General features: G+C 48.4%; 9 protein-coding genes and 1 long non-coding RNA gene across 11 annotated transcripts; 6 read left to right on the top strand and 4 right to left on the bottom strand.

The window, feature by feature from the left end:
- The first annotated feature begins 1787 nt into the window (after positions 1-1787).
- LOC102574442 (chymotrypsin-C-like) lies at positions 1788-6715 on the top strand. The gene is made up of 8 exons (XM_006265978.3): positions 1788-1827; positions 3015-3103; positions 3206-3303; positions 3650-3772; positions 4531-4667; positions 5054-5199; positions 5671-5820; positions 6698-6715. The coding sequence occupies exons 1-8, from the start codon at positions 1788-1790 to the stop codon at positions 6713-6715; spliced, it is 801 nt and encodes a 266-aa protein (XP_006266040.1).
- A 10564-nt stretch (positions 6716-17279) lies between these two features.
- On the top strand, positions 17280-23438 carry LOC102574208 (chymotrypsin-like elastase family member 2A). Its single transcript, XM_006265977.4, has 8 exons — positions 17280-17344; positions 18604-18692; positions 18782-18879; positions 19253-19375; positions 20194-20330; positions 21060-21205; positions 22110-22259; positions 23149-23438. Exons 1-8 carry the CDS (start codon positions 17305-17307, stop codon positions 23206-23208), a joined length of 843 nt encoding a protein of 280 aa, XP_006266039.1. The 5' UTR covers positions 17280-17304; the 3' UTR covers positions 23209-23438.
- Positions 23439-27287: 3849 nt separating this feature from the next.
- On the top strand, positions 27288-33529 carry LOC102575615 (chymotrypsin-like elastase family member 2A). Its single transcript, XM_019499972.2, has 7 exons — positions 27288-27363; positions 27558-27646; positions 28144-28241; positions 28671-28799; positions 31864-32000; positions 32721-32866; positions 33222-33529. Exons 1-7 carry the CDS (start codon positions 27288-27290, stop codon positions 33423-33425), a joined length of 879 nt encoding a protein of 292 aa, XP_019355517.2. The 3' UTR covers positions 33426-33529.
- Positions 33530-35984: 2455 nt separating this feature from the next.
- On the bottom strand, positions 35985-46659 carry CASP9 (caspase 9). Of its 2 annotated transcripts, none has more exons than XM_019499976.2 (10): positions 46508-46659; positions 46191-46404; positions 44652-44741; positions 43910-43962; positions 41925-42101; positions 40762-40851; positions 39641-39788; positions 38899-39078; positions 38206-38315; positions 35985-36616 (listed from the first exon to the last, which is right to left on the bottom strand). In XM_019499976.2, exons 1-10 carry the CDS (start codon positions 46637-46639, stop codon positions 36524-36526), a joined length of 1287 nt encoding a protein of 428 aa, XP_019355521.2. In that variant the 5' UTR covers positions 46640-46659; the 3' UTR covers positions 35985-36523. The 2 variants fall into 2 exon arrangements, with proteins under 2 accessions (XP_019355521.2, XP_006266038.2); XM_006265976.4 differs by having other exon boundaries at positions 43910-43947; positions 46508-46658.
- A 118-nt stretch (positions 46660-46777) lies between these two features.
- DNAJC16 (DnaJ heat shock protein family (Hsp40) member C16) lies at positions 46778-66705 on the top strand. Its single transcript, XM_006265982.4, has 14 exons — positions 46778-46981; positions 50618-50684; positions 51796-52126; positions 54379-54563; positions 55723-55827; positions 57070-57228; positions 58007-58137; positions 58861-59044; positions 59998-60180; positions 60403-60479; positions 61030-61110; positions 61202-61297; positions 62488-62658; positions 62890-66705. Exons 1-14 carry the CDS (start codon positions 46815-46817, stop codon positions 63284-63286), a joined length of 2334 nt encoding a protein of 777 aa, XP_006266044.1. The 5' UTR covers positions 46778-46814; the 3' UTR covers positions 63287-66705.
- Positions 66706-67351: 646 nt separating this feature from the next.
- On the bottom strand, positions 67352-76556 carry AGMAT (agmatinase). The gene is made up of 7 exons (XM_006265981.4): positions 76021-76556; positions 73753-73955; positions 70961-71009; positions 70099-70294; positions 69289-69468; positions 68654-68738; positions 67352-67704 (listed from the first exon to the last, which is right to left on the bottom strand). The coding sequence occupies exons 1-7, from the start codon at positions 76428-76430 to the stop codon at positions 67631-67633; spliced, it is 1197 nt and encodes a 398-aa protein (XP_006266043.3). The 5' UTR covers positions 76431-76556; the 3' UTR covers positions 67352-67630.
- A 195-nt stretch (positions 76557-76751) lies between these two features.
- On the top strand, positions 76752-81647 carry LOC132244644 (uncharacterized). Its single transcript, XR_009456337.1, has 2 exons — positions 76752-77112; positions 78323-81647. It is a non-coding gene; the product is annotated as an uncharacterized LOC132244644 (long non-coding RNA).
- Positions 81426-94239, bottom strand: PINK1 (PTEN induced kinase 1). The gene is made up of 8 exons (XM_014601732.3): positions 93959-94239; positions 91734-92009; positions 90256-90359; positions 86943-87125; positions 86061-86224; positions 84238-84365; positions 83537-83773; positions 81426-83126 (listed from the first exon to the last, which is right to left on the bottom strand). The coding sequence occupies exons 1-8, from the start codon at positions 94223-94225 to the stop codon at positions 82866-82868; spliced, it is 1620 nt and encodes a 539-aa protein (XP_014457218.3). The 5' UTR covers positions 94226-94239; the 3' UTR covers positions 81426-82865.
- Positions 94240-96135: 1896 nt separating this feature from the next.
- On the bottom strand, positions 96136-112367 carry CDA (cytidine deaminase). Its single transcript, XM_014602066.3, has 5 exons — positions 112311-112367; positions 111390-111610; positions 107194-107305; positions 104265-104322; positions 96136-101690 (listed from the first exon to the last, which is right to left on the bottom strand). The coding sequence occupies exons 2-5, from the start codon at positions 111574-111576 to the stop codon at positions 101577-101579; spliced, it is 471 nt and encodes a 156-aa protein (XP_014457552.1). The 5' UTR covers positions 111577-111610; positions 112311-112367; the 3' UTR covers positions 96136-101576.
- Positions 112368-125994: 13627 nt separating this feature from the next.
- Positions 125995-133099, top strand: LOC102559299 (trypsin-3). The gene is made up of 5 exons (XM_059716721.1): positions 125995-126246; positions 129278-129437; positions 130437-130590; positions 130844-131110; positions 132880-133099. The coding sequence occupies exons 1-5, from the start codon at positions 126192-126194 to the stop codon at positions 133030-133032; spliced, it is 789 nt and encodes a 262-aa protein (XP_059572704.1). The 5' UTR covers positions 125995-126191; the 3' UTR covers positions 133033-133099.
- Positions 133100-139128: the final 6029 nt, after the last annotated feature.

The raw sequence follows: 139128 nt of genomic DNA, 5'->3' as shown, positions 1-139128 counted from the left end.
GATCTCGTGAGGTCCCTTCCAGCTCCTAACGTCTATGAACCTATAAACCACCTTTGTCCCATTTGATACTTGGCATCCCTCACCCGTGTCCCATCAGCTGTTCTCAGGTGCAGTTGGAACAGCTGCAAGACGACGGTGCTTTCAGGGAGAGGTCGGAAATGAATCAGGTGTGCCCAGCAGCCCCCACTGCAACCATGCAGCATAGCAGATGAATTTCCTGCATGTTGTGAAGCATCCCAGTGCCGGCAGCAGTGACGAACTGGGGGACACTTCTAAACATCTCCTTTATTAGTAAGGATGGGTGAGGTTAATGAGGAATACTGAACCTCAGATTGTGATCTACATCCAGCACTGCCTAGCACTGTGCAGAGAACAGGGTTCAAGCTAACGGGTTTGATGATGCATATACAAAAGCCATCTCATTACCTAAGCCCAGAAGAAATGAGAAGAGCAAGTATTGGGATAACTCATGGGAAAGTGAAAGATCTGGCCAGTCGGTGCCACTTTTAACTTGAAACAGCTAGACAGGGGGAGGAAGTGGTGAAGGAAGGGTGAGCAGCTAGAAATGTCATGGGCTGGAGAGGAGCTGGAGAGCTGTCCAGCAGAGAAGAGAAAAAAACAAGACCCTAGACTTCTCCAGCACCAAGCCCTGGGTTGGAGGTTGCCAACCCTGGAGACCACAATCACAAAATTATGCTATATCAAAACATCATGTGGCATCAAAACAGATCCCAGCCTGCTCTCCAGAACCTCTCAGAGGGGATGGACATTTCAAGTACAGCAAGTTCAAGGGTCTAACAAGTTCAAGGTCTAACACAACCTGGAAGTGCCACCAATATAGGAAAATTGCTCCAGTTTCCATGCTGCTTCATCCAGGGTTAGAGTTGCAGCAGTTTTGCTGCACTGGAACGGTCCCCAGCGGATACGTGACTGTTAGAACGTAAAAGCTGCTCTGTGGTTTGGAGCAAGAGTTCCTCCTTCCCCTTGAAATGGCTCCAAATCAATGTGCGTCCGTAGCTTAAGATGCTCTCAGGCTACTGGCCATCCTATTATTCCTCTGCAGAGGCACAGCATGCTGGAGCAACCCAAATGTTCAGCAGCTGACAGCTGCACAATATGAGAAGGTGCAACGAAGAGTCCTGCAAGTACAACAGGGCCATGTGCTCCTGCTAACAGCACCAAGGGAATGTAGCAACCGTGAACGACCTGGACTTCAGCTTCACTTTCAAACTTTGAGATAACCATGCAACAGATGCCTTTTCCCAGGAACAGTTACACGTAACCAACCTCAGGTTCCAGCTAATCACCAGGTTTGAAATTCCCAGGACACCTAAACCCTTTGCTTTCCAAAGAGGGCTGAATTAACATTTCACTCTGCACAGGTCCTACCTGATCAGTGCAGATGTCTGAGGTGTCATGGTAAAGGTTTGCTTGGAGGTGCCTCGTGGAAAAAAATATTCCTATCTTCCCCTCGAGGAACATCATTATTCCCATCCCTTTAAATTCCACGGGTGGCCCCATTACAAGAACAAGTGGATGTAATTATCCCTCCAAATCTAAATTGTTCTAGGTAATCAATTTTGAAAAGGAGAAACATCTCCGTTTCCTCAAGAACACCAGTGCATCATGTTTGCTGAATGATAACTTGCCAAGGTTAGGACCGAGGCTTTATCTCACAGCAATGTTTGCCATTGCAATCATCCCTGAGCACCTGGCTTTGGGTCAAGCTAGTTTTGCACTATAAATATCGCGCGGTCGCCTTTGTTGAGCCTACAACACCAGTCACCATGCTCCAGTTTGTGTGCCTCACCCTGCTCCTGGGCTACGGTAAGTCTTCCATGGACGATGTCCGCACTGTTTGAATAGGAGCGTTCTGAAAAGAAGAAAAGGGCAGTCTGGGAAGTCTGGGGAATGAGGAGGCATGAACTCATTGCTTCCAGATGACAGTACTGGAGCCTGTTCCATCTGCACAGGCAATACTACCCTATGGATGCATCTACATGAGATGCTTTATTGCGCATTAGACTAATCTAATGCGCAGTAAAGCGTCACCATCTACACATGTGCAGCAATTACTGCACAGTATATTAGTCTAAGCCACCATTTTCAAGTACCTGTAGATACTAACCTGTAGATACTAACTGATGTACTGTACTGCACATGTACACACTGATGGGGACCAAATTACTCCTGATCAGCTAAGGCAGCAGGGGGCCACAGGGGGTGCCAGCTCAGTGGGATGCTGCCTGCCAGCCACATAGAGATCAGGGTCTATCTATCTGTGTGGCTGAGAGGCAGCTGCCCAGCAGCTGGGACAGCTTTCCTAACCACATAGAGATCAGGACTGGTCCCATCTCCATGTGGCTGGGAGGCAGCTGCCAGTCGAGCCAGGACACTCCCCGCTACTCTCTGGAGCTCAGGGCTAAGCCCTTGTGCCCCCTGCTAGCCCAGAGCTGGCACCTGGGGGAACTTGGAGCTCCTCTGGGCACTGCAGGGGGGCAGAGCAGGGCAGGAACAGCCCTGGAGCGGGCTGCTCCTGGCTGGCTCAATTTGCTCCCAATAGGGGCACATGTGTAGATGTGTGCCAGGGAGTGCTTTAATGAGCCTGAATTTTCTGTCCAGCAAATTCAGGCGCATTAATTGAATGTGTAGACACACTCCGTGTGAACCAGAAATTCATTTGCCGTGGTCCATTCAGAGCTGGGCCTCTCCAGGGGTGCTGAGTCAGTGCCAGGTGCCATATGGGTACCTGATCCTTAGTATTAGATGGCTGATTTTGAGAAGCAAACTTAGAATCATAGAAAATGAGGGTTGGAAGGGGCCTTAGGGGGTCATGCAGTCCAACCCACAACTTGTGGGGATCCATCATAGCACACTGTATGCACGTGACAGACTCTACCCCAACCTAACAGCTGTATGTCTTGCACCTCTCTAATCAAACCGGCCCAGCCCACCAGTGTGTCATTTATAGTACTTTCACAATACTCATTTCTTCTTTGTGATACATTCCCCAGCCTACGGTTGTGGCAAGCCTTACTATGCGCCTAACATTGCTCGAGTCGTAGGAGGCGAAGATGCCAGACCCCACAGCTGGCCTTGGCAGGTAAAGAAACAGCGTTATCCCTGCATGAGACTGGTGCTTAGGCTTTGCTTTTGGAAACACAGGTTAAAGTCCAGCTAATGTCCTTACATCTTTAAATTCCAGATTTCCCTCCAGTATGACAAGAACGGAGTCTGGGCTCACACATGTGGTGGGACTCTCATTGCTACCAACTGGGTCTTGACTGCAGCCCACTGCATCAGGTAACCAAAGCAGAGGAGAGCCCAGGAGATTCAACAGCACAAACTAGAAGCTGAAATCTCATTAGAAAAACAAGGCTAGAGCCCTTCAGAGACGATTCAGAAAGTTTGGCCCTTTTTTTTTTTTTTTGACGGCCTCCTGGAAATAGGTGGAGAGGCCAAAGAGTGCAATTGTTGTGATCGGGTGGTAGAAACAGCCTCCTGCTATGAACTAATGGAGCTGCTTTGTCAAACTTTTGTCAGTGGCCTCATGGAGCTGGGTTTAGACCTTGAAGCATAAGAGGAACACGGAGGAAATCAAGAGCCTTGTAAGTGTGTCCATGTTTTCTTCTGCTCTGTCGGTTCACAGCAACAGCAGAAAGTACCAAGTCGTCCTGGGGAAACAGAACCTGAAGGAAGAAGAGCCCGGCTCCGTGGCTGCTGGTGTGGAGAAGATCATCGTCCATGAGAATTGGAACCCCATCCTGATCATGTAAATCACCTGATCCTAAAGCACCGGGAAAGCGGGCGGGAGGTGGACCTGTAGCGCCTCCTCTTTCTTGACCTTGGCCTGGATCTGATCCACCAGCTCTGGCTTTAGGTTCTTTGTTTGCCCCTAAACCCATGCTGATTAAGGTCTGGCTCTGAAAACTGGACTGGGGAAAGCTGCCATTTGGAAAGACACAGTGTATCTGAGAAATGATTGAAGAGAAGCATGATCTATGCAGTGATCCACAATCTCGCCTCTCCCCGGTCTTCTCAAGCCAGCTGTCTCAGAGCCAGGCTGTCTGTTTTCTTAGGGTAATGAGTCAGTGCCGTGATCTCCTTTTAAGTGTGCCACAGGTTATTAGCACCATTAGGCATGGAAACACATACCCACGATTGACAAGATACACTCCAAATACAGTACGAATCCACAGTGGCCAAAACAGTCAGACCTGCTGTGGTCTTTCTGAGCTTTTTGCAACAGATGAATTTCTTCATTCTATGTCCATAGTCAAGAAACGAGTGAAAGCCAAGAGCTGGCCTTTTCCAAGGACAGCGTAGAGTTTAATAGGCACCTTGAGACTAAAAAGGTTGAAAAACCACTGTCTTAGGGAATCAGGAGGGAGAACAAAGGGTCATGTCATAGCGGATCCCATAGCGAACGGGATCTGACTCTCTGTTTATTGGTGACGAGCGCAAAGCAATGTCACAGGCTTGGGACAGGATGATTTTTCTTAACCTCCCCCTTTCCCCTTTGTGTTTCAGCAATGACATTGCCCTGATCAAACTGGCTGAGCACGTTGTACTGAGTGAAACGATCCAGCCCGCCTGCCTGCCACCAGCCGGCGAACTTCTGTCCCAAGGCTTCCCCTGCTATGTCACTGGATGGGGGCGTCTCTGGAGTAAGTAGGGCAGCCTCTGTCTCTTGTGCCTTTTCTATATTGCCATCTTGCCTAATTGCCATTAGCCGGTCCACATGATGTTCCCTTGAGGCAGCGTAGCCTAGTGGAGGGAACAATGACCAGGACTCAGGAGACAGTGACTCTATTCCTGTCTCTGCCACTGATCTGCAGGATGTCCCTGCCAAGTCCCTTCCTCTTTCTGTGACTTGATTTTCCCACTTGTAAAAGGCAATCTCCTCTGTACAGCACTCGGAGCTCTCCCTATAAAGAGCACCACATAAGAGCTAAAATCATAGGATATGACCTCACACATCTCAAGACATCTTCCAAGTATGCCGTTCACCTGTGTAAAACCCTCCTGATGGACCCTCTCCTCCATTTTACAGCCAACGGCCCCATTGCTGACATCCTCCAGCAGGCCTTGCTGCCCATCGTGGACCACGCCACGTGCACTCTGCCAGATTGGTGGGGCAACACTGTCAAGACGACCATGGTCTGTGCAGGAGGAGACGGAGTCGTTTCTGGGTGTAACGTAAGTGTGTGAGGAAGGTGGGCGGTAACACTGTGCTTCTCACTGCTGTCCAGGGATGGTGATCCAGGGAGAGGTGGGAACCGGGGAAGGTGCTGGAGGGCTCACACTGGGGAGCTGGTGAATTTGTAGTCTCACTATGAACAGTCAAACAAAGGAGTCCTTTGAGATATGGGGAATAATCCACACCCTATGTGGAGTGAGATTCAGCACCTCTGGCATCTCTAGACAAGACGAAAGGGTGAGAGCTTAGGGGAAAGCTGAAGAGCTTCAAGCTGGGGTGCAGGCACTTTGGGACTGAGACCATGGACTGCTCTCAGCTGGACGCAAGGGGATGAAGAGGTCCAGGGCACTAGGCAAAGAAAGGAGTAAATGTTCCTGCATCCTGTGCTGTACCAAACCCATCACTCGAGAAAGCCCAGTCCATGAGCCAGGACTGTTAATGCACTAAAGGGCTGCACATTTGATATGCAGGGGGATTCTGGAGGCCCCTTGAATTGCCATCCTGGTGACGTGTGGGAGGTGTCTGGCATCGTGAGCTTTGGATCCGGTTGGGGCTGCAACACTCTTAAGAAGCCGACTGTCTTCACGCGCGTGTCTGCCTACATCGAGTGGATAAACGAGGTTGGTGTCTGTATGCTAAAGCAAAGTTCTGGCTGTTGAACACCAAGTGGTTTGTAGTTTCGTATGGAAAAGCACACCCAGCTTATCCATCCCAGACCTGCCGTTCCTTGGTTTCCCTTTCCTTCCCTTCCAGATACCCTCCTTAGGGCTCTAGGCCAGAGCTCCAGGTATGAAGGAATTAGGGAAGGGGTCAGTGATCACTCTAGGGAAGTTGGTATCAAGATTTGAGCTTGGCAGCAGCTCTGGCTCTCATATCTGTGCCCCACACAGTCTTGCTGCCAGTCTACAAACACTGAGGTTTCAATTTGCCCATGTAAATGATTTAAAAAACAAGAACTAAAACTACGACACCCAAGTTCTCACTTAAACACCAAATGAAGTGTCTTGACTCTCAAGAGCATTGACGGCTCAAGTTCTCGTGTCATTGCTTTGTATCAAACCATGCCTAGAGCAGGTTAAGAACCACTACAGCCTGAGTGGCGGTGAAAGGGGAGGAAGGATTTTAGGGAGTATATTGGGAAAAGGGATAAAGATGATGCGATATGTAACATCGAATGCAGCTGGAGAGTCTCTGTTGGTGACAATGCACTTCGGTTCTCATTAAGCAATGGAGGAAGGAAATGGGGAACAGGAAGAGAAGGGCCTAAGCCACTAAGCGTGGACTTAGATCTGGTTTCTAGACCTTCCCCAACACTTCAGGGCATTTGGATCAGGCTCACCAACAGACTTTGGTGTACCCCTTGAGCACAAGAGAGCTCCGGATGCATCCAAAAAGGGTGTTTGCAATGGGAACTCCACTGGGACTGTTTATTTTCTGTTACTGAGAAAATGTGGTTTATGAAAAATAATTAACACTCTGCTCTTTTTATCCCAACAGAAAATGGCTCAAAACTGAGGAGTCTGGTTCACAACATTGTGTGTAATCTCATGAAAGCCTAATAAACCTTCTCATTATCATCTTCCTTGGCTCTAACTGGTGCTGGAAGTGCGTCCGACACCATGCTACTCACTAGCACCATCGAAACAGATCCAAAAAAAAAAGTGGCTTAGATTTTCAAAGGTATTTCAGTGCCCAGCTCTCACTGATTTCAGCAGGCCTTTGTGCCTGGTTAGGTAGCACAGCATGCCTCCTGGTCCCTGGTTTGAAGAACCCACTGTTCCTCTTTATACAGTTCAGTTCAGGATTCAGGCTGAAGTAAAATAAGGGGGAGAGAAACAAGCAAGGATACTCCGTCACATGAGCAATCCTGCCCACACGTGGCAATTGCTCAGCCTCAGGCTTGGTCTCTGGGGGATGCAAAAATCAAAGGATCTCCTGCTTCACCAGCTTGTAACTTCAGGCCCCAGAAGGGATCTTTCTGTTCAGCACAGTGCAGCACATTCACCAGCTTGCCTTGTGACCTGTGCTTGCTAAACCGCATCTTCGTTTCCTGGGGTCTCCATTTGGCAACCAAACAAAGGAAGCTGGTGGTTACAAGCTGGGAAAAAAGGTGGCGACAAAGGGGCTGTTCTGCACTGGAGTCAAAGTCTGCTCCTTCCTTTTAATCCTGTGTTTAAAAGAGCCGTGTGATTGTCCCCGGGGAGTCCTGATAAGCTGCAAGTACAGCAACAAGGGGAAACGTGTCCAAACAGCCATGCTGACACCGTGGTTGGGTGTAACCCCAGCACACCTTTGGAAATGCTCCAGGGCAACTACTGCTGCCACAAAGATGTAGTAACCCTGCCTTGGCTGTGCACCTCTTTGACAGAGGCAATGGCTGGGATTAACACAGTCCCACATCCACCAGATCCCAGCCTGTCTTGCCTTATCCATCCGCCGCCGGGCACTCACCTAGGGGAACACATACAGACCAGACAATTCTCTGGTGGGCTTCAAGAGCCCTGTCTCTCTCCCACCCCAGGCTTCAGCCCACCCTTTCTGGTGCATCCACAGCTCTCCCCCACTCTATTGATCTCTTTTATTAGCAGTCAGGAGGGGAAGGGAAATGATTTGGGTCCTATGTTGTAAAGCATCTTATTGAGGGACACAGGCTAGTGCCCTGTGCAAACTGCTGTGAGTCAGGCACTCCTTAGCACTTATGCTTTATTTCTCAGCTCCCATGCGGCACCTCCTTTCTCTGCTCTCGACATAGGGTGTAGGATGTCGGGTGCAGCCCCAGGGTGCGGCATGGGCTAGGGCTGCTCAGTGCTTTAATGATATCCCCAAAGTGGGCTCCAGAGACTCTGCCAGCCTGCAGCAGCGGGCACTCAAAAGGATCGGGCACAAGAAACAGAGAATAAGGGGCCCCATCAAGTATAAGCTCGCCCAAAGCACTCCTGCCTCGCTTGAGCAGGGCAATAGCACAATGTCATCCCATCACATCCATTGCCTTTCCTCTCTGCAAGCCAACTGGCCTTTTACTTCTCAAGTTCTCAGGACGGGAGGTGTTTAAACACCCTGGGAGGGCACAGAGCCTTCAAGAGGCATTTCACACGTTGGGTGTCACTCTGTTGGGTCTTCCCAGCGCATGTAAGTGAATGGATCCAAGTTCTCCAATGGGTTTCTCTCTCCATTTGAATACTCCTCTGCACTGGATCATTCTTAAAACCAGTTTCCTCAGGCTTGATGCCTGATGCCTGTTATCAAGAAAACCCTCAGCACAGGTGAAATGGGGAGAGTTTTCCTTCTGAAGCTCTCAGTGAACAGCCCAATCTGAATATTTTTGCAGAGCCTAACACAGCTGCCGCTGTTTAGCAGGCTAGAAACCTCACCCATGAACCAACAGGAATACAAGCTGGAAGAAGACAGTGGATCCTCTTCTCCACGCACTGCCTTTGGTGGAAATTTGGAGTGCAGCTGGTCCTAATGTGGCATTTCTTGTTCGAGGGAAATGTCTACCTTTTGAAAGGGACTTATTCTGATCTACAAATAATCCCAATATTTTTTTTTCCAGTTTCTTCAGAAATAGAATTTCCAAAAAAAGTCAATTGCTCTTTTCCTTAACATTTTTTAAAATTGGCTTTGAGATTTATTTTTAAAACTATTTCTCTTCCTCTTTACATCATACCGGAGGTTACAGAAGTCATCCTAATGTCATGACTGACATGTCAGACTACGGCAGTCCCACTTTAAATGTTAAATCTTTTCACAATTGAAGACGTATTAAAGATACCTGCTGCTTAATACAGACAAACATACCTCCTTTTATTGTTGAGACCAAAGTCTTTCCAGTTCCCATGTCAATAAAGAAATGGAGAAATGAATTTAAAAAATGAAATGCTTTCTATGATTTTGGATGTCATGTGATGCCATACCAGGAGTACACATTAGGTACTGCTATTGCTGAAATGTTACTTAATAGTCTATAAATAATTAAACTAATCTACACATTTTCCCTGCCAATCAACATTAGCCAGCAGGATTCAAGCTAGCGAGAGAGCAAACAGCTGCTCCCACTGACATCCAGGTCCCTCAGTGCTTCCCAGTAGATGGATGGTCCCTCTGGAGGGATGTCTGTGGCCCCTTGAGGTTCATCTCATGTAAAGCCTCTGGTTATACTGCATGGAGGCGCACAGAAGTAGCCTGCTGTGTCATCCAGTGAGCTTCACCACCCACGACTTGCCAGAAGACGGAATCAGAGATGGGCTCATGGAGGATGTTTCAGACACAGCTAAATGATTTGGACTCCTCAGCCCTATCTGCAAAAGGGGCTTATGGTGCATAGGAGCTTAGTAGTCTTTGAAAGTCCATGGGACTTTGGCTCCTAAGCTGAGTGACTGCTTTGGAGAAGAGAGCCCAAGGCCCCCCAAACACTTTGTGCTCTGGAAAGTCCTGCCCTCTGTCACCATCCAAGTTTTATACATGGCCAAAGCCTTTGAAAACCTGAGCCAGGAAAGAGACCCAAGTATTGCACTTGAGGCCTAAGTACATTTGCGATTAGTTCTGAAACAGGAGAGGCTTTTGATCTAGTTTTCATATCCCTGGCTTGACGGCGGGGTTATGAGATGGTCTCATCCACCTACGGGGAAGGACGAGAGCTGCTCACACAATTATTATTTTCAAAGGAACATCAATAATTTGCCTTCTCGTTCATCTGGAGTTGTGGATCTCAGACAGCATAGAAATCTGGTGATCTACAAGATTCCCGCAGGGCTTCCCAGTGAAGGCAGTAACATCCCGTCCAACGTGGGCACCTACAGAGCAGTGACAGGAGTCCTGCAAGTGTGATAGGCCACATACTCCTACCAACAGCTCCAGGGACAATGAATAAGTACAAATGAGTTGGACCTCACCTTCACCTTCAGCATTCAAGATAACATCACAACAGCCGGCCCTTCCCTGGAACATTTTGAGGCTGGGCACAAGCACCATCTAATCACCAGGTCTGAAACTCTCAGGCTCCATGGACATTTTCCAGGCTGGAAGGGACAGCTCAGATCTGCTTTCCTATAGATGTTTTGAGCTCCATATGTTTCACTCTGCACACGGCTGGAGATGTCCTTTTTTACTGAAACATTAACACGAAGGTCCAGTGCAAGCCTTAGAGGTTTCACAGTAAACATCTGCTCTGTGGTTCCTTAGGGAAAAAGCATCCCTCCTTTCCTTTGAGGACCATCTTTCTCCCCCTACCTTTAAAGTCCAGTGGTGGCCCCATTATAGTAGCACGTGGTGTCAATTATTCCTTATAAGACATGAAATGTTGTAGGTCAGGGGCTGGCAACCGAAGGCATGTAAAGCCATTGGATCTGGCATGCAGACCTGGTCAGGCCTCTGGTGGGCACCTGCTGGTGGGTGCTCTCCCCTTGCTGTAGCAGGGAGAAGTGGCCGCAGCCAGATCTTAGCACCAGCCTGCCTTGGAGTCAAGCTGGGTCATGCTGGCCCACAGCCACGAAAGGTTGCTGACCCTTAGTTCTAGGTCATCACTTTTAAATAGGAAAGACACTTCTGTTTCCTCAAAGCCACCCAATGCATCATACGTACTGAATAATATCTTGCCAAGGTTAGGAAAGAGACCTTATCTTGTTGCGGCATGGCTTTCTGTTGCAACCATCCCCATTCCTGGCTTTGGGTCAATTTAGTTTTTCACTATAAATATCCAGTGGTTGCCTTTGTAGAGCCTGCAACACAGGACACCAAGTTGAAGTTTGTGTGCCTCACTTTGCTCCTGGGCCATGGTAAGTCTTTCACGTGTAGTCTCCAGGCACGTCTACATGTGCAATTAATGTGCAGCAACAAACTCTGATGTGAACCGTAGCATGTTGAGCCGGGTCAGAGCAGACCCACTGGCAGGGGGCCCAGGGGTCCAACCCAGCTCAACATGCTGCGGAGGGGCTGGCTGGGGCAGGAGGGTGCTTCAATGTGGGGCTCGCTGGCAACCAGCCCCCACACTGGAGCACCCTTGTGCCCCAGCCAACCCCATCACTATCTACATGTGCGTTGCTGCAGAATAAAAAACTCCACCGCAGATTAGCTCTTGTGTTTACAAGTAATAGCCTACAGCGGAGTTAATTCATTTACTGCATCCTAATAGCACTGCACGTGTAAACGCTGAGACATTTACTGTGGAGCAAATTAGGAAACTCCGCAGTGAATGTCTCACGTAGATGAGCCCTCGGTGCTTTTTGGAAGAGGAGCTTTCCAAATACAGAAGACAGGCAGTACGGAGGGTGCCAGGGAAAGTAGAGGCAGTAACCCCCAGTCTCTGGAGCTATCTGCATTTGGAGTACAGGCAGCTGCAGTGCAAACTTCCTGGCAGTGGGGCTCGGGCTCCATGGCCTTTTCAGGACTCGGCTTCTCCAGAAGGATTCCAGACAAGGCGACCAGTGCCAGCTGACTAAGGATTTGACAGGTGAGCTGTAGACACAAACCTGCGGGGACTCCACAGGGCGATTTCTTCTCGACCCCCCACAGCTTACTGCATGCACAATTCACTTAGGTTTCTCTCCTGCCTTTCTAAGCCTTGCTGTGGTACGGTACAACCCGTCTTGGGCAAGGGGCCCCTTTGAGGATACTCAACACAGATAATACAGCTGTCTGAAATCAATACAGAGGCACTGCAGGAAAGAGAAGTTATCTTGAATATATTCTGTAGCCCTGACATCCAGGTGTTTAGAGAGGTGGGGGAAGGACTAGGCTAGTATGAAGGTTAAATTGCTTTTAAAATGCTCATCCCTCTTTCCCTATTGTATTTCCAAGCCTACGGTTGTGGCGTGCCTGCCTTCACACCCATTGCCTCCTGAGTGGTAGGAGGCGAAGACGCCAGACCCCACAGCTGGCCTTGGCAGGTAAAGATCCTGCGTTACAGCTGAATGAGCTGGGTCTGAGGCTTTGTCAATTAATGGAGCTAACACATAAAAGTTTTTCTCGATGGTCTTGTCACACCATTGGGACTGGGCTTAGGCCTCAAAGGGTGGTGTTGGATCTGGAGGAAGCCAAGAGGCTTGCAAGCTTGCCCACATTTTCTTCTGTTTTGTCGGTTCATACAGCAGAGACAGAACATACCGCGTTTACCTGGGGAAGCATGACCTGAAGAAATATGAACTCCGCTCCATGACTGGTAGGCCAAAGAAGATAACTGTCCATGAGGACTGGGACACCTGGCGCACCATGTAAATCTACCATTTCCTCCAGCACTGAGATGGGAGATGGAAGGGACCTGCAGACTCCCCTCTTTGTTGCCTCTGTGGACAAGGCTGGGCTCCGACCTGCTGGCTTGGACTTTAGTTTCACTTACATTTTTTTATTATGTTCTGGCCTGGCTGGTTGTTCCCTGCTGAATGGGATTTGGTGCAATATTGATCGCCAAAGAACGTATTTTAACAGAGAAGGAAGGCACTTCCAGTGTAATGTTAAATGCCTGGCTGTGGGGGTTGCTCCACGATTCCAGGTTTTGATTTGTTTGCTTGCTCCCATATTACACCCCGGTCATGGGGACAATGCAAGTTAAAGATTCTAAGGTCTGTATGCACTGAAGAGTGTTCAAGGATGCTCACGTGACGCAGGACCCCAAGTCTCCCTTCCAAAAGGGGCTCGGGGGCCTGGATCCCAGCAGCTGCAGCCGAGACATGCGGTTCTTCTTGGCCGCATCAGTTCTGTAATGCTGAGAGAGGTGCCTAGTGCCCCAGCGCATTTGTGGCGATGCTGCTCCCGCTGCATCTTCTTCGTGGTAGAATGCACGTGTCTGCATTTGGCTTCTACCCCGGGGCTGATGAAAGGCCCTGATCCTGCAGCCTTCATGCAGGGCTGACTCCCACTAAAACCAGTTTTGCACGGAGAGACTGAGCCAGGCCCATCACCAGTATAAACTACAGAAGGGAGCAACTGCAGAGAGAGAGATCCAGGGGGGTTGATCATTGCCAGGTACTGTACAGCGATCTCCAGTTGCGATTAACCTCTTCCCCTCTTCATTCCCCTTTGGTCTGTGTTTCAGCAATGACAGTGCCCTGATCAAACTGGCTCAGCCAGTGAAATTGGGCAAGATAATCCAGGTACCCACCCTGGGTACCACCCTGTCCCCAAGGCTTCTCCTGCTTTGTCACTGGATGGGGTGAATCCCTAGTAGGTGGAGGAGCCTCTCCTAGGATCAAGGTTCCCGTGCGTGCAACTTATGATCCTTAACACCCACATACTTCACTTCAGCGATGGCACAGAGGGCACACTGACCTGTGCTGATGGGCAAAAGGAATGGGAACGACTTTGGTAGAGGAAGTGGGGCATACCGCCCCAGACGGACCAGGTTCCTTAACAACATGGCAGATCTGGCTGATTCTGGCTCTTGCATGGGAGCTAGAGCAGTTCTTGGTTGCCCAAGGAAAGCTAAGAAATCACAGAGAGGGTTTCCTTGGTTCAAATCAGTGCTTGAAGCAGGCCAGGCCTCCAGCACTATCTAAACAGATAGCAGAGATAGTGGGACAGATTTTTAAAGGTACTCAGTGCCCAACTCTCACTGATTTCAGTAGACCTTTGTGCTTTGTTATGCATCACAGTCTGACTCATGGTCTCTGGTTTGAAGAACTTACTGTTCTTCTTTCATACTGTTCAGTTCAGGATTTGGGCATAAGTAAAATAAAGGGGGGAGAAACAAGCAAGAATATTCTGTCGCACCAGCAATCTTGGTTACACATGGCAATTGCTCAAGCTTGGTATCTGGGAGATGCAAAAATCAAAGGATCTCCTGTTCCACTGGTCTGCAACTTCAGGCCCCGGAAGGGATCTTCCTATTCAGCACAGTGCAGCACATTCACCAGCTTGCCTTGTGACCTGTGGTTGCTAAATCGCATCATCATTTCCTGGGGTCTCCGTTCTTGCAACCAAAAGAAGTTGGTGGTTACAAGCTGGGATAAAAGGTGGTGATGCAGGTGCTATTCCAAGCTGGAATCAAAGTCTGCTTCTTCTTTTCACTCCTATGTTTAAAGGAGCCATGTAATTTTCCCTGGGGTGTCCAGATCTGCTGCAAGTATAGCAACATTCTCCAAGGGAAAATGTGCCCAAACAAGCATGCTGGCACCTCCATTATTGCCCGCGGTAGGGCGTAACCCCAGCACTCCTTTGGCAATGCTCCAGGGCAGCTGCTGCATCCACAAAGATGTAGTAACCCTGCTCTGGCTGTGCACCTCTCTGAGAGAGGCAATGGCTGGAATTAACTCAGTCCCACATCTGCCAGATCCCAGCCCTGTCCTTCCCTTACCCCTCCGCAGCTGGGCACTCACCTAGGGGAACACATACAGACCAGACAAGAGCCCTGTCTCGCTCCCACCCCAGGCTTGCAGCCCACTCTTTCTGATGCATCCAGAGCTCTCCCCAACTGTACTGTCCTCTTTTGTACGTTTTTGGATGTCATGTTATGCCACGTCAGGAGTATACATCAGGCACTACTATTATGGACATGTTATTGAACAGTTGTAATGGCATGGGATGTTGGAGTGGCAGGACCACCTCTCCTGGCCATTACATGGGCCACACTGTGTTGCCTCATTTGGCCTCTCAGGGTCCCACCCTGTACCTCTCCTGCCATGCCTTGATATTATAAAACTGACAGGGAGGCTGGCCACAGAGGACACAGTGGGTTTTGGATGGTAGGCCCTTGTCTGGGTTGAGGCCTCCTTGGCCTTGTCCCACTTTCCTCTGGCTGAGCCCCGCAGCTGCGGGTCCGCTGTTTCAGGACCACATGCCCCTCTATTCTCAAAAAGAGTTTCTCATCTTAGGAACCAAAGTCCCATGTACTTCTCCATCCCTACAGCCAGAACCTGGTCCTCCAGTAAAGCAAACACACAAGCGTCCGCTCCAACCCCAAAGGTTCCCCTCCTGTGGGCTAATCTTGCCCTACGCAAGCCCTTGCCCAAAGTGCAGGAGGTACTGCGGGATGCAAGGTTTCCTTCACCATCACTGCAGCTCTGAGCCCTTCCTCTGTGCTCCTGGCCTGACTCCTGCCTGCAGTTCTGCCCCCTCCACATCCTGTGGCCAGGCTGGTGCTTATAAGGCCCTTCCCAGGTCACTAGATCCTCCACTTCCACCCCAGGCCTGTTGGCCATTGCTTGCTCCTGGGGTGGGCGGCCGTTTTGTGAGAGGACTCCCTGCCTGCATGGGCTCATCTCAGGGGTTGGGAAGGGCCAGCCTCCCTAGGCTCCTTCCCTCATTTAGTAATGGGGCAGGGGCTGTTATGCCATGTATAAATAATGGAAGCAATCTACACATTTTCCTTGCCAATCAACATTAGCCAGCAGGATTCAAGCTCGCGAGAGAGCAAAGAACTGCTCCGACTGACATCCAGGTTCCTCGGTGCTTTCCAGTAGAAGGAAGGTCCCTCTGGAGGGGTGGCCATGGCCCCTTGAGGTTCATCTCATGTAAAGCCTCCAGTTATACTGCACGGAGGTGCACCAAAGGAGAGCCAGTGAGCTTCTCCACCCACAAGTTGCCAAAAGACAGAATCAGAGGTGGGCCCATGGGCGACGTTTCAGACAGCTAAATTATTTAGATGCCTCAGCCCTATCTGCAAAAGGGCCTTATGGTGCATAGGAGCTTAGGGGTCTTTGAAAGTCCATGGCACTGTGGTTCCTGAGAGGCTCCTTTTGAGAACAGAGCCCCATACCCTCAAGTCACTTGGTGCCAGTCCCAGCCCTTGCGGTAGACAGCGTGGGTGACTGCACAAGGCGCCGTGGTTAGGAGGGTGCCACACACACATACACACGTGAGCAGCCCCCGCTCACAGCAGTGCTCTCCCCCCGCCTCACCGCAGACAGCAGGACCGGCGATCAGTTCTGAACCGGGAGAGGCTTTTAGTCCAGTTTCCACAACCCTGACATGGCAGCAACTCGATGAGATAGTCTCAGCCACTTATGCGGGAGGACGCAGAAACAAGAGAGCTGCTCACCTCCCAACACAATTATTATTTTCAAAGGAATATAAATAATTTGCCTTCTTTTTCATCTGGATTTGCGGATCTCAGACAGCATAGAAATCTGGCGAACCACAAGATTCCCGCAGGGCAATCCCAGTGAAGGCAGTAACATCCTGTTCAACGTGGGCACCTACAGAGCAGTGACAGGAGTCCTGCAAGCGTGACGAGCCACAAACTCCTGCCAACAGTGCCAGGGGAAATGAATAAATATAAATGACCTGAACCTCGGTTTCACCCTCAGACATCAAGATAACCGCGCAACAGCCGGCCCTTCCCTGGAACATTTTGAGGCTGGGTGCAAGCACCATCTAATCACCAGGTCTGAAACTCCCAGGCTCCGTGGACATTTTCCAGGCTGGAAGGGACAGCTCAGATCTGCTTTCCTATAGGAGACGCTTTGAGCTCCATACATTTCACTCTGCACAGGGCTGGAAATGTCCTTTTTTTACTGAAACATTAACATGCAGGTCCTGCTGGGTCAGTGCAAGCCTTAGAGAGACTTTACAGTAAATGTCTGTTTTGAGATTTCTTAGGGAAAAAAACCATCCCTCTCTCCCCTTGAGGAGCATCGTTCTCCCCATACCTTTAAATTCCAGTGGTGGTCTCATTACAGTAGCATGTGAACATCAATTCTTCCTTATGAGACATGAACTATTCTAGGTCAGGGGTTGGCAACCTATGGGTTGAGGAGCCGTTGGATGCAGTCTGCAGAAGCAGGCCACAGGGGTGTCTTCTGGCAGGAGTTTTCCATATGCTGCGGCTGGGAGAAGCGGGGGTGATGGTGGGCATTTCCCCCTTGCTGTGGCTACAGCCAGATCCTAACACCGGCCTGTCTTGGACCCAAGCTGGGTCATTCCAGCCTGCAACCAGAAAAGGTTGCTGGCCCCTAGGTTCTAGGTCATCACTTTAAACAGGAAAAATGCTTCCATTTCCTCAAAGACACCCGATGTGTCACAGTTGCAAATTATATGCCGCCAAGGTTAGGAATGAAACTTCATCTCGTTGCATCACGGCTTTTTGTTGCAACCACTCCCAGCTTTGGGTCAAGCTAGTTTTGCACTATAAATATCCAGCGGTTGCCTTTGTAGAGCCTGCAGCACGGGACACCATGTTCAAGTTGGTGTGCATCACCCTGCTCCTGGGCTATGGTAAGTCTTTCACTTATAGCCTCTGTGCTTTTTGGAAGAGGTGCTTTCCAAATACAGAAGAATGGCAGTATAGTGGGTGCTAGGGGAAGCAGAGGCAGTAACATTCAGACTCTGGAGTTCAGTCTCTGGAGCTCTGCTAAGCAGCAGCTCTGCAGAAAAGGACTTGGAGGTTACGGTGGACAATAAGCTGAATATAAGCCAACAGCGTGGGCTTGTTGTGAAGGAGGCTAATAGCATCCTGGGCTTCATTAGTAGGAGCGTTGCCAGCAGAACGAGGGAAGTGATTCTTCCTCTCTATTCGGCACTGGTGAGGCCACATCTGGAGTATTATATCCCATTTTGGGCCCCCACTACAGAAAGATTGTGGACGAATTAGAGAGAGCCCAGCGGAGGGCAATGGAAATGGTTTGGGGGCTAGGGCACGTGACTTGTGAGCAGAGACTGAGAGAACTAGGCTGATTTAGTCTGGAGAAGATAAGACTGAGAGGGGATTTGATAGCAGCCTTCAACTCCCTGCAGGGAGGTCCAGAGAGGATGGAGCTGGACTGTTCTCAGCGGTGGCAGGTGACAGGACAAGGAGCAATGGGCTCAAGCTGCAGCAAGGGAAGTTGAGGTTAAATATTAGGAAAAACTCTCTCACTAGGAGAGTAGTAAAACATGGAACCGGTTACCCAGAGAGGTTGTGAAGTCTCCACTCCTGGAGGTTTTTAGGACCTGGATAGACAAAGCCTCGGCTGGGACGATGTAGATAGGGCGGGTCCTGCTTTGAGCAGGGGGTTGGACTAGATGTGACCCCCTGAGCTCCCTTCCAGCCCGAATTCTCTATGACTATGATCTGCCATTGGAGCACAGGCAGCTGCAATGCAAGCTTCCTGGAAATGGGGTTCGGTCTCCAGCATTTGACAGGAGAACTGTAGTCACAAACCTGAAGGGACTCCACAGGATGTTTTATTTTCAACCCCCCCAGCTTACTGCATGCACAATTCACTTACACAGGGCTTCTCCTCTGCCTTTCTAAGCCTTGCTGTGGTGTGGTACAACCCATCTCTTGGTGAGGGGCCCTTTCTTAGCTACTCAACTCAGATAATGAAGTTATCTGAAATCAATACGACTGTGCTGCAGGAAAGAGGAGTTAGCTTGAATACTTTCTGTACCTCTAAAGCCCAGGGGTTTAGAGAGGTGGGGGGCAGGGTTAGGCTAGTATGAAAGTTAAATTGCTTTTAAAATGCTCATCCCTCTTTCCCTACTGCATTTCCAAGCCTACGGTTGTGGCGTGCCTGCCTTCCCACCCATTGCCTCTCGAGTGGTAGGAGGTGAAGATGCCAGACCCCACAGCTGGCCTTGGCAGGTAAAGATCCTGAGTTACACCTGAATGAGATGGGTTCTGAGGCTTTGCCATCAGTAAAGTCCAGCTAACATCCTGTCTTTGAATTCCAGATTTCCCTCCAGGTTTTCACCACAAGAGGATGGAGGCACACATGTGGTGGGACCCTCATTGCTACCAACTGGGTGCTGACTGCAGCCCACTGCATTGAGTAAGTGAGTAAGCAACATGGACAAGAGAGACCAGGTGGGAGAGATGGGCACAAATCAGAACTCAAAGCCTTTTGGTAAGAAATGTCCAGGGTCCTTGAGAAAGGAGCTAGGGAGTCTTGAGAAGCAACGTTGTGAAATACCTTAGGAGTGGGCAATGGCGAAGGGAAGCAAAAATAAGCAACTCACTCTAACAGAGGGTAGATATGGCCTTCTGCTGCTGTCAGTTAATGGAACTAACATTTGTTTTCCTTGATGGCCTTGGCACAGTACTGGGGCCGGGCTTAAGCCTTGAAGGCTAGTGGAGGTTTTGGGAGGAAAATAAGAAGCTTGCAAGCTTGTCCACATTTTCTTCTATTTTGTCGGTTCATACAGCAGAAACAGAGACTACCTCGTTTACCTGGGGAAACACAACCTGAGTACACCTGAACCCGGCTCTTTGGCTATTATGCCAGAGAAAATCATTGTGAAGGAGGACTGGGACCCCCGCAGCACCACGTAAATCCACCAGTTCCTACAGCACTGGGATGGGGACAGAGGGGACTTGTTTAGTCTCCTCTTTATTGCCTCTATGCACAAGGCTGGGCTTTGACCTGCCGACTTGGACTTTAGTTTCACTCACACTTTCTGATTATGTTTTAGCCTGGCTGGTTGTTCCCTGCTGAATGGGATTTGGTGCACTATTGGTCGCCAAGACATATTTTAATGGAGAAGGAAGGCACGTGCAGTGCAATGTCAGAGGCTTGGCTGTGGGGGTAGCTCTGCGGTTCCAGGTTTTGATTGGTTTGCTTGCTCCCATATTACACCCTGGTCATTTGGACAACGCAAATTACAGATCCCAAGGTCTGTATGTAGTGAATAGCACTCAAGGGGGCCCAACTGATGCAGGACCACATGTCTCCCTTCCAAAAGGGGCTCGGGGGCCTGGATCCCAGCAGCTGCAGCCAAGACATGCGGTTCTTCTTGGCCACATCAGTTCTGTAATGCTGAGAGAGGCGCCCAGTGCCCCAGCGCATTTGTGGCGATGCTGCTCCCGCTGCATCTTCTTCGTGGTAGAATGCACGTGTCTGCATTTGGCTCCTAGCCTGGGGCTGATGAAAGGCCCTGATCCTGCAGCCTTCATGCAGGGCTGACTCCTACTAAAACCAGTTCTGCACGGAGAGACTGAGCCAGGCCCATCACCAGTATAATCTACAGAAGGGAGCAACTGCAGAGAAAGAGAGGTCCAGGGGGGTTGAATCTCACCAGGTGCTGTACAGTGGTCTCCAGCTGAGATTAACCTCTTCCCCTCCCTGTCCTTCCTTGGTCTGTTTCAGCAATGACCTTGCCCTGCTTAAGCTGCCTCGGCCGTTGAAGCTGAGTGACAAAATCCAGCCAGCCTGCCTGCCGCCACCAGGCTACGTCCTGCCTAACCGCTTCCCCTGCTTTATCACTGGATGGGGGCAAATCAGCAGTAAGTAGTGCAGCCTCCCCTAACATCAGGCTTCCCAGTATCTGTAATGTATGTGCCGTAATGCCCACACACGACACTACAGGGATGGTATGGAGGGCTCCGTGACTGCATGCCAAGGCCCTTGCCCCTTGACAAGGGTGAGAGCCGAGTAGGCTATACCCCATGCAGCATAGAAAGGGCACTGTGTTGCAGAAGAGCTCTGGGCACACTGATCTGGGCTAACGGCCAAAAAGGACTTAGCTAGAAGAAGCAGGGCATACCTCCCCCAGACTGACCAGACTCCTTAACCACAAACCAGCTGATCTGGCTCTTCCATGGGAGCCAGAGCACATCAACTTCCCGAGGAAACTAAGAAATCACAGAGGGTGGAGATGAAAAAGATTTAAGAGGAGCAGAGTTCAGCTTGTTCCTGGCAGCACTTTTCTAGGCCTCCGCCCAAGCTAGCTTTTTTCTAATTATCACTTTACATCTCCTTTACCTTATTGGGCAGCATGATTTAGTGGAGGAAACTATCATGAGGCCTTGGGAGACCTTGTTCAACTCCCGTCTTTGCCACTGCTCTGCAGGATGGCCCTGGCCAAGTCCCTTTCTCTCTCTCAGACTCAGTTTCCCCATCTGTTTAGTACCGTTCACAATATCAACCAGTCTTGTAAGAAACATTTTGCCTTTCACCTGTGTGTAAAACACTCCTGATAGTCCCACCCTTTTGTGGCCTCCTCTGTTTTACAGCTGGTGGACCCCTCCCGAGCATCCTCCAGGAGGCAGTGATGCCCGTCGTGAATTATGCCACATGCTCTCGGCCAAACTGGTGGGGCAACATCGTCAAGACTACCATGATCTGTGCAGGAGGAGACGGAGAAGTTTCTGGGTGCAATGTAAGTCCTGCCAGCAATGTCTGCAAGCGAGGCTCACAAACTTCTTTAACAGCTTTGACTGAAAGACATGGTGAAACCCCATCTCATTGCAAGATATAAGGGATCATCTACCAGTTAAACCAGAGACCTGGCACCTCTGCCAGACAAGCCTAGTGGGGTCTGAAATACCAGTTTAGGGGACTGCAGAGCAGTTTACACTCGGGAAGGGGGTACGTTGGCACAAGAGCCTACAAGCCAAAATCCTGTTATTCCAGACAAGTTCATTGCGTGTGCCCTGACACTGTTTCATAAGACACTACTGTCCTGTTTCATGAGGGCTATAGGGCACTATCTACCCTGGTTGTTTGTCCCACCAACTACCTGCAGCCCAGTGGGATTGCTGCCTACATCTTCTGAAATATATGATAATCCAAAGATATGCGTGCTCATAAAATACTGACCTGCGCACACAGGGCTCAGTTTGTGGAAAAAATACTGTTGCAAGTCAACTCTTTGGTGAAAAGACAGTAGCCAGCCTGACAGCCCTCATCTCCATCCATGACTGTGTGTTCACCTCTTATTTGCATGTAGACAATAATTCATCTATTTTTAAAGGAGCATTTTCACTCAATCTGCCCATATCCCTCCTAGCACGAGTGACTCAAATACAGCACAGAAAATATACAGAGGCTGCGCTTAAAATTTCCAAGGTATTTCCGAACCCGAGGATAGGTTGAAGCCGAGGCATCCCAAGTACAATGCTGGGCTCAGTGCTAATTCTTTCAACTGTGACCTCCGGACAGCACGAGAGGTCCAAAGATGTCCAGGCGCGTTAAGTCAGAGATGCTCCCAGTATCCTCCCCATGTACCAAATTCATCAAGGATTATTACTGCACTAAAGATCTTTGCACTTTACGCTGTCTAGGGGGATTCCGGTGGCCCCTTGATCTGCCGTCGTGGCAGGGTATGGGAGGTGCACGGCATCACGAGCTTTGTGTCTAGGCTGGGCTGCAATGTTTTTGAGAAGCCGACCGTCTTCACTCGGGTTTCTGCCTACGCTGACTGGATACGAAAGGTAGGTGTCTGCATGTTAAAGCAAAGTGTTCGGGGTTTAACCTTCTCTGGTCAGTTCACATCCCCGCACAGAAAAGCACACCCAGTTTATCCATCCTAGCCCTCCAGTCCCCTCTTCCCCTTTCCTTCCATTTTAGAGCTCTAGGCCTAAATCCCAGGTGTGAGGAAGTTAGGCAAGGAGTCAACGGGCTTGTCTACACGTGGCCCTTTTAAACAGGATTAGCTGAAAATTTCCATTTTTAAGGCACATTAAGGGCGTGGACACGCATGCATGCCCTTAATGTGCCTTAAAAAAGGGTGATTTTAGGCTAATCCCGCCTAAATTTTATCCTTGCTTAAAGCAAGTACCAAATTTAGGCACAATTAGCTAAGTAGCGTTAGCCCACATGTAGACGCTTAACGTGCATTCGTGTGGTATGGGACAACGGATGCACAGCACGTTAATGCGCATTAAAGTGGCTACATGTGAGCTCAAGCAACTTAGCTACGTGAGCCTAAATTTTCTCCATATCAATGATGGTTAAAAAACAGGGGCTGAGAGCGAGACCTCTATATCCTTACTCAGGCACCAGAAAAAGCGTCCCAGCTTTGAAGAGTGCTGAAGCCTCCATGGACTTCAGAGGGATATGAGTGAGGTCTACTTGGTTCTCAGCAGCAATGAAACCTCAGGCAATTTACTGAGGCACCTGACAAAGTCCTTCCAGCCTTACTTTAAACTCCCATCTTTGTCACTCTTGGCCTAGGGATCTGATATAGTGCAGGATACACCATCCTGAGAGCAGACAGCATGGCTGTATGCCAGAACTCACTTCACTAGGAACTCATTACTCTGGCAAATGGAGCTTATTAATGATAATTAAACACTTTTTTCTTTTCTTTTCCTCCACCAGACGATGCGGATGCAAAGGGATTCTGCTCGTAATGAAACTTATAATCCCGTAACAGCCTAATAACCCCTCTCATCAGAACTTCCTTGGGTTCAGCTCTGCTTCCATGGTGTCTCTCGCGCAGTTATTCAGTTCTGGAGGCCAGATTTCCACCTGGTGTAAACATGCTTTGTGCCATCAACTTGAACTGATTTACAACAACGTGGGATCTGTCCCAGGTTCATGGTCTTTTTTCCATCCTTGCTTGCCATGTAAATCTACTGAAGGAAATAAACTGAGACTGAACTCTAGAATCCCAGAGTGTTACTGAGCCAGAGTTAAAACGGACTGTCTCCATTACCTGCTGGAGGTATATTTGACCCCGACTCAGTGCAGGGAGTACAATATGTGATCTCTCCAGGTTCTTTCCAACCTTACATTTTGTGTGATAACTACTATTTGTGTTGTAACAGGATCTACCAGCCCCAATCTTAGTCCACTAGCTATTGGCCAAACAGAAAGAGTTTTAAAGGTAGTTGGGAACCTAACTCTCATCGACTTGAGAAAAAGAAGGAAGGAGAGGAGCATAGTAAGGATCCTGGACTTCAGAAAAGCAGACTTAGATTTGCTCAGGGAACTGATGGGCAGGATACCTTGGGAGGCCAGCCTGAGGTTGGAAAGGAGCCCAGAAGAGCTGGTTGTATTTTAAAGAAACATTACTGAGGGCACAGGAACAGACCATCCTGATGCGCAGGAAAACTAGCCAGTATGGCAGAAGACCAGCTTGGCTTAGCAGGGAACTCTTCAGTGAGCTAAAACACAAAAACAAAGCTTATAAGGCTTGGACAAATGACTAGGGAGGAGTATAAGAGTGTTGCTTGGGCATGCAAGGGTGAAATCAGGAAGGCCAAAGCACCATTGAAGTAGCAGCTAGCAAAGGACACGAAGGGTAACAAGAAGAGTTCCTACAAGTCCAGAGGTGGTGGGATCTCCATCCTTGGAGGTTTTTAAGGCCCAGGTAGACAAAGCCCTGACTGGGATGATCTAGTTGGGGCTGGTCCTGCTTGGAGCAGAGGGTTGGACTAGATGTGACCTCCTAAGGCCCCTACCAACCCTCATTTTCTATGAGTCTGTGATTTCTAGGGATTAGCTGCCTAGAAATCTTTTGCTGAGAGATTGGAAAGCCAAAGTAGAACAAAAAGACAACAAAATCATAGACACAGAGAAACAACCAAAGATATTCTATTGGGTGAATGAAGAGAAGAAATTCATATTACATTGGCTTGATTGCCCCGGCTAGCAATTTACTCAAAAGGGCTCTCTCTCAGCTCTGAAACATCCCAAACCAGCATTCTTGTTAACACAAGGTCCAGTGCACAGACCAAGCGTAGTATTACACTCCACAAAGACTGAGGGATCTCCCATCTACCTCAACTTCAATTTGAAGAGCTTTCAGTCAGTTCCCTATGCAACAGAATAAGCTTGCTGATGAATGTGCTTCAACCCATTTCTTTGGAGGACTCCTTGCCCCACAGTCAAACTAAGGTAGATTTTGATTACACACAAAGAAAGAGGGGTGAGGATGGAAACTGGAATCAAACTGGGCTTGTTTCTTTCATTCTTACTTTGAGGGACAATACGGATTTACCCTGTGTGCTCTGCTATAAGATGCATACAGAAGAGTCCCTAAGGAACGCAGGCCCAAAAGCTCTGTGCTTTTGGACAAGAGCTCCATGAATGTCCCCAAAAATGATGGAGGAGGCAAAAGCCAACCCTTGGGACTGAGCGCTTCCATTGGCAGCTACTAAAGCCCCCAAGTTGCAACCGGCCCATATCCACCAAATCCCAGCCTTCCTGGGCCCGGCTTGCACCTGTTCTATGACAGTCAGGGCCTGCTGCTCTAACAGGGGGCATAAGGGGAAAAAAGCTGATCCATATGCTTTGGCAATTCACGGGTCAGATGCTCCTGAGCGCTCACCCATTCACTGCTACCACACATAATCCACCATGCCTCTGTGCTTTGGGGACAGCATTTCCCTACCTTCCTGGGACACAGAGAAGGGCACGGCAGCTCAGTAGCTCTGAGCATGGAAAGAAAGTCTGCAAGCTCCAGCAGTGGGGACTTGAAATAGAGCAGCACAGGAGGCAGAACGTGCAGGGCCCCAGCCCATCTAGGCTTTCCCCGGGCCTCCTCTTGGTGACTCTGCCGTTTGCAGAAAGCTGTGCTGTAAAATATTCCCGTCTATGCTCCAAAGCCACCCGCTCTCCTCTGCATGCACCAATCGGCCTTTTAAAACTAAATGGAAGGATAACAGGAAGCATTGGCACACTCTAGTAAAAGCCCCCAGCTCCCATCGTCTGGAACAGATCCAGAGCATTAGCTGTCACCTGCCAGATGGATCTTGTCAGAGCCCGTGGGCCGGCGGCTCTGAGTTTTGATGCGGGCTTTGCTACCTGCTTGAACATTTCTCTGCAGGGGATCAACCAGCATGGCGCAACTCTGAGCCAATTCTGGAGCAGTTCAGAGCTCAGACATTAAGGCATGATGAGTGGCAAGGTGCAGCCTCTGCCAAACTCCACGTGTTGAGGAAGGCTCCAGGGCTGTATCCCAAGGACAGGACTGAGTATAAGTATCATGGGTGGGGAGTGAGTAGCTCAGACAATTTAAGGCAACAAACTGGCCCCTGACCACAAAGTCTCACGTTCTTGATCCGGCCCCAAATGGAGAGGGAAGGGGTGATCCGATGATTATAGCTCTGTGGTGGTGTCAGGAGACCCAGGTTCAGTTCCTTGTTCTCTCAGACCTCTTCTTTGACCCTGGGCATGGCACCTAAAATCCTGGTGCCTCTGTAAAACATGGACAATAGCAACACCCAGCACACAAGGCGCGCCGTCAGGATCAGTATATTGCAGACCGTGAGTTGCTCAGATACTATAGTAACGGGGATCAAAGTGGGGAGGAAGATGCTCTCAAGAATCAGCAGTTGATGAGCAGTTTCTCAGCTCACATGATGGGGTTTTCTTACTACAGGTATTCATCTACCACTGACAGGGGAGGCAACACCATACAGATACCTGCTGGGGAAGCTGCCTACTCCAAATTCATAGATTCATAGGTGTTAGGGTCGGAAGGAACCTCAATAGATCATCGAGTCCGACCCCCTGCATAAGCAGCAAAGAGCTGGTGTTCTTGTAACCACCCCTCGAGACCCCTTCTCCAAGCTGCAAAGGCACTAGATCCCATTTCCCCCTCAGTGACAGCTGCATATTTGGGAGCAGAACAGCTGCAAATGGGGAATTTCTGGTTCGGGAGAAATTTCACCATCTTCCATTTTGTTCCGGTTCAGAACAAAACAAGCTCTTTCCGGTTTTCCCCATTTCAGCATTTCCAAGCAGTGTTCGGAGAAGGAAGTTTCTTCCCAAAATTATTTTTTGCGGTCTTTCCTTCTTTGTTGTTTTGCCACTTTGTGACACGTTAGCAGTAGGAATAGATCTGTCACGGCTCCCGACATGGCAGAAAGACATAAGAGAGTACTGAAGGGCCTTGGACAGCAACGTGTTTATTTTAGCAGGCAGCTTGGTTGAGTCCAACTAAAATCTCTCACCTTTTTTTCTAGATCAGGGTGTCTCCAGTTTGTGTTTATTTGAAATGGGGACAGCTGGATGCACTCCGTGTGATCTAGACAAGAAGATCAGCTGTTCCAGATGACGCTAAGTTGACACTACCACCGCTTGATCGATTCTAAAAAATAAAAATAGGCTATTGTAAGTACTAATAGCCAAAAATAGGATATTGTAAGCACTGCCCCAAAGTTATCCTGACACGTCAGGATTGGCAGTGCCTAAAGTGCACTGAGACTAGTCATGACATTAATGCCACACAGGAATTTCTTCTCCCATAATATATCGGCAGGCAGAACTCAAGGTTGTGGGATAGCAAACAGCTGGAACAAATATCTTCCAGCTCACCTGGTGCTCTCCCCACCCCTCAACAAAAAAGAGCAAACCCAGATGGAGCCTGGATTTCAAGGTCTAGCTACCTTGACCTTTTCTGGAAGTACGTCCCACTGTTGTAAAACTTTCCATCGGTGGCAGCGCAGCGCTCCATCCCACGCGGGATCTCCCAGAGATATGCACTGCAGCTATATAAGACGGCTCAGGAGATGCACATTGACAGCACACTGCCCTGGGACACCATGATCACGATCCTATTTGTGGCACTCACTTTGACCCCTGGGGGTACGTATCCGGCTCATACGCAGCTTTTTATCTTGCCTGCTCTCTAGACTAACCCTGTTGCCCCCCTACCAGTCAGAAACATGCAGGTGCTCGGATACCGGGGTGAGGGGCACGCTGTAACAACCAGACTAGAATTGGAGATGGCTCGATACCTGCCTGTTTCTAAAGTGGATCCCACCATGTCTCTCTTACAGTCCTCAGTTGTGGGGATCCCATCTACAAACCCTTTTTGTCCCGAGTGGTTGGAGGGGACGACGCAAGACCATACAGCTGGCCATGGCAGGTTTGTGATTCTCCGTCTCCTCAATCCTTTGCTAAGAGGTTCCTGAGCCCTGCCTGTGATCCGTTTCAAGATCTCCAGGAAAGGTCTAGCTATCAATAACCAGGGCCCTGTTGGTTTGGTTGAAAATGGGATGGAAAAATAATGGGGGGAAAAGCAGTGCACCCCTATTTGCTTCAATAAAGTCTATAACCGATCACAGGGCTGGATAACAGCAGCTGCCAACATTTTCCAATCTATTTCTACACAGACTAGTAAAGAGCTGTTTAACCACTACATTTCTCTATAGCTAATAAATTCTGCCTGGAGCAAGCCATGCAAACAGCTTTGGTAAAGCAACACTGAATAGAAACCCTGGGGGGAAAGCCCTTTTCCTAAGACAGTTATCCTGATTCAAAGTCCGGGCTGTTTGGATGGTCCTTGTCCCGTCCCCTTCCCCAGTCGTGCTGTGGGACACCGGTCAGCTGCATTCCTAGTGTTGTTTCACATTTTGCTCCTAGGCCTCCCTTCAATACTCTTACAGTGGTGGATGGTTTCACACGTGTGGAGGAACCCTCATTGCAACCAACTGGGTCATGACAGCTGCTCACTGCATCAGGTAAATCAGCTGGAGATCCTTGGCCAGCCATTTATGCTAATGTTATATCCAGAAATCAGCATACAATCTGCAACCAAAGCCCATTCAAAACAGGCTCTTCCATGCCAAATAGGATCATCAAGTCCAAAGTCTCATTTCTGCTCAACAGTCAACAATTTCCCAGGTTTCCCACCAACAAAAGCATGGATAATATGCACCATGCACTGAATTATCATTCTTAATTTTGCACGAATAAGGATCAATTAAACCCAGTTAAATAGGCTTAACTTTGCTCAAGAGGGTTGCTAGCAAGTATTGCTCTGTCATTTAAACAGCTCCCACAAACACTTCCTGGCCTTTATTTAACCACCTTTCCCAAAGATGCACCCAGCTTTGCAGCAAGCCAGGAGCCACAAAACTCAACGGTTCTCTGGTTCTTTTCCTCCTCAGTTCCTCTCGGACATATCGAGTACTTCTTGGAAAATACAACCTACACATTGAAGAAAAAGGATCGGTTGCAGCGTCTCCAGCAGAAATCATCGTCCATGAGAAGTGGAACCCTAAGAAGGTCTCCAATGGGTAAGTCAACAGCAGTTTTTTGTGGAAGGTCTAAGAGATGGTATCAAAATCCAAGCACCTGAGACCTACCAGCCCTGAACCCCAACTCAAAAGCCAGAGCCACCTGTAAGAGCTTAGACTCATATTGAGGTTTCCAAACTGGTGAAATATTGCAATTGGAGAGAGATAATCCAACACTTGAGGCCTTTCCTATCCCGGAGGACAGGGTGCCCAACTCAGTCAACACATCCCCTTTCTCACCAGGACACATGCCAAAAGTTAGGGGATGTTTTCTCTTTCTCTCTCCATACTTCTTGCTTTCCCCCATCCAGAAATGTCAGACATGCAGCCTAACCTGCTGAGGGATTGTGATGATCATTTAGGTTTCAACAGCAGCTTTCATAAAAGCACGGGTGAAATAGCAAATGCGGGTTGAAGGGACCTCAGGAGGTCACGTCTAGTCCAACCCCCTGCTCAAAGCAGGACCAGCCCCACTTACATCATCTCAGCTAAGGCTTTACAGAACTGGGCCTTAAAAACCTCCAAGGAAATCCCATAACCCCTTTGGATAACCTTGTCCAGCGTTTCCAGTCCTCCTGATAAGAGGTTTTTCCTAATATCTAACCTAAACTTCGCTTGACGCAACTTGAGCCCATTGCTCCTTGTTCTGTCATCACCAAGATCAGTCCAGCTCCATCCTCTTGGCAACCACCTTTCAGGAGGTCGACGGCTGCTATTAAAATCCCCCCTCAGTCTTCTTTTCCACAGACTAAATAAGCCCAGTTCCCTCAGCCTCTCCTCATCACCAGCCACGTGCCCCAGCCCCTGAGACATTTTCACTTTCCTCCACTGGACTCTTTCCAACTTGCTCACACCCTTTCTATAGCAGGGGGCCCACAACTGGACACAGGACTAAAGATGTGGCCTCCCCAGTGTCGAATAGAGGGGAATAATTATTTCCCTCAATCTGCTGATAATGCTTCTACTAATGCAGCCCAGGATGCCATTAGCCTTCCTCACAACAAGGGCACACTGTTCGTTTGTTATACATACAGCTCTTACACTTGCAGCTCCAGTAGCATTCAGTACAAATTGTTGTTTAGCGCAGCTCTGCACTGCCAAATGCATGCCCCGCTCCACTGAGCACAGCCTCCAGCCTTATAATGGGGAGAAGTGACACCTCGTCAGACAGGCGTGCTGAGCCGTGCAGTCAGCCCACGTCAAGTCCTGCAAAACCCTCAAGTGAACAGTCCTGTTAGATATCCAGGTTGTAGCCATATTGGTCTAGAGGAAAAAGCAATCAGGACATGTGGTAGAGGTGATCTCTTTTATTAGGCCAACTAGATTTTTGCAAAAAATAAATAAATAAATAAAAATGGTTTTTATTTGCCATTTTAAATTAAAGAATTTTTTTTTGCAAAAATCTAGTTGGTCTAATAAAAGAGATCACCTCTACCACGAGTTCTGATTGCTTGGTCCTATTAGAATGATTTGTCATTTGGGTTAAACTGAGGCTGCTGAAGGGGCCTTCAGCCTGAGTGCATTAGTACAAGTGTCACCGACCTCAGCATCACAGACGTTGTAGTTTCAGGAACAAGGCCGCCCCCCCTTCCCATGCCAGCCTCAAACTCTTCCTTTAGAGGAACCTGAAAGCAAAGCATCTGCAAAGCTTTCTACAATGCTTCATAGGCTTACAAACACGGACAACTCTGTCCTCCAAACTCCAGACAGCCCTTGGACAGTCCTCTTGGTTTTTAGTAACGCAATCTGGGGATTTGTAAGACGAGGGCACAATATTCATTTATTTAGCTCTTTGCAACCCAAAGGATCCCTTCTTAGTTCCTCAAAGGCTTTTCAAGCTCTTTAAACACAAACCACCTCTGGAAAGGCAAAGCAGAGCGGGGTTGGGGGTAGAGAAACAGAGGGGAAAGGTTTGAGCAAACCAGCATTAAAAAAAGGAACATTTCTGTTTGCATTGAGTAGGCTTTGTACGGCTGAACAGCCAGCAGCAAATGCAGTAGCAAAGGCCTCCCCGGCCTTGCTTAGCACAGGCAGGAGAGTTGAGCAGCTCCTGCAGGGCCTGCATGCTGGGTACATTCAGGGTAGGGCAGCACCAGCTTCAAAGAGGCTGAGGAAACACTACTGAATCCCCTTTGGATAGGGAGGTGCAGCCAAAAAAATCATCTGGTGCCCTCCAGAGACTCACTGGTGCCTGGCAAGACGGAAGCTGCTGAAAGGCTGAGCTTCCCGGCTGCTCTGGAAGAGATGGAGCCATCAGCCACGGTGTGGGTAGCAATCTGGGGACCGGCTGAGCAGCTGAGGGAATATCACCCATTGTGGGCAGGGAAAAAAAAAGCAGTAACTTTGAATGAAGAAGCCCAAAGCTCTCAGGGCACCCTTGCTGTCACAGACTGTGCTTGTAGTGCTTTCCACACACAGGCTGAACCTTACTAAATAACTCTGTGCTGGAAGACACAGGTCCATGGATTTCTTCAGGGAGCATGGGGATCTTTATGCCTGAATTTGACCCTGGATTTGCATGAAGCAATGCCTTACTTAGGGGGAAGAGAAAACCATGCAATGGCTAAGATGGCCAAAGGTCCCTCACTGCATCAGAGCCAGAAGGGTGAGCAGCTGCTGATCAAGGGCTGCTCAGTAGAGAGCTGGGAGACAGTCAATCCTACCTTTGGTTCTGCTGCATTTGCTGCGGGGATGCTGTCTGACGCTGCCTGGTGCAGTGGGCACAGAGCTGTAATTGTTTCTGGGTCAGGAGATCACCCCAGGCTACCTGCTGTGCTGGAAGCGATGCCTCCGCGTACATCCCAGGCAGTGCTGTGCCTGGGAGCAGCTCGTTAGCTGGTGCCTTTCAGCTCCAGGTGATGCTGAGGCCAATTAGCCAGCTGGCAACTCTGTTCTGGGGCAGCTGCAGTGCCTGGAGCCCAAAGTGATGGAAATGCATGCGGAGGTCTGGGGGCTGTTCTTGGCCTTGCTCCTTGAAGGCCAGGTGTTTGCTCTGAAATGGGGGAACAGCTCTGTAAGCACGAAGCACTAATGCCTTTCCTCTGCCCCCCTAATGTTTTTGCAGGTATGACATTGCTTTGATCAAACTCTCTCAGCATGTCCAACTGAGCGATAAAATCCAGCTCGCTTGCCTCCCCACACCAGACAGCATCCTTACCGAGAAAGCCATCTGCTATGTGACAGGATGGGGAAGACTGCAGAGTAAGTGCCTATATAGCTAAATAATGAAATAAAGCCCTTTGAAATTAAGCTCTGCTTTGGGACTGAGGTTTAGTCAGTGGCCAGTGCCTCCTCAGGAAGAGAAGGTATTTGATCTAGCTCTAGCTTCATTTGTGTAGCAGAGAGATTTTTCTATGGCAGAACCTTTTGCTCACACAATAGGACTCTGACCCTGCGTAAGGGCTCAGGGTGCACCTGCAATACAAAGAAGGCTGCTGGGTCGATTAATGCTAATATGCCCAGTGGAAGGAGTGAAACGCCAGTTAATGTTGCCGATAGAGCCCCAAAGGGGAAGTCTTTTGATGCGCAGGTAAATGAGGGCAGGCTCCCACAGCCACCTCGCCCCTGTGCTTCCTTCCTGATTTGAGGGCATCACCAGAGGGTGAAAAAGCAGCACTTGGTCTTATTACGCTTGATCCTCAAATGGTAAGGGCCAGAACTGGCCCATCTGCTTCTCTCGTCCACATCACTGCTTCGCTGAAGAACCATTTGTAATGGAATGAGGATTTTGAGTCTAATTGAGACATTCCCCTGAGTGAGGAATACAGCAGGGACTGGAGTTGGCCCTTGTCATAGACTCGCTGGTGACTTGTCCCTGGAGGAACCACAAATCCTGTCTTGCAAGGGGGATTGCCTACAATCTCTGCTTGATTCTTGAATTATCTGTGGGAAGGCAACTCCCTTGTCTCTGCTCTCCTCCAGCAAACGGCGACCTCCTGGACGTATTGCAGCAAGGCCATTTGCTCGTGGTACCTTATTCAATCTGTTCCAGCCCTGACTGGTGGGGGAGCGTAGTGAAAACCAACATGATCTGTGCTGGCGGTGATGGGGTGATCTCCAGCTGCAATGTGAGTCTGAGGACCATGGGACTTCTGAGCTTGGCTTTAAAGTCAGACTTGGGCATTGGTAGGGGGGGCTGGAGCCCTTTGGTGTTAGCTGTATTTTGAAGCCTCTCCCCACCACTCATGTCAGCTGATCTCACCAAGGAATATTTGGTAGATGCTTGTTCGCATCTTCTGTGGCCCATACAGAGACCTTTCATCTGCAACTGGGCCCATGCTCAGGCTCTGGTCTCACAACCCTGTCCCATCTCCAGCTCTACGATAGAGCTGGGGCCAGTGATGGCCTCTCTCCTGCCACAAAGACAGACATGGCTTTTCCATGCCAGGACCACCCATAAACGGTGCTTCTTCTTCCTCACAGGGGGACTCCGGTGGCCCACTGAACTGTCAACGTGCCGACGGCAACTGGGAAGTGAATGGTGTAGTCAGCTTTGGCTCCTCCCTTGGCTGCAATTACTACCACAAGCCTTCCGTCTTCACCCGTGTCTCTGCCTTCAACGACTGGATCAGCAATGTAAGGCTCTTGTCTCTACTACCCGCCAGGACAGCAGCTCTTCTTTGTTAACTTGTAAAACGGGCATTGCTAAGTAGTTAAAATAACCCAATTTCAATTTAAAGGGCTTGTCTCAAAGGGGAAATTGCCCAGAACAGGTATTCTTCTGGCTTAAGACTCTTAGGGCACATCTACATGGGAAAAGAGCCACAGCAGGGATTGCTACAGTGAAGCAGGGCATGCTCCTTCTGTGTGCTACACCCCACAAGATACAGATCTACTCTTATCATTGCCTCAGGGACCTCTCTGAAGAGCTACTGTTCTTTCAATTCCAAGCTGATCTTGTTCCTGAATAACTGCACTCAAACAAAATACTGAGCCAGACAAGAGAGATGCCTGATATACGTTAGTTCTCGCGGGACAGGATAGGCACCTTTCTCCTGAGCAACGTGCCAAGTGATTTTCATTTCTAGCCAACACTGGGAGAAAGCTCTGCACATTTTATATTGAGGATATACTGACCACCTTTTAAAGGGTTCATAATAAAGGTGTTTTAGGAAATTGCTTATCAGTTGTTAGATATTACAATAGGCTTCTTATAGCTTCCAGACTGTAACAATTACATCATGAGAAAATAACACAGGTTGCTCCCGTCTATGATATTCTGATATTATCATCAATAATTTGCTATCTAGAAAGGTATCCTCCTAAATAGAAGGCGTGACCCGAGTACTTGTCTTATTTATTAAGCAGAGAGAACACTATAGGACTTATAAATGTGTATTTAAAAGGTATGATTTGTGGAGTTTGGATGTACAGCATGGTGTTTGCCAATTCCCTTAGTTTGCCAGTCTGATCTGTGCTTTGTTCTATATTTTCTGTAGGTTATGCAAAAATACTAACCCCAAAAGACCTGGGCAATGCACCAAGATGGGACCACAGAAACGAAAGCGGTTTGAAATAAAGGCAGCATCGGGAAACTGAAGTCACAGCTGATGTGTTGGAGGAGTTTGTGTATAAGTAAAAAGCAAAGCAAAAAAACCCCCCAAGATCTATTTTGCAATGCATGGATAACACATGTCCCTGGGGAAGGAAGGGAATAGGAGGGAAGGAGGTTGCCTTGCTGGGAAGTCTGCAAAGGAGTATTCATTCCATGAAATAAAAGCTGAGGTTGAAAAAAAATGGTGCAGAGGAGGACCAAGCTGATAGGAGAGATATATAACCCCATTCTCCCTTCTCGCTGCATCTTCTCTTGCATCCTTCCCATTGCCCACTACTCTTTCCCTTGTGCCTGAACTGACCGCACAAGAACTACAGGATCCCCAAGTAACGTGACAGTCTCATGGCACAGAATACACAAGACGCACAGAACCCCCAGCCATTCCCTCTATTCAGTGATTTGATGCTACACGCTGTATCTTGCCTGCCCACGGCACTCTGTACGCAAGCAACCTTGCAGAGAATGCTGTCCAAAGAGCAGGCCGCTAGCAGTAGCAAACTATATGAAAGCCACTTGGAAATAGAGGTAGGCTTTTAGAGACTGATGGCAATTCCCAATGCACTTAGACCCTTTCATGGCGAATAAAGCCCACAGCACTTACATCTCCTTGACACCCCATCAATCTCCAGTGAGTAGGAGCTCCATGAGTATATTCAGAGAAGAAAAAAGCCTGTGCTTGTTTTCTTGCTACAAATTTCCTCATATCCCCAAGGGACTAGGGCAAAGATATAAATTCACCTGCTCCACCTCGAGCTAGGAACTCTCCACTGAAAATGACCTAGAAGGGTTGAAGGTCACCTCCACCCCAATCCCATTAATCAAAGGAGCTCTGCTGCTCCAGAAAGCAAACACCAGATGACTGATCAATCATTGCAGCCTGCAACCATGAGTATCTAGTTGTTGCTTCTAGAAACTAAGGGACTAAGGAAGTTCAGAGAGGCCAGATCCTCACCTGCCTCTGCAAATAAGGCAGAGGAAGTGGTAGAAGAACAATGAGAGCTCAGAACAGTGAACACTTCTGTGACTTTTTAGAGTACAAATTCCATCATGCTGAAGGGCCAAGATGGGGAAACCATTAGGACTTGATCTATTTCCTGCCCCATTTCATCTTTCCTAGCTCTGTCAGGTGAGTTGTGCTCCACAGTTCCCTATGACACTTGCCATCTCAATGTCGCTCCATTTACCACAGCTGTGTTATTATTCTCCCTGTGGTGGGAAGGGGGAAGAAAAAGTTGCACATATGCTGTTTGATCTTGTATACAAAAGCAATCATATTTGATAGAAGACAAAGACCTTGAGTCTGTTATAGAGGAAAAGTAATTTAATTTCTTCTTCAAACAGTAGCCTCAGGAATAAATATTCTGATTTTTCTTTAAATAGAATCAGTTGGACCTCAAACATCAGACTGGCTGGTGTTCCTAGCAAGTCTGAATGGCTGCAGCTGCAATCATTCAATAGTGGGAAATTCAAGAGACTGCAAAATATGCTTTGTGACACAGCAATGCTTTTATTCTCCTTGCTTGTGGGAGAAGCCAGTCACTGTAGCTAAGAGAGGTTTGGGGGATGCCAGGGCAGCTGCAGAAGAGAAGATCAGCGGAGATGAGAATAAGTAAAGAGCAAGACAAACTGTCTACAAAGTTGAGGAGTTTAATAGAAAAAGGTAACAAATGCTGTAAAATTCTCCCCTGCCCCAACCCACAGCATTTGGATTCAGGTGCATATCATTGCTTCATAGTGCAAGAGGTTTTGATTATACAATACAAAAACTTCATTTTCCCCTCCTCCCACACAAGGGAGCTGCAATCACAGGTCAAAAGTGGACCAAGCCAGCATAAAGCCTAAATCAGCTCAAGGCACTTTTTGCTGAAGAACAGGGAGATAGACTCAAAGGCTGCAGCTACTAGCCTAGCCCAGAATTATCCCACAGGCTTTGTCACCTGCCTGAAATGTTCTGGATCTGGAACCCAACAGTCTTGATCTGAGCAGAAAGGGAGCAAAGCCTCCATTTCATAGTAACATGGGAGTTAATCAACTGCACATCCCAGGACACATGCAAATCAGGAGCAGCTGAATACAGAATCAAATCAGAGCAGCCATGGCCATGTGTGGGGTGTCCTCAGACCTGGTGGAGACAATCCTGACTAACAGGAGAGGCCTCCAAGCCTGGGTTTCACTTGGTCATGAAGAAGAACCATTTCCGAAGGAAGTGATAGCAGCCTGGCATCTGCTTGTATTTTTCTTTAGTAGACACTTCATTTGCCACCTGGGAAAGAGAGGAAGGAAAATAAAGAGGTTGGCTGGTTTGATGATCAAGAGCAGCTTAAGGCCTTATTGAGGACTGAATGCAGGGGCAGCAAGCAGAACTGTACACAGTAGGAGAGAGGAGATGACTCAGATGTGGACTGCAGCAGTCAGTAGGCTGCTTCTAGAACTGAGCACCTCTTCCCCTGCCTCCTCATTCTCCGCAACAGATGCTCACTTCTGGAAGCCACCTTCAGAGCTGACCTTCCTGTCCGCCTTCCCTCTCACCAAGCTTATGCAACAAGTGCTTTGTCTGAATCAGAAATAGTTCTTCTGAGCACAGGAGAAGTTTAGTCATTTCCTTTGTGTCGACACCGGCATGCAGTTTTGTTAAAAATAGAAAGCTCTGTTGTGCCATTTATGGGGAGTGAAAGTTCTCTCATTCAGAAGCATGAATGATACGAGCCCCCTTTCTTCGGGAGTTCTCCTAGGAGCCCCTCTTACTTCCACAAGAAGCTCCCATTGGCATTGAATTACTTCAAAACATTCCCCTCTCCACAAAGAACTGGGTCCTCCATTTTAGAAAGCAGGATCATGCATGACACCAATTACACCAATGGGTGTTTTTTGGTACCAACTTTCAAAGGGGAGAAGGAGGCGGCTGAGGAGAACATAGGAACAATTCCTAAGGCAGTTTAGGATGTGCTTTATTACCATAACTCCAAAAACATCAGCAATTTGTCATACAAGAATCGCATATGCCTAGTTTCAGAAGGGAAAAAAAAATACAATCGGAGCTGCAAGTGTATGCAGAGTACACAATATCAGGTAAGCTACTGATCTTTGTTGGACAGCACAGAGCAAAAACCCAGATAGCAACGCATCTGACAGCAACCCAAATGGATTTCTGTGCTATCCCACTGCACTGCACCAGAGATGCAGCAAAAGAGGGAGTTATTTCCAAGAACCTCTGCATTCCCAACACTGACTATATAGCAAAGCTTAGCCTTTCATTAGCACGCACACTCATATCTCACGCCACTAGTTAAGATGTGATTACGTCACTCAGAAGATAAAAAGTAGTATTAAAGGCGAGCATCTGGTGCGGTTTTCCAGACAGCTGACATTCTTAAAGAATGAACAAAATGTCACCGCAGCAGCAAAGCGTGTAAAATTAAAGAGGTAGTCGAAGAGCTCTCAACATTATCAGTGGAGCAAGTCTTCCTTAGCATAATTTCCTTAATATAATAGCAATACACTTACCATTCTGCCTGTAGCTGCTTGCTCCAACTCATTGGTACTTTTGGTATCACAGGGACAGGTAACATTTTGGCCACTGGCAGGATTATAGGCTCTTAAACAAAGATTAAAACTGATAGTTTTTCAAGGGGAACTAGCAGTGTCTAAAGAAACCTTGCTGGGACCTGATGAAGTGAGAGGGTATTCTTCATGTTCTGAAAAATCAAGTCCCTTTAAGGCACCATCCATTGGGCAAGTAAAAACTGAAGCTCTCCAAATCAATAGTCACTTTGGAAATTTAGGCCTTAACAGGCAAACTAAGTTCAAAGACTGAGTAACTGAAGCACTAAATCAGAAAAAAGGAACACTTACCCGCAACAACAGCTTCTGCAGATCTTCAGAATCAGCATATTGCTCAAGTATTCTATCCAGGGTTTCCACAAACCAACTGCCACTCTTGCGATCCCTCCAGGAGACAAATCCTTTGGAAAGAATATAAAAACATTTCTATCTCAGTCCAGCAAGGGAAGTCTCCTTGGTATGATACTTCCACTCTCTGGAGAAGTTTCTCTAAACCCAGAAACTTCTGGCCCTGGTGAGTAAGGCCTGTATTACTGACTGACTTGGAGCAAGTCAAAACCTTCATGTGCCTCAGCTACTTCCATCTGTGACACGAGGATAACAACTCTTCAGACAGTGGCCTCTCATATACTGTCTGTAAAGGACTATGAGATTCTCCATTGAAAGTATGGAGCACTGTCACGCACCAAAAGAAATCGGCATGGAATGAAAATAAAAATGCTCCAATGTTCATACTGTCTAGTTTGTGCAGGACTGTTTTCACCTGTAGCTCTCAAGAGTTCATTATGAATGGGGCACCTATAACCCTTCACATTTTCTAGATGGAGAAACTGAGGTAGGAGGAAGTGACACATACAAAGCCCCCCATTAAGGTACCAGCAGAGCCAGGAACAGAAGCCTAGTGTTATTATCATCCATTGCTCTATTCACTTGGCATCACTGCCTGCCTCATAAAAAAAAACAACAACAACAACAACAACTCACCTGGAAACGTTGAATAGGACACCAAGATGTCACTGGCCTTGGGTACACTGGCAACTGCATCTGGCTCATCCAAGTTCCCCGAGGAGGGCTTAAGGGGAGATGCATCTGACTCTAGAGAAGCTCCATAACCTTGGTTTCCAGATGAGTCAGAATCCAATTCAAATCCATAATCCTTTTCCTCTGCCAGAGACAACCAAGAAACCCTTCTCAGTTACAAGCACAAGTAATAAGAAGTGGATTCCCACCTTCCCCATCCATAAGTCTAGTCCTTCTGATATAACAGGCAACTGTTCTTTTCTCCTTTGCTGTGTTAGCCGACTTGGAAACATCGCAATTCATGGCAGTACAATTTGAGTTCATTCTTACCAACCAAAAACCTTTCGGCCACACAGGGAGAACTGAAACAGTCCACTCTGCTAGAGTCCATACAGCAGCTGAGACCCTTTCACTTCCTTCCCACAGCCCTTCTCAATTAACCAAGCCAGTTTCAGTGCAGTGAAATGCATGTCCCGGTCTGACCTGGCTGCTAACAGAAATTTCACACTCTGGTCTATTAGCATTTGCCCTCAGCATTAAGAATATGCAATAAAAGAGCAAGAGAAGACAGCTCAAGGATAGGAAATAGGAAAGAATACAATTATACCAGAAATACCAACACATGAACAAGTGGCAACACAACTGTTTCTCCCACCAAACAATCCTTCTAGGACAGAGTACTAGAGAAGCTAGAGCAGATATTCACCTCCACCACAGGCCTGAATGATGAAGAGTTTGGGTTTGCCCCTCAAGCTCCAGCAATTTAATCCATTGAAACAGTTCACAATCTTTTCAACTGGAATGGCATTCCCATCTGTCCCACAAACTTCTCCAGGAAACTGAATATGGCTGCGCTGAAAGAACAAAAGCCAAGAGCCAATAACTCAAAAGAAAAGGTAAACGCAGTCAGCCCTCCCAGCTTGTCTTGCATGCAACCACCCTTGTGTGCAGATCTCAAAATGCAACCTGAGTTTGCTGCTATCTAGAAGGACTTGGAAAGCAAGATGAGGAGAGAGAACAGCAGCCAATATCAGTCTGGAAATAGTCTAAATTCCAGACACCCATGATCCTCCTTATCTGACCCATGCCCTAGGTTCCCCTGAGGTTCATGGGGTCTTATTTCCCCCCTGCCCCACAAGCTGATTAGATTGCATTCCTCACAGTCACCCTAAATCCCCCCCTTCCTGTAATTCCATCTCATTACTTCTAGCTAGATGCCACTGCAGTAAGTGTTCACTGTTGCAAATAATTACATGCCCAACTCACTGGTCAATGGGCGGTGAAGCTAGGGAAGACCTGAAAGGTCATGTAGTCCTTTCAGCACAGGGCTGTTCCACCCAGAGCACTGTGTAGTGCCAGGCTCCCTTTACTCTTGCATCCAGAATTTATTCTCAACATGCACCCTGGTCCCCAAAACCTTGCATCAGAGTTATAAAGCACACAGGACCCTCCAAAAGGTGAGACAGGATCAAAGCCACCTTAAGAAAGCAAAAGGGCACCCAGATAAGACATCTTGTTGCAACATTATACAGTAGAAAGCAACCATCAAGGGATTCCTACAAACTTGATGGCAGATCAGCTTCCCCACTGGTCTCTTCTATTGGTTCAATGGCGCTGTTGCTAAATCCATCTTCCTGGACCTCCCACTCACGTATCCTGAAGTTTGCAAGGAAAAGGCCCCACTGGCTTTGCCCACAAAATATTAGGGCATGAGGGAGACAAACACTCCCAACGAAGAGATGTTGGGACCCTGGTAACCAATACATGCTTCAGAAGTCTACTATGCAACCAGAGCAAAGGGAAAATGAAGGAGGGCTTCGATCTTACCTGACGGCCGTGGGACAGGATCACAACCAGGCAGCAGTCCATAGCGCTGTGGTCCTTCTTGGCCAGTGCCCACAGCTCCGAGTACATTTCCTACGCACACAGCAGTTTATTATTAAAGTGTGTACATCTCCAATTTAGTTAGTCTATAAGGTGCAACCATATCCTGCCTTCTGTCTGACTTCAGAGTAACACAGCTGACTATTTCTCTCGATACACATTGGCCAAGCTCAGTAACACGTTTTTCCCCATTTTTCGGCTGGCAGGTTAGCAATACTCCTGTCAGTCTGACCCCTCAAAGCAGTTCCACATCAACACTATGCTGCTGAAAGAACCGGGACAGCACTTCTGGAAAAGGAGGTCTGCCTTAAACACACCCAAGAGCCCAGAAAAGGTCCCTCTCACAGTCCACGGTGACAGGGGGACAATGTTTGTAAAGAGGCGAGTACGCTTTACTCTCCCATGGCCTGTCCAGCCTAGTCCCCATTTTTGCAAGGTCACATGTCCACTGGGAACTGGGCTGAGATCTAATCTGCTTGTGTCACATGGGACACTGAAATCCCCATCAGGCAGGAACAGTTTCTGGGTGACTGCAATTGACTGTCATTTAACATTTGCTGCTTTAACAAAGAAAGGAGATATCCCCTGAATAGCATCCTTTTAAAGAAGGCATTAATCTCAGCGTGTGCTCTCAAACACAGCACCAAGTCTGTATAGCCTACGCAGGCTGAAATGCACTGCCTTTGGTTTTAGGAAAATAAGACAAGCCTGCTTTATCTTAAATGGAAGCTCCAGGGGATTGATTGTCCTGCTTAAAAATCAAACAATACATGAGTCAAACGCAAACAGAAGACAGACCCCCTGGGTACCCTGATAAAAAAGACAAAGTCAAACATATCAAATAAATGCAACATCAGAAGACTGCTTATAAATCATGTTCAGGAATGAAACCCAAGCCCAGAGGGGCTAAAACATGCGAGCATTTTTTTTTTTGCTGTAATGTGAAGAGGAAGATCGGAAAGTCATCTTTTGACAAGCTTGTTGAGAACTGCAGTTTGGGCTTTTTGACAGGCTCTTGATACCAGTGTACAAACTGTTCCATTCTACCGATGTTTTGAGCCACTCTGCTTTCTCAACAGGGGTTAGCTGGAAGCTGCTCCTTTTACCTTAGCTTTGAGATCTTGTCGGGTCAGGACTTCAAAGTGGAACAATGAGAAGCGCCTCTTCAGTTTCTCGTAGTCTAGGTCGGAGCCCTGTCGAAGGGACAGACCAGACTCGGGGCTGAAATGGACATTGTTGATGATGAGGCAGTATCCACACGGGCGCGACTTCAGAACATAAACCTAGTGCACACAGACCCACAAGGAATGGTCAGCAGAGAGACAAAATGAACCACCCCCCCTGCCCCCCCGACTCAGGGCAGCCACTGGCTAACCTGGCAGGATGCAGCCCAGAACTGAACATGCAGCTCATATGATTTCTCCTATGAACTCAATTTACTCCTTGCCTAGGATTAGGGATGGATAATGGGACCCACTTCCATATAGGAATGAATACGGACAGGGGGGAAAATGCAGCCCAGCCTAACTGAATAGGGATCACACTTGGCAGAAGACAGGTGCCTTCCCCTACACAACAGCTCAACAGATAGAGCATGAAATAAGGAAGCTTCAAAAGTTGCTGAACAGACGTTGATAGAGCCCAAAGAAGCAACTACAAAAAGAAAGCATCAGGAGACCCAGCCAGTACTTACAAAAATCCCTCACGCACTCAGATGCACTTTATTTAGCTTTGCCTGTGCAAATATTCCATTGACTTTAATGAGACTACTCAACTGCTTGCAAGATCAGGGTCTTGATTCACATGGCTAAAGTGGCCAAGTTAATTTACCTGAAAATAAATTTGAGCTACATTTTCTGGAAGGCGATTCCAAAACATGCCTGTCTGCATTTGTGAACTTTGTCTTTTGTCATTAGCATATTTTGGTTTTGTAATTATAATGCTGAAATATACCAATAACAAAAATAGCACTATAATTACAAAACCAAAATACCAACAACAATAGAAAGAGCACTTTGCAAGTGCTGCACCAGATAATTATTAGTTGTCCCAAGCATAACTGCTTAAGGAATAATATTTGGGTGCATGTTATTGTTTATACTTATAGGGTAGCTAATACAATATAGAAGGAGGAATGGGGTGTTTAATTCTGTGCCAATCTGAATCAAACTGGGCATGTCAGGAAAGTAAGGACTTGTTACAGGACTTGTCCAGGTAACTGGGTCAGATACCTGGACTCCAAACTGTAAATAAATTCACTGGAATTTACCAGTCCCAGGCAAAGTGTTCAGATGCCTCACAAGCTACTAACGCTGATCAGGTGCGGATTTAGTCTGCACTAAAAAAGTTCTGCCAACGTGACTATGATAAAGTAGGAGCATGTAAAAAGGAAAAATCATATCCCTAACTGGCCCAGCTATGCTAGCAAAAGTCTTAGTATGGATAGTTATAATGGCAAGAGAGCTTTCATCAGCATGGATTATTCTGGGTTGGGAAACGGGTATAAGCTAGAGGCACAACTGGATTTTTTTTTGCCAGCACAAGCTGCATTTCCACAAGGAGGGTTGGATGGTACAGCTACACTAGCAAGCCTATTGCCATGTAGCAAAGCCTTGCAAAGGTAGCTGGTCCCCTCCAAATAGAAAAAGGTTCACTGTTGACTTTACAGAAGTAACCAAGCGTGTCAGGCACCTGTCCCCTATTGATTTCAAAGCACCAAAGGACTGAATATGCCAGAAGGCACCTAGTATTATCTTCAGGCACCTCATTACCTTTGTAGTTTAGGATTTGATTGGGAATACCTCTTAGTGGACCATCGTCACAGTGGATAGAGATGCTAGATGAGCCTTGGGGTCAGCTCCCTCTGCTAACTGTTAAAGGTATTTGAGCACTTCACTACCACTGGATCTATGCTCTTAAATCCCCTTAACAATCTGGACCAAAGCCCTTTGGATTGTCAATGAGCCTTAGGCTTAGAAATGCCTGATTCCCTTTTGAAAATGGGGCATCAGGTGGATGCGACAGGAGCTGGCACTGGACAGCTCAGAGAGGACACAAGCAAGAAAAAGATGCACAGAAAAAGGACACTGACCATATCGGAGTTCTGTCTGAACCTGTCTGCAGCAGCACCTGCAACACACAGACCTGACATTCAGCTCCAAGCAAGCACCTGCAACTCATTAGCAAGAGGCTTGGACTTAGATTCACAGCATTAATACCAACACAAACATTGGCTCACATTTGTTATACTGCATCTTAAAACCAATAATGCCATGGCATGGCATCCATGTGTCTTTCTGATGAGATCCCTTCTGTTAATTACGTCTTTCCCTGTTGGAGCCAACATGAGAAAGCCTTTGTTTTAACCCCCTTTTATTCCTCTCTAGCTGTTTTGAGCTTGTAGGAAGATCCCAAGACAACAGCTCATGATGTGTACCAACACTATGGCCTGAAGAGGAGACATGCAGGTACAAGCTTCGCAGGGAAAAGCAGCAGATTTGCTGTCCCTTCACTGCACACAGGGGGAAAAAAAAAAAATCACTGTTCAGCAGTGATGCCTGAACAGTAAGGTACAGGGAAGCCCAGCACGTATAGAGAAAGCTACAGGGAAAGGGAAGAGTGGAGCAAAAGGTGCATTTTGTATTTCTATAATGTCTTCCAGTTATACAATTCTCACGTGTTCCAGGCAGCATGGCATTCAGGGAGATTAACCCAACATGAAAAATACTGTGAGACTCCCAGAGGGATAGGTGGTCAAGGGCTTCCTCAGAGAAGCAGGGGAAGGACAGAGAAACTGCCAGGACTTAGGTCTTACCTACCAAGAGACTACTTACTGTGAGCCACTGTACCAGGATGGTCCAATTCTTGGTCTCTCTCAGTCCTGGCTTGGACTGGCAGAGGCAAATACTCAGAGTCTCTCCCACCTGAAAAGGCACAGGACATTTGAAGTACCCCTCTTCCTCCAGGTTCCTGTCAGAGGTAGGGTGTGTGAAGCAGACAGCAGGCTGTCTCTGGAGTTGTTTGGAGCACTGCTTGTTGCAGGCAATTGAATATCTTGCCCTACTGCCTGGGTGCTAGGTATCATTTATATCCTTTCACTGTAGGGCTCAGTCCCTGTTGTTAATGATATGGCATGAGATGAAACTAGAACAAGACTGTGCAGTGATCTGGGTGGGAATTGTGAGCCAAGTGTTTTCACTACTGTTCCTTTCTTCCTGGGCTGTGCTTATAGACAGCAACTTCTCCTGTGCGTACCCTAAAGAAATCAAGCATCCTGAAAAGGCTAGTCCATTCAGAAAGATGCCTCTCCACTTCTTTCTTCCCTAAAACTCCATCTGACCCTCCCCTATACCCCCCCCCAGCTGAACCCAGCACCTGTCCTTCCCCTTCTTAACTGCAACATGCATCTTTCTGGCCACCAATTATTCTGCAAATAGCCTTCCAAGGCCACCTCCTTCCTGCAAATGCTCGTCTTTCTCTCACTGACTTCCCCTAAGCCAAATATCTTTGCAACATCTCAACTATTCTGCAAGGCATGATCTATCCATTTAAGACTAAGCAATGCCTTTAAGGGTTTGGTGAAACAACCAGCAACACTTAGAGCACGCTATAAAATAAGGGGCAACAAAGGGAACCTGAAAATGAAAAGTAAGCTGTTAATAGAACCAGCTACCCAACCGACAACACAGATCTCTGACAAAAAAACAGCACTGGTCCTCGAATTACAGATGTTTTGTGCATTTATAGTTCCTTTCCTTCAAGGAAAACTTTAGCTTTGCCTCGTATGTCTTTTGGCTTTGCCTCGTATGTCTAATTCAGATAGATAATCAAAATGTCTAATTCTATCTGGCAAAAGACATACGAGGCAAAGCTAAAACATGCCTTGTATTTTAGCTTTGCCTGGTATGTCTTTTGCCAGATAGATAAGCTTTATCCCCATGTTGCAGCAGAGAAAACTATGAGCTTTATGGCTCTCCAACAGCCACCGGCCTAGGAACGGAACCCAGATCTGAGGTCTAATCCCTTCTTTAAATCAAGGCAAACAGCGTCTTCCTGATGCAGAGAGAAACATATGCCCTCAGACTTCAGATGTGAGGCGCCAGAGAGATTACATGCAATATAACATCAATCAAGAACTTGTATGCAAGAACATCCATCTCAAGTTCCTGGGACGTAGCTGCAGATAAAACTCGTGAGTAACGCCGAACCGCGCTGCCCTTTCCCAAACGCTGCGCGGGCTGACACCCGATTCTGGATGACAGACGGGCTATCGCATCGAACAGGCCACTAGCCGCTCTCCGGTACCGCCACAGCAAGAGGGCTTACGAACGCTGTGTTTTGCTGCTCGTTACGGCGGTCGCATCGACACTTACCTGCACGGCCCCTTCCGCCACGCGGCCCGATTTCAATGGGTTTTATGTCAATTGAGGACGGCCGCGGGAAAGCGCATCCTTCACTCAGGAAATCCGCCAGGTCTTTCTGTCCGGTTTCGCGTAGGATGGAAACAAAGGTAGGAAAAGCTTGCTTCCCGCGGGTCTCGAGGTCTATCAGTAACTGCCTGGCTTGGTCTCTCGGAGAGCCTGCTCTCTGTAAGGCAGGGGACACGATTGATTTGCACCCCGGGCCCAGAAGCCAGCATTTCCAAGCAGCGGGGAGCGGAGCGGAGCGGAGGGAGGGAGGCTGCCGGCACCTGGATGTCGTCGAGCATGTCGCGGGAGAAGACGCCGTCCCGCACCAGCGGCCCCCACAGCGCCTCCAGCTGCAGGCCCCGCACCAGCCGCACGCGACCCCGCTGCAAGCGCTGCCGCTGCTCGGCTTCCATCGCCCGGATGTGACGTCGCCGCGCCGCACATCCGGCCTCCTGCACCCCAGCATGCCCCGCGCGCGGATTCCACACACCCCCCCCCCGAGCGGAAGTGAGCGTGCCGTGTCCATGGTGACGCGAGGGGCGGGGCGGGAAGCCGGAAGCGGCGGCGGGTCTCATCCGGGCCGGGCCCATGGAGCCGAGGGTGCTGCGCGCGGCCGCGGCGGCGGTGCTGGTGCTGGCGCTGGCCCTGCCGGGCCCGTGGGCCGCCGACTTCGACCCGTACCGCGTGCTGGGCCTGGGCCGCGCCGCCGGCGCTGCCGACATCAAGAAGGCCTACAAGCGCCTCGCCCGGGAGTGGTACGTCCCGTCGTCCCCCCCCCCCCCCCCCCGGGATCGGCCCCTCACAGGGGGCTGAGCACCGCTGTCCCGTCATTGCGGTTTGAGGCAAATGATGGAGCTGAGGCTGGTCTTGCTTCCAGAAATATATATATATATATATATCTTTCATCTATTCACCCTATGGTGCAAAAGTAGGGGGCAAGAATATATTATCGTACGGTTTTGTAGAAATGACCATAAACACCCTATTGAAATGGACAGTACCACGCTTCCTGAAGTGCGCTGGATACAAATCGATTAAACAGGGCAGTACAGTAACGCATCACGTAAAATTGTATTTAAACAGAAGGTGAAGGAACGTCTTCGTCAGGGTCACGGCGTTCAGAAGGGCTTTTTGGGGGAGATTTTGGGGAGACTTGGAGCCACTCGACGGCTTTTTGAGAAACTGATCCAGGGATGGTTTTTTTTGCTGCCCCTTTTTTTTTTTCTCATTGAAAGTTTCCCTGTAGTGCCGTAAGTGCGAGGATCCAGCGCCGTGAGTAATGACGTGGGTGTAAATGGCGAAACGCCGCAAGTCGCGGGCTCCCCGATTAGGGTGATTATATGAAAGATGTTTATTCTTGCCACCTACTTCTGCATCACAACAGATTTAGACAGACTACAAAAATGGGTGGATGAGGATAGGATGGGGTTCAGTGTAGACAAATGCAGGGTGCTGCACCTGGGGGGAAGGCATCCACAGCACACAGACAGGCTGGGGAGTTCCCCTCTTGAAAGCACAGAGGCAGAAAGGGATCTCAGAGTCATTATTGACTCCAAGATGAACAATGCCAGACCGCAGCCAGCAAGGCCAGCCAGACCTTGTCACGCATCCAAAGGTGCATCTCGAGCTGGTGCAGAGAGGTGATCCTCCCCCTCTATGTGACTTTGGTCAGGCCGCAGTTGGAGTACTGCGTCCAGTATTGGGCGCCGCACTTCAGGAGGGATGTGGCCAGCCTGGAGAGGGGTCAGAGGAGGCCGCCCGCTTGGTGAGAGGGCAGCAGGACAGGCCCTACGAGGAGAGACGGAGGGACCTGAACCTGTTCAGCCTCAGCAAGAGGAGGCTGAGGGGGGACCTGGTGGCTGCCTACAAGCTCATCAGGGGGGATCGACAACAAATAGGCAGAGCCCTTTTCTCCCCAGCACCACCTGGGTGATGAGGAACAATGGTCATAAGCTGATGGAGAATAGTTTTAGGTTGGAGATCAGAAGGCAATGTTTTACAGTTAGGGTGGCCAAAATCTGGAACCAACTTCCCAGGGAAGTGGTCCTCGCCCCTACCTTGGGCAAACTCAAAAAAGAAGTTAGATGATCACCTGTCTGGGGTCTTGTGAACCCAGCCTTCATTCCTGCTTGTGGCAGGGGGTCAGGCTAGATGATCCATTCAGGTCCCTCCTGACCCTAGCTACTATGAAACTATGAACCCATGGGTTGAGGAAAGTGTGTGTGTGTGTGTGTGTGTGTGTGTGTGTGTGTGTGTGTGTGTGTGTGTGTGTGTGTGTGTGTAAGGGTCACGGGCAGACTTTAAAAAAAGGATTGACAAGCTTTAAAAAAAAATGGATTCTCCTTTAAAGGAGAAAAAAATATGGGAAACTGGGTTTTCCCTTGCAGGCAGGCAGAGCTCCAGCCTGGAAGGGGTGGCTTGGGGCTCCCCCTGTACTATGCACTGGGGGGCTGGGGACACTGGGTCGGAACTGGCCCTCCATGTTTACAAATGGGTCCCGGTACAAAAAAAAAAAAAAAGGTTGAGAACTGTTGCCCTATAGGACAAAGGATTACTTGCAAGAGTAAAAATTAAGAGACATGGTCCTTGGTTTTATAGATGCAAAGTTCCAATTTGGCCTATAACTTAACATTCGTGGACCAAGGAGTAGTTGAGTATTAGATTTTGGAAGGCCTGATACATTTTATGTTGTATAAGATGGGGGGGGGGGGAAATATAATCTATTGGTGAAATCATCCGGAGTATGAACAGATGTATTTTCTTTTGTTATCTTTGGGGCTTTCGTAGGGGTTGTTGCAGGATGGTGATGGTTGTAAGTGAATGTCTCTAATTGCATCTATTTAATGCTCCCTAAACAAAGTAATTAGAGTTCCTGGACTTTGTTTAAAACAGGACACACTTGAACTCTGATCAAGACAGACTTTAGGTAAAGTTTTCTATACACCTAGAAGACAGACTTCTGAATTGAAAGAAAACTCTAAGACTCACAATGTATACTTTTGTTCATCTTGTACCTAGCCGTCTTCTTTTTCCAAGATCTTCATCCTGCAAACAGTGAAAGCATGTTGGTACTCTTAGACATACATGCACAAGTGGACCGATTGGGGTACTAAAGTGTGTGTGTTTTATTTAACTGGAAGGTTTCCAGTGTGTGTTTAAGATTATGACAGCTAAACACTTGGAAATGAAGTAGGGAGTTAGAAATAGGTTTTCAGGAGGATGTGATTTTTTATTTAAGATCTAATGCCTTACATAATAGGATTACATTAACAAGTTTTGACATTGAGTATAGCATTCACTTTTGGTGATAACACTGGTACTTTACTGATGAGAAGGTTACAGCCCCTTCTGATGATCAGTAAGGCCAGTGCTAGACTTAATTTACACAGTCTTAAATACCAAGCCTAAGATCAATCTTTGAAGAGGTTTAAAAGTACTAGATGCAGACGTTGCTAATCCATACACTCATCAAATCAGTATGAGAGCGAGCGAGCTGTGACCTTCATCAAGCTGTGCTTTGGGTAAAAATAAAGCAAAAGCTCTGGCACATGTGTGTCATACAATAAAAATACCAGTATAATCCACACTTAAACTTTAGTTTTAAAAAGCAGTTAGGAGATTGAAGTCAAGTGAGAAGAGACTGGTCTGATACCATCTCTGACTAAAACTGCCTTTGATATATGTGTATATGTGTTTTGAGACTTTACATGTCACCAAACAGACAGACAAGCCAGCATGCGACCTACCTCACACCGGTGCTTTCCATGGGCATTTAGAGCATTGTACTTTTAAAGCAGTGGGGGACAATCTTTTTGGCAGGCATGTCACAAATGAAGGCCAGCATGCTCCCTGCATGCCAATCCAATCCCATTCCCTTACCCAGTCTGCAGCTATGCTCCTTGCTCCCTCCCCTGCCTTCTGTGTACAACTCATGGCATGCATAGTGGAAGCTGGCCCCGTTTCAAAGGAAATTCGTTAGTTTGCACAACATCCTAGTTTGTATCCTTACATGTAAGGGCAGAGCTGATGTACGACATGTGGAAAGTTATCATCGGAACTGCAGCATCTATCATCTGTCCTCAGGGAACCTAGGCAGAAAAGAGGCCATTTAATACTATTGTTTAAAACAACTAACAGGCATTAAAATTCTTTGTGCTTCAGCCAAGTGGGGGGAGGCAGGGGTCAGACTCCTGTCATAAATCTACTTTAAATGTCAGACAGATTAAACAGGGGATACCACTAAATGTCTTTAACATCTACATATACCATTTGGCATGAGTATTACGCCGAGGCAGCCTACTTTTGTGGCATGTTGTGCAACTCCCTGTGATAAGCTGCTATCACTTCCTAGAGGATGACATGCATTTTCTCATTTTCTTTTCGCATTGTAGGCATCCCGACAAAAACAAGGATCCAGGAGCAGAAGATAAGTTTATCCAAATTAGCAAGGCCTATGAGGTATTAAATACTGCTTCTTAACTTTATGCTGCTTTTCAACCTTGCTGTTTGATCCTGGAAGGTGCTGTTCCTCTCTTTTACGTCACCCTTTATAGCTATATGAATAGTCTCTCAGCTCTGTGCATTTCTATAGAGAGAAACATTGGGGTGGGGAGAAAAGAGAGGAGAAATCTGTGTGTTCTAGATAAACACAAGTCCTGGATGTTGCTGTCTTTCTAAATACCTTTGTCCATTTATAATCTCTGCAATTATTGGGGCAGAATTTAATTAGACCTCAGAGAAACTGATGGCAATGTTTTAGTAGAACATATGGAAAGTTCTGCTCTTTGCTGGCTGAGAAGCATCAAGCAAGGCAGGAAGGGGTCTTAAAGTGCAGCAGGCAGGTTGTCTTTTCATCTATTATGCATATTCCAAATGAGGATCTGAGTGAGCTTAATTACTTTGAGAGCTTTAGTCGCTTCTAAAAATATTATTTGCATAAGGAGCACTTGCAGGTCACTTATCCGAGGCTTGCTGAATCAGCCACCTCAGCTTGTGACAAAGCTGAGGCTTTTCATACAGCTGTGCTGAGCCTCTAGGAAGTAAATGAATTCTGATCTCCCGACTGGAAAAAAAAAGCAGTTTCTGCCCCACAGTGCTGCTAGTCTTTCTGAGCACTTCACCTCTTCAAATTAACATCAAAGCAAGTAGGAGTGCCACAACACCTAGCTGGACTATATCAGCTTGAGGAATCTCACATTGAGAAACTGAAGTGCAAGAGAAATTTGGAAGACATACAGTGCCATGGAGCTTAAAAGCCTGGAATTAAGGTTTTAAAGAGGCTGGTTAATTAATGCATAGGTTTGTACAAGATTATCCAATAAAATATTCTATGTCCATGCATCAGCTTTTGCTCTTTGTCACGTACATAGATTTGCCTACAGGGACAAGGCTGTAAAAACAGCACAGTTCACTTTCTTGGGACTCAGTTTTAGACATTTAGTCAAAATAAAATTCCTTTTTAAGTCTATTTAGGGAAACAGGAAACATGTCATGCCTCCAGTTCCCTCTTAATGGATCTGGACTTTTTCTTTTCAACCCTTACTACTATACTCAACTCTCCCATTAACAGATACTTTCCAATGAGGAAAAGAGGGCAAACTTTGATCGTTACGGAGATGTGGGTGAGAACCAGGGATATTCTCAGCACCAGCACCGCCAGTTCCACCACTTCCACGAAGGCTTTTACTTTGATGAGTCCTTTTTCCACTTCCCATTCAACTCGGAGCGACGCGACTCCTCAGATGAGAAATACTTGCTGCACTTTTCACACTACATGCATGAGATTGTGCCAGACAGTTTCAAAAAGCCTTACCTCATTAAAATAACCTCAGACTGGTGTTTTAGCTGCATCCACATTGAACCTGTGTGGAAGGAGGTGGTTCAAGAGCTAGAGGCGCTGGGTAAGAGAAACCAATAACCATTCAGCTTTAACTTGTTTTCAGGGAGAGGCTGTCTCAAAGGTCTCTACCCTGGGCTGCAGCAAGTGATTTCAGTGTTGGAGGGGTGCATTTACATTAAGCCACTGCATTCCTTTGCAGCTTCTCAGTGTGATGCAAATGGTTTTTACATCTGTGTTTTCCAGGCTAAGGAGCAAGGATCATTAATAACATTCAATATTGGGAAGATCAATGACACTAGGACAAGATTTGAAACGTTAGGAAACATTTTCTAGCAGAGAGATCTAGAAGACTGAGTTAACTACTGAAGGGACCTGGCAAAAACTCAGCCCATAGAAGTAGTGGCAGTTTAACTACACAAGTCTTGCTTGACCAATCTCATTTCCTTTTACAACCAGGTGACCTATCACCTGGACAAGGGGGAAAGAGATTGATGTCATATATCTTGATTTTTAAAAAGCCTTCAATCTGGTATCCCATGATCACCTCTTGGCAAAACTGGCCAACTGCAGCCTTTACCTCACCACGATCCACTGGCTGGGGAATTGGCTCCGCGGTAGGACCCAGAGGGTGGTGGTTGACGGAAGCCAATCGTCTTGGTGCACGGTCACCAGTGGGGTCCCTCAAGGCTCTGTCCTAGGGCCTATACTGTTTAACATCTTCATCAGTGATGTGGACATTGGTATCAGAAGCAGACTGGCCAAGTTTGCCAACGACACCTAACTCTGGGGTAAAGCATCCACACCCGAGGACAGGAGAGTGATCCAGGCTGATCTTGACAGGCTCATGAAATGGGCGGATGAGAACCTGATGGTGTTCAACCCCAAAAAATGCAAGGTTCTCCACCTTGGGAGGAAAAACCTGCAGCATGCTTATAGGCTCGGCAGTGCTACACTGGTTAGTACTACGGATGAAAGGGACTTGGGGGTCATGATTGACCACAAGATGAACATGAGTCATCATTGTGATGCTGCAGCTAGTAAAGCAAGCAAAACGCTGGCTTGCATCCATAGATGCTTCTCAAGCAAATCCTGGGATGTCATTCTCCTGTTGTACTCAGCCTTGGTGAGGCCACAGCTGGAGTACTGCGTCCAGTTTTGGGCTCCACAATTAAAAAAAAAGATGTGGAAAAGCTTGAGAGAGTGCAGAGGAAAGCCATGCACATGATCAGAGGTCAGGAAAACAGCCCTTATGAAGAGAGGCTGAGAGCCATGGGGCTCTTCAGCCTGGAAAAAACACAGGCTCAGGGGTGATCTGGTAGCCACCTATAAGTTTATCAGGGGAACATCTGTTCACCAGAGCACCCCAAGGGATGACAAGATCGAACAGTCACAAACTCCACCGCGACCGATTCAGGCTGGACATAAGGAAGAACTTCCTTACTGTCCGAACCCCCAAGGTTTGGAATAGACAGTCACTGGAGGCGGTTCAAGCACCCACTTCGAACACCTTCAAGACACATTTGGATGCTTATCTTCCTGGTATCCTATGATCCCTGCTGACTTCCTGCCCCTGGGGCAGGGGGCTGGACTCAATGATCCTCTGGGGTCCCTTCCAGCCCGAGTGTCTATGAAGTCACTAGAGAATCCTGCCCTAGCAGAGGATAAATTGGACTGGTCAGAGATTAACCAGGTTAAGTGTTTTGCCTTGCACCCTGTACTTTGCATCATCCTTTCACCTACATTTAGCACAGTACCGATTCATCCTGAAGAGTACAGGGAGGGCTGCAAAACAGCCATACAGGGCCTAAATCAAGGCTACGGCCACGCACAGTTTTGGGTGAAAACAGTTTAAGACTCAAAGTACACTGGGATGCTGCTGAAATACTTTACAATATCTTTTGCTCAGGGTGGAACATCTTGTTTCTTTCCTGGATTGTCTGCAAAGCAGGAAATAGTCAATACAGACAACACAGAATCAGAAAGAGGGCAAGGAGAGGAAGTCCCTGGCATTAAGTGTACAATACATTAACATTTCTCCTTGGGAGGTTTTATATGCCCAGTAGAGAACTGTGGGCAGAAGGAATAGAAGGAACTAGTGTTACTGTTACTCCCTCCTGACAGCACAGTCTGAGTTTCTTGCTTCTCCACAAAATGTGTAAAGGGAAATTCTAAAGTGAATTAGCCCTTGGACCAGGCCAGTTGATTGGCTCAGTGCAGTGCGTGCAGTCAGATAATTTAATACTGAATTCCTTTTAGAATAGATTGGGTCACCTACCAGCCTGCATCAAGGTAACCCTCTTTATGGACTTCCAGGAGTGGGGATTGGAGTCGTCCATGCTGGGTATGAGAGACGTCTAGCGCATCATCTAGGAGCACACAGCACCCCATCAATTCTGGGACTTATTAATGGGAAGATATCATTCTTCCACAATGCAGTTGTTCGGGAGAACCTGCGGCAGTTTGTGGAGAACCTTCTTCCAGGGAACCTCGTAGAGAAGGTACATAATAGCAAGATGTAGCCTGTGGTGATTTTGATAATGAAGTGTGTGCACTGGAAGGCTGGATGGGTCTCTGATAGAGCCAGCCTCCAGGATGAACTTTACTATTAGCATGTCAGAAGTGCAGACAGAAGTGATTTGCAGTGAAGGGAGAGTGGGGGCTTGAATGAATGAATCAGTAACAGCTAAAAACACTTGTCCATCTTGTGCATGGTCATTTCAAAATGGAATCATCTCACCATCTTCCCTTGATAATTAGGAGAATGTGGTCAGAGCCGGCTGTCTGGGGCTGACAAGATGCCTGTCCCGTCAGCAAGATACCCCAACCTATAGCCTTTAGGGGCAAATGAAAGGTTTGTTCACATAAGGCTTTGTAAACACTTAAATGCCCACATGAATTAAGGATTACATGGAGATTGCTTAAAATCTTGCAGCAGGTTCTCGTCTCCTTCTTGAAAGAGGCCCGAAGAAAGGGAGAATAAGAGAAATCTAGAATATATGTGGCTGGTGTCTAAAGTACATGGAGTGTTATTTTGGAACCCAGGTTTAGACATTCTCAATTCTCATTGTTTCGTGCATTTCAAGGAAGCTCTGAGCAATTAGCAGTTTCCCTACACCCAAACACAAAGCTGTGCAAATCACAGTCCCACTTCAAACCTACCTTGATTCAGGGAGGCTCCAACAGGCAGTAGTCTGATGCTGTAGCCAGGGTTCTTCCAGCAAGAGAGCACTAGAGATGTCATCCCCTTCCCAGTCAATCTCCGTCTAAGCTGTTTTATCCTCGAGGCCTGATACCTACTCCAGGTGCAACAGGTTGGGGCTGATTGCATCCACGGGCTTTTGTTTACCCCTTCCTGGCCAGTGCGGGGTTTGTGCACCCCTGCATAATTAGTTATTAGGGAAATATGTCACCACCAAAAATACATGGCATCAAGTCTGGAAAGAACGGGCAGGCAGCACAGTTACATATTCTTTTTACATAAATCACCTTAGTCACACTAGCAAAGGTACCTTAGCCTAATTATCCCCTTAAACAATCCCACATTCCCTTTTTTTAACATTTTGCTTGCACTTTAGGACCCAACTCTATTTTAGCCACATTGCATTTTATTTTCCTGAATGTTTGGGGGCTGAAACTAACCTTCTGTGTACGTTTAAGATTACAGATAAAAATTATGTCCGATTCCTGTCTAACTGGAAGAAAGAAAATAAACCCCACGTCCTTCTATTTGACCATATGCCGGTCGTGCCGTTGTTGTACAAGGTAACGTGTGTGAGATCTGGTGTTTTGACAGCTTTGTAAACTCACCTGTTTTAGCTGGGAATGAGATTTCAGTGTAGATATAGGCTGGCTGGTTCTTCTTAGCTGCCTCAGTTTCACATACACTATTTAGAATTTCCATGGTTAGGCAACCTGAAAAACTAACAAATACATAGAATTAAAAGCAGGGCCATTCTACCTCTGCATATTTTTATCTTGCCATAGACTGATTGCTAGTGGAAGTCAGGGTGTGGATGGAGGTTTGCAGTTGACGGCTAAGGAAGAAATGAACTATTCCTTGTTTGTAGTGGAAGAGGAATGGCAACAATTCAGGATATTTCCATACTGGGTTTTATTCAAGTCCTAGGACAGAGAGCATTCTGTTTCTCTGTGGTTGTCTGTGGGGCAGTTTTTAGTAGTCAGCATAGCATTTTGAGGCAAGTAGTCATTCTTTTCCCTAGCAGTATGGACACAAGCTTTGCACACAGATTAAGCACTGGCTGCATTATATAAGCAGCCACATGCACATGCCCCTTGTGGATGCACACTGTTGTCCAAGACCTAGAAATATAGATAACTCAAACCCTGTGACTAGCTAGTGTCAGAGTGAAGAGGGGGAGGGTCCTTCCATGCTATAGCCCCAGTACCTGGGTGGCAGAGCATTCGCCTGGGAAGCCAAAGCTCAGATCCTGTATCACCCCCCTTCAGCCAGATGGAATTTGAACTTCCATCTCTGACTTCTCAGCTCAGCACTCTAACCACCCTAGACACTTGCCAAACCTTTTTCTGGCGCTCCTTTTGAAACTGGTTCCTTGGGTGGCCACATGAGAGAAAAGTGGGGGGCGAGGAAAAGGAGAGTAAGCTAAGGACAACCTGTGTGTAAGTACCAAAAATGTCAAGTAGATGACTAAAAAAAATTGCCACTTAAGACTGCCTCAGGAAATGGGGTGCTACCCTGAGTTTCTAAGCAACTATCAGGCATGATACAGGGTATTACACCAAAATAAAATTTAAGATCCACCAAGCCTTCCTCTGTATCAGGTAAGAAGAGGCTAACTGTCTAAGCACCTCAGGAAAGAATGGGTTTGACCATATGTATGTGCCATTTGGCAGTTATAAGGGTGAGTTGGGTAGACTAACAAAGCCATGGAAAATTAGTGGGAAATAATCACCATAGGTTGGATTGTGGAAAAGCAAACTGTGATCTGAAATGTAAATGTGCACTACACCTTTCTTCCCCTCTAGCTGACTGCTTTTGCATACAGAGATTATTTGTCCTTTGGGTACGTGTACGTTGGACTCAGGGGGACTGAAGAGTTGTCCAGTCAGTATAACATCAATGTTTACTCCCCAACCATGATGGTCTTCAAGGAGCACATTGATAAGCCTGCTGATGTTGTACAGGTATTGCTTTGCTTTGAACTCTTTCTCTTGGGGTTTATAATAGAAGACACACTTACTGTTTTTCTGAGCTGCTGCTTATGTCAGGTTGGGCGGTAGAGGGCTTCAAACTAATTTTGGGCTGGATGGCATAAGTTTGTCAGAAGACCGTCCTGAGCTAAAGCCATAGGGATGGAGTCTCTTGGAGGCAGAGGTGTCTGAGTCAACCTGGAGGAAAAATGAATATCAGCTATCGTTCTTGTAATGAATTTTGAATTTACAGTAGAGCAGACTGCTCTTCTCTAATCCAGTAGAAACTTAATGCTCTTGAAAGAATCCTTGGCTCCAAGGAATCTTTGGAATACCCTGGAGAGAGACTCCAAAGGAGGACTTGTCCCAGTGGATGAGAAACATGTTTTGTAAAGGAAATTAATTGACTGTAAAAGGAACTATGAGACACACCTGAACCTTATTTCTTGTGCATGTACTCAATACTTGCCAGTAAATCTTGAATAGCTAGACACCTTCAGTCCTTGTTGTGCTTTCTAACAGCCAGGTTTCGTATACAGGATATTTTTTTATTTTTCTTTTTCTAGGCACCAATAGCTCTTTAATGCCCTGTTTCCCCTGGGCGGTTGTGATGAGTGGTGAGGCTTCCACTCTTCCGAATGTGGCTTTTGCCCATGCACAAAATGTCTTGTTGAGATTCTTCATGACAGTGCTTTAACTTGAACAGTTACTTTCTTGGGGGCTTTTGCTTTAGGTGAACAGCACTCATCTTTTTTTGCTTCATCCTTTCTAGGCACGAGATATGAAAAAGCAGCTCATGGATGACTTCCTTTCGCAAAACAAGTTCCTTATGGCAGCCAGACTCACCAACCAGAAACTGTTCCAGGAGCTGTGTCCTGTGAAGAAGTCTCACCGTCAGCGGAAGTAAGGCCTGCTGTGATGGGAATTCCTCCTGTCACTTTGTCTAGTTCACAATGGCTGGTCACAGGGCAACCTTTCATTTAAGTTTGTGTCTAGTCTGTAAATATGTTCAGAGGAAGAACAGAAATGGCTAGACTGGATCAAACCAGGGGTGCATCTCCTTCACTATCCAGTTGCCAGTCCCAAAGGTTTCAGAGAGTGGTCCAAGAAGTCTTGCAGTTGCAATTATGGAATATCATGCCCTCAGAGAAAGTTTAAGCCATAGAGCAGCGAGCTTTATTTCCTTTCCAAAGTTATGGGGTTTTCATACTTGGTATTAGAATTTTGGATGTTCTGTGTATCTCTATAAATGTCTAGTCCACTTCTGCATCCTGCTAAAATTTTAACCACAGCATTCTCCTGTAACAGTCAAGTCCCACAGGCTAACACCACATCATGTGAAAAAAATTGCCTTCTGTTCTACTTTGGACTTTATCATCTTGTACATCCAACTGAATGTCTCCTTGCTCTTATGGGGCAGAGGGCTTTGAGTAACTCTATAGGACAGGAGAATAGACAAAGAAAAATGTGGAAGGTTTGAGAGCAGAAAGTCTATCAAATGGAGCGTGAGGAGATGCACATACTTCATCAAGTCTTCAGCTCCTTGGCATCCATGCTAGGTTTGGTTAGGTTTATTTGTTCCTATCCAGGGCTGCTCTGACTCTCCCATTTTATCATGTTGTCCAGGTACTGCGTGGTTTTACTCACTGGGGAAGGAGATAAGTTTGCCAAGACGTACGAAACCTTTGTGACATTTGCTCTGGCAAACACCAGAGATACCTTGAGGTTTGTACATGTCTACAGTGACCGCCAGCAAGATTTTGTCGACACCTTCCTGATGGATGATGAGAGATATCAGGGGAAATCAGCTGTGAGTGTCATTTTTTTCCTTTTCCTACATCTGTTATTCAGCCTCTCCAAGCTTTATTCTTTTACACCTCAGTTGCAAAAAGCCTTTTGGGGTTGTGGGAAAAAAAATCACTACAGCTTCTTTCTTGCTGTGTGGGATCATGTAGGTAGGATTATGCCTCTCTCTGTCTTCTTGAACTGGATGTTGGCATGCAGGTGGCCTCCACTGAAGTCCTTACCTAGACCACCATCTCGTTTTGTCTTGCCCATTACAATCTCTTACATAGCGACCTGCTCATGTCCCAACTGCCTGGCTAACAACACGTGTAAAATGCCAGAAACCACCTTCTCACATGTACAAAATACAGCCGTATGGCCCTCTCCCAGTCCTCCGTGAGAGCATTCACTCTCTATTATCTCAGCCCACTTCAAAATAGTCCTGCCTGAACTTTTTAAAGCAAGTTCAAGGAAAGCTTGAATTTGTTGGAGCCAGTCTCATGGAAGAACCCTGTCTTTCTCCTCATTTGTATGCTACATCTACTTTTATAGCACTGCTCTCTTTTTTTTTTTATACTCCTCCTCCATTCCAGCCTTCTCCTCTTTGTTGGTAGCATAGGGAATAACCTGTGTGTGTCTCACCACCTAACTTATTGTCTATTTTATTTCCCATCTATACTGAGAAGTATACCTTATCTCCTCTCTTTTCTGTACTACTTAAATTTCTCTCTTCTTTTGATTAATGCTGTACTTATTAATTCAGAAATGTTATTAGGGGGCACAATTCGCATGAAAAACCCTGTCCAGAAAAACTGTTGTAATGTTGCGCTTCCAAAGAACAGGAGTTGTGTTTGTAGAACACATACTGTTCATAAGAGTTGCAGACGAGCCATGGAGCATGCAGATAGTACGTCTGTCCTTGTTCCCCATTCGGGTGCATCTTGTTCCTCAAGTTTGTGACATCTTTGGTTTGTCCAGGTGGTCATCTTGGAAAGGCGCAATAATGCAGGCCGAGCTGTCTATAAAATCTTGGAAGATGCCTGGAGAGGCAGTGAAGAGGATAACTTCATCCTTCTGGATCTTCTGGATCAGTTAAGAACGAATGCAGGCCTTCTCTCTTCAGATACCATCCTACCAGACCTGAATGATGAACTTGCTCCTGTAAGTACTCTCAGTATTTTCAGTGTTTCTAGCTACAATCTGTGTTGGTTCTAGTTTCCATCTGAGATGGCGTCAGCATAACACAAGCGAAGAGGCAAGATTCTCACTGTTTTCTCTACAGCTGGAGGAAATGGTCTTGGGATCACTAGAGCTTGGACTCATTTGGGCAACATGTACAAAGAAAGACAATCATAATGCTGATTTTTTTTTCTGTCTCAACAGATATTCATTCTCCGATGGATCTATTCCACATTAGATTACATCTCAGACTGCTGGGACAGTGTGTTTCATAACAACTGGTATGGAATCTGACTTAAAGCTAACCAGTGCAAATAGAGATCAATATTGCTGTCATGTCCTGCATATGCATAATAGTCCCCTGACTCTCATGAAAATAAATTAGAAGCCTACCAAGCTATTCAGGCCTCTTGCAGGGACAGGAGGAAACAGATTCTTTTGGGGTGAGAGGAGCAGGAAAGCTCTGATACACTTCAGTTCTGCGTCATCTGCTGGTTTGCTTGTCTGCCCATAAACCTTGTTTGGTCTGTGACACTGCATTAGATTTCATTGCTGAAAACACTAGTTCTGTTGGGAAGAAGCCTGGCTTGGCTGTCTTGCAAGGCTGTTCTTCCATCAGCATTCAGAATTTTAAAATATTTTCTTCTATTTGTCTCCATGCCTATCATTTGGAGAAGATGAATAAGCTGATCTCTTAGAAAGCTCCTCCACCAGGAGACAAGTGTGTAGAAAAATTGCCTGCTATTCCTGGGGACAGGAGAAAGAAAAATCTGAGGGAGAGACTCCATAAGCTCTTGCCAAACTGACTGTTGTTTGTTAACCTTTTTGCAGGCGAGAAATGATGCCCCTCCTGTCCCTGATCTTCTCAGCCCTCTTCATTCTTTTTGGCACTGTTATTGTTCAGGCTTTCAGGTACGTCCCTCTCAGACCATCCTTTGGAGTCTTAGGCTTCAGATTGCAGCATCTCCGTTCAAACTCACCTTTTAAAAATGTTCCTTTGCAGTGACTCAAGTGATGCGAGAGACTCACCTCCCCATGAGAAAGAGGAAGCCACTGCCAAGAGTGAAAAAAATGACACTAGCTTCAGCAAAGAGAACAGGTTTCTCCTGCTAATTTCTTTCTGCCCAAGCTGGGTCTTCTGTAGACCCTGGCTGTCCCACTAAACCGGTTTGCTAGGGTAGCCTCACCAATGCTGTGGCTGAGAGCGAGCGAGAGGTGTGGCTGGTGGATAGTAGAGAAGTAGCAGAGCTGGTGGGAGAAAGTGCTGTCCCCTGACAGCAGAAGAGCAGGGCTGATAATAAATGATATATAAAGACTCTGCTCATAAAATGGACACAACTGACAGCATGTTGGTGGGAAATGATGAATTAAGCATCTATGAACAAATGCTGCTTTGAGGAAAGCTCAAAACTGAAATCTCAGACAAGGGAACATTGCAGAGCTTTAACTAACAGCAGCCCTAGTACTGACTATAAGACCAACCTCTCTCTGTCCAGCCCCTCTCAGTACCTTGCATAAAATTTTCCTTCCCATCCATACTGTCACCTCCAGCCCTACCCATTTACCCCAGGACAAAAGACTTTGTGGAATAACAAAGGACAAAAGACAAGGATTTGCTGAGAAGCCTCTCATTGTTGAAGTTAAACAGGTTAGCCAACTTGAGCTATAGGGCCTACAGCGGGTCACGTTTCAGGGGTGCCATACAGTGCTAGACTCCAGTATGTCATGGTACGGTTTTTGAGTTACCCTGCTTGGTGGATTTGCCTTTACTGCCCCAGGCCTGCCTTTTAACCCAAACTCTCTGATCGTTTTTACAACTCCTTTAGCTCTCCCCTCGGGAGCAGTCCAGGCCAACCCTGGAAGCTGCTCAGTGTCAGAGATCAAGCTCAGGCTTCCCCCAGCCTGTTCACCTTGCAGTGTATTCCCTGCTCAGCTGAGCGCTGCAGAGCACAGCATAGCACAGGAATGCAGCCCTTGTACGTCCCTTGGTACCGTGCTTATACTTAGAGCCAAGTACAGCAAGATGGACAAGTAGCAGAGGCGATTTCTAGAAGGGCTCTGATTGAGTTTCCTCTTCCAGTTCTTTTAAGAATCACTCCGCTCGTTCACTTGTCTCTCCTTTTGTGCTTCCCTCATGTTGCTGCATCAAGATAATATAGATGGGGTAGGGAGGGTGGCTTCTGTGGCCAAAATAGTGGTGTGGGCACTTCCTAGGCCAGGCTTTTCTTATATACAGAGTCCACAACTTCTTTGTTCCCTTTTAACTCAGGAGTCCTTGTCTCTTTGCAGCCGGATTCCCAAAAAGGGCTTTGTCGAAGTGACCGAGCTAACGGATGTCAATTATAACAGTAACTTGGTGCGCCTGAGGCCAGGTCATATGAACGTGGTCCTGATCCTGTCTAACCCCACCAAAACCAGCCTGCTTCAGAAGTTTGCCCTAGAAGTCTACACATTCACAGGGTAGGTGCAGGATTCTTCTCCAAGCCTATATTATGCTCTTCATAGAGGCCTTTGGCTTCCAAGGTTAATCAGACAGGTAGGTGCCAGTCATTAGTACTAAAATTAATTTGGATGGGGGAAGGAAGGGGAAGGTTACTTTAATGCTCCGTTTCCAGTGTTGTAGTCTTCTGTGTCGTCTGGTCTGACTTGGGACATACTTGAATTCAGCTCCCTTTTTTACTTCTCCTGCAGGAGCAACTCTCTCCACTTCTCCTTCCTGAGCCTCGATAAACACAGAGAGTGGCTTGAGTATCTGCTGGAGTTTGCACAAGATGCCGCCCCCATTCCAAACCAGTACGATAAGCATTTCTTGGAGCGTGACTACACTGGTTACGTCCTGGCTTTAAATGGCCACAAGAAATACTTCTGCCTCTTCAAGCCTCACAGATCAGGGGACGACGGAGGAAACCTAGGGTCCTGCGAGGATTACGACTCCTCGCTACACACAGGAGAAGCCCGAGGGAAATCTTGCAGTCCAGGAGCCAAGTCAGTTAAAAGCAAACTACACAAGTTGTCCTTGTGGATGGAACGTCTCTTAGAAGGCTCCTTACAAAGGTTCTATATCCCGTCGTGGCCTGCACTAGACTGAAGGGATTTTAAAGAGGGTTGAACACTACTAACTTTTTAAGAAGATGACAATGGACAATTCTTTCCAAGAATAAACGGTCACGACAAATGGACTGTAGGTTTTAGATGAATTCTCCTAGGCCCAGTGATTAGAAGTATCTGCCCTCATCTTTGACCTAGGAGTGAAGGTTGAACTGCACTGAAGTCCTCTGTACCAAAATGTTCTTGCATTTGGATACTGTACTATCCAGGACAGAAAAAGTCATTTTCCTTCCTTATCATGCCACATCTGTTCACTGAGTCACCTCTACTCCAGCTCTTTTTCTCTGTCGAAGAAAGCCTGCCATGGTGACTCAGTTTGTACTGAACATAACTCATTTCGCAGGTCAGGTGACTCGCCCTTCCCTTTCCCAAAGCATCACCCTCGGTGCATGGTGTAACACTGGGAAGACCCTACAGAACCTCCCAGGCTCCGCAACTCTGAGAGGCCTCCGAATCAAGCATTCTTATTTATTGCCTTTCCCCGTGGTAAGTGGTTTAGGAGCGTGTTTGGGGGTATCTCCCTTGTAGCAAACTGATAGCTGGTATTTACCCAAGGTGGAGGGCTCGTAGGCAATCTGCATGTTTCATGCTCCGTGTATAATAGTTGCACACGCAGCTTCACCGGGTAAACCATAACCAGGGAGGGAAGGAGTAACACAGCCGTACATACTGTAAAGATGTTGAGCCATTTAAATGTACATTGTTTTTCAGATGCCTTTCTGCTTCTGTCAATCTTTAGACTATGTATCTTACAGCCATACCTTTGACCATGTCCTCAGATTGTAGACATAAGCTGCTATGAGCCAGTAGATGTATAAAAGAAGTTTTAAATACCTGCTAGTGAGTCAGCTCAGGCACCTTTCAGACACCAACAGTACATCCTTAGTACAATACCTACACGTCTTTGAATCGAGGAGCTTCAATTCTGGAGCGACTGTATTTTTGAAATGTTGCCCAAGGAAGAGCTGTATCCTCAAATTGTTTCTTACGCGTGAAACTAGTTTTGTTGCAGACTAAGGTTTACAAGATGCTTGGTTTCAGCGTCTCACTTGCTTTGTCTTCATCAGCTGTTTCTTTGTTAACATGCAGGTTGCCTTTTTTTCCCCCCTTTTCAAACACCTGGTTTAGTGAGGAGCTGAAAAGGTTTTAGGCTGTGGAGTTGTTTTCGTATTTCATCATACCAAATGCAGTCTCCGCCAGTCACTTGGGCTGCCCACGGGGCTGGCTTTTTCTTAGGGTGGGACTATTAAGTCACACAAAAACGGTCTTTTTGCTGCTATCTAAATGCAAACAGCCATTGGAAAGGTTTCCTTTTAAAAACAGGGGACTGTAGTCCTGTGTTATGAGTACTGCTTTCCTCTCTTAAGCCAGTTAGACACTGTCACTTTATTTGATGCTTGCTATGAATTTAATAAACGGTTCCAAAGTGATCCCTATAGAAAGCCGAGGCTGCCATGTGAGCAGGCCAGTCTGCTGTACAACTGCCAGATTTGGAGTGAGGTATCCTCAACTCCAGATTCACAGCAAATTTACTCAAAGGGTCCATCTCTCCTCGGCGTGAGTAGTGCTCTGGTCCTTCCTCTGAAGTGTTCCTATAAGCAGGTAGTGTAACTTAAAAGGCTCACTCTATTTTTCCAGCAGCCTTAACAGAGTAGCCCATTCTGGTGGATAAATACTCCACTAAGCGAGGCCCCTTTTGATCCAAACAGCATCTAGGAATGACTTTAGTGGCTACCCATTGCACAAAGCTTTATAATGGATCTTGGACTCATTGACTTGCTTCCTTCTTTCCCATTTAAGGAACAGATTTAGCCAACAAATGGCCACTCTAATAATAAGCCTAATGTGCTTTTAAATAACACAGGGTGCTGTCAGGTTAACATGTTAGAGACCGTTCTTCCTTTTAACAGCCAAGATCAGAGGTATCGTACCCACACTACACAACACTTTGTGAATTAAGCACTCTGGGAGGGAAAGACAGATCCTCTCTTTCTCTCTCATGGGGTAGATCTACAGAGTGGAAGTGCTGAGAAACCCACATGATCAATTTTTAAAAGAGAGGCCTAAATATTGGCTCCACTTTTCACTCAATAAGTTGTTTTGAAGTTAGTGCCTAGGCAAGGAAAGTAGCTTGGTGATCCTGTGCAAGTCTCTCTAAAGGGTCTTGGAAGCTATGAGACTGCTGTTCCTCTTGAGTTACAAACACTGCAGAGGGATCTAGACTGAAAAGGAAAATTTGTAATGCTCATAAAAGCAGTTAACTAACCACCTTCCCTAGTGGGTTAGGGAATATGAAGCTATTGCCTATTGTCCCTTCTGCTAATCAGAAGGTAGCAGCAGGTTTTAGAGCTGTAAACTAAGAGCCTACTTAAGATATCTGCAAGCAATGGCCCACAATAAACAGTAGGCATCATTTAAAGCATATTTTAAGGGCTGATATGGTTCATAAGTCTTTATCCAGCCCTCTTTTACAGGGTTGAATTCTGCTCTGGGTGTAGACCTATTGATGCAAGGTCTGTAAGGGGACGCACGCTCAGTAACCAGCTGAACGGTGCTGCAGATTGCAGTTATAACAGTAAAACCGATGGAGGACAGAGTTATACTACATCAGACCAGACTCCTCTGTAAAAGTACAGCCCCGTGATTTTTAGTACATTGTGCTTTTATGGAGAGGTTGCTCTTTGGGCTGAAGTCAACCCAAACCTATTCTGGATCCCTCTATTTAGCACTGCCTTGATATCGGTTAGGTGATGTCTGCTCCTGAACCTTTGTCTGCTGCTTAGAAACTAAATCTTTCTGCTTTACCTCCCCCCCACCTCTTCCAGAAATCGCCAGGCCACTAACCCAGGACAGTTTTCTTACCCTCTGACCTCACTGCTTGCCCTTCAGTTGCATCACAATAAATAAAATGCACTTGCCATTCTCTGTCTATGTGCATGGTGCTTTTCAGTCCAAAGACTAAGGAAACACGGGGCTAATGCACTGCTCTCAGAAACCGAAATGTTTTATTTCCTTTCCATTTTAAGCAACACTCGTAGAAGCTGAAACAAAATATCCGTATAGCAAAGGGCCTAGAGTCTAAATACCATACCCAATCTTTTCCCTTGACTGAGTGTGGTACGCAGCAGCCTCCTAGTGATGGCTGACCCAGATCTCCCACGTTCAGTGAAAGTTTGCCAGGAATCATTACTAGTAGACAGCCTGGGAGAGCGGACTGAAAGGAAAGTAAATATTTTGCACTTTTGATACTCCTGGAGGGGGGTGGGAAATAAGTTATTTGGCAAATTTGTCTTTTTTTTTATTTCTGTTTGTTTTTGTATTTGTGAAGAGGCACTGATAATGTCATTTTGTTTTAAGACTATTACAGATTCGCAACTGAAATAAACTATTTTAATGTGTGGTGAGGTGGCCTGGCCTTTCCCTACACGAGCTGACAGCTGTGCGATGCGACACAACCACCCAACTTCTTCTGTCTTTAAGCTACTCGGGGAGCAGATGCAGCAGGCTGGTTACCTTCATCAGGCAGCCACGCTGCTTCATTAGGCACAGCACTTTCCAAAAGCTGCTCTGAAGTTTAGTGACTCTTCCTAATCCCCTCCCTGAGGATGGTATGTAACCCCAGGGCAAATCCTGCCTCAATGGATGCCACCATTGAGACATGGTGCATTAGGCACCAAGTCATCTGCTAATGTAGAAGTTGGAGCTACAACATCTATGATTTGGACCCACCGCATAGAGGGTCAAAGGAAATTCTGGTGTCTTGGTTTTTCCACACTCATGAGAGGGGACAAACATTTGATCCTAAGGCAGAACTAGGCATTGGAGATTTTCACCCATTTACATTATATCTGCATATTTCTCCCTGCCTAGACTTAATTTGAACACAAAGACGGTTCCTTTTAGAGGAGAAAAGCTGCTGTGTATATAGAAAGAAGAGCTCAGAGTGCTGCTAGCTATTTTATTACAATGAAACATCCACACACCTGTCCCACCAAGGTCCTCCAAATGGACTGGCCAATCCCATCAGCTGCATAACACAAATAAGGAGCTTGGAGTTGCTTTATTCAGTGAGGAATTACATTTATTCTCTACTGAAAGGCTCTGCATTAACTGCACAGGGGGAAGAAGGGCAAAAAAGGAGTGGCAAAACAGATCAAGGTTGTTCCCTGCAGGCTTCCTTAACATAATAAAAACAGAGTCTTTGCTGGGGAAGGCTGTGGTAAAGTGAAGGTGACTTGGTCGCTGCCGTGCTAATATGTTACAGTGGTAGGTCCTGAGTGTCAGTAATGTCATTAGCATGAGCTGGAGCCTGCCATAGGAGGGCTTATGCAGTTTTCACTTGGGGGAGAGCACACAGCATTTCAAACAGCAGGTTCGCAGCCGTGAGGGCCGTGTTCCCTACAAAGAAAAGGCCAGAAATAGTTAGAGGGCTCATCTTACTACCGCTGCAGCAAGGAGTCATTTCCAATTCAGCATCTACAGTCGCATCTCGGCACTGTTCTGAAACTGGCTTCGGGGCTACATCTACATTCTAGTACCTATATGTCTATTCATTTGTCCTACTGAGGAACGGGTGAAACGAACCCATGCTGAGCTTGGTGCTTCTGTGATTGGGTTGCTACTTCTAATGAAGCTAGTTCAGCGCTAGCATGAGTATCCCTATATTATGCTGTTGCCAGTCTAGTGTAGATGCTCCCAAATAGGCCAAAAACCCCATTTAGATCAAGGTGGTTCTTGATTCTTGTGCAGATTCATCTGCAGGACCTGAGCTGCAGTCCTAAAAGCCATAATGTACAACAGGATTTTACTTATGAAAAATCACAGCATCAAATGTATTTAAAACTGTACGATTTAGTTCCACCCAACGCCCTTGTTTTCTTTTAGCAGGACCTCTACTCCCACTCCCAGAGGAGAGAATAATTAACAGTGAGTGGCTGAACAGTCATACAAGCATCATGCAGTAGACTAAGGCCACATCTACACTGCCAAAACAGTCACAAACCCCAGCCAGCGCTAGTGCGCTGCTGGTGGCATCTGCAGAGAGCTGTAGCCTTTACCACTGTACAAGGTTAGATAAAACACTAATGTATATCCATCGTTGTAGCAATCCGAGCAGTCAATTATACATCCAAGGCTCATACTTCCTGAAGCCACAGAGACCATCATAACTGTCCTGCCTTGACTGCGATTTGAGGACACTCAACCTGTTCTGAACCTGCCATTTCATTTTGGCTGTAAGTAGCATCCACTCAACATAACGTTAGCCCAGTCAGCTAACGACAAGCACCACGTGTAGCAATTCTGTCAGCCTGTCCTGTTGTCCTAAATGAGGTTTCCTTTGACTCACCAGAAGCATCATAGATTGGAGCAACTTCAACGAGGTCACATCCCACTATATTCAGTCCTTTGCAGCCACGGATGATCTCCAAAGCCTATAAAAGTAATAAAAGGGCTGGTTACCTGGGTTGGGTAGCAGGATACTGGGCTAGACAGACCATCGTCTGACCCAGTGTGGCACTTCTTACGTGCTTAACTTTGGAATCATTCTGCACCTTTAAATGAGAGGAGCGTGTTTTGTTCTTTAAACAGTTGAGGAAAAATCTGTTAGGATTAAGTCCATGCATTACTGCCGCTCTAACCTATGCTTTCTGATTAGTATTTGTTATATGGGAGTGCCCTGAAAGCAGGGAGCTAGATGTAGAAACACAGGTCCCATCGGGCTACACATCAGCTCAGTCTCTCCTGTATCGATGGGTAAATTCCACTTCTGTCAGTCAAGCTCCACACGACTAGAGGAATCTTAAATGGTACCAGCCCCCGAGACTACAGCCTTCCTCTCTAAGCACATTTAACTCGTTTTGATCCCTGACCCTTCCCGTTCCGGGACCTGAAGTGTGTAAGTTGAACGCCTGCCTTTTCTGCGCCCATGATCTTTCCTTTACTGTCTGAACATTTGAGAGCAAAGCCCGGGCACCTCCTTACCTGAGCAGGTGTGAGCCCGGCAATTTCAGGTGTCCCGGTCCCAGGGGCAAAGGCGGGGTCTAAGCCATCGATATCAAAGCTGATGTAAATGGGCTTGTCTCCCATCTGCTTCCTCACTTCTCCCATCAGTGGTACCAAAGACTTCATCCAGCAGTCCTCAGCCAGGACTACCCGGAAGCCCTATTAGAGGAAATAAAAAACAAGCATCAGACTCCTACTGCTCGGAGACTTCCTGCCAGGAGAGGGATGTGCACATGAAACAGGTCAGAGGTACAATGGTCCCAGGTCACATTTATGCAAACAGTTATCCCCAACCTGACTAGCCCAAAGCAGGCATCCTCCGAGCTGTACTACCTGCTGTTCCCAGGCATCCCTGATCCTCTTTCTCCATTGCCTCCAATATGTAGGGCAGTCAGAGCCTACAGACTTGGCCAGCTGTATTTTCCTACAAGGGAAGGTACCCCAGCATGCTAGAAACAGAACAGGCAGGAGAGCTGTACAGGAGAGTGTTTTCCTTTCTAGCCACTGCTCAGAGAGGCCGTGGGGACTGCTGATAAAATGATAGCAGATAGGGTTTTCTTACTCTAGGATGCATGATAAAGTGATACAGACTGGGATAAGGGCCCCATGCAATTGCATCAGTGAATGAGTAATAGCATCTTCTCCCTTCATTCGCTAAGCAAGCCTCACGATAACCCATCCAAGTAGGGGAGAGATTTACTCCCAGCACTGAGCTCTCAATGCGGGCGCCGCACTGCCCGCAGGAGCAGGCGCAGCCCCAGAGAAGGTTGTGGCCGCAGAATAAGTTACCTGGTCCCGGCTGTATTTGCAGGGATCGGGGCTATACGAGGAGCCTCGGATTCCAATCTGAACCACACGCTTGCAGTCCAGGAGCCCCTCGTCCACGCAGCGTCGGAACGGCGTCCCGTGGTAGATCTTCTCCCCCAGCGCCTTATCTCCCGTGTCGGTGTGAGCATCCACGTGCACCAGCCCCACCGGCCCGTGCCTAATTGGGACAGGGCAGCCGCAAACACAGTCATGTTAGCACCAGGCCCGCTCGTGGGCCCCAATGTGATTTTACTCAACCGTTCAGCATGGCACTGCCTCGGAGCCTTTGCAATTACAGCTCTGCCTCTCGCCACAGCCCGTAACTGTGTTACAAGCACGGATTACCCCACCAACTAACTCTCAAGACAGTGATAAGCTGAGGGAGTGGGGAGCACGGTGCTGGCTAAGGTCTGCCCTGCCAAAACAGAGGAGGGGTGAGAGGCTTCCAGCCTCCAGTCACTGATTTACAGCCTTCTGCCACTTGTTCCTGCCCAAGCATCGGTCTGGCTGCATCTGAGTACTGCATGGACCTCGCCGTCCCAAAAACACAAGACGTCCATGGTAAGTCTAGGCTTGCCCAGCACAGCGTAAGGGTCCACAGTCAAAGGTGAGGGAGCTATCCCCAGAAGGCCTCAACTACAGGCGCACGCTAAAGCACTTAAAAAAGGGTGTGGAAGGGAGGGACATGCAAGCACGTGCCAGCTGAACTGGGGTAACTGGCTCCTATATCAGACAGATGGCCCAGTTACCATGAATCAGCTGAAGAGCATGATAATCTTACGGCGTATCATCTCTCCGCACTCATGATGTCTCTTTAGTGCACACGTTCAGGCTTTGCACTTACTTTTCTGAGACAGCCTGCAGGATAGGGTACGTTATCGTGTGATCTCCGCCTGCAACACGAGAGGGAAACAGAACGTGTCACGTGTAAAAGCAGGCCGGCACTGATTAAATGCATTTAAAATGATAGCGACTGCTGTTTACATGACACCTCGTCTATGGATATCGCACCACGTGACGGAGAGAGGGATCGCTAGATGGAAGTCACTGCATCGGTTCGTTCTGTGCTTGTACAGTGCTGAGCACAAACCAGATCTCCGTCTGAGACTACAGCTCCGAAGAGCTCTGCTAATACACATAATATTACTCCACCTAATTAAGTTCCCTGAAGCTTTACGTGGGTGACAGATTCTGGGAAAACACTCCAAAATCCAGACAGCTGTATCCATCTGGCTTCAGCTGCTACTCAAGGGCAGCTTCCATGCGCCCTTGTAGTGCGCAGAGCTGAACTTTCAGCAATTACTATTGCTAAGTGCAGCCGCCCACTGTTATTCACTCCTCATCTGTACTTACTGCAGCATTGCTGTATATTAACTACCCCCAGAGGTGCTCTTGCTGTTGTAAAAGGGATGAAATAAGATCTGGAAGAGATCAGATTTCACCTGCCAGAGGAGTGGCACCACAGCAGTGCAAAGGGAGAGATCCTTGCTAGACATTATAAATAGAGGCATAACGTGTCTAAATATGGATCCGGGCTATTTGAGGAGGCTGCAACTTAAATTTGCAGTTTGCCTTCCACATTGCCATCGCTTTATATAATCACAACAGCTAACACTGTTACTGTTGGCAAAATCACGGGCGCTCAAGTTAAACAGCAGACAGACACAGGCAGAGACACAATCTGATTCACTGCCTGCCCCGAACATAATGCACTGGACAAGGTTCAACTCCATTTAAAATACAAAGCATTTTTCTTTGGAGGCATCAACTGCTTTTATTTCTGATCCCGCTAAGCAGGCTGACAAAATACCCTGAAAATCAAATGCAGTTTTAGTCTGCGTTCAACCTGTAAAACAGGTCCCTCTCTAACCCTGGCTATTCAGTTTTAACACAGCATTAAAAGGCATCATTTATCCTAGGAACCTCAGATGCTAATAAATAATAAATCACATTCCCTAACTCAGCACTGGGCTTTGTGCAGATTTCAGGTTTATCACACACGTTTTACTGTGCTTGGTTATTTCTGATAGACTTATCCTAGCAGATGAGGACACACTGCAGGAGAAAACTGCAAATATTTTGCCGTCATTAAAAGAACATTGTTGACCGGTAGATAGATGATACCTGGCTCTTTGAAGCAAGTTACAGCTAGAACAAGCCAGCTGGAAGAATTCAGCTTTCATTGGGAATTTATTTTTAAAACATGTAAGACAAGCGAATTAAGAAAAATATATATCATGTACAGGCACCCTGAGCAGGAGCTGGACTTTTCTGGTCTTATACTTTTGGAAGAATAACTATATACACACCCCCCACTCCATACATATACTGCCATATATATATATATATATATGAATGATCATTTTTAGTTACTTTGCTCCATCTAGTCTGGAGCACTCACATCTTTTGGTTTTATTAGCCATTCACCTTTACAGCCAGATGTTACCAAGAGCTCGGGACTTCAAGAGCACAAGAATAGAGCCAGGACTCCTGGGTTGTCTTCACAGCTCTGCTGTGAGTTGGGGCCTGACTTTGCCGATTGGTGAAAGCCTGGTTTTTCGGAGGTAGCCAATTTACAGCTAAAGTTGACAGGGGCGGCAGGCTGTCGGTCTCTGAAAGTCACTCCTTTCCCTGCCCTGTGCCTCAGCTCCCACGTCTGTGCAATTAAAATGATTCTAATTTGCGCTTTGGGATTCTCAGCTGGAAGTCACTAGAGAGAGGCAAACTCTTTTATTCCAGAAATTATTTAAACCACAACAAGACTGTGTCCAGGCAAACCAATACGCTCATCTAAATAGCAGAAACATCCGATGACTTGTCTACTGGAATTTCACCTGTCGTACTGGGCTAATTAAACTGCTTTGGTGACTAGTCTCTGTGTGGACACTGCTTCAGAAGAAGAGCAACTTTTTTTTTCAGTTCAGCTTAAACCTCTTCCAAAGTGACATCAGTTCAATCACAAGGAGCTTTAGAATAAGAGCATCTACATGGAGGATTAGACCAGTATAACCTTATTGGTTTAAATTCATACCATAGCTTCTCCCACTATCACTGTCCCAGGTCAAGAAGCTTTGAATTAGGATTCTCCCTTACCTCCAATAGTGTGACAGAATACGGGTCTGCAAGCTATAGATTTGGATCTGAAATCAGATAACTACACACACACACCAGCCAGCCAATATAATGAAAGCAATATAGTGCCAACATGCTGTTTGGAGAACTTTGCCCATTCATTACAAATGAATACTGGGAGGTTGCTGAACCCCTGGCTGTCTGGTGAGCAACGAAGTCCCAATACCAGGCAACATCAGCTACTGCCGTTGAGCATATACGCTGACAAGGAACTGGACTAAGCAGTGGATATTTTTGTTCAATAGTACTTCAGGGTCGTTTTCTCATCCATATGCAAAATACCAAGTTGATTAAGGAAAAAACAACTAGGAGGAAATGCTGGAAGCAGCGAAAAGCTGATGGAGAATGAGTTTTTTCCATAGGGAAGGGATCGGTTCTACCTTGCTCTCAACGCCCTGTAGTCAGTGAAGGTTGTAGGGGAGGAAGGCGATGGCCTCAGTGCCCCAGGGCTAAATAACCCATGTTCCAGCACATGGAGACAGGGCCCTTCCCTTGGGTCCTTACCCAGCACGAGGGGAATGCAGCCCGTTGCCACAATCTTCCGAAAGGCTTCTCGGATTTGCCGGCAGCTGTCCTGCAGGTTGTAGAGGTTCACATTCACATCGCCGAGGTCAGCAACCATGAGGGAGTGGAAGGGCGCTGCCCGGGTGCTAGGGTTGTACCTCCTCACCATCACCGACTCGGCTCGGATGTGGCGCGGGCCAAACCTGGAAGAGAAAGAACACCACGCTCTACGATCTAGTAAGGAAAGTTGCACGGGATCAGGGGACGCTATTCCCAAGGGATGCAAACTCCTCCTAGATATGTGGGCGGTGAAGGGTGGGATACATCTTGTTGGAACGACCATTGGCCCAAGAGGTTCACGTGTGGTTTTGGCATTGTGGTTGCAATTTTCTGTCAGGGGCATAAATGCCTCTAGGTCTAGCCAGAGACCTAAGTGCAAATCTAGAGTGACCGGCAAAGGTTTGGAAGAAAGACTCTCGACTCCTAGTGCCCAATTTGAGCTGCCTGAAAAAGACCTAATTTTTTTAGAAAAAGTTGAGCGTTCACTTTATTATATTCAGCTCTCTTTAAAACAAATCTCAATTGCGCCTAGATCTGTGACAGCCGCACAGTCCATCTGTTGAAACGTTCAGGCCTCGCTCATCACGGCAGTGAGTGGCGCGGTCTATCACAGCTACCGCACAACCGCTTCCCTTGAGGCAGTGGGAATGATTTGGAGTAGCTCTTTCCCTTTCTGCCTCCTTGGTTATTGTTGTGGGCAAGCTGCAAGCATTTACTGGAAGCGAGTGTCTTAGGTTTGGGCTACCTTACAGAGAAGGCTTTATTTCCTCTGTTCACAACCATCATCCTGCAGGCTGGCAGGCTCTGAGGATCACAGCTGATTTGGGGGGGGGTTTACACCACGTTACAGTCCGGGAGGCAGCAAAGCTTAGGGCTGTGCGAAACGGTATCGTTCTGTTTCGACGGAAACAGCGTTTCGTTTCGATTCGAAACTGTTCTGTTTCGTTTCGTTGAAACAGTTTTGACGCTGTTTCGTTTCGCCCACAGGCTATAAGGGGGAAGCTCGAAACAGCTTATAACTTTGTCATTTCTGGCCTGATTCAGATGACACTTGCAGGAATGGTAGCCCCTTCTGAAGGCATGAAGCCTGCCAAGGTTCAAGGAAATTGGTGAAGGGGTTTAAGGGAAACTGCACCTCAAGCTGCACCTCACTGACACCAAGGCGGAAAGCAGGGCAGTTCAAACAATGCGGCCTTTGATGCAGCTTTTCCATCCCTCCCCCCGAGCACTGGGATTGGAAGGGACCTCAGGAAAGGATTTCAGCCACTGGCCAATTACACAGTCAATAACGAGCGCAGTCCTTCCCCCTCCCTCTCCTTACTTTGGTTTCTGTTTCCCTGCAGGCAAGCCCAGCTCCAGCTTCAAAACCCAAAATGTTCTGAAAATTGTTTCAACTTGCCTTGTTTCGTTTCGAGGCTGTTTTGAAGCTCTCCATTTCGTTTCAATTTCACGGTTTCGACCTCGAAACGAGTCGAAACGAAACTGTCGGTGAAATTTCGCACAGCCCTAGTGAAGATGTCACCCTTGCCATCACGCTAGCAGTGTAGCCACGCAGGGTGACAGCCCTTTCTCTACCTGGTGCCTTCACTAGTAGGATATAAGGCGGATGAGCAAAGCATTGTCCTTCCCCATGACAAAACCATCATCAGTCAAGCCCCTCTCAGCTCCAGATATCTATCTCCTCAATTTAAATACCTGTCCTTTGCCTAATGATTCCTGAACCAAGGGGATAGGAAGAAAAGAGTCCTATACGGTGGTACAGGAGTCCATGAGAGAGAGAGACAGGCACTGCTGGACTCATGGATTCAGGTTTAACGCAGATGGGAGCAAACGCAATTGTGACTATCCAATCCGACCGTTTGTGCAAACCAAGCAAGCTGTCACTTCTCTTCCTCCAGGAAAGGCAACAAACTCGCACTCACACCAGGCACCTTTGGGTGGCACTGAACGGGATCTACGCTTTGCCTGGTCCCTGCAGCTCAGGGCTGAGACCAGGGTCCAGCCGCACGGGGAAATCTGCCCGCGCCATCCCTGTTTCCTGCATAAATAAAGATTCACTCCCTGGGCTTGTCCATCCTACATAGACAATCCTTGGATGTTTCCGAGCCTCAGGTGGAAACGGGTGGTTTCTGTGGGCGGTAGCACTTGACCGGCAGCCTGCAGCAAATAGGTGGTACCTGCCCCCTTAGTGTAATTGCTGCCACTTACCTTGCACCGGGACGGTTGGAGGTTCCCGTGTCAAGAGGGACCCCAACGAAAGCTGCGTCCAGCCCCTCCGCAGACGTCTGCACGGGTAGCTTCAGCATGGAGCAGACCCCCACAGGCCTGGCCACTGACTCTGCGCTGGGAGGGATGTTGAACCTGGAGTCGGAGAGCGAGCGGCGAGACACAGAGGGCCCCGACAGCAGACGAAAGACCCTCCGGGGGAAGCCGAGCATGGAGCCAGGAGCTGCCAGGTGAGCCCTGACCCCCGCGCAGGGGCGAGCTGCACCGCTGGCGAGTGCAGGCGGCTGGGGCTTGGCCAGACAAGTGCCCGCGAAGGTCCGGGTGCCGAGCCCCTCTTTGCAGAGCACCCTGGGGAGCAGCTTGCTGCGACTCAGGGAGAAGAGGTGCTCCATGCTGCACTCCTCGCTCCCAGGCAGAGCAGAGACAGAGACACGACCACAGCTGCCCTCTCTCAATGTGGGAGGCAGATTCCTGGCCCGGGCAGTAGGCACAGCCCTGTCATTTCATCCCCCTCCCTCCCCCTCGCGGGTTCAAAGTGCAGCCCGGAGAAGTGCACTCCTCCCCATGCCCCCAGCATGAAGGGCAGACATAAGCAGCTTGCAGCTCAGCCATACACTTTTCCTTTAATCTCTTCTTTCCTCCTTCATTTCTTTGCTTTCCAACCCCCCCATTTCCTCTTTTTTTTTTTTAGCCCCCCCCCCCCCCCCCCTCCTCCAACAGACTTTGTATTCTGGGAAATGGAGTCTCTCGCTGCATTGGATTTTTTTGGAGTTTGCAGGAAATCTCCTCGGGTGAGTGCTGGGACAACCGGTCCAGCTAACGGCAGCCGGCAGTGATTTTAATTCAGGTCAGAGACAGGTTGCAGCCTGCAACTCTCCAGTCTAAAGCAGGCAGCCTGTTTTCTCAGCAGGCCGCTCTCCCGTAGGAATAAGGGCTAACGTTGCCCCGGGTTTCCTCCCAGGCCCTGCTGGGATGTGCTCACGGACGTGGCCTGGGGGCCTCCGTTCCAGCCAGCCCCGACCTGGCTGTGATGGCTTCTCGGAAGACTTACCAGCCACGTTTCTACAGAGAAAGGTAAGGAGCAGCCCCACAGCACCTCTCACAGAGAAAATAAAGCTCTCTCAGTGTGTGGCCTGGCTTTGGGGGGTGGGAAATGGAGGGTGAGACAGAGCAGTAGCATCCCTCTGACCGGCTTTTTCCTGAGAGCCTCAATTAAGACCAGTTAAGCTACCCTAGGAAGAGGTGAGAGAGTGGTGGCTTCACCCCATGTCTGGAAATAAGGCAGAATTTACTGCACAAAGAGCAAAAACAATGGTTTCACTATAAAGCATTTCCCAGTGCCCGCATGTCTCCCCCTCCCTGCCCCCAAACACACCCCAGATGCTGTGGAACCATCATCAACTTTATATATATATATATATATATATATATATATATATATATATATATATACATATATACACACACACACACACACACACACACACACACACACACACACACACGTATATATGTGCATACACACATATGCATCACCGACCTCAGCAATATTATCGCAGATGAGTATGCAGAAACAAGGAAAACCACTAAGAAAACCACACCAGTGGGAAGTCTTTAAGAGAACGCCTCTGAATGAGAACTTTGAGCTAGATTTCAGGGTGGATAGGGAGCGGATCCTGGTAGCAGATAAGGAGACTTGAATGCCATTGCAATTCGTGTAATGTATAAGCACGGTCCTTTGGGAAGGGTGCAAAAAAAGTGGCAGCCGCTCACTGAGCCAGGCACCTTCTGCTCATTTTAAGGCAGGAGGTTTTCAGGTTGGTGGATGAGAAAGTGCCGATTCCCCCTCCCCTTCTTCTGAAACGTGGTTTGCATGAAAGGGACCCTGGATTCCAGCACGTTCCCCTTCAACGTGGGGAATCTCCCTGATGCTCAGCAATTAGAAAAGGCAGCCTCTCATCAGGGTGCTAATTCACAATCCTTTGCCCCACACCCACATCCATCTCTTTTCATGCCTGCTGAGGAGGTTTGGCTTATCTAGCTGACCGAATACAACATTTTTTATAGCATCCGACAGCTGAAAGGATCTGCAGCCATTCTGTGAACTTCACCAAGAGATTTCTAAGGAGCACTCGCCCACCCCTGCCGTCGCCTCCCCACAGAGGACAAATGCGGCAGCTATATAAACAGTGTAAAGCAATGGGTTAGGAAAGGAGGATTTTTTTTCTTTCACTTCTCATGTCTGTTTAATGGAGCTTGAATCTTTGCTATTTTGTCTCCCCAGACTCAACTCTCCAACTGCCCCAGTCGGAGACCAGCTACAATGACCCTGGCAAAGTCCCCAAGAATATGCAAAGGAGGCTGCAATCTGAGCTAGTAGGGCTTAAACCCTGCTTGAACCCGGGTAATCTGTACCAACGCAGATCACCGCTCTCCTTTCCTGCAGGAGAGATTTGCATTGAGGGCAGCTACGCTGGCAGATGGCCACCAATGACTTACCCTGAATCCAGACACCAAGGTAGCCAAGGCCTTAGTCAGCAAAAAAGGCTTCAGATGGGAAGCAGACGCAAATCTAGAGTTTATCACGTTTTCAGTCTATGTCATAGTGATCGAAGCATTCAAAGCAGGAACCGCCGTGCAGAAAACCAGTCATGGCCAGCAGCTGTCAGTGGAGCCTTGAATGGAGGGCGAAATATGTTGCTACGATGGTCTTGCAACAGTACTTTCATTCCTAACTTTCTTTCATAACTCCCACTCCTCGTTTTCAAGGGCAGAAACTTACAGTCATTTTATATTTAAAATTACCTTGGCCAGAGCAGGCGGGAATGTTCTTGACGCCCAGACGTTCAGTGGAGGTGCATCGGCTCCGTCGGTTTTTGTCATTTCTCCATTTCCGAGACACGTACACACGACAACCTAGCAGTGCGGGTGCTGCCCTGAGATATGGGAACCTGGGTGAAGGCCCTGATTCTGCCAGAGTAATCGGGGCTTAAAACCCCCTGCTGTGAGACAGAGCAAAGATTCGACCCAATCTCCCACATCCATCGCCTCTTTCCCAATTGAAAACGCTCAGTTTCCAGCTGCAAATAATGGCCGGTTTGACACCATTCCATTTCCACGAGACCCTTTGCAAGTTCTTTTCCACCATGATGCAGAACAAGAAAAACTCACAACCCCAAAGCTACGACAGAGTAGACTTGTCCTCTAGCCAGGTCTAATCTTACCAGCTGGGCTGAACAAGGTCAAACCAGATTGGATACACCAGGCTCAGAAAGGTTTTAGATACCCGACAGGCTTAACTCGGACTATGAGAGAAGGCTATTGGGTGAGCTGGTCCAGAGAAGGTGAGTGGAAGCAGGGGAAGTATTAAGTGTCGGAAGAAAGAGATTTATTAGACAAGCACTGCTTCTGTAAAACAAGCTGTCCCGTCAGGATGTGGCCATGCAATAGTTACTGGGAATGTGCCTTTCTAGTCCAGTCCAGTATCATGCTACCTTCCCTTTCCCCTCCACCGAAATCAAGTGGTTGGACATGTAGTTGGAAGAACGTCTATTTAATCCCTCTGTGAACTCTGCTTTGCAAATGGGGCTTTTGTCCTCTACATCATGACTTCCTGTGTAAGGAGTCCCAGCCCCAAACCACCATCTAGTGTAGGTAGCAAGGACTATACAACAAATACATCTTTTAAACCTCCTACTTCAGGATGCCAGCAGACTGCCTGCAGGGGTCAAGAGAGCTCCCAGCACATTAAGCTTCAGACCCCACAGATTGCTCTTCATCTTATACTTCAGAGGACGATTTTAGTCCCTAGGAAAAGCAGGATACTGGACTGGTTGGAGTCCATCTGCGGTCTGAGTGGTGGTCTTTCTGAATGCTCTGTTCATATTTCTGCTCCCTACTGCACTGCTGACTGGGGAGAGGGGCAGGGAAACCAGGAGTACATATACATGTGTAAAAACAGATTAGCTCCATGGTGGGACATCACATCATGCTTCGTCACAAGGAATAAATCTAGACGGAAGCTTCAGTCCTGCAGGTAAGAGTGAAAAATGAAGGTGGACATAAAGGGGAGCTCTATCACACGTCCCAATTAATCCCTCATTCAAGTGGAGACACCAAGAATTAACAACTGACAGGAAACCTGGCCAGGATGAAAGCAAAGAGAAAAATGACTGAGTTTTTCGCTGAGCGCTGGGCACCACCAGTGACTTCAATTCGGCAGCATAACCACGGTCAGCAGATCCTCACGTGAGAAGCATCAGCCCTCACAGATCTATGCTGTGTTATGAAACACAGAGCACATGTCTGTTTGAGGGAGAGACCCCGATGGGCTTATAGTCAGGAAAAGGAGTTGCTGTTTCACCCTTATCTCAGGGACATCAATGCTGTTTCCCAATTCCTTGCTGTCAGCCTACAGATCGTCAGTGCTGCTGGGAGACGCTGGCACCGTACAGAAGAGCGCAGATTTGGGTGTTTCGGGATAGCACCTTCTGCATCACTGCAGGGGGCTGGACTAGATGATCCTCCAGGTCCCTGCCAACTTTGAATTTAGGTAAGTTTGAGGCAAAACAATGCCGGAAGGGCAAAAGCCTCACAAGCTGAACTGCCTAAAAAAAAGATCTGTGTCATGCGCAGTCACCAGCAACAGACAGGCCTTGAGACACCCAACAGAAGGAGGTACTGAAAGGAGCAGAGTCCTGTTTTACTACTAACAGTGCAGAATTGGTAGCAGGCAGCCCTGGCCTATGGAGGTGCCCAGTGAATTTTCCCGTCCCTTTCCATCTGGAATAAAGCCCACATGCACCCTGCATGTGCTGCTATAAACATCACCTTCCACTATTAGACTGGACTGCACCAAACTGTGGGATATTTGCAAGTGGTGAGTTACGATTAAAGCCGGCATTTCCGCGCCAGTTCTACAGTATGTTTTTGTCCACGGACAGCATTTACTATGACCTTCCCAGGTGTTCCCAGATTTTGGCTTTGTTTTGTCGATCCTTTCATAGGCTAAGAGCTACCTGGGGTTCGCCACACAGTTCCAACAATCTCCAGGAAATAAGAGGAGCAAGAACGTATTCAAAACATTTCAACTTGGGTTGAACCCTCTAAGAAGAGCTGGGGAATGCCCATAGTGCTTCTTTTAAAGGGTGCCGAGCTGGTTTTTGAAGAGCCTGGATTTAACTGCCCTCCTCATGGGTGGAAAAAAGGAATAAGTCAAGTCCCGGTGGCTGGATTTGAAGGAGCAAATGGCCTTTTAGGATCTCAGGCTAGTAATATTTGCTATGCTGCAGAACAGTGAATTTGTAAGGCCAAGTGCCAGGCAGATTCAACCCCCAGGTCATTAGGCCCCTGGTACAATGAACAGAGACAAAATTAGCTAAAGCATATTCTTTCAGTGCCGGAGCCCATGTGTTAATTTATTGTGCAAAGCGGCAAAAACAACTCTTTCAACTTCAACTTCTGAACACCCACAGCTCACAGCTAGGAGGTCTAACAGTGCTTTCATTCAAATAACTGTTGCCGGTTAAAAATGAGCATTTTACCACACAACCACAGGCTAGCACTAATTATTAAACAGAAAACCGGCTATAGAATAAAGAACATAGCCACACACAACTCCTTAAAGAGCTATTGCTATTTAACCCCCGTTCTATCTTTGACCGTTTTCTCAAACGAGGTACACTGTCTCGTGCCCTTGCATGCTGCAGTAGGAAAAGATCTCTGGCAAGCACTTTAGCTCCAATTAAAGAGCAAGATCTACCTGTTCTTAAAGGCAAATCACTAGCTCAAATATACAAGTTACTGACTTGCTGTGATCAGGGAAGGCATAGATGGCATTGGGAATCCAAACTTTGTAAGTATAGAGTATTTGGATTTGATGTTCCAGTTCAGCACGTGCAGAGATGAGCTTGATTTATGACACTGTATTTGTCTATTATAGCTGGCATGCAGCCTTTAAAGGGATGAAAAAGGTATAAACCAAGCTCTCTTCAGAAAGCAGACATTGATAACTCTGTATCAAATGCATCTTTGTCATTTCACATATAACTACTTTCTTTACAGGTCATGAGAAAATTGCCCGGCTCCTAATGTACCGCCTCAAGTCAACAGCTCAATAACAAAAGCCTTGGTTGCCACTTTATAACTATGACTGCAGAGGAATATGACTGCAATAAGCATGAGATTAAGATTTTATATTGTCCCATGAGTTCAACTCTCCTCACTGCCTGAATGGAAAATCAATTTGATTATAAAGTGCAACTGCAAGGCTCTTCTGTCAAGGGTAACTGAAGTACAGCCCCCTTGGTGAATAAACCCCCTTTGAAAAGAAACCTTCTTCCAGTGCTAAATGCAAATTCTCAGATGTGAATGAAGCTGGCCGGACAGCTTCCAAACCAGCGACCACAACCCATAGCTTGCAGACACGTTGCCCTCAGGATCCTCTAACGCTGCCTTTGGCCAGAGGAAATCAGAAAGCTAAAAAACTCAGGCTGACAGGGAGAGTAAGGCCTGATGTTGCCCACAGCATACTACTTGCGCTCTCTTGTGCCCATAGGTCAGTGGAGATTGGAGACGACCACTGTGCCAAAGATCTCCCAAATCGCACCATATCTTGCTATAACAGTAACAATTAAACAGGGTTTCCATTGAAACCATGTATAACCTGATGCATTCTCCCCCTCTTATATAACACATGCCCCAAGCCTTCAGATTTTCCTTCTGAAGCATTCTAGGGATCTAGATAGGTAGAAATACTAGGTAGATAACCAAGTGCTATTAGGAAGTGCCCTTTATGTACTGCAGGGCTCCCCACAGAATTGTACCCTTCACAGAGAGCTGCTTCTCCATGACAGCAATAAAAATGCTGCCTCCCAAAGGGTTTCGTACTCCAGGTTTGCCAGGAAGCACATCTTCATCTTTGTTTCTACCCTGCTTTTGTCCACCAGTCCCTCCATCAGCAAAGTGGCAGCTGACTGGCAGAGAAGCCAGCCAATCATCTTGTCCAGATGCAGGTTTTTTGAAGCCAGGATCTGTTCACCCCAGAGGCTTAAGTGAAGCACGTTTGCTGCAACTCTAGCAGACAGTCTCTGAAATGAGAGAGGGGAGAGAAAAATATGGGCATCTTGCTGAATCACACGCAAGTCGTTAGCAGATAAATGGGAATGTTTGTTTGCAGCCCACAGCACATTCAGACATGCACTTTGTGGCTCTTATGTGGCGCCTGTGCTCAAGCCCCATCAATCAAGGTCCATTACATGCCTGCAACCCAACTTCACTGCAATCTGCAAAACCATTCAGTGTCAAGAAATGGATCCTGTGTCCTACTGTCAGTGATCTTCCATGACAATTTTCTACAGTCATTTGCATTGCGGTGGCATCAAGGGGCACCAACTGTGGACCGGACAACTCGCTGGGCTGAGCACTCTACCAACACTACTCTGGACAGTGACGCACCGCCTGAAACTCCGGTTGCAAAATCAGCCGCAAGAGTTCTCACCTTGCTGGGATCCCGCAGAAGTAGCATCCTCACTACCTGCTTCACCTCGAAGGGCACAGCCTCTGGCAATGCTGGCAGCTGGCTTTCTTGGTAACTTCTGCTTTCCAGGGTGGATCTCCCTGGACCATAGAAAGGATTACACAGTCCAAGGATTTCATATGCAATAGCTCCAACTGTCCATGTGTCTGCTTTACTGTAGTCAATCACCATGCCTGGACCAGGTTGAGCTGTGACCACCTGCAGAAAAGGCACCACGGGAGACATATGGGAAAGTTCAAATAAATGGCATAAACATATTTGACTTCTTGGTACATCTACTTCTCTGCATAAACACTTGTAAGGGGCAGATCACCATTTCCACTCGGACAAACTAGTGAAATAAATTGGATAGTGTAACAATACCTCCAACAGCCAATATATTACATTAAGGCACGAATGGCTACATAACCAGTCACAGACAGACCTTCACCAAGTATTAAAGTGGCTACAGACTAATAGAGACTGTATCAGCGAGCATTCAAATATTTTACAGTGTGTCGTGGGAAAGAATATATAATGACAGGGATGGTTGAGAGTCCTCCAAGATCTGTTATTCTGGATTAATTCTACTTGTATTGAATGTAATGCCAAAATATTAATGGATTTAGTTGGGATCAAGTCTGTAACTACCAAACAGCGATGACCATTACAGAGGGAATTACCTCAGGTGCCATAAGACAGCCATTGCCTCCCCGATCCACATACCAGCTGGTAAAAGGCAGTCTCAAGCCAGTATTTTCTTCAGCCAAACAGCAACCGAAATCTGTGATCACCAGCCAGGGACAGCCAACTGTCAAGGACACAGGGGTAAATGAGTTAACACTGAACCCAGGTGTGCACTGGGGGCTTGGCTGTACCTAACTGCCAGTCATTATGAATTACAGGAATCTTTCCAGCCACAACTTCTTTTCCCTCTCTCCCCTCCTCAGTGTTAATGTCTAGAAGCTTTGATTTTTGTAAAGGAAAAGCAATTTGTCCATTTCTCTGTGAAAAGTACCATTTATCCATACCAAGGGTTCAGTGATTCTGCCTAACTGTGAGGCAGAATGTGATTTTTTTTCCTTCTGAGGTTATGTGAAGCAAAACATTCAAGATCATCTATACAGTTCCCATTAAAAAAATCAGACGCTTCGCTAACGGGAGCAAGTACAAATGCCTGATGGGCAGAACACCTCAGGCACAAGAAGCAGAGCTGCTGTTGAATGATACGAGAGACATACTGGTGTGTCGGGTCTAATGGAGCTTCACTCTGAGGAGACAGAAATGAAGACACACAAGGTTAAAATTTAATTGGGGGTGGAGGAACTTTTTAGGGGCTTTTTATCTGTAGCAAATACAGAAGAGAGGAGTCGGTGAATGTTTGCTCTGGTTAATGGTTACTGTCCTGGTGACGAGTGAAAAACTGCAAAGCAGAATTATTGATCTCCAGACCCTGAGCTACAGAAATTGAAGTTTTAAATCTATCCTAACTTCGTTTGCTACAGCCCTGGAAAGGAACTGCCTTCCAGAAACCAAAATTGCCAGGAGAGCTGTTGAAAACCCTCTGGAGGAGCTACAGCAGGATCTTTAATTACACAGTCCTGGGTGCCTGCTGTATTTTCCCGTCCATTAGTATCTCAGTCATGCTGAAGCAGTGCTCAGGTAATTAAAATCTCAGTTAAAGAGGGTGACAGTGGAACAAGATGAAAGTGCTTTTGGCTTTAACAGTCTGTTTCCTCTGGTCTCAACTTATGTTTAATGATCCTAAGTTGCCGCATTATTAACCTATCTGTGCTGTGGGATTTTAGAAAATGCTCTCTGCTGCCTGGCAAGCCGCAGATGACAGACTGTGGGTCTGAAGCAAACACACCCTAAACCTTCATAAATGGAGCACTGCATGCTACTGCCTGCCCACGGTTCCTGGCATCGCGCAGTTAGCGAGCAGTCACACTTGCCCATTGTGCTTTGCACCAAAATAGCACCTTATGTTGGAATATCTCCAAGCATTTTACAAACATGACACAAACATCCTCCCAAGCCCCATCAGGTCAGAAGCAATATCTCCTTTTCTCAGATGGGGAAATGGGTTCAGGGAAACCAAATAATTTCCCAGATGCTGCAAAATCTGTAACCTCTCGGGTGGGTTCCTTCCCAGTTATATACTGTGGCTGGGCCTTTCAGAAGGAGCTCAAGCAGGTCCATACAGCCTCTGACCATGCTGGGGAACACCTGCCATGAAAATATCCCCCATCCATTTGTTTCTACATCAAGTGCCAGTATCCCCTGTAACGTGACTGCTTTTTAAGCCCTGCCGGGCATGCATCCACCAGCTCACCCACAACAGCGTGCCCCAAACAGCAGCTGTGCAATACCGAGCACGTACATTAGAACAAGCGAGCACGGTGTTTTCTCTGTTGCTTAGGTCAGTACAGGCATGCGCCCTGGCACTAGTTAAATTACTCCCTTGAACTCACTTTTGTCCAACTGTGCTCATCAAGTTACATACCGGAATCAAACTCAACGAGGATGTTGTCTGATTTTAAATCCCGGTGGGCTATTCCATGTCGAACGAGATGGTCCACACCTTCCAGCAGCTGTAAAATCATCATGGTGCCAAGGTGGACATCTGGAGTCCTGTCCTGCAGGTACTGGCGCAGGGTGCAGGGATAACTGCAGAGACAGCAGGTGTATTAGCATTCTGGAGCTCTAGAGCTAACATTCACCTCTGTGTTACAGGCATCTGACTGGAAATACCTCACTATGGCATTTACTAGTTTCTGTCTACTCACTCGCTTCCCTCCAGAGGCCTATATTTGGCAACATGACACACACAGTCCTATTTGCAGGGGGCCTCTTAATCCTCATTCTGTATTTTGAGTGCATTAGTGCAGAAACCATAAGCAAGCCCGGGAAAGCAAGGAGATACAATGCAGTGAGAGCACTTTTCCAGAGCCAGGTTGCTCAAAGCAGCAAGAAGGACAGGGGAATGGAGCTATCTCCCTAACAAAGTGCTTCAGGCCAGTAAATGCCATGACATGCCCTCTGCAAAGGAAAAGGCAGTCAAAAAATAGAGAAAGGCCAGAGTTAGAGAGTCACTTCTGCGTCAACCCTGTATGTACAGGCAACTGAAGAGGTGGAGCAAGTGCATTAGAAAACTGAAAAGTGCTCCCTCTTCCTTCAGTGAATTCACTGAAACTTATTACTACAACGAGGAACAAGCTTTCATTATCTGATAAGAGTTAAAAGCTTGGGAACAAGAAAAAGGTAAAAAAAAAAAAAGGCAAAGCTCCGTAAGTGCGTTTTCATCTTCAGAAACAAGCCAAACCAAAACTTCTCTGCACGGTCATGCGGCAAGTCTAAGTAAGTAAAAAAGTTCCTCCATACTTACTTTTTCATCACTAAGAAGAGTGTGCGGCTGTGACCAATCCCCCGGGGGTTCAGGCTTAACGGGAGAACATCTGGATAGTCTGCATAAGCTCCAGGCAGCAGAGGCACAGAGGATGTAAAAGCTCGGATCACCTGGATTATGTTGGGATGAGGTTCTAATCTCTTCTTCCCAAAGATGCGTTTCCTGTTTCAACATAATTGATACATCTGGTAAAACAAAGAAATTAAAACCCCGAAAGCAACTGTAGAATGGCAAATTACAGGGACTTGCATATCTGTTATTTTTTAACAATCCAGCCCCTCTTTGCTGAAAGGCTGGGAAAGCGGTTAAGCATTCTGCTCACTTGGGAACAGAGCTACAATTAAGACTGCTAAGTGCCATTAAAGACATACCATTAAAACACACATACTAAAATATGCCTCACAGTCATTAAAAACTTCTAAACACTGGAAAATTAGACACAACTCTAATGCCTCCCCTCAACGACCATAAAGCCCTGCAGCAACTTTCCTAATCAGACCCTGTCTTGCAATTTAGCTCGCACAGGCACTTGTGTGCCCCCATGGAGCGTTCACTGCCTTCAGCAAGGTTCTGCAAAGGTGAAGAAAACTTCAGAGAGGTACCACCATCTGTGTGCACAGCTCTGATTGCAGCGTGGGAGCCTAAACTATGGTCACTCTGCAAAGACAGTCTTTGTACTGAACACTCATTGTCCTGGGGGAGCTGGGCCAGCTCAGACTGAAGGGAGAACATGAACTGTAGCTTTGACCCACTCCATTGATCACAAGTAAAGATACAACTGGGCCCTGGCCATGATATGCGTTAGACTCCCCTTGCTCTAGATTGGTGGAGACCAAGCTTCTTGCCAGGCATGCCACAAACTAAGTTTGTGCCTTCCTCTAGTACCACTTCAATCCCCTTCCTTCACTTTCTGTCCCCCATCCAATCTGCCACATGCCGCATATAGGGGCTACCCGTGTCACTTGGGGCATGCATGCCACAGGTTGGCCACCCCTGGTCTAGATGATGATAAATTCCAAGCAATAAACTTCTAACATTTCCTACAAGATGCAGTTTATCGCTCTGCCATGAGAGGGCATTCAAAACATTTGTTTCATCAGCGATTTAAAGACAAAGGATTAAATTGAGAAAAACAGCATTTTCCATCAATGTGATTGTTGAACACGAGCCATCAGCGCTTCCCCTGCTAAGCTCTAGTGAGAACGATTAAGATCACAACATATCCCTTCACTTCACTGCAAATCCTAGTAACCTTTGCATGCTAGTTTTTTAATTAGAGAAGGTCAGGGCTAGTCAAACAGACGTGCCGTTTAGTAAGGTTCAAGGAAGAAGTCATCAGTTTTGAAGATGTTGATTTTATAGATGAAGGCAGAAGCAAAATCAAATTGATGCTGGGAATGCAAAACCAAGCCATTTATTTTCCAGCATACACAGGAAGTGCCCATTAAAATGAATGCAAATTACATCAGTGCGCAAGCATGCCAATTATCTATTTGGTTTGGCTGTTATATTCTGAGGACAGCAATGTACCAAGCAGCACTTATTATTCATTTGTGTTGGCAGATGAGATGCATTTGAAATTTAAAACGAACAATCTGGACTCTGGACTACACTGTTTAAACTTAAAAAAAAAAAGTGTTGACAATGATACAATTTGACTGGAAAACAGCTCTTTCTTGCCTTGATATTGTGAACAGAGACACTCAAAAGCATTTTAAAATGTGAATGTGCTTTGTCATTTTTATACTGCTGATTTACTACTTAGTTCAGGGTGTGAGAACAGGGTTTCAGCCATTTTCCAGTTTGTTCTGGTCACTCATAGATAATTTCATTTAAATCTTCTGTACCAGCAAACTGTTTCCTCTGATAATTCTGTAAATTAGGGAGATGTTTCTACTTCTTTTTAAAAACCAAATCATGCGTGGGGTCCAATCCGATTTAACTGTCTTTTGAAAGGCTTCAAACACGAAAGAGGCTGCAAGGAAGTACCTTTGGAGTTGCATGTGCATACATTCACATTAAAATATTTCCCCCTGCTCTTAGTAACAAAGACAATGTACTGCTTTGACACCGTTCAACACTAGGCCCCAAAGCACTTTTCAAAGCTGGTCTATAGTAGAACTGTCCCAATTTTACGAATGGGAGAATGGACTAACCCTTTCACATCTGTGTCCCATCAGCATCCAGCAGTCTAGGGACACAGCTGGATTCAGAGCCCAGGTCTCAATAGTCCTGGCCTAGTGCTCTGCCCTTCAGGCATAATATCATTACCCCAAGAAAGAGGAGTGAGTTTTAATGTGTGTATTTCCCCAAGAAAGAGAAGTGAGTTTTAATATGTGTATTTCCTTTACAACAGTAACAGCACCCCTGACATGTTTCCAGTCCCTTAACCCGAGTTCTCATCCAGGGAAATGAGGTTGGGCAGGACTATTTCCATGGATGCACCACCAAGCAACCCCCTCAGCTGCAGGAAGTGTTCTCAGTGGTGGCAGATGACAGAGCAAGGAGAAATGGGCTCATGTTGTAGCAAGGGGAGTTTAGGTTAGAGATTAGGAAAAACTCTTACTAGGAGGGTAGAAAAGCACTGGAAAAGGCTACCCAGAGAGGTTGTGGAGTCTTCAGGCTTGGAGGTTAAGACCCGGGTAGAAAAAGCCTTGGCTGGGATGATCTAATTAGGGATGGTCCTGCCTTGAGCAGGGGGTTAGACTAGATGTGACCTCCTGAGGTCCCTTCAACCCTCATTTTCTATAATACTAAGTGCTACTAGCGAACTAATACCTTCCCCTCCATTGGTATCAGCCAATGCCCCAACTCCTGGAGGCACACTGTATTTTCCAGGGTGGCAGGATTTAGAAGAAATGTACAAACAGATCCTGTCCCCTTCTGGTCACTAGTTACAATAACCCCTTGCTGTCTGTCTCCTTTTTAACATGTTTAGAAACATAAACTTTATATTATGACCTAACTTCTTTTCCAATTATACCCCACCTCACTGGACTCCAAGCAAGTTGTCAATGGAATATAACATTTTTCTTGGCATCCTCTCTTAAATGTTACATAGGTACCGTCACTTTGATAATTTCTGGCTTTGCCGATTCTCACGAGAAGGTAGAATTTTAAAACATCTTAATCAAAGATTCCTTAATCCCCTTTAAAAAAACCAATATAAGAGCACCTTTAACTCAGAGCTTCCCAAACAGTATTGGTTCATCACTTTAAGCACTGCTGTGAACTGAACTGATAGATCAAGGTAATATTTAGGGGACCTCCAGCCCTGCTATAAGATGCATACCTGTGGCAAGAGACAGCTCCATATTCTCCAGACAAAGCAACTCCGCTGGCTGGAACGAGTTCCTGACTCATGGTGCTGAGGATTGCTTCACTTGAAGAACCAGCCTACAGAATTGGTTACAAATAACACTGTATTTAAAGGCCCTTACACTTTAAAACCATCCTTTCTAACCAATGAAATCGGAAGCTGGTAATCCTGAAGCCTGTATTACATCTCAAGGAAGCTGCAGATAGACGAGGTCAGGCTAGAAATAAGGGGCAATTTGTTAGGCATGTGGTGAGAGTTTCTCATCGCATAAAGAAAGGAAACTGGATATCTTTTTAAAAATATTAGCTACTTCAACTACAAGACATAGGCTTGATTCAAGAATTACTGGGTGAAATGTTATGGGCTGTATGATGAAGGAAGTCAGTTCACAGGATCTCATTCCAGCCTAAAAATCTACAAATCCCAAAAAACCTAAGAGGCTGGCACTTTGGAGAATTCTTCTGTGTCTTTTCCCTGGAGAAAAGAGGACACCTCAATCTCAAAAACAGTTGCTTTTTGGACAGATAGGCTGTGTCCAGAGGAGCACATACGGTGCCACATACTGCACATTCAGCTGTTCTCTGTGCTACAAGGGAGCAATGTGGGGTAGGGGGCGGTTATGACCACTGGATATCCAGGGGTCAAAAAAAAAGCGGAGTGGTGTACATGGGAGCAGCATGCGCCACTCAAAACCAGAGCCTGGCTGGCTGAGGTCACACTCCGGCTGCTGGCCAGGCTCCGAGAGGCAGGCTCACCACTGCTGCAGCCCCAGGAGGCCCCCAGGTAAGGGGCACAGTGCTGGCCCCAGCCTCCCCTACCCCACTCAGGGTATCCTGCCATGCACCAGACAGCATGTGGCACAGGTGTTCCCCAAGGACAGGTAGCAGCAGCACAAGGTGTCCCACTGCTAGCTGTCCTTGGGAAACCAAACGTCCATGCTCATGTGGACGTGGCCAGCGAGTCATTTGGGCTGGATGAAACTTAGGGGCCCTTTAATGTGTAATTCTGCCATCTGCCTGGCAATCAGCACTACTGGTTTTTAGGGTAAAATTATCCATGGTAAATGTATATCTACTTTTACCCCAGAGCATTTCTTAGAACAGGGATCCCTCAACCTACTTTAGCAGAGTTTCACCATTTTCTTCAACTACTAACTGTTTCTCAGTATTTAGCTTAAAAATGCTCTTTTTCTCTGAAAACAAGATAAACCAGCAACGGGCATATGGATATTGCGTTGGTGATGACTCCCCAGGGAAGAAAGTTTTTTAGGAGTGCTAATCACCATGCTTTGTGACAGTTCTTCAACAGTCTCCTCCAATGATAGACCGACAGCTTTGTTTTGACGCATTAAGCATGTGCATAATAATTAAGAGCTTTCAACACATCGGTGGTTAACATTTCACCCAAACTTCACAAGTGACACACTAGAAGAATAAAACCTACTTCCTTACCGAAATGTTCCACATCATTTTGATTGCTAATGGGAAAGAGGTATTTTGCTGGGTCGCTTGTGTAGGGTTTTCTTCGGCAGCCTCAACAGCCGAGCCATGGGCCCGCCGTGGATCCGGGCCCCAGCCGGAAGTTAAAGGAATCGCTGCTTCATAGACAGCTGCGCTGCATCCTTTCCCAATGGGCTGGCCAATGCGGTACTCTTCCAGTTTGAAGCCCTGCCAGCGGAAACAGCTCAGTGGATCTTTCAGCGGCTTGTTCTTCCTGACAAATATTGTCTGCAAAGAATGCAAGAATTACTCAATAATTCAAAAAGCAGAGCTATTTTGCTACGGAAGTTACAGGGTGTGCTCAAGAGTGTTCATGCCAGGACCCATACTAAAAGGTCAACACAGTTGTCAAATGAAAACCTTTACATATTCCAGCACTTTAAACTAGAGCCTACTGGAGCACAGAAAACCCAATCCACAAATATCAACTCAATCAATTTGGACATTTCAAATTAGCATTCAGGAATAAAGCAAGCATTTAATGATTGGTGGTACTCTTTGCTTCTCTAGCATCCTTTCTTTATTAATGTTAACCCTCCGAGATCTTTATGTCAACCCTCCCACTAACCTGGTGGGGTTATTATCCAGTTTAAATGTGGTCACAGCCAGGTCTCGAGAATTGCTTGTTGGTAGAAGGGACCAGAGGTGTAGGGGCTTTCTGCAACACCTCTAGGACTACAAAAGTCCTATGGCAAATGCAATTATGTTGGCATGAAAGTGCTGGTTGTAGCCAAACACTTTTTTTTTTTAACCAGCGTAAGTTATGTCTAACACTGGGGAAATTTTACTAACTATTGGGGCAAATCTTTTACTAACTTATATGGGGGTTTGCCCAAAATTTCACACCCAGTCCATTGCAGAGATAGAAAACAAGCTGAATAAGGGCTTACGACCACATTGCAAATATGGAATACAGACTTTCTATTGAAGTACACACACAGCTCACTACGCCAAGTTATATCGAAAATACGTTCAAGCTAACTGACACTCCATCACCCACCAAGTCTTTTATCGCAGACAAGTCTCAATTTGTAGCGTAGACAAATACACGTTTGAACACAAGAGGGGGAAAAACACTTGGTTCATCTACACGATAACTTCTGCAGAGAAAGGTGGCGAGATCCCCATAAAAGAGGATTTAACGTTGTGCTTACCTCCCTCTCTGCACAACTCCATAAAGTAATGTTTAAAAGAAAACCTGATTAAGAGGAAAGGCAGATGGACTAAAGAGGCCTGGAGCTTTATAGCAGCTGAAACTGCCAGCTGGTTAGTTAGAGGAGGGAATCAGCGAGGGGAAAATGAGCAGGGATGGATCTAGAGAAACATGGAAAGAAGAGGAGGTGGAGGGTGCACAGAATCAGAAATGAAGACGATGCTAAAGAAGGAAGCGTGCCTAAAAAAGGCAAGGGAATAAAGGTCCCAATCCTGCAATCAGAGGTGTGCAGTTGGATGTGATCACAGTCTGGGCCCCGCCAGGCTCACAGTCACACTAGTGATCTCAGAGTCACGGCTGACTCCAAAACGAACAGGAGTCGTCAACGCGATGAAGCCATCACGAGCAGGTGCAGGGAGGTGACACTTCCCCTCTGTGCAGCGCTGGGCAGACCACAGCGGGAGCACGGCGTCCAGGTCTGGGCGCCACACGGCACCGCACCGCACACGGGATGCAGATAACCTGGAGACGGCCCAGAGGACCGCTCGCATGGTTATGGGCCTGCAGGTTAGATCCTACGGGGAGAGACTGAAGGACTTGCATCTCTGCAGCCTCTGCAAAAGCAAGCTGAGAGGGGATCTTGCAGCTGTCTACAAATTCACAGGGCAGCAAGGAAGAGGAGACGCCCCTTGCAGCTGCTAGGAACAACGGCCACAAACTGGCGGGGAGCACTTTTGGATGGACATTAGGAAAACATTCAGCGAGTGTTGCCAAAATGAGCTTCCCAGGGAGGTGGTGCACTCTCCCACCCCGGGGGCCTTCAAGAGACTGGACAAGCACCAAGCCCAGGGCAGGGGCTCGGACTCCATGACCTGCCAAGCTCCCTTCTGACCCTAATAAATAAAGAAATAACATCGGTGAAATCTAGTTTAACTAAAGCGATGAAGTAAACGCGAAGGCAGGAGGAGCGGGCGGGGCGGGGCAGGGGGGAGCAGAGGGGACAGGAGCCCGGCCCGGCCCGCACCTGGATGCGGCTGCAGGCGCCCGCGGCCCGGCGCTGCTCGTCCAGCCCCTGCTGCAGCAAGGCCAGGCCCAGCGCCAGCCCCGGCCCGCGGCCCAGCCCCAGCCCCAGCCCAGGCCTCGGCCCCGGCGCCAGGCCCCGGCGCGGCGGGGCGGGCGGCAGGCGGCGGGCGGGCGGCGGCGCGAGGAGCACGTGCCGCCGCGGGCCCCAGCGCTGCACCAGCGACCGCCACAGCGCCGCGCCCCGCCACAGCGCCCGCCGCACCGACATCGCCGCTCGCCTGCCCCCGGCCCGGCCTCGCCCCGCCCCGCCCCCCGCTGTGACGTGTGCGGGGCGGGGCGGGGCGGGGCCCGACGGGCTGGGCGTGGAGCGAGGTGGGAGGCGTGTCAGCACGTGTGTGTACACGTGTGCGTGTGTCTGTTATTTTTATATCTATCAGAGAGAGAGATATAGAGATATACATAATATATATATAAAATTATATAAAATATATATAAACAGATATGTTCTATATATATATATATATATATATATAGTAAATACTATAGTACTACTATTTATAGTAGTACTATAAATATATAGTATATACTACATATATAGAATTATATATATAATGTATATATATTTATATATATAATGTATATATTTATATATGTATATATATTTTATATATAATTATATATTATATATGTATATATATATATATAATTTATATATTTATATATATACTATCTATATTATATATAATTATATATATCATGTATATATAATATATATATTTATATATACACTCTAAATTTTATATAACATATAACACACATTTTATATATCTAAAGCATATTATATATATTATATATCTGTGTGTGTGTGTGTGTGTGTGTGTGTGTGTGTGCAGCCCCAGCCAGGCAGTGTCAACTCGGTTTCCTTGTGTGCTTGTCGTGCACATCAGGTGTGCGCAGCTCTGTGTAGCTGTGCGGGCTGTGCAGGCTGTGCCTGTGTTACTCTGCATTGAATGCTGCTCTGTGTTACTACAGTGTGCACTGTGTGTTGCGCTGTGTCACTGTGCGCGCCGTGCACTGTCCTGTGTGTTGCGTTGTGTGGCTGTGTGCACCGTGCACTGTCCTCTGTGTTGCGCTGTGTCACTGTGCTCACCATGCACTTCCCTGTGTGTTGCGCTGTGTGGCTGTGCGCACCGTGCACTGTCCTCTGTGTTGCGCTGTGTCACTGTGCTCACCGTGCACTGTCCTGTGTGTTGCGCTGTGTGGCTGTGCGCACTGTACACTGTCCTGTGTGTTGCGCTGTGTGGCTGTGCGCACCATGCACTGCCCCATGTGTTGCGCTGTGTCACTGTGCGCACCGTGCACTGTCCTGTGTGTTGCGCTGTGTGGCTGTGCGCACCGTGCACTGTCCTGTGTGTTGCGTTGTGTGGCTGTGCGCACCATGCACTGCCCCATGTGTTGCACTGTGTCACTGTGCGCACCGTGCACTGTCCTGTGTGTTGCGCTGTGTGGCTGTGCGCACCGTGCGATGCCCCGTGTGTTGCGCTGTGTCACTGTGCGCACCGTGCGATGCCCCATGTGTTGCGCTGTGTCACTGTGTGCACTGTGCGCTGCCCTGTGTGTTGCGCCGTGTCACTGTGCGCTGTCCCCAGTGCTCCACCAGCTGCATGATGCTGTGGTCTCTGCTGTCAGCCCAGGCCCTGGGGGATGTTCACTGCAGGCTGTGGCTGCACGTGCATGTAGTACACACACAGTGTGTGGTGTAACGCAGCATGGTAACACCACACACATGCTCTGGGCTGTGCAGCTCCGCCTCCTGCAGCGGATACCACCAACGTCACCCAACTCTGCCTCTCTTCACTCCCCCGGGAGCGATCAGGTCCGCGGGGCCCTGCCCTGAAAGGAGCCATAGGCTTAGTGAAGACGAAAGCCATTTATTGTGCTTGGACAGTGATAGTCGCAGGTAGCCAGCGCTATTCGGGTTCAGGATTACAAGATCAGCCTTGGATGCTTCAGCGCGGGTCATTTCATTGTCTCGGACGTGGAACAGCTGTCACATCATACCGGCAGGCAGCCACGGTGGCATTGCCCAGGACCCCACACTACACCCTCGTGCCCACCCATTCCCACAAGCAGAAAAGAAATCGAACAACAGGAATAAAGACAAATGAGGAAAGGACACGCTCTCAGCGTTGGCATTTCATTCATAATAATAAAGGGCATATAAACTGCAACATGCTTGATTGATGCTTACTAATAACCTCCTCTCTACATTAACAACACTTTCCACTCAAGATTTATGAAGCCTTTAGTTTCTGTTTTCTTTTCTTATTCAGGGCTGGCTGATGGATTCACTGACTTTACAAGTACTGGTTTTACATCGCTTCAAAGCTCCTGGGTTTGACTGGTTTATTAATCTGTGCAATTTCCCTTCCCAGCAGGAACAGACCCAAAAGTGGAACCAAATCCATCTCTTACTCCATTTGATCACAGAGGGCTTGCATCTGCAAGCAGCAAAGCAGCTTCCCGGGACTCTGACTCAGTTGTTTCATAAGCTCTAAAATTGCGTGTGCGCCTGTATAACATTGGAGGTAGGTGGATGCAGTGAAAATGTGCGTTTGCCTCTTTAGGCTACAGCATCATTCTTCAGACAAATGTGGGTCCTCTGGGATGTGTATTTCTATTCTTACCATTTATGAAACAGTTTGCATCAGACTGACGGGAATTAAACTTAGCATAAATCTGGAGCGCCTGCCTTAGGATCAGTACGGGTAATATTTGGCACTACCCAAGCATTATTCATACAAGCATCTCGAAGCGCTTTGCAATCAAAGTTAATTTATCATTATCCAGGCAGGACGCTAAGGCACTGGAGGTTAGCTAGCTTGCTCACACAGCAAGCCCATGGCAGGGCTGGGCAGAGAGACTGCTGGCTCCTCTCTCTCATCGGTCTCGTTGTGCTCTGTCCTCTTGAACAAATGGCAAGGTAAGGTTTGAATTGCAGTGTTAGCTCTTCCCAGGCTGTATTATGCACGTGATTTTGGTCGGTGTTTCCAAGGCCTGCGGAAGCTGAGCAACAATTGAGAAGGCAGAATTGGGAAGCGTCAAACAAAGCTTCATGTGGAAGGCAGGAAGTGTAAGATTGTCCAAAGGCTTCTCATTTAAAACGGACAATCTGGACTCCGGACTACACTGTTTAAACTTTAAAAGAAAAGTGTTGACAATAATAGGATTTGACTGGAAAACAGCTCTTTCTTGCCTTGGTATTGTGAACAGAGACACTCAAAAGCATTTTAAAACTCTACCATGCTTTGTCATTTTTATATCGCTGGTTGACTTCTTAGTTCAGGGTGTGAGAACAGGGTTTCAGTCATTTTCCTCTTTTGTCTGATCACTTGTAGATAAGGTCATTTAAATCTTCTGTACCAGCAAACTGTTTCCTCTGATGACAATTATGTAAATTAGGGAGATGTTTCTACTTCTTTTTAAAAACCAAATCACGTGTGGGGTCCAATCTGATTTGACCTTCTTTTGAAAGGCTTCAATCACAAACGAGGCTGCAAGGATGTACCTTTGGAGTTGCATGTGCATATATTCACATTAAAATATTTCCCCCTGCTCTTAGTAACAAAGACAATGTACTGCTTTGACACCGTTCATCACTAGGCCCCAAAGCACTTTTCAAAGCAGGTCAATAGTATAATTGTCCCAATTTTACAAATGGGAGAATGGGACACAGAGGTGAAAGGGTTAGTCCATTGGCATCCAGCAGTCCAGGGACACAGCTGGATTCAGAGCCCAGGTCTCCATGGTCCTGGCCTAGTGCTCTGCCCTTCAGGCACCATCATTACCCCAAGAAAGAGGAGTGAGTTTTAATATGTGTATTTCCTTTACAACAGTAACAGCACCCCTGACATGTTCCCAGTCCCTTAACCCGAGTTCTCATCCAAGGAAATGAGGTTGGGCAGGACTATTTCCATGGATGCACCACCAAGGAACCCCCTCAGCTGCACGAAGTTTTCTGTGGTGGCGGATGACAGAGCAAGGAGAGACATGCTCGGGTGGGATGGGCTTCATCTTTCCCCCAAAGGGAAGCGTGTGTCCTCTTCTAGGTTGGCCGATCTCCTCCGGCAGGCTTTAAACTAGGCTCATCAGGGGACGGGGAAGATGAGGGCGGAGGAAGCCTGGAACCAATAAACCAAGAGACACCCACAACGACAGCCCAGCCTGGACCAACGACGAGCAGAATGAATACTGTACTGAGATTAGGGGGCAGTGCACACATCTTCAGGAGGCCTCAAATGCCTCCACACAAATGCTTGTAGTATGGGGAACAAGCAGGAGGAACTTACCCTCCTTAAGTCAGCTCACGGAGATAGTTAGGTCAAAAGACGTGGTCATCATGGGGGACCTGACCTTTCCAGACATCTGCTGGGAGGAGCAGTCAGCCAGGTCTGACCGCCCGCATAGGTTCCTAGCCGAGATACAGGACCTCCATCTAATGCAGGAGGTGCACCGTCCCACCGGGGAGACGCCTTGTTGGACCTGGTCCTGGCCACAGGTGATGACGTGGTGAGGGGTCTGCGGGTGCTCGACCCCCTGGGCAACAGCGATCATCACCTGCTGCAATTCACCATCCAGCGCAAGGTGGCAAAAGCCTGCAGCAAGGCAGCAGCCCTGGACTTCAGGAGGGTGGACTTCAACGAGGTAAGAAGAATAGTTGGGGAGGCACTGAGGTCCCGGAGGGGAGGAGAGTTGGGTGTCCAAGAAGAGTGGTCGTTCCTTAAGGAGACGATCCTCGAAGCCCAAAGGGAGGTAATCCCAACACAGATCAAAGGGCGCAAAAGCCCCCGTGGCTCCCCAAAAGCATACGGGAACGTCTCCTAGCTAAAAGGGAGGTGTACACCCAATGGCAGGGAGGGGCCATCACCAAGGAGGACTACACCTCGGGTGCTCGGGGCTGCAGGGGGGCAGTCAGGACGGCCAAGGCGGAGATGGGACTGGGACTAGCGACCCGGATCAAGGACAACAAGAAGTCCTTTTTCAAATACATAGGGGGCAAAAAGAAGGTACTGGGTAACGTGGGGCCTCTGCAAGGCAAGCTAGGAAATCTGGTTGTCGCACCAGACAACAAGGCTAACCTATTTAACAATTTCTTTGCCTCCATTTTCCTGAGCAGGGACCAGATCAGCCCGTCCGCCGGGACCCCCTCAGGCCCCAGGGGAGGTGCACCCAGGGTCAGTGAGGACCTAGTCCAGGAACTTCTGGAGGGACTGGACGTATTTAAATCAGCTGGTCCTGATGACCTCCACCCCAGGGTGCTGAGGGAATGAGCAGAGGTCATTGTGGGACCCCCGGCATGGCTTTACGAGCACTCATGGTGCTTTGGTGTGGTGCCAGAGGACTGGAAAAGGGCCAGTGTGGTTCCCATTTTCAAAAAAGGAAGGAAGGAGGACCCAGGAAACTATAGGCCAGTTAGTCTGACCTTGATCCTGGGTAAGCTTTTTGAGAGAGTTATCCTGGCACAGGAGGTTATGCTTAGGGGCAACCAGCATGGGCTCATTTGGGGCAGGTCCTGTCAGACCAACCTGGTGGCCTTCTACGACCAGGTCACAGCATCCTTAGACGTAGGGGTAGCAGTCTTTCTGGACTTCAGGAAGGCCTTCGACACTGTGTCTCACCCATTCTCAGTAAGAAACTAGGAGGCAGTGGTGTTGATGCCTACACGGTCAGATGGGTCGCTAACTGGCTGGAGGGCTGCACCCAGAGAGCGGTGGTGGACGGGTCGTTTTCGACCTGGAGGGATGTGGGCAGTGGGGCCCCCCAGGGCTCGGTCCTCGGGCCCACACTATTCAACATCTTCATCAGTGACTTGGACGAGGGGGTGAAAAGTACCCTGTTCAAATTCACAGACGACACTAAGATGTGGGGGGAAGTGGGCACGCTAGAAGGGAGGAATAGGCTGCAATCGGATCTGGACAGGCTACAGGAGTGGGCGGATGAGAACAGGATGGGGTTCAACACTGACAAGTGCAAGGAGCTGCACCTGGGGAGGAAGAACCAGCAGCAGACCTACACGCTGGGGAACTCCCTTCTCATCAGTGCAGAGGCAGAAAAGGATCTTGGAGTCATCATTGATGCCACAATGAACATGGGCCGACAGCGTGGGGACACGGTCAGGAAGGCCAACCGCACCTTGTCATGCATCCACAGATGCATCTTGAGCAGGTCCAAGGAGGTGATCCTCCCCCTCTACACGACACTGGTAAGACCACAGTTGGAGTACTGTTTCCAGTTCTGGGCACTGCACTTCAGGAGGGATGTGGCCAATATGGAGAGGGTCCAGAGGAGGGCCATTCGCATGATCAGGGGGCAGCAGGGCAGGCCCTACAAGGAGAGGCTAAGGGGTCTGAACCTGTTCAGCCTCCACAAGAGAAGGCTGAGGGGGATCTAGTGGCCTGTTACAAACTAGTCAGGGGGGACCAGCAGGCATTGCAGGCATCCCTGTTCCCCCGAGCACTACCAGGAGTGACGAGAAATAATGGTCACAAGCTGGCAGAGGGTAGATTCAGACTAGATATCAGGAGGCGCTACTTCACTGTCAGGGCGGCTAGGACCTGGAACCAACTTCCAAGAGAAGTGGTGCTGGCTCCTACCCTGGGGGTCTTTAAGAGGAGGTTAGACGAACACCTTGCTGGGGTCATTTGACCCTAGTACTTTTTCCTGCCAGGGCAGGGGGTTGGACTTGATGATCTGCTCAGGTCCCTTCTGACTCTACCTACTATGAAACTATGAAACAAGGAGCAATGGGCTCAAGTTGCAGCAAGGGCAGTTTAGGTTAGAAATTAGGAAAAACTCTCACTAGTGGGGTAGCGATGCACTGGAGCAGGTTACCCAGCGAGGTGGTGGAGTCTCCATGCTTGGAGGTTAAGACCCGGCTACACAAAGCCTTGGCTGGGATGATGTAGTTGGGGCTGGTCCTGCCTTGAGCAAGGGGTTGGACTAGATGTGACCTCCTGAGGTCCCTTCGCACCTGAATTTTCTATAATACTAAGTGCTACTGGGGAGCTAATTCCTTCCTCTCCGTTGGTATCAGCCAATGCCCCCACTCCTGAAGGCACACTGTATTTTCCAGGGTGGCAGGATTTAGAAGAAATGTACAAACAGATCCTGTCCCCTTCTGGTCACTAGTTACAATAACCCCTTGCTGTCTGTCTCCTTTTTAACATGTTGAGAAACATCAGTCTTGTATTATGACCCAACTCTATTTTGACTGATACGCCACCCCACTGGACTCCAGGCAAGTTGTCAACAGACTATCACATTCTTCTTAAAGTCCTCTCTTAAACGTTACATAGGTACCATCACATGGGTAATCACTGGCTTTGCAGCTTCTAGTAAGATGGTAGTATTTTAAAACATCGTAATCAAAGCTTCCCTAATCCCCTTTAAAAAAAACCCCAAAACACAAAAGCACCTTTATCTGAGAGCTGGGGAAGCTGAATGACAACTGAGAAGGCAGAATTGGGAAGTGTCATCAAAGCTCCATCCAGGAGGCAGGAAGTGGAAGATTGTCCAAAGGCTCCTCGGTGCCGTTACAGGCCAAGTGTCCCATGCATTCTTCATGGCTTCCTTAGATCCTCAGGTCCAAATGACAGAGGCAAGAGCTCTTCAAGAGTCTTGAACACATACGTCCCATTTGGCTTTGTCATGAAAATGTCCCAGTTTCTCCCAAACTAGAAAAAAAGCGAGAGATAGAGAGAGCCATCTGTGAGCCACACTTTGTAGATCCCCAGTTTCTCTCATGGATGATTTGCTCTCTATGCAAACACACTACAACCAGAATCAGTACCTTAATCTCTGGCAAAGGAGGGCCCAATACTAAAAGTTCACTTGGGGCTGCCAGGAGTCTAGGTATGGTGCTGCTGTCCAGTACAAGGGGACTGCACTTCAGCCCCGAAGTGACCACATTCACTGGTGGATGAAATAATTACCATATTATTTCATGATGTAATAGGGCTGTGGGCTGTGATCCTGTGATGAAACCTCTTTCTTGTGCCCACAGGGATCCCAATATAGGACAGGAGCCAGCATGAGCCAGTGCTTTATGGACATGCAGGTAGATAAAGAAGAGTTTGCTCTCATGCGCAGGATTATATAAAGTGTCCTCCTCGACTGATCCTTGCAGCAGCTGCAGGGTGTGCCATTGACATCAAAGAACACAGAACAGAACCTAAAAGCCCCTCTGGCAAAGACTCACATCCATAGAGTAACTCTGCCCTGGAGCCATTAGCTAAGACCCTTGCAGAGCACGGGGCGTGGATGCTATCCAAGCCACTTTCCCTAAGACTTACAGTGAGGCATGCAATAAACTTTCCGTCTTGCAGTCGTCACCCTGCTATCATGGTGACCCTTTAACCGGTGGCCTTTGTCATTGCTCTGTTCAGATTAGCACAGGCCTATTTGCTTTTGCTTGGTTTATTTTGAATCACTGTCAGCTTCCTTTTGTAGGCTGGTTTCTGAGTCTCGCTTGCTTGCTGTGCCTTCCTACCTCTAACCTTTCTTCCAGCCTGGGCCCCTTCTCCTCTGCATTTGTGTCATCATCTCCTTAACATCCCTGCCAGCTCCCCACCAAGAGCTCACATCCCCATTGACACCCCCAGGATGGATTCCAGGCAGCCTCTCTGGGATGCCTGTACCGTGCCAGAGTATTACACCGAACAGGAGTGTGAAATCCCAAGCCACTTCCTACATCCTCTTCCAGTTTTTAATGTAGGGGATGATCTTGCATAGCCTATATTTCCCCAAACTCCCGCTGTCCTCCAAAGATAATGTTGAGTGCATAAGCAATCCCAAGATCAGGTTCTTGGGGAGCCGTACCTTTGAAATAATGCTGCTTATCCAAGCAGCGAGAAGCATTAGCTATCTGAGGGATGCTGAAAACATTAAAAGCAGCTTAGCGACCTATTTTTGGAGCGATGCATATTTGGTGCCCAGGAAGAAAATTAATCTGGGAAATGCTATGAAACCGTGCTGACTGGCCCCGTGTTTCACCGAGCCCCTTTGAAAATATTGATCTGTTCGCCCTCCACGACAAAGCCTCAGGGCAGCTTACAGTAAGAGAACAGCATCCCTTATCAAACAGAGCACCGAGAGAACAAAACAGCTGGAAAGGGAACTACATTGTCAACATAAACCAGAGACCACCCCCAAACAATATCTCAGCCTAGTTCTTTTTGCTAAACGCCTGTCCAGACAGGAAGGTCTTTCCATGCTTCTGAAAGACGTCCAGGCTCAGGCTCTGGGGGGTCCCAAGAGACAGCAAGTTCGCAAGCTGAGGGGTGACTGCTGCTCTTGAAAGACCTTAGGGATCATGATGGGACATAAGAGAAAAGATGACCCCTATGTAGAGCCCAAGCTGTTTCTCACAGGTCAAAACCTACACCTTACATGGTGTCCAGAAAGCTATTGGGGCCAATTCTGGAAATATGATTTTGCAATAACTGCCCCAAATGCTGCGGGCTGAATCTTGAGCAGGCTTCTGCATGTATGCAGGGCAGGAGAGCCATGGACATGCTGCATCACTGCCGTATCTGCAGCCTGGAGCACCTGCCAGTCGAATGCAACCCCCATGGCCCCTCTGCAGGCCCTCCAGCATGAAGTGGGGGAGAGGGTGGATGCTGCAGGGCAGGGAAGGGCTGATAGGTTTTCTCAGAGCACTCGACTATTCTGCACCCGATTCTTCCCCGGGCCCCTTGCAGGAGCCAGTTGTAAGCTGATGTCCTTGCTTAGAAAACCCTGGAGCATGTGCTGGGGCCCAGGACTCCTTGCTTCATCTCTGTAGTCCTGTATCAAGGTGGTTTTCCCAGAGCAGAGCTCTTTATTTAATCGTGGCTCAATCTCAGGCATTAGCCTGATGTTACTGTAAGGCCAACACTAGGGCAAGCCAAGTCTCATCCCATTGACTTCAATTAAGCTGCTGGTTCCACCTGCTCCTGCCCTTGAGCAAACGGTGTGGGATGAATACTGCAGCCAGCCCTTTTTTACTGATCGAGTGGACCCCTCTCCCCTTGCTGTGCTCCACAGAGAAAACTTTCCCAGCTTGGTGCTGGGCGGTGTTGGGAGTCGGATGCCCACCTGCTTGCACATCTCTGAAGGTTTCCTTACTCAGCAAGCCTCTCGTTGTGTCCCCTGACATTTAGGACACTGCGTCATGGGGTTTGGAAGAAATAAATGTTCCCAGCAGGCAGATGGATTGGACTGAAAACAGGGGAGCTTCAGCCAGAGAAGCAGAAAGCAAACTCACTTACCTCTCTCATTACTTGCCGGCAGGCCCCGCAGGGCACGATGAACTGCTCCTCTGAGTCACTGTCAAAGGAGAAAGGGATACAGAGCTTAGGTTAGCACAGGGGGAGGAAGGAGAACCTACAGAATATGTTAATATTTCAAACAAGCCTTCAAACGGGGTTGTGACATCGGAAGAAGGTTCCCCTCCATAGATCCCAGATAGTTTTACAGAGGAGAGCAAGCATCGCTGCTCTTATTTAACTGGTGGGGAAACTGAGGCACAGCCCCAGGGAGGCCAAGGCAGCGACCAGCACGTCACAGCTCCATGGAGTCTGAGACCAGGCGTGAGCATGAGATTATCGAGTCTGAGGCCCAGCGGATGACAGGTCGTTCTGTTATACTCGGAGCCTAAAATCTTGCACGTTTAGTTACACGGCATGCCATCTAGAAAGCCTCCTGGTCTCAACGGGAACATATCCAGAGATGGAAAATCTACTATTTCCAATGGGAGTTTGTTTTACTAGACCCTTGGTTCTTCCTAATGTCTAATTAGGATTTGTCTTGCTGCAGCTATTGCTTCTTTTATGCCTTTTTCTGCTAGACAGAAAACCCTTTCAGAGACCAGTATTCGCTCCCCATCGAGGTACTTCTGCACTGCAACCAAGTCACCTTTTCCCGTTCTTTTTTCTCAGGCAAACAAATCTGAGCTCTGGCTTTCTTAATGGGAAGCTTTTTCTCCAGTCCTCTGATTTTTCAGCCTCTTTGTTAAAATAGGACTGCTTGCAGCTTTCCTCTATTGGTACATCGACTTATGCTCACCCTCTTACCTCTGCTGACAGCTCTCCTGTTTATACACCTCAAAATCGCATTGTCCTGGCACATCACGGATTACTCACTCACACTCACTAATCCTGTTGCTGGGATGGGCTCTGAATACTTCTTTTTGGGGAGGGCACTCTGAAGCTGTCACGTAGTCTCACAGGCTGGGATGAGATCTGTGGTCCAATGCCCTCCTCTATAGGCCTGGGGACGTGCCTCTCAAGTCAAAAAGGTAGTGGGAGTTCTGGCCCAGCCAATCTCCCCCGTTTCATTTCACTATCCAACAAAGATGCAGGGAGTCTAGGCTCCGCACGGCATGGAGGTTCAACCCAGTTAGCGCTTCTCCATACTTGTCCTAACTGGATCGGCAGTGAATTCCCACTGAGGAGTGTGTGTGTGCTGGTGAGGAGAGAGCAGAGGAATTAAAAAGCGAGCATCCTCAGCCTACAGCATACTCTCTCCCCTGTGTAAAGACCTACAACTTCTGTGGACAGATCTATGGCTCAAAGATTGGACTCTAAGACACCTCATCCCCGTCAACGAGCCATGGTAGAGATCATCCTTGAATTGAGGCATTGCTGATGACGTGAGGATTGGGTTGTGCCAATGGTAGCACGTGTCTCCCGGCCATATCTCTGTCACCTCCCTGCCATGATGCAGCCCCAAGCCTTTAGAGGTTTCAAGGGCAAGAAGAGTGATGGTATTTCCATGAACCTCAGTCTTTTCTGCATGCACTGGCCACTCTTTGCCAACACTTGCTCAGTTTTCATCCTTTGGTGGTAGACCCCATGGGGAAGATGCTGCCCCTTCTCTGGGATTCTGGTACCCGTCGGTCTCCAAGTATCCGAAGGGCATCAAGGGAACTGTGTGGAGAAGGGGCAATGCAAAGGGGTATCTCTAGCACTTATGGGATGAAGTAAAAGGACAGTGCAGCCCCCCAGAAAGGAATATGCAGGTGAATACTGGGATACACTTCCCCGCTGTAGCAGAAGATGGTCTGAAACACACCTGCCCCTGCAAGGATATTTCCAGATATTAGCCTGGACCAAGCCCTCAGAAGGGGCCTCTTGCTAAAACTCTTGAGGTGTCCTTCAGGGAATGGACCACAGCACGCATCAACATGGACCCATATCTAGCGTTCAATATTGTTGCGAGCACATGAAAAAGCAATCTGGACGTTAGGGAGCACCAAGTCCACATAACTATAGAAACCTCCTCATTAGCACAAAAAATAGTCATTAACATTTGAAAGGAGAGAACAAACCAGAGAGAAACAGCCGTGCAGCTGGTAATATTCAAGACTACAATTTTCTGGTGCTGTTTTATGAATGTGTCCTCTTTTGTTCTGAATGAAATTCATGCCTTGGGGCTGATGAGTGCCAAGGACTTTTCCGCATTTAACAAGCCCACTGATTTCAGTCCATCGAGACAGAAGAGTCTTAAACTCCTCATCTGCCTTGTATTAAGCCAGAAACGAGGAGGCTGAGATACACACGCTGCTGAGCAGTGGGGATTACAACAAAGACCGAGTGGAATTGGCCATCTCTTGTTTTATGGGATGGAGCTGAAAATCTCTATGAGGTTTCTCCAGGGCAAGATCACAGTTCAGGCATGGTTTTTGCTCACATAAGCCTGGGTTCTGCAAACTAGACCTCTCTACCAATATAAAGTCCCGTTGCCTTCCCCAGGGTGCTGCACAGATGCTTTGGGAAAAATAATTCTTCTAGGGGGTTATGAATTAAGAGGCGACCAATAAAGTACATTGCAGCCCCAACCCTATTCATGTCTGGGCCACTGTCGACATGAGTAAGGGCAACTTTGGTGAGTAAGGGCTGGCAGGACTGAGACTTCTGCCTTAGAAGAGGCTGCAGCATGGTGATCTCTCAACGCAAAACCCTCCGATTGCTTTTTTTTCCTCCCAATCTCCAAAGCTGATTCTGCAAAAATTGTCAAAAGAGAAAGCTTGTCTTGAAAGCACAATACATCCTTGTGCAACCACCCCCGGCTGTGCATGCCTGTGTGTTTTACATGAAGGAAATGGAGAATGAGAGGAATAACAACAGCTTGTTTTTCCATCCAAGCCCATCTTGAAATTAATCTGCTAAGGAGACCTGATTCATCACCGTCTCTTACCTCGCAATGGCCATGGCTCTGAAATCCGTGTACCCTTCCGAGATGGCTTTCTGAATGGCAGTGCGCTCAGCGCACACCCCCAGCGGGAAGCAGGCGTTCTCCACGTTGCACCCTGAGGGAAGTACAGGGCAAGCTGTTATTTTTTGGACTCGTCTGCCAAGAATAGGAAGCTCTCACCCCTTGATACAGTGCCCTGGAGTTCAACCGCCTGCAGAGCCAGGGATCGCTGCCATCGCTGGGGTGGGGCAGGCGCCACAACAGGACGCAGCCCTATGAGAGGGGGCAAGGAATGTGCTCTTAAACTGAAACCACAGGCAAAAGTTAAGGGAACAGACAGTAATTCCTATGTGAGAAACCTGCCAGGACTGTGAGAGCCAAACCTTAGTTATGCTCAGCACAACGAGGTCCCAATCCTGCATTCACTTACAAGAGCACCCTCCAGCTGCAAATGCATACAGTACGCGGGCACTTAGTCAAGAGAGAAAGTGCCAGTAGCTGGCATTCATGAATATGCATCATAGTTCTCTCATGAATACGTATTGTGGCTCTGGATTTTGTAGGATCAATAATACTTGTTGTGCACTGCAAATGGCTTCCTCTGCACAGCTCATTTCGTTAGCGCTTAATATGCTCTAGGTTAATAAAAATGATTATTCATGATGACTATAACAGTCCTGAAAGCAACATGGGCTCATTAAGGACTACAGCACAAATTGAGCCTGGGTGTAAGCAGGGACGGTGCAATGAGGTGAGCAGAGTTGTTCCATTTCCTCCCAGCAGCAACTGTTGCCCTTTAAATAGCTGTTGTAAGCGCTTCCGGCCCGATGGTGAAAGCTGGGACAAGACGGACTCAGAAAGAAGTACGCCACTTCCTGAGCCGCCAGCACCGACTTCAGCTGGATTCCAGCCGAGTGCTAATAAGGTCCGGCTTTGCTGAGACGGGGAAATCAGACCAGGCTGCGGCTTGCGGGAGGGCGCAGGGTGGCATAACTGATGTGCAATTAAGAGTTGGTGAAGGAAGCAAGGATTACGTGCTTCCTCTCTCCATGCTGCAGATCCCCTGTTCAGTGGCATCCAATGTATGTCTTTCCATTAAACTCACCAGATCCCCCCCCTCAGCAAAAGTGTTGTTTGGTAGCTTTGGCCACTGCGCCTTTGCATTTTTTTCATTATTGGATTGCCTGCATGGATGATTACCCGATTGGTGGGGTGCACACGTTGGCCTGCGCAGGATCCGTTACTATGGGCCAGAGGAAAAGCAATTAAAGCCTAACGTGAAGAACGTAAGCGGAGAAAGCCTATGTGTTGTGTGTTCAAGACGTTCTCATTTCTCCCACCTGCTGAGCTGACACCTGCACCTGAAATCAAGCAGAGCTACAGATGCTCAGCACCTCTGCAAACCGGGCTATAAAGCTATGCTACAAATGCAAGGACCAAAGGTAGCAAAGGATCCCTCAGGCCCCAGGTCCAGATGCAGCAGCTGGATTTGTTCCCTTTGGATTGTTATTGGTAAATAGGTTTTTCCCTGCCCACCTAGCTCCAAGTACCAATATTCAGGCACATTGTTGGGGAGTGTCTGCCCAGGCTGGCCCCTGCCAGAACGTGCAAGGAAATCTCCTACCTTCCTTGGTTTTTATTCACAGGAGGAGCAAAATGAAGGAGCTGGGAGTTGCCCTCAGCCTTCTCCATCTTTCAACAAGCCCTATTTCTGTTTTTTTAAAGAGGACTCAAGGCTTGATCTGTGGTTGAGTCATCTCTTCACCTCCAGTCCAAACTGGGAAATGTAGGTGAAATGTAGGTGAAATGTACCTACTGCTTCTTCTGTACCTTCGTGCTAACTGCTGTCAGGAAGAGAGGATTTATAGTTTAGTAGCCTACAAAGTAATCCCCATCTGGTCTCAATCTGTTGGGGCTTGCTCATGCCCAGAGAAAACCTCACCTAGCAAACAGAAACCAACCAAAAGCCAGTTCCTCATATGATTCAGTGATGTTCTCCTGGGCTTTCCCCACACCCAATTTATTTGCCAGCCTTAGAGGATTGCAAAGATCTGAATGTGGCCTGGGAGATAAGCACAGCTAGGGAGAACAAGATGGCTTGGACAGGCAGGGATGCCTTAGGGGCAGCAGGATCCTAATGCTGCAGCCAGAGGCACTGGCTGGCCAGCCACCATTCAGAAATCATCAGTATTTGTACTACCGCAGCACCTAAAAACCCCAGTCGCAGCCCCAGAACTCACTATGCCGCAAAGGGTGGTTCCAGCCCCAAAGCGCTTATCATGTAGGTATAAGACAAGAATCAACTGGTGAATGCAGAGAGATGGAAGAACACAATGAAACAACGAGATCCAAGTCAGGAATCTGGGTCCCCTCCTTGCCTGCCTTCCCAAAAATTATGAGACTGGCTTAAAAATCAAGCAATCTTTTGTTAAAAAGCAGCACATGTGTGTGTGGGGAGCGGGTGGTTTGTTTCTTGAAGCTTTGATCCTTTAGGGTCCTCTTGTACGAGCATTTCTCTGCACACACAAAGTTTCACATCACTGTTTGCCTCCGAAGAGCTTCAGCTTTTCAAACATAACAAAAACAGCGAGGGAAACAACCTCCCCGTTGCCACCACCAATCTGAGCGGGTGCACTGGACTTTCCAAAGGCGGGGATGCAAAAAAAGGCTTTCTTGTTTAGTTCCCTGTCCTAGTCAGTGCTGGAGTGGGTGGGGAAGCAGGTGAGGCCATTGTCAGAAAGAGGAGGTGGAGGCTGAATATGGATTGAAACTCAGGGTGCTGTTACAGGTCACTTCTGGGACATTTTACTTTTGGGGTTTTTACACGGTGACAAAGTGAGAAGAGTTTCAGAGCAGTCCCAGGTTAAGGCTTTATGCCCTCTCACACCTGCACAGCTGTGACTTGTCACTGGAGAGCCTGGCACGCAGGGGCCTGGCCAGGAGCCGGGGCTCTGGGGTGGGAAAGGAGGGGACAGGGGGGTTGTAGCTGGGAGGCAAAGAAACCAGCGTGCGGGCTCTGGCTTGGGAAGATAAAAGTCTTGGAGAAAAAAAGGCTGTTTGAAGTGAAGTGGGTGGCAGGAGAAGTAAAGAGAACGGAGTGGGGGGAAAAGAGAATACAATGAAGATAAATAAAGGACCAAAATTTTGCATGTGTTTCACTGAATTGGGATTGGGGCAGGGGCGACTTGTGTTAGTGCTTGCACCAAGGCAGAGCTGAGATCCAGCGGGCTCATTACATGCCATCCTGGGGCAGAGTTGAGACCCATCGGGCTCGCTTGCCACACCAGGGCAGCGCTGAGACCCAGCAGGCTCACTGCATGCCACGCCAGGGCAGCGCTGCGACCCAGCACCATGGAGGTAGTAGAATCGATTGCTGCTGCTGTTTGCACGGAGGTGCCAGAGCAAGCAGCAAACGGTTGAAGTGCATTGCCCCTGGGTGCAGAGCAGTCAGGGTCACACCTCTGGGGACGGGAGCGGGTTTCACCTTGCAGCCAGCACCATCCCACAGAGGTGCACCCTGAGATGCTGGAGGCATGAGAGAAGAGCGCTTTATCTCCCCAGAGCATTCGAACAGTACCCGAGGATGACCCGGGTAAAATGGTTCAAAGATAAATGTCACCTCAAAGCGACACAACTGTAAAACATTTAGAGGGGACTTATCACGGGCTAACACTTTTTAATGAGTGATGGCTTGCATGTTATGGTTTTAGGGGAACCTGTAACACCACCCTCAGCTTAGAAAAGACAGGTGAAATCTCGAGTCCCCCTGCAGCCAAGTGAGGTGACATCGGGAGATAAAAAGTAAGGATACAAAAAGCACAGAGCAAAGCTTTCTCCACTGTACTGTGCTCGTAGTACAGACCAAACCTTGTTACTGCACAGCCTGCTGCTTTCCAGACCCCGGCACCCAGCATCTGTACCTCTATAAGGCGTCACTCTGTGGATGTGAGATGTCTCTGCCCATGCAGAGGCACTTGGGTTGTAACTCTGTGGCATACTACAGATGCAGAGATACCCTGAGTTAGCTGTGAACATAACAGAGTCCAAAGAGCACGGGGCAGCCCTCTGCAGAGATCTCCAAGCCAGCTCTGCAAAGGGAAGCGGTGTAGCTACATTAGCTCAGGGGAAGAAGCTCTACTAGGCAGGGAAGGGCACGGCTTGACAAGCGGCTGAGATGTTACGGCTCCATCCTCACTTACCAGAGAAGATCCTCCCGTCACCAGTCAGAAGAGCTGCTCCCACTGGGAAGTGGCTGTAGGGACAATAGGCTGCTTTCTTGGCTTCCTTGCACATGTGCAAGAGGTGTTGGATCTGCTCGGGTCCCACCGAAGAGCTGGCACTGTTTGGCGGAGAGCCCTGGGAACAGTTGCCCGGCACCTGAGCCATGGGCACACTCAGGTGTATCCTTCCCTCTTGGTACCTGCAGCAAGGGAGAGGAGGAAGGGGATGTGAGCCAGAGCGATCGTGCAAGGCAGAGTGAGTCAGGTGTGTGAGTTGATGTCTGAGGGAATGACTCCCATGAATGACTCAGCGTCTGAGGGAGTGAGTCCTGTGTGTGACCTGGTGCATGACACAGTGAGTCCCATGTGCACTTGGTGTCCAAGGGAACGAGTCCCATGTGTGACCTGGTGCTTGAGGGAGTGAGTCCAGTGTGCACCTGGTGTGCAAGGGAGCCCATCCTGTGTGCAACCCAGTGTCTGAAGGAGCTAGTCCAGTGTGCACTTGGTGTGCAAGGAAACCCAGCCCATGTGCGACCTGGTGTCTGAAGCAGCTAGTCCGGTGTGCGCTTGGTGTACAAGGAAGCTCGTGCCATGTGCGACCCAGTGTCTGAAGGAGCTAGTCCGGTGTGCACTCGGTGCGCAAGGAAGCCCGTCCCGTGTGCGACTCAGTGTCTCAGTGAGCGAGTCCAGCGTGCAACTCAGGCAGCAAGTCGGCTGTGTGTGTCGGTGGGGCAGACTTGGGGGCCAGGCTGGCACCAGGGTGCGCTGGCAGCATCCCCACAGGCGAGCGCCGTGCAAGTGTGCCCTGCACTGCCTGGCCCCGCTCCCTGCCCGCCCGGTGCCTGCAGGGGCTGTCGCAGGGCACGGGTTGTGGGACCCCATCCCTCCCGGGCCCGGTACCTGGGCTGTCCGTGCCGTCCGGGGCAGGAGAGGAGCCGTCCGCAGCCGGAGCCCCGCCGCCCCCCCACCCCCGGCTCCGCCCCGGGACCAGCGGCTGCTGCCTCCGCGGGCGGAGCCTGCCCGCCCGGCCGGGGCACCGCTGGAACAGCCGCTTCGACGGCACCCACCGCTGGAACAGCTGGATTTGCGCCTGGCTCGACCACACCCACCGCTGGAACAGCCGGATTTGCGCCTGGCTCGACCACACCCACCGCTGGAACAGCCGGATTTGCGCCTGGCTCGACCACACCCACCGCTGGAACAGCTGGATTTGCGCCTGGCTCGACCGAACCCACCGCTGGAACAGCTGGATTTGCGCCTGGCTCGACCACACCCACCGCTGGAACAGCTGGATTTGCGCCTGGCTCGACCACACCCACCGCTGGAACAGCTGGATTTGCGCCTGGCTCGACGGCACCCACCGCTGGAACAGCTGGATTTGCGCCTGGCTCGACCGAACCCACCGCTGGAACAGCTGGATTTGCGCCTGGCTCGACCACACCCACCGCTGGAACAGCCGGATTTGCGCCTGGCTCGACCACACCCACCGCTGGAACAGCTGGATTTGCGCCTGGCTCGACCACACCCACCGCTGGAACAGCTGGATTTGCGCCTGGCTCGACCACACCCACCGCTGGAACAGCTGGATTTGTGCCTGGCTCGACCACACCCACCGCTGGAACAGCTGGATTTGTGCCTGGCTCGACCACACCCACCGCTGAAACAGCTGGGGATCCTAGAGCGGTGGAGAAGCAGGAGGCTGGAAGGGATCAAAGCCCCAATGCTGTACTTCCCCCTAGAAGCAGCGCCAGTGCACCAGTGCAGGAGTGGCTGCCCCCATTGCACGGCTCAGTTTCCCAGTCATTCAAATACAACGCAGCATTTTAAAGGCCCAGCTGGTCTCCTTGCTGCAGAATTGGGGGTCAGATTTGGGAAGGTCTCTCATCCAGCCCCCTACCCAGACCATCCCATCCAAATCCATTGTCTAGCAGCCTCTTAACAGCCACACAGGCAACCCTGATGCAGCACAGGACATCGAGCAGTGAGACGGAGACAGCAGCAGTGAACAGAGGGCTCCAAGACTTCAGCAGTGAGAGCCCAGAGCATGCCCAGCTCAGGGGGAGATACAGAGGCAGGGCCTCAGCAGCTCCTGCCCTAGCACCTAGAAGATATCAGGCCCTGGGAAACATAGCAACCAGCAAAGCTGGGGCTTAGCTTCCAGTTGGGACCTCTAGGAGCACAGTGATGCAAAGGAATAGCAGTAAAATGGGTTGTAGACTGTGTGGGGGAGAGAAGGTGCCTGCAAAGGCTTTGATATGCAGAGATGTGGCTGACAAGGAAAAGTCCCCTGGGGAGACATGTCTGAAATCATTGCATTGAGATTCTATCCAAGCCCACTGGAGCCAAGCCCGGGGAAGCTGGTCTTTGCGTCCAAAAGTTGCGTCCCTTGGACAACTCCCTCTAGCTGCCACACTGAGCCAGACCTGCCCCGAGCAATGCTGCAGTTAAATATTTCTGTGACCTTAACGGACTCCAGCCACTGAACTGGGTTTCACAACAAGCCTGGCATTGCATATTGTGACTGGGCAACACGACATGTAACAGGTCAGGGCCTGGCCCCAGCTGCTGGAGAGCAAGAGGTTAATCAAAGCTCTGTGTCCCCCTCCCTCAAAGGATGTGAGCGGTGGAGGGGGGACACTCAACCAGCCCCTCTGAGCAAGCACGGTGGAGCTGCATGCACTAGTGCAGGTGGCTATGCAAGGTGTAATAATGCCCAGGGAAAGGGCAATGGATCGGCTGGTTGGCATGTGGGTAGGGTGGCCATCATAGAGGACATTCCAGTTTTCTGCTATTCTGTCCTCTGTCCTCTATTGATATGAAACCTGACGCCTTTATGGCCTCTATTTTTCTCTTCAAGAAAAATAGAGTTGGTTTCGTATCAATAGAGGACAGAGGACAACTGGACTGTCCTCTATGATGGCCACCCTAGATGTGGGGCGGGATCCAGACAGGTCATTACAGGACTGGGAGGAACCTCTCCTTTTCTTCATAGTTTTCAGCTCTAATCCTTGAAGACACCTTGCTGATTGCAAATATATTTCCCTGAATCACCCTGCCAGCTTACACTGTGAAACGGGTCCCTTACCATACCTCTGTACCAGCCCAGTGACTTACCAGCAAACCTGTGTATCTAAAACACCAACATAGAAGTCGCTGCAATGATTGCATTGCTCAATTTCCCATTTACTCAAACACAAAGCAGAGGCAGAGCTGCCGTTCCAGGACAGCACCCAAGACAGCCCACTTGCTGCAGAAATGGGGTTCAGACTGCTACAGCGTGCCTGCAGACTAATGAATAGCACTGGCTAGTGAGGGGCAGTGTTGATCAGTAAATGAGATGCGATCCTGGGTGCCAGGGTCCTCATGCCACCCCTGCCACTGCCTTCCTTGCCTCCCCTTAGTCGAATCATATCTATTCTCTGCTCTGTGCCCTCCCCGTCCCGCTGTTCCTCTCTCTTGCTTGCACAAATAATATATTTCTGACAACAGCAAGAGTCTTGGACAGGGGTGATAAAATATCTTCCAGTAAAGTGTAAAGATTTTTACCAGCATGGTTACAACATCAACATTACCAGAAGCCTCCTCCCTCCCCCTTCACCCGGAAAAAACCTCTTTACTCACATACTGATATTTCTTGAACCAGCATGGCTACAATATCACTCTAATACTGCTTCCAGTGTTTTTTTGATGATTTTTTAAAAAAAAACAACCATATTTTCACTTCAAGCAGTCCTTTTTCCTGAAAAAAACTGGTTCTTCATCAGATATTTAAAACAAAATTCTGCCTGACAAGTGGAAGCATCACTGTTTTGGATGGAAAGTAGGTTTTCCACCAAAAAATTTGATGAGAATAACTCTATTTTTGCAATGTTATTGACATTTTCCACAGAAAAAATGTTATTTGAAGCAGCTAAAATCTGTGGCCAGGCCAAGGGTTTAGGCAGAATCGGTCACTACAGGGCTTTGATATTGACTGGTGCGAGCAGGTATTAGGGTACTGCCACCGATAATAATTCGGAAAAGCAGGAGCTGACCAATGCCAGCTTCTGGGCTAACTTTTCTCTCCTGGCTGGAGCACCTGCAAAATGATGCAATAAAAATAACCATCTAAATACCAGACCCAGAGCAGAACAACTGCATTCTTTGTAATTATCTTTCAGGGAAAATGAGTGCATTTATAATCACAGATTATGTGCCCATTGATTTAATAGGAGGAAAAGGGAATGTTGTGCGATTAAGATTGCATTGTGTGATTAAAATCCAGCTATGTTAAAAGCTGGGTGTGCAGAGTCATGGTGCATAGGAACAGGCAGGCAGGCCCCAGTGGATGGCAAGGGATGTGCACGTGTTTCCAGAGGTGCTCTGCATGGATAAGTGTCACCCAGGGCAGAGACAGGGTGGGAAAAGCAAGCCCCAGTTCTGCAGGCCTCATGTCAACACATTGCTCATTGGATTGGATCCTTCTGGATGGCAGTCTCATCTGAACCATCATTTCATGCTGCCTCTGCCGGTGGCAGAGTGGCTAAGGTGCCTGCTCTGGACTCCTGCCAGAGGCTGCTGTCAGTGGATCTAGCTATATGCAAACATCTGGCCATTTGGCGGGGTGGGGAGGCACAGGATGCCAGCTACATCACTCCCTTGTGTGCTGCTAGCTACAGACATGGGTGTGCATGAACCACACTAGCCCCATGGGCTGTTATGCTTGGGCAGACTTACATTTGCACTGGCTTGTGCTAAGCTGAGGTGTTTGCTCCATCACTGTGCACTCCTTGCAACACTAGAGTCCCCTGTGTGACACCACATCCCTTGCCGTGGAGAGGATGTTGGCACTTGGCCTCTGACTCGAGTAAAGAGGCTTGGGCTTGATGAACACCTGATTCCTGCAATGATTAACTAACATGCTCAGGAGCAGTCTGGGTAGTTGAAGTGACAGAGGAGAGAAGGGGTAAGATTCCCCTCCCTAGGGGGGGAAGGCTCTGGGTCCGGGGTCCAGCACCAGTGCAGCGAGCTCCCTTCAATATATAAGGAAGAGCAGAGCGCAAGGAGCTGTCCAGTTCTGGTGGCTGGTGTCACAGGACGTGGTACCACCAAGTGATGCTCTCCTGGTGATGGGATGCAGCATGAAGACGAGACTGGGCATGGACAGAGGAAGAGCTGCAAACAAACAGGGTGTCCCATGTCCTGCACTGAGCCCCTGATGCTGAAATACTTTGTAGGGAGCTGCTGGCTGGTAAGCAGCCCATAACACATCCCTTGGACCATTCACTGAACCTGCTGTTACCAAACAGCTGGAGAGACATGTCATCAAACGACACAGGTGACTCCAAGCTGCGGCGAGTCCAGCCGGGTGGCTGGATAATTCGGTGACCGCAGATGGCATTCACTTGCATGCAGAATGAGAGATGCCAATCTCGAGTAATCAACTCTCCTGTTTCAAGGCCTCTGCTGACTGCCTGAGAGACAGGTAGGATTTTTTTTTCTCCCCCTTTCCCTCCCCCCAGACTTTAAACTGTGTTGTGCAACTGGCTAAATGCACGGTGGGAAAGTTTCCATTTCACTTCCTTCTGATGCATTCAAGATCAGCTGCTACCAGGAGGTAGAGACCAGATGAAACAGGCCACTGGCTCAACCTGGGAGGCCAAATCCAGCTGGTGCTCTTCTTGCCAATGTGACATTTCTTCACAATCTTTCTGCCCCTGGAGGCATTGGCAGGCTCCTACGGGGAGAGTCACCAAGCGTGTAGCAGGCTCTTGGAAAGCGTGTGTCAGGATGTCTCTAAGTCACACAGAAGCCTCCAGTTCTTCCTCCCGGAGGGACCTGGTGCCTTCCCGCTGCCTGACAAGGACCTGAGCTCTCCTGTGTTGGGCACACAGCACAGCGGGCTAGTTGATATTACCAGGGTCGCCGTATACCTTGCTTCCTGCAACCCTGCCAGGGTTTGTGCGCGAGAAAGAGCACTGCAAGCAGGGAGAGAACTGTGTGCTAATGCAAGGGCAGGCTTCTTTCAAAGGGCATGCACTGTATTGATGGTCCAATTCTGCATGTGCAGACCTCCTCCTGGGAGGTCCTGAGCCTTGCCCAGGCTTCTCTGTACCTCCTAGGATAAAGCCCTCTCTTATTTTCCAGACAGCAAGCTAATTTCCTGCTGAAATTCCAGGCAGGTTTTTATCACTGATGTTCTTCACACAGAATGGCTTCAATGAGCCCTTGATGGGAGCTGCTAATGCTTCTCTGCAGCCTTTCACTCGTGTCAGGAGAGATTACAGGAAAACATTAACACCCTCCACTGCAAAGATGCGCTCCCATCCTGTTCCAGGCTCTCAGCGCCTCAGTGGCCTTTATGCGGCTGCTGCATATCTTTGAAGCAGCTCTTAACCCCCGAGGAAGGATCCTATTACCTGGCATGTCCAGAAAAAAAGGGAAAATGGATTTTTTCCCCGCCAAAGGTAGCTGAGAAATGCGGAGGCTGGAATTATTCATTCTGATGTCACACCCGTAGCCTTTAATCGGCCTCAACGTGCAGCTCAATCATCCAGGTCCTGTGCCAAGGGTCGCAGCTGGGAACGAATGAGCAGACATTGAGGAGCTCATTGCTAGCCCCTTAAAATCCACTCTGCCAGGCCTGGAAGTCCTGGGAGAAATGGCACAGTTTATTAAGCTCACCCCTGCATTGAAGGGCTTGGTCCTCAGGTGGCCTCCGTCACCGCAGCTCAGCTGGCTGTCTTGATTTATACCAGCTGAGAACTGGGCTTGGAGCATGTGTGAAAACTTGGTTCTGGTTAGGTAGAGTAAATCCCATCCTGGAGATCTTGGCTAAGCCAAAACAATGTAATGGGGCTATGTGGCTGTACAAAATACACAGCAGAAACTGCAATCAGGGCTCGTGATACCTTTTATGAGACCAGCAAGGTTTTTGCAAAAAAAAATAAAAAAATCTTTAATTGCAGAATTGTAATAATCATATAGAATTTAATAATAATATAGAATAATAGCAGAAACTGAACACACTCCTTTCACCTGCATGGAGATTTGGTTGCATGAATTTAAAATGAGTGTCGATCATAGGTAAGTGGGACTGGAAGAATTAATGTAAAAGAGGCACTGGGGGATTACATGTTCCCATTGCATTTTAATGCACTGTGTTAGCAATCACTTTTTACTGCTTTCTTATCCTTCGCCATGGCTGACTAACCTGACCACAAGGTGGTAGGCTGCCACGGTGCCCAGAGCAAGACCTGGAAGAGCTGAATCCACCCTTTCCCTTGCTAGGGACACCACGCGATCTAATTAACGCCCAGAGAGTGGGAGAGGCAGGCGGACCTCTGGGTCTGGGACAGAAGTTTTATAAACCAGTTCGACTCAAATCAGTTAAATCTGATATGACATTCAACCAGGTTTATCTTAAACCTGTTTCGGCCATTTTGAAACTGGTTTATGTGCATCAAACTTCTGTTCTGTTACAGGTTTAAACCTGTTTCTGATCACTTAAACCGGTTTATGTGTAATGTCTGTCCCTAGCCCTGGATCCCAAACCTGGCTCTGCCCTTGACCCTCAGCAAGTCCTTAGATAGGTTTCAACCTCCCTCTGCCTCCATCTGCCCATTTGTGAAATGAAGATGATAATCCATTGCCCAAAACCTTCTGGGGCAGGGATTTTCTGTTCTGTGCGTGGCCGGAGCCAAGCCCAGCCTAGCGATTCATGACAACCAAGGCTCCTAAAGCTACAGCATTTCAAATAGGGATGCTTTCCTACCTTAGAGGGGGGTTGTGAGGTTTGGAAAGTGCCCTGTGATCTTTGGTTCTTCCTCAAAGCATCCTTTTCAGGATGATAAAAACTGTGGGAGCCCCCGAGAGCCGCTAGATGGTGCGTTTGAGTAACTTTTCAGGCCAGGTCTGTTGAACTCCAGGCTTTTTGATTTACAGATGAAAAATGACACTAGGGAGCTGGGGCCTGACAGGCAACCTGCAGCTAAGCCATGCTCTGAATTTGTTTAGACTGCCTGGCTTCTTGCTGATTCAAATCTGATAGAGAAGGCCCCGAAGTGAAGGGCACCCAGATGCAGAGGAAGAAGGCTGCAGGGGTGCAAAGCTGATCTCTCAATCAACGCCCACATCTAGGCTCCATTTGTGATAAGTAAAAAGTAAGCAAGACTGCATGCGGGATGGAGCTTCCTGCTAAGAACTGAAAAATTTAGAGAATTAATATTAATCTGCCCTGGGCTGCCTGTCATGCAGCCCTTGATGGCTTGCTGAAACTCAGGAAGTGGCCCTCTGCCCAAAATAATTGCCCGCCCCTGCACTAGGGAAAACTGATGGGGCAGGCAAAGCAATTTGCACTCATTGTTCTTTAATTATGGCAAATTGTCTTACTTCTGTCTTCCTGTAGGAGCCTAATTTACTGTTAATTAAGAGACAGTGTTTTCTAGCTGTTGGGAGAATCAAGGACTAGTTTTACTTCCTTGGTTTATTTGCTAATTGAACCCGCTCCCATCCAGCTAGCCTCTACTTGCTATTTTTGCCGTAGTGCCCCGAGGGGGGAGGAATCCTGCAGCATTGACTGGAAGAGGCTGGCATTGCCTTCCAAAAAGAAATGAGCCCGACCTGATACCTTCCCCTCATCTTGATCTTAAATTTTTGCATCAGAGTCCCACCAGAGTTGGCAAACAGTGTCTGCAGTTTCATGGTGCAACCGCGGTCCTGGACAAAGCATGCACAGACCTGGGGGCATCAGAAATGTGGATGCGGTGGAGACTGATTAACCCATCTCTGTTTTGATGGTCCAGTGTGGTTCCCTGCCATTTTCACTCTTCTCTGGTTGGCAACAGACTCTCTGCGATGCTTCCTGGAGACAGTGTCGATGCTGGTGGCACTCAAGTCAACTCTCTTTGATTTCCAACAGGATGGCGGAGAGTGGGCGAGGAAAGGAGGCGGGGAGCGAGGATGTGGTGCTTGGATCAGATCACGCTGGCACCTTGCCCCTCTGGAGGGTAGGTCAATGTCCAGCGTTCAGCCATGGGTTTCTCTGCAGTCAGGGAGCGACAGCCATGTGCACACCTAGCCGGAGGTGGAAGTGGCCTCAGAGTCCCAACTTGTTTCATGCAATAGCAGATAATAAGGATTGCACCTTCTACTGCCAGAGCCAAGAGTTGAAGTAGATGCCACGGGTCTGATAATGGCATTCCCCAGCCCCCGGAGAAGTAGATGCACTGGTGTCCTTACTGGCTTCCTTAGCGTCTTGCCAAACAGCCAGAGTACACAAGGCAATTGGACCGCATGGAGATGTCTTTCTGGATCAAGGACTGTGGCTTCCAGCCCAGGAGGTAAATGAACAAAGTGTTGTTCTGTCCCCAGCCAGCGAGGATCACCTCCAGGGCACCGTTCAGCAAACAGCCCTCGGGCCCACTGCCCTGTGCAGGGAGACCTTGGTACGGGCTGTGCCCTGTGCATGGTCGGATGGCTGGAGACATCATGCGTGGGGCAGTGATACCCTCCCTAGTAAAAGGAGAGGCCCCAGGTGCAGCGGTGCGGCTGAGGGAGGGGTCTGCCCTGAATGCCAGGTACGTGCTGTCATCTCATTGGGGATCTCTTATAACTTCTGAGCATGTCTGTGCGGTTGGGAGGAAACAGTTTGCACACAGGTAGGAGACGACTTTTGTGTACGTGGGAGCCGGCGGTAGACATGTCATACTCAAGCTTGTGGCTTTTATACTCAGTGTGTGTATGTGTGGCGGGGGGGCTCTGCAGTGAAGGCCGAATCGTTTCTCGCTACCAGGCAAGCAACACTGGTGTGTTTGAGTCTGACAAAATCCTCTGCCACATCTTAGCCCCTAAGTGAAGGAGCAGCTGGGGTGACCTGGGTCCCTTTGCCAGCAGTAGACATTCTTGGTAGAGGCTGCTGGGGCGTGTGAGCATCAGTCCATGCCTCGGTCCGATGCTACCCTACTTGCATGCAAAAAGACTCCAGCCACCAGAAAAAGTCATTGAAGTCATTCTCCATGGGTATCTTCATTCCCTTCCTGCCGTGCTCCTAATGACTCGCTGATTGTGACACTAGCACACATTTTTCTCTCTTCTCTCTGCATCCCTCCTCCTTCCATGGGTCTTTGCTGAGCTGCGCAGCACAGAAGCAGTGACAGGGTGCGGGGAAGATTCAACATACTGCAAGTTCAGATGCTCCAAGGACATTAGTGGTGCAGCCCTTGCTTGGCAATGGGTTTGTCCTTGGTGCTTTGGCACATTTCCTACGTAGAGAAGCTCAGGCAGTATCAGCTGAATTTCTGCATGTGCATGGGCTTGGGGCCTCCTGCCTTTTGCTGCTAGAGAGCAGGCAGATCTCCCTCCTGACTGCTCAGTGCAGGTTACATGCCCACCTCCACGCGCAGGGCAAAAAAGATCCCATACAGCTCTCGGAAAGTCAGGCTCTTTAGTTAAATTCGCAGACGTGCCTACTTTTAACTTTGGAGGGCCCCTGAGTCATTTCCTGGGGGCAGTCATCATACTGACCATCACCCAAAAGGAGACGATAGTTGTAGAGACCTTAGTAGACAAGCCTCTTTGTTCTCCCCATTGCTGGGTGCGCCTGCTTGTCCTGGCAGACGTGGGAACGTGCCTTCTGCAACATATAACTGGGCAATACACAGAGGGGATATTTATAGGGGGAGCAGAGAATGTCCTCAGGCTGGGCAAGTCACCATGAAGAGTCTGTTATTCCCAGCCTGAAACACAGGGTCCTTTATGTGCCTCGAGCTCCCGGAGAGGTGGCAGTGCAGACGGGCTCCTGAAGGGTCTGAACAGGAGGCTGAAAGATGCCCCTTAGCTATGGACTCAAACCCTGCTCAGACTACTCCCACCCCACATCAGGAGAAGGGATGTGGGGACCTTTTAGTACCATCTTTAATTTTCCCTGAGCCTGCAGAAGGGCGCATGTGCCCAAAAGCTTGCAGAAAAAGATATTTTTTTTGTGATTTCTTAGCTGGTCTAATAAAAGGCATCGTCTCTGAACCAAGAGCTCTGGACTTTTTGCATTTCTGAACTGCCGAATACATTCAGTGGCCGAGACAGGGATGCTATCACGAGATGTCACCAGATGCATTCCCTTCCCTCTGGCTGGGAAACCAGGTGGGACAACTCACAGTGATGGACTCTTTTCTGGGAGGTTTCTGTCACTGCCTGAGCTGGAGGTCCAAGCCGCAGGGGGATGCTGATGTGATCTGAATACGTTCCCTCATCCCTGGGGGGATTGAGGAACATCCCCGGGAGGCCACGGTGGCCATCAGCTGGGCCGAGGCACTCGGCGCTGACCCGGGAGCTGTCGGCTGCGATCCCATGACTGGAGCAGATGGACTGGATGGAGAGGGGGCCTGTATAACACACTCCCCCGACACGCCTGAGATGGGTTGCCCTGCACAGGTCACGGTCCCATCTTTCTTCCAGGCAATCGATGCTAGCATGAATAATAAAAAGGGGCTATTACTTACTCGGCCTCCTGTATCGATCCCCCTGCCATGCCGAGGGGCATCGCAACAGCCCAGAGGTCTCCTGTGAGCGGATATCCCTGAGTTTATTTATCCAAGGAGAGGATTTATTGATCAAGCAACTTAGAAGGGCTTTTTTTTTTTCCTTTCCCCTATGTAGAGCCATAAAAAAGCTTTTCCGAAATTAAACTGGAGCTGGAGACATGCTCCCGGTGGGGAGGGGCTGGTGGCGGCTTGGCAGTCCTTCTTAGCATTTCATTCCAGCTCGCAGTGAGGGGAATGTTAAAGCACTGGCATGCTCAAGGTTGCATCCAAGTGCTTTGCCTTGTACACATGATGCCCATCGCCTTCGTTGTGGAAAGTCGGGGGGGAGAGAGGTTTTGCATTTAAAAACCCCACTAACCTCCTCACTGGGAAGTAAAGACAGGCTCAGCAGTCTCAGAAATCCTTGGGAGGGTTGTACCTCCTCGTGCCCTGCCCCTTCTCCTTTCTAGCTAACGTAGCCGCACTTGACAAGACCGAGTCTCTTCCAGGGGTATGGGGTTGACTGGCTGAACAAGGCTGTCTTGCAATTAAGGTCAGGCAGAGTCCGTATGTGACTCCCAACCAGGGGCTAGAGTCCTATGCCCAACCCTAAATGCAGCAGCCTGCATCTGGCTGTGACTAACTTCTGATACCCATACTACAGCCAAACTAGGTATGGGATGGAGTGGGCTGCATAGAGTTCTCCATGGCCTGGTGTGTGTCTGGTCTATCGTCCACGTATGCTGCTGCCCCGTTTCCTACTGCTGGCCATTGGGCCAATGCAGCGAGCTTTGGGAGGATCCCTCTCCCTGCTGCCAGCATGGCCGAAGGAAGATGCACAGTGCCAGAACACCGCTAATCCACACCTATCCAGACCTGGGTTTTAAATTCTCCTTGGCCATGACAGCTTGACATGAGTGAAAGCGGTCTTCAGGCTGCTCTAACATAGTGCCAAGGGCCCAGCCCTGTATAGAGCATCACCAGAATCAGAGCCCTACTAAGGCAGACTCTTTACATAAGTGCTTCTGACTGACTTGCACTCTTTGCAATCTGGCCCTTCACTAGGGTCAGCGCCAGGCAGACGTGTTTACCAGCATCGTAGCCTGAGAGTGATGTCGTAGCTGTGATGGTCCAGTAATGATGTGAGATGCAAGGATTTCTTAGGGTGATATCTTTTTTATTGGGCTGATTGCGTAGCTGAGATAACATGCATAGTATCGGCATACAGGTGTACCTGGATCCCTTCCACTGGGTGGAATTTAATCACCAGGATAGTAAAAAACCCACCGTGCTTAAAAAGTCATCAAACCATTTTCAAAGGTTGCAAAATTGCTCTGATTTTGCAGCTCAGCGACCGGTCCCAAGTCAGGATCTCCCTGCACAGATGAAATGCAGCCAGCTCAGGCCCGGGACTGCAGCAGCACCAAGTGACCTAAGGGGAAAGGAAGCGACTGTTTCCGAGCCAGAGGTGGGTAGAAACATTAGCCTGTGGGAGGTATGGATCATGCCAGTGATGGGAATAGGGCTATCAAAGGGCTGGGGGAGGCTGCAGAAGTTGGGTTATGCTGAGACGGCAGAGACAGCTGTTTGTCTCTGGAGCGGATAACGGTTGCCAGTGGAAACAGATGGCTTGTTCTTTTGTGTGCAAGCTTGAGTAATGCCCTGACATTTGTCATCTTCAGGCCTGCATTTTTGGGGGTTTTTTTGCTTGGCACTAATAAATCACCGTGCACCTGCAAAATGGAATCGAATGCATTCACGTCTCCCTAAGTTGCAGAATCATCATTACTGCACGCGGGTTTCATTGAAAAGAACAAAATGTTCGCGCTGAACATCTCTCCCGGCCCTCTCCAGGGCACGCTGGGATATGTTGAGCCTAGTGAGGGGGAGGCCCATTGAGGTCTCAGCCGAGACCACTCTGATTGTGGCCCTTCAGCCTGCAGACATCATGCCTATGGGTCACAGACACTTGCACGGGGCATTTCTTTTTGAAGACAACGGGCCACCTTCCATCTTCATAAACTTCTGTGCTGCGCAGCTCAGCAAAGGCCCATGGAAGGAGGAGGGATGCAGAGAGAGAAGCAAGAAAAATGTGTGCTAGTGTCACAATCAGCGAGCCATTAGGAGCACGGCAGGAAGGGAATGAAGATACCCATGGAGAATGACTTCAATGACTTTTTCTGGTGGCTGGAGTCTTTTTGCATGCAAGTAGGGTAGCATCGGACCGAGGCATGGACTGATGCTCACACGCCCCAGCAGCCTCTACCAAGAATGTCTACTGCTGGCAAAGGGGCCCAGGTCACCCCGGCTGCTCCTTCACTTAGTTGCTTTTGCTATTCCTCAGAAAGGATCCCAATTTCCAGCAAGTCTCTTGTATCTGCAGAAGCACAACTCACCTCCATCCCAACTCCTTATTCCTGCGTGTGGGGGGTATAAAACATTACCAGCTGTGCGCTTTCTTTGCACTGGTGTGAATATTGCCATAAAATATCCAGCCATGGTGCCCTGATATTGGCTGCCCAGCAGCTCACAGCCTGTGTTTGCTAATGAATTCCCCACACTCAGAAAGTTGCACCTGGGTGCGTGGTTAATGTGCATTAGCCTAATAAGACTGCACAGTAGTGTGGCGGCTACAAACGTGCGAATAACCTAATGCGCAGTGTTATTAAGTTAATGCGCAGTAAGCATCACAGAATAACCATGCACTGGCACTACTAGTGCCTGCACATTTAGTTAGTACTTCATTAAGCAAGTACCAACTACATGCGCAGTAACTAAGGAGCATTAATGAATGTGTAAATGTGCCCCCTGTTCCTATGTTTGCACCAATGCTTTGCTGCGGCTAGGATGCCCGTATCGGAGGCTTTTTGCTTTCTGCATCGTGTCACCTGAAAGCGAGCGGAGATGGAGAGCCTCTAGGAAATGCTTTCCCTCGTCAGCCCAGGGATGGCTTGTGAGAATCAGCGCCACTTCGCTGCCGGGAAACCGGAGAAGTTGCATTCAGTGTTTGGGAGTGGTAATCGCTGCGGCCCTTTCAGCTGCATGCGGAGGAGAGGGAAGATGAGAACACAAGGTTCACTCCAGTCAGTCAAACACCAGTGTCCTGGGGTGCCTCCATGAATAATTGATTGTTCTCTTTGGGATTCAGGTTTCCATGGCAACTGAAAGAGGAACCAGGATACCAAGGTATGAATTGAAGTTTCTTTGGGTCTCTGTCCACTCAGCAGCTAAGAGTTGGAGTTACCTTTGGCAGGTGCTTATATAATCCAACATTGACTCGGAGATGAATTGCCTTGATCTGAGGCTTCTGCTGCTCCTGCAGTTATGCTCTTTGATTGGTGAGTGTTTCCTACGTATATCTGGCTTTTGGTGGACTTTCATGTCAGGAGATCCTATAATAAGTCTTTAGTCGGCTGCCTGTGCACATCTGTAATGTAGAGAAGACGTATAATCGGCGTCCCTTTTTTTTTTTTTTGAGTGTGCATACAAACGTGTCACCTTTTCCCTGTCTGCCACGGTCCAGATTTTGTTCCCCTGTTCCGTTTTTTATCCGATTTGCTTGCAGTCTCGCTGATATTTCTTTTTCGTACAGAACTGATAACATTATTTGCTTGAATTCATCAGCTTGCTAGGGAAATTGGGGATTTGCTTGTGGCTGTTGTTATCTATGTAGATGCATGGGAAGAAAATCAACCCCCCTGTCCACTACAAAGGCACAAACATTAGGGATGAGTCTGGTCCATTGTCTTCCCTCCATAATAGCTGTATCATGGGCAGGTTCTTTCAGGCTCCAGAGAGACAGATGGCGGACTGGGAGATTATGCCGCTGGCCATTTGCAGGTGCTCGGAGGTGAATGAAACATTGCGGTTAAAGCAGCGGACCTGGAATAAGGACTCCTGCGTCTTCTGCTCCTAGCTCTCCCAGGGAATCACCACCCCCCCTTACTCTTTCCAGCTTCCCAAATTTTGCAAGAGGGATAATAATATTTCCAAGTCCGACGTGAAGCTTAATAGATGTTTTCAATTCATTTGGGGATCCTGCGTTGAAAAGAGCTGCAGAAGGAGTAGAAAGGAGGAAACCCGCTGAAACAATATTTATTATTTTGTGTGGATCTAGTGGAAGTGTAAGCAGGGAAAGTTTGCTTCCTAAAAATGGCACAATTAAGTGACCTTGTGACATACAAAGATGCCTGCAGAGAGACCTTTTGGAAGCATGACGGCCTTCACCAGAGAATTAAACACGTTTCCCAGTTCTCAGGGACGAGCACTACGGTGGCACACGGGTTCCTGCTGGAGGCTGTGGAAAGGGGTTGCATTAGCAGGAAAACACGGGGCCGTGCCTCAGCTCAGCAGCTCGGCTTCTGGGATGCCGGCAAGGGGCCAGATCCTGAGATGCCTCCTAACCTGGGACCAGCTCTCTGAAACTGCGGTAGGGGGGTACTGCGTCAGGGATAGCAGCCTGATCTCAGAAGGTGCTGGGGGAGCCTAGGACCCTCAGCTCCCAGTGATGTCCATGGGAACTGCAAGTGCCCTGTAGGTTTCAGAAGCCCTAAATTAGTGCCCAACAAGCCTCGAGCACACACTCGCCTCTTATGCAGGTGACCTGCTTGCAGCTGAAATCAGAAGTTGCTGAAGATGGTATTGCTGTTATTTAGCCAAGTTCAGAGCCAGGGGCCAAGGACAAGGAGCAGCAAGGTTCTGGCATGACCTCTGGAAGGGTTACCTAAGTTAGTCACTAAGCAGCAGATTCCCAACACACCTGCCTGCGGCAGTGTTACCTGGTGTCCCAGCTTAGACTGAAGCTTCAGCAGCTTCTTTGGGCTGTGCCCGATTCACCAAGAGTCCCCCATAGGCCCAGTGCAGCATGTTGGCTTCACTGGTGTGTCAGCAGGTCCCTCTGAGATGAACGAGCGCAGCTACTTGTGCATCTTTTACTCCTATGGATGGGAGGTGGGATCTCTATTTTGCATCCACTCTATGCTGGTACCATTGCCCCAGCAGGTATCCCTTCTGTAAGGTCATCATTGTCCACCTCGTTCCAGGGAGGGGAAATCCACCAGAGCCCAAGGGCTAGGTCCTGCCTTTGTCCATGTCATTATGAGCTGGATCCATCTGGCGGTCACTGCAATGACCCACTGGTTCCCCATGGCAGGAGGTCCATAGCGCTGGAGCATCACTGGTCCATGCAACGTGACTGAGGAAAGCACCCTGGCTCCTTTAGAACATTTCCAGTTTACTAATCAAAGATCATAACGATCCCTTGGGAGCTCTGGACTTATCCGTGTCCGGAGCCAGCGTGCAGGTGCTCTGCACACGCAGCACATCTGAGCACAAGAAGCACTTACACAGGCCCTTGCTCTGGAAACAAAACAGCATAATGGCTGCTAATTAGAGGAACAGAATGAACCCGTTACAAGAAACATCCTTCTATGCCACCAGGGTCAGCGTCTAACAAGACGGAGATGAATCATCCATCCTGGAGGTGACTAGATTCATGCTCTGGTTTTCTCCGCTTGGCACCAAGCTATTTGTTAGCATGAGACTGCAAACTGGGCCTGATGGTCTTATCCCAGAGCCCCACGATACACATAACAAAACCACAGATCCTAACTGGATATTGGGACTTGGAAGAGCAGGGGTGACGTGGGCCACGGCAGATGTGGATGGGGAGAGCCGATCAGATGGGTGCTGGGGAGCAGAGCGTGTGAAGGATTTGGGTTGATGCAAGTCTTCCCTTGCTCTGGTGAGCACTGGAGTGGATGCTGATGATTCAAATGCCTATTAGAAGCAATTCATTTTCATTTTGATCACTGCTCAGCAGTCTCTGGAGAAATCACAGCCTTGTAGCTTGGTAAATAATACAGGGACTCCCCTCTTGCTAATGCCAGTGAGAGCATGCTAAGAGAGTGGCAGATCAATGGGAATCCCTCCACGGGGATTTATCCACCCCCTTGATGCACACTTCTAACTCCTCCTGATGCTAATGACAATACATAAGCACATCGGCAGGGACCCGGCACCTTTTCTGGGCTTTAAAGAGCCTGTCTGGTGTATAAAATAGTGTCTTCTCCTGTTCTCACTCAGCAACCCTAGCCGGGCCTCAGGTGTAACAGCAGCACCAGATATGGCAGCTGGGATTCAGAGACCCTTGCAGGTGATCACAGCCTCTGGAGGTGCAGGAGCTCATATTTCCCTTCCAATGAACCTCTCCTCTAGAGTGAAGGCCAAGGCTACTTTGATCAGCCCAGAGGCAGGCGGTGCTACGTTGACCTCTGCAGATGCAGAGAGGCCCGGCTGACTCCCTTGGTGCATGACCGGGGACTGGGCTTGCCTGTTGTCTCCTCCTGATGGGCTCGCCTTCCCTTACAGGGGGACAGCGCAAGCTCCAGCGCATCATCGGGGGTCACATCGTGGGGCCGCATTCTGCCAAGTACCTGGTGTCGCTGAAGAGGATGACGGGCTCCCACTTCTGTGGCGGGTCTCTGGTTAGTCGGAGCTGGGTCCTGACGGCTGCTCACTGCAAGACCGAGTAAGGAAGGCAAGAGCCAGGATGCCTGCTTAACACCGGCTCTTTGCTACGTGCAGTAAGACAGGAGCCCAGCTTCCCTGAGCTGGCTTCCCGGGGCACAGGGCACTGGACACCTAGGAGTCCTCTGAGCAAAGTGGGGATATGCAAGTAGCTAAATACAGACTCCTGGCTCAACTTGGGCACTCACCTGCTTCTAGGTCTGTAGAAGCCTACATTTAAGTGCTCTTGGTTTAAAGCTGTCCCTATCCTGCATATACACCCAGACCCTGCAGATGCACCCACTCATGCTTCCTACACACACGTACCCATGACCTTGTCTAGTGCAGGGACTTCCATTTCTATGAGCACCCAGCAGTCTGGTGGCGTCCCTCGGCCTGACCACGCAGCCTTCCCAGATCATCACGCTAGGGCTGCAGTTCAGCGCGGCATTTTAAGCAAGTGCTAACGTCTCACCAATATCCATGCATGCTCAGCCCCAGACTCCCATGTGATCTTAAGCGCTTAAACGATCCCGGGTGCATCTACACATGCATTTTAATGTGCATTAGCCTATTTTAATGCGCATTACCGCGTCACAAAAAAGGTGATCATACCAGAGGACAGGGAGGGGGTTCAGTCCCATTCTCCCAGTAAATCACTGAACATCCTCCCACCTCACTCTTGCTCTCCCCCTCCTCTCTGGGGATATAATACAATTTCACAGATACCTGCCAAAAGCAACATCTGCCCACACACTCCCAGGTACATTCATGCCATCTGATGCACGTGCCAGGCAGACGTGTGGTGTGGCACCATAGACACGCAGAGCTTCAGCTCTTGATGCCAGGTGGGCTGAAGCAAAGGTGCAGCAAGATAAAAGATCTTGTGCTGTCAATTCTGGAAGTGCTAAAAGCCTTTTTAAAGCCATTTGAGTAGCCTGAGTAATCGCAATCTAAGTCAGATGTGAGAAGGGAGAGCTTTGCCCCAAGGGAAACTCCAATAACTTTGCCTTTCTTTGCCATATCCCCGTAGAATAAACCAGATGCTAATAGTAGCCGGTGAATATTCGCTCTCCACTTTCGAAGGCACAGAACAGATTTTCCGGCCCTCCCGGATGGTGGTTCACCCAGACTACAGCTCCACTACCAAAAATGCAGACGTCATGCTGATTAAGGTAACGGGTCTTCCTCCGGGCTCTAATGGAAGGAAGGCCAGCAGAAACGGGCTGTGGTCGCTTCAGGTTTCTGGAGGGCTGGTTTGGGCTTGAAGGACGCTTTGGTGATCATGTCATGAAGGGTTTGATGGGGGGAGCTAAGGCAGACATTGGTCAGGCGGTCCAAGTAAAGAGGACCCGGAGAGTTGAACATGATCACTATGTCTGGTTTTTTCACAATCAGTAATGACTCTTCCTCAATGTCTCCAAACAGCTGAACCGGCCGGTGGTCTATAACGCCTTTGTTTCCATTGTGCCACTTCCTCAGCAAGGCGCTACGGTGAAGGAAGGCCGCCTCTGCCAAGTCTCCGGCTGGGGGTACACCAGTCCCATCGGCGGGAGGACATCGGACACCCTACGCAGTGTGCGCCTCCCTATCGTCCCCTCCTGGAAATGCAACGCCTCGTCCTCCTATGCAGGATTCATCACCAGCAACATGATTTGTGCCGGGCTCAGCACAGGGGGCAAAGACGCCTGCCAGGTACCTGCTTATATTCTGCAGAGGAAGCTGCAAGTTCAAACCTAGAGGAGACCCAAGGGCAAATCACCTGGGGATTGGCTATGTCCAAACTACTGAGGGTGCTCAATGGCGGATAGGTCCTTACACCTTCAGGGTCCCATTTTGGAAAAACTCAGAGCCAGGTTAGGCACCCACAATCAGTAGTATACCCATGTAATGGCCATGGTGCCAGCAAGCAAAGCATATCATAGTGGGGGACTGGGAGAAAACTGCTAGTGCAGATATAAAGCAAGCAGCTGCCATCACATCTCCAGAGAGTTAAAGCCTTGATCACACCTTCTTCTAACTAAAGATGACTCACCCTCGGAAATGAAGCGCAGAGGGTGGGAAGAGAAGGCGGATCTATTTTTATAACCAAAAGAACAGTATGGCAAGCGAAGGATGATCTAGTTTCTTCCTCTTCCTGGGTGAGCCAATAGCAGCACAGTGAAGGTGTGCTTCCCAGCAGGGTCTGCCCCAAAACATGATGCAGCTGCTGCCTGCTTTTATTTTTCATTTATCCAGCCAGACCTAATTGCACTGATGCCATCCTGCAGCGCTGCTGTGCCCACCGCTCACAGTATAGGTCACTGTGAAACAACGCAGCACTACATGGGGAAAAGGTGATGACCCAGATTGTGTTTCAGGGGCCGGACTGAATCTTTCTGGGTCCCACCATTGTGTCCGAGGGCTTAGGATCCCCTCAGTTTTGACAGATCTCCGCAGTGAGGCACCTCGCTGCACTCTGCGAGAGCTGATCTGATACAGCCAAAGCCACCAGGGAGAAGGGTCTGGTGCAGTTTCCATTGAACTGGTTTTGAGGGTCAGGAGGGGAGAGATGTGCTGGTGTGTAACTCATGGGGCCAGATTCTTTGTTGGTGCAAATGGGCAAAACATAGCTAAAGTCCACATTGCCCCGTGCACTCGCACCGGGAGAGAAAACAGGCAGATACGTCCCTCCCTACATTTCTCTATTGCTTGTTGTCCTTCTCGGACTTCCCTCCAGGCTGTCTTGGTCCTTTTGGGGCTCAGGTGCAGAATGGGCTAGGCCCCACGGGTCAGATGATCCATTGTGCACAGTCATTTACACAAGGGGAAAGGGGGTTTCGTAGCACCCAACACCCACGTTGCTTTAGTGTACACAGCTGTGCCAGATGCAGGGTCTCAACCCTCCAAGATGCAGAGTCTCGGCCCTCCAAGATTCAAGGTCTCAGCCCTCCAAGAAGCAGGGTCTCAACCCTCCAAGATGCAGGGTCTCAGCCCTCCAAGATTCAAGGTCTCAGCCCTCCAAGAAGCAGGGTCTCAGCCCTCCAAAGTGCAGAGTCTCAACCCTCCAAGATGCAGGGTCTTATCCCTCCAAGAGGCAGGGTCTCAGCCCTCCAAGGTGCAGAGTCTCAACCCTCCAAGATGCAGGGTCTTATCCCTCCAAGAGACAGGGTCTCAACCCTCCAAGATGCAGAGTCTCAGCCCTCCAAGATGCAGGGTCTCGGCCCTCCAAGATGCAGAGTTTCAGACATCCAAGATGCAGAGTCTCGGCCCTCCAAGATGCAGGGTCATAACCCTCCAAGATGCAGTGTCAGCCCTCCAAGATGCAGGGTCTCAGGCCTCCAAGATGCAGAGTCTCAGCCCTCCAAGGTCGTAGCCCACCACAGGTCATAGCCCTCCAAGCCCTAGAGAAGACAGGTGCCCACTGCCATGAACGAACCCATCTGAGCAAGCTGTCACCTTTATTGCACGCTTTCCTTCGGCAGGGGGACTCCGGTGGGCCGCTGGTGTGCGAGGGCCGAGTGTTCGGGATCGTGTCCTGGGGGCACAGCTGTGCCAGCCCGCGGTATCCAGGCGTCTACACGGCTGTAGCCAACTTCCAGAAGTGGATCTACAAAACCATCTTCAGACACCAGTAGCGGCAGCTCTGGTCCCCCTTCCCATAACGCCGCATGACATTGAGCCAATAAAACGGTGGCGAGGAAGAGACAAAAGCCGCTCCGACTCTCTGCTGTGTTTATTTGGGAGTCGCTTGAGGCGAGACCTCAGGAAACCTCCTTAACATTGGCGTGGAGCGGCGAGGAGGTGGTGTCTTTGAAGCAGCCACTCTCCTGCGAGGCATTTACGTGCCTTGCAGCCTGCGTCAGGTACACGGCTTTCTGCCTTTGATGGAAACAGAATAACTCCACAGGTTCGGGAAAAGCTCGGGCCAATTATTGTGAAACATGCGGAGGCTGAAATTTACTTAAAAACCAGAAGGAATTTGCAGGAGCAGGATTAATAGAACCAATTTTAACTTAATTAAAAGCCAACAGAGAGGGGGGGGGAAGAAAAGGAAAACAACATGCAGTAGAAAACCCACTGAATAGATCAAACGCCGAGGGAGCGGAAAGGAGACGTCTCTCTGCACAAAATGTTCCCGGTATCAAACTAAGCTCAAAGTCACTTCCCCTCTCAGCCCTCGCTGAATTGTCTGCTGTCCTTGCAGGCCGGCTGTGCCGGGAGCCTCGCTGTGATTAATTACTAGTTTTTATTGTAGTCATTCTCCAGTCAGGCGTCATTAGAAAGACCTGGCGGCGAGGAGCGTCTTTCCTTTGAAAACATGTGTAAGACCATGGCAATGGGGGGCTCCAAAGCTCACGCTGAAGTCAATGGCTGACCACTGAAGAGGTCAGAGTCCTCTAACGGGTCTAGCATCCTTCTCCCTGGAGCCCATGGCTTCCCCTTTAGATCATGAGGTCTTCCTCTCCTCTTCCACCCAAAGCTTCTTCTGCATTTCTATGGCTCCTCCACATCGGTGATTCCTTCCCCCAGTGCCTGGCTCCTTCATCCTCCTTTAATGGACGTTCCTCTTTTCCAAGCACCCTCCCTATGAACAAGCTTGGCCACAACAGTTTTCCCAGCTTGGCACCTTCCTGCACGTAGCCCGCTGCCCCGAGATGTTCTTCCCGAATGGAAAGTTGGTTAAACTGAGTCAGAGTCAGGCTGCTTTCATTCTGATCCATACTTTGCATGATTTCACTAGTCCACTTTAAAAGTGAATTTGAATGCGTTTGCCTGAGCGGACACCCTGCTTGTGCAAGCGAAGGCAGCTTGACTCATATAGGTCATTCTCAGAAATTCAAAGGTCTTAAGAGCTGTAGGACCAGTTTTCCCAGCTTACAACCAACTCAGTCCCTGATTGCAATGGGATTGCATGGGATGTGGGGCAGGAAGGGGGCCCTGGCTGCCAACCAGCTACTGAGGCTTCCTAACAGTGTTGTGTGAAGCACCCAAGGAACAAGCAGATGAAGCCTTGCTCAGCCATTTGCAAGGCAGGGTGGGAGGACAAGGTTAAGGAGAGATGCAATGCTGCACAGTCTTTGGGCACAAACCGTGGTCTGTAGTGTACGGTCCTGACAAGGAGGCAAAGTCAGTCGGGGGCTCTCTGTAACGAGCTCTGACAGGTGAATGACTCCTTCCACTTTAGGCCTTGGAAAGGGGACCAGCGATGAACTCAGGGAACTGGCTGTGCTCGGGTTAGAGAGGAAACGAGTGCTAAGGAACCCGAGCTCAGCCAAGCTGCAGGTAGGAGAAATGGGGGTGTGGGATGGAGATGGGGGACAAATGCATGTTGGGTGCAAACTCACTGCCTCCAACAACAGCAAGGACCCAGGAGGTGATAGCATGAAGTGCTGCCATCGGTGGGCCCATGACTTAGTGCTGGGGTGCTGCAGTTACACTGGGGATATAGGTAGCCTGCAAAGGGTTAACACTGCTCTCTTCCTCCCTAGAGCTGCCTTGAAGTTCGAGCTGAGGAACAAAAAGGCTTTTTTTTTTTTCATTTGCCTGTTTGAACACAATGCCCCCAATCCCCTGGAGATGTTATGTGTGAGAAGAAACTTGACAAACGTTTCCCCCTCTGTGCCGCGCTTCCTCCGTCGGGGCCTATGGGGAGGGATGTCGTGAGGCCAGGCTGCTTCCTCGAGGCACCCGCGATGAGATCTAGTCACACCAGCAGTAGCGTCGGTGTGGTACCCAGGGTACAAAACCAGCTGGTTGCACTTCTGCACACCAGTTTTGGGCAACTCTCCTTGGCTGCTACAAGAGACAGAAAAAGGGAGCGAGGGACCTGTAGCCAGCTCTCTCCCCTTTTGTTCTGCTTCCTCTTGGCCTAAAGGAAATGCAAAGAGAAGTGGAACAAATTCCTGACGGGGTCAAGAGCTGCTCAGAGCTACAGGCCAGGAGGTTGTTCTCTAAGTAGCCACATATACATCAGACTCAGTCCTCCTAACCTCCCCTGCAGAGAGCACATGTACCCAACACACAAGCTACTTACTCCTGTGTTACCCTGGGTGTAACAGAGCCTCTCTGCTCACCCCAAAGCAGCCCCTGGAGGACATAACACCTGTTCCCATCTTGGCTCCAACTGTTTCATTTATCAAGCTGGTTTTTTGGCTACCTCTAGAGAGGCAGAAGAGTCAGTCATCAGTGTAGTGCCTGCTATAAGAGAGGCAAAGAGATTTGTCCTCCATGTGAAAGGGATCCATATTGGTACCTAGATCGCCACGGGCTGCTTGGAGACTCCCTTCCCCTGTTTCTAAGGGGTCTCATGGACCATATGGCTGCATGATTTCACGCGAATAGCATACAGACTGCCATGTGCAACTGAGAGCACCATGGCTATATTTATATGTACGTATGCATGCCTGTGTGTACATATAAATTAGTGAAGGTTTTTCTAGCAACTAGCAGCCTAAAATATCCCAAAGCAATCTGCAAACTTGAAGAGCCCAAAGACTAGCTTCACCCAGCACTGAAAGGAGGCTGCCTCGGGGGTGAAATACAGCAGCTGTTTAATGATGCACAGCAACACAGTCAACATTTTGATGAAGGCAGGAAAGGAGAATACTGTATCCGATTGAAACCGTAGGAGGAAGATCAGGCACACAACTGCAGTTATCCAAATTGGAATTGGGCCAGGGCACTGGAGTTAACAAACCTCTCCTTGCAGAAGCGAACCTAGATGAATGAATGCTCTATGGGGACACCGAACTGGATGCAGGCTAGTAACAAAGATGATCTATTCCCAGGCACGTTTGGATAGCGGTTCTGCTGTGTGTACTTGGGAGAAGGAGCGGATGAAGAGCATTGTAGCATTTGGGGTCTTTCCCATCTTCTGTTCATACCCCTGTGAAGCAGGATTGTTCCAGCCAATGGGGCCGTATTCACTTGTTAAGCCAAATTCCTGCTCTCAGTGGTATCAAAGCTACCCCTTTGACTTCGTAGGTCTAGGGAAGAGCAGCTGCTAGGATCTTAGTTCCCCCTGAAACTTTCTTCCTGCTGACAAATATCCCTGGGGAACAGTTGGGATTTGCTCCCAGTGTTAAGCATTCAGAAAGCATGAGTCAGGCCTCAGGCAGCAAAAATGGGCTTTAAATCATCAGACTGATAAAAAAAAATTACAACACTCAGGGGTGCTAATTTGCTTTTTGGGTTTGAGCCTACAGGGTTCAGAAGATCAAGATTTTCTCTGCAACCAGGAGGGCTAGAAACTCATTTAAACAAATGGAAGTAGAGGGCCTCCTATGATTACATGACTCTAGGAGCTGGGACTTAAAGGCAAAACACCAGTATTGCAAATTTTGCTGCCTACTTCAAACCCAGGGCCTACAAATTCGTCCCATGAGAGGGGTAGGTAGCCATGGTCTGGTTTCCAGCTTTGCCCACTTGCTGTGCTGTCTCCTGGAGCAGCTTCTTCCAATATGCTTTGCAATGGGTAAAGTTGTAGGATGGGCCCAGCCATGAGCTGGCTGGAGCAAAGACCATCTGGTTCACCACATGGCATGGACAAGTTGGCCCTGTTGGATCCCTCTTGCCCTGTGACCTTGAACAGAGGCAGACAGTTGGGTTGCAATATGCTGCTGGCATTGCCCTGCTCCCCTACCCTGTTTGGGGGAGAAAGGGAGGGATGGAGGAGAGCTGCAGCTGGGAGGTAGGAAGACGGTGGTAAAGGCAGGGGTAGCAAGGCTGAGGGTCAGGGCTCACACCCCTTAAAGAAAGGCCCTCTGTGCTAGTGGTGACTCCTGCATTGAAGGGACAGCTCTCATTTCTCACCACTAGAGAAAAAAAAGGCTGCAGGCCCATGGATGAGGATGCTCGAGGATGCTCAGGCTCCTCTGTTGCTTCTGCAGGCTCCTGGGATGTGGGGCTGGCTGCTTCCGCGCACTGACACATTGCAGTTTCCTTCCACCCCGAACGGCAGGGACCGTGACCTGGGATTTGGGAGGAGGAGAAAAGGCCCCTACAGCCTGTTCTCCTCAGAGTCCCATACAGAGTACGGAGCAGCACTTGGAAAGAGCAAAGTATTTCCAGAGTGTAAAAGCAGCCGCTCACACTGGGTTAGATACAGCAGCCCCTAAGGTATCTAACCCTCATCCATGCCCTTAGGTATCCAGGTTGTAGCCGTATTGGTCTAGAGGAAAAGGCAATCAGGACTTGTAGTAGAGATGATCTGTTTTATTAAACCAACTAGAGTATTGCCAAAAAAATTCTTTAAATAACTTTTTTTTTTGCAAAAATCTTGTTTGTTTAATAAAAGAGATCCTCTCTACCATGAGTCCTGATTGTCCATGCCCTTAGGCACCTAGCGAGCCCTTAGCTCCCAGAGCATCTCTCTTGGAGGGGCTAGCTCAGGCCACAATGATGGTGGATAGGAGGAGGCAAGTCATTTTGGCCCAAGACATTCAGCTCAGGGATCACATCTGTTGTGGGAGAGTCAGTGAGCAATGGGGCTAGGGAGACAGATGTTGTCTTGCAGCCAAGATGGCACTAGATATAGATTCCCGCTCCCTTCATGCTCATCCTCCCTTCTTCTTCCTCCCCAGCAGCATTTTGCCTCTCCCACAAGACCCAGTGCTACTCACTTCCCACGTAGGAGCCTTGGCCACCTCCCTTCTGAGCTCCTTCGTGAAGTTCGGCCACTGTTGAGCTGTTGGCCAAGCCCCACCAAGCATGTGCCAGCCGCTCCTCCAACACACATGCTCCCCTGCTCTCCTGACCCTCATCAGGTCCAGCTGTGGGGACACAGGACCAGAAACCAATCTGAAGCATCCCTAAATGACAGGGGAGTAAACCCTATCATCTTTCCAAGCCTTCCTGCAGCAAAGGGGTTTAACTCTTCTTTGCTGGGAAACCTTCAGAGAAGTCACCAAATACTCAGGTTGTGCCTTTTCAAACACTTTTCACCCTTTGCCTCTATTCCTAGGTGCCCACCATAGCATGCACTCACCCCTTTCTACTGCCTGCTTTCAGGATCAGGATCTGTTCTTTATATCCCAGAGAGCATCATAGATATTTATCATCGTTCCCAATTTGCAGGCTGGTGGGCTAGGAGTTGCCTGATTCTACATGGAAATTCAGTGACAGAGATGAGAAGAAAACCCCAAAGCCCTGTGTGCCAGCCCTCTGCTGTAACCACTGGAAAACACTGCCTCCTTCTGCCAGTACTGTACTGGGAACAGACTGGTTGATTCTGTTGCACCCTAGCACACACCGTATACTTACCATCTCTCCTCCAGTACAGCTGCATTCATCCATCGTGTGTAAGGCACTGAGTCCTGCCTCTTCACACTCGTACGGCTATCTTTAGCAGATATTCTGGGCACTGAACAGGGAGCAGACGCGGCTTTGAGCATCGGCGACACCATCACATCACTCACCCGGTGGGGGCAAGTAGGCAAGGAAGCCTAGTCGTGTGTTAATAAAAAGGTCTGATGAAAAGCATAAGAAACCCTGCCAGTTGCCCTAGCTAATATCCCTCCCAGGAAATTAAAAACCATATGCTGGGTGAATGCATAATTTAGCAGAATGATCCACAAGGAAAGTGGAACACGCGCCAGTCTCGTTGGGAGGGTTTTGCAAGAAACCCCGTTGGGCACGGGTTTATTTATGGCTGCTTTTCCAAAGCTTGATGTATCCTGAGCTGCAAGATGGACCTGCAGTGGGTGGTTAAGAGTTTGTCCGCTGTGGAAACA

This window comes from Alligator mississippiensis, chromosome 13 (assembly GCF_030867095.1).
Source record: "Alligator mississippiensis isolate rAllMis1 chromosome 13, rAllMis1, whole genome shotgun sequence".
NCBI classification, from domain to species: domain Eukaryota; kingdom Metazoa; phylum Chordata; order Crocodylia; family Alligatoridae; genus Alligator; species Alligator mississippiensis.
This window is presented reverse-complemented; position numbering and strand designations above follow the sequence as displayed.

Coding starts and splice junctions, on each gene's coding strand:
- CASP9 (XM_019499976.2), bottom strand. CDS start 46,639: ATGGAAGCCGAGCAGCGGCAGCGCTTGCAGCGGGGTCGCGTGCGGCTG. Junction 46,405..46,507: donor ACATGCTCGACGACATCCAG/GTGCCGGCAGCC, acceptor CCTGCCTTACAG/AGAGCAGGCTCTCCGAGAGA. Junction 40,852..41,924: donor GACAAGATCTCAAAGCTAAG/GTAAAAGGAGCA, acceptor CTGTGTGCGTAG/GAAATGTACTCGGAGCTGTG.
- AGMAT (XM_006265981.4), bottom strand. CDS start 76,430: ATGGAGCACCTCTTCTCCCTGAGTCGCAGCAAGCTGCTCCCCAGGGTG. Junction 68,739..69,288: donor CCGGGCTCACACCTGCTCAG/GTAAGGAGGTGC, acceptor TTACTTTTATAG/GCTTTGGAGATCATCCGTGG. Junction 67,705..68,653: donor TCCAATCTATGATGCTTCTG/GTGAGTCAAAGG, acceptor TTTTCTTTGTAG/GGAACACGGCCCTCACGGCT.
- LOC102559299 (XM_059716721.1), top strand. CDS start 126,192: ATGAATTGCCTTGATCTGAGGCTTCTGCTGCTCCTGCAGTTATGCTCT. Junction 126,247..129,277: donor GCAGTTATGCTCTTTGATTG/GTGAGTGTTTCC, acceptor CTTCCCTTACAG/GGGGACAGCGCAAGCTCCAG. Junction 129,438..130,436: donor GCTGCTCACTGCAAGACCGA/GTAAGGAAGGCA, acceptor CCTTTCTTTGCC/ATATCCCCGTAGAATAAACC.
- LOC102574442 (XM_006265978.3), top strand. CDS start 1,788: ATGCTCCAGTTTGTGTGCCTCACCCTGCTCCTGGGCTACG. Junction 3,104..3,205: donor CCCACAGCTGGCCTTGGCAG/GTAAAGAAACAG, acceptor TTTAAATTCCAG/ATTTCCCTCCAGTATGACAA. Junction 3,773..4,530: donor TGGAACCCCATCCTGATCAT/GTAAATCACCTG, acceptor TTTGTGTTTCAG/CAATGACATTGCCCTGATCA.
- PINK1 (XM_014601732.3), bottom strand. CDS start 94,225: ATGTCGGTGCGGCGGGCGCTGTGGCGGGGCGCGGCGCTGTGGCGGTCG. Junction 92,010..93,958: donor GCGCCTGCAGCCGCATCCAG/GTGCGGGCCGGG, acceptor CATTCTTTGCAG/ACAATATTTGTCAGGAAGAA. Junction 86,225..86,942: donor CTCTTCTTAGTGATGAAAAA/GTAAGTATGGAG, acceptor CTGTCTCTGCAG/TTATCCCTGCACCCTGCGCC.
- LOC102574208 (XM_006265977.4), top strand. CDS start 17,305: ATGTTCAAGTTGGTGTGCATCACCCTGCTCCTGGGCTATG. Junction 20,331..21,059: donor TGGATGGGGGCAAATCAGCA/GTAAGTAGTGCA, acceptor TCTGTTTTACAG/CTGGTGGACCCCTCCCGAGC. Junction 21,206..22,109: donor GAGAAGTTTCTGGGTGCAAT/GTAAGTCCTGCC, acceptor TACGCTGTCTAG/GGGGATTCCGGTGGCCCCTT.
- DNAJC16 (XM_006265982.4), top strand. CDS start 46,815: ATGGAGCCGAGGGTGCTGCGCGCGGCCGCGGCGGCGGTGCTGGTGCTG. Junction 57,229..58,006: donor AGCCTGCTGATGTTGTACAG/GTATTGCTTTGC, acceptor CATCCTTTCTAG/GCACGAGATATGAAAAAGCA. Junction 61,111..61,201: donor GTTATTGTTCAGGCTTTCAG/GTACGTCCCTCT, acceptor GTTCCTTTGCAG/TGACTCAAGTGATGCGAGAG.
- CDA (XM_014602066.3), bottom strand. CDS start 111,576: ATGGCTCAGGTGCCGGGCAACTGTTCCCAGGGCTCTCCGCCAAACAGT. Junction 107,306..111,389: donor TGACGGGAGGATCTTCTCTG/GTAAGTGAGGAT, acceptor TACTTCCCTCAG/GGTGCAACGTGGAGAACGCC. Junction 101,691..104,264: donor GCCGGCAAGTAATGAGAGAG/GTAAGTGAGTTT, acceptor CTTTTTTTCTAG/TTTGGGAGAAACTGGGACAT.
- LOC102575615 (XM_019499972.2), top strand. CDS start 27,288: ATGCACATTGACAGCACACTGCCCTGGGACACCATGATCACGATCCTA. Junction 28,800..31,863: donor CCTAAGAAGGTCTCCAATGG/GTAAGTCAACAG, acceptor ATGTTTTTGCAG/GTATGACATTGCTTTGATCA. Junction 32,867..33,221: donor GGGTGATCTCCAGCTGCAAT/GTGAGTCTGAGG, acceptor TCTTCCTCACAG/GGGGACTCCGGTGGCCCACT.